Source organism: Eleutherodactylus coqui, chromosome 2 (genome assembly GCF_035609145.1).
Source record: "Eleutherodactylus coqui strain aEleCoq1 chromosome 2, aEleCoq1.hap1, whole genome shotgun sequence".
Taxonomy (NCBI): domain Eukaryota; kingdom Metazoa; phylum Chordata; class Amphibia; order Anura; family Eleutherodactylidae; genus Eleutherodactylus; species Eleutherodactylus coqui.
Window position 1 is genome coordinate 155,389,057 of NC_089838.1, and position 144,179 is coordinate 155,533,235.

Consider the following 144,179-nt stretch of genomic DNA (forward strand, 5'->3'; position numbering starts at 1 on the left):
TACCACAACCATTCCATTCAGCACAAGTCACATTAACAAAGTCATATCACTGACCTAATATTAAACAAAAGTAAAATGATATCTTTATCATGTTGTCTGTGCTACCGCTACTGTATTCGAGTAACACTAATTTACTATAGCTAGGCAGTTAAACTTTGCCTTTGAGATCTCTCCTAATCCAGACTGACCTCTGTTTCTACAGTTAAGTAGCAATTATGTTGAAATTAATCTTTAGACATCATGAAACTTATTTGTCCAGAGAATTAAACCCTTAGTGACGGAGCTTTGTTTCTTTTTTCCATTTTCGCTTTTAAAAAATCGTAGCTCCTTTATTTATCCATCACCATCGCTGTATGAGGGCTTGCTTTTTGCGAGACGAGTTGTATTTTTCAATGGTGCTATTTATTGTACCATGTACTGAAAAACTTTTTTAAAAATTCTAAGCGGAGAGAAATGGAAATAAAAACGACATTCCGCCATCTTTCGGTGCGTCCTGTTTCTACGGTGCACAAACTGCAACAAAAATGACCCAATAACTTTATTCTATGGGTCAGTACAATTACTACAATACCAAACTTATATAGTTTTTTTTTTTGCTGTACTACTTTTTTTAAAGAAATTTAATTTTTTAAAATTATTTTCTGTGTCCATTTTCTGCGCCCAATAACTTGTTTATTTTTCTGTCAACATAGTTGAGCGAGGGCTCATTTTGTGCTGTATGTCCTGTCGTTTCCATTGATACCATTTTCCCATACAATTGACCTTTTGATCGCTTTTTCTTACATTTTTTCTCGGAGATAGGGTGACCCAAAAAGTGCATTTCGAGCGTTCTTTATTTTTTTTTCGGACCATGTTCACCGAGCGGGGTAAATAATACATTACTTTGATAGATCAAACTTTTACGGATGCAGCAATACCAAACACGTATTTTTGGGTGGGAGTGTTGATTTTTTTTTTTTGCAAATATGGCAAAAGGGGTATTTTTTGAACTTTTATTACTTTTTTTTTTCAATAATTACAAAAACTTTATTGATCTTATTTTTACACCTTTTTTTTAGTCCTCCTAGAGGACTACAACCAGCGATACTTTGATTGCTCCTGCAGTATGACGTAATGCTATAGCATTACGTCATACTGTTTTTTGACAGGCAGTCTATCAAGCCACCCCATGGGGATGGCTTGATAGGCAGTCTGCTAAGGTAGCCCTGGGGCTGATCTCACTGCAGGAGGGCCGTACGGGACTTTAAATGCCACTGTCAAAATTGACAGAGGCATTTAAAGGGTTAATAGCCGTGATCGGTCGAGCGGCTGATCGTGACTATTGCCCGCGGGTGTCAGCTGTAATAAACAGCGGCGCTATCTCCCTCCATGCACGTCCTGCAACAGCAGGACGTAAAAGCACTATAGGGCCGTCACTAAAGGGTTAATTTTTTTTTTTTTTTAGAAAAGTAATAATATTCTGTAGCTTTCATCAATAGGCACCCACTCATTTTTACAGTAGTCAGAGGTTCCTGGACCTGGATAACTGCATTTGGCTAATGTTAATAATATCCCAGCAAGAATCTTGTAATAAATATGCTCCTTGTTGTTCCCGTTGTGTCTGCAGATCTTCACCACCACCACCGTTCTGCACTCTGAAGTCTGTAGCAGCGTCCAGGGGTCAATCAGAGAGCAAGTAAACACAATATACATCCAATATTTCCAGCTATTAAACGTACAAACACGTGTTCTCATTGGTATTTATTGCAGCATTCTTATCATACTAGTGACTTTTAATGTTACTTTTATACAGGGTTTCTAAACCTTAAGGCTGGGTTCGCACGGGGCGTAATTGACGTGGAATGTCCATGCAGACTTTCTGCACAGACATTCCACCCGTGGCTTTTTATCCCGGGATAGCCAGCAAAATGGACAAGATGAGCAAAAATCTCGTCCACACACTGCGGCTGATCTGTTGTGGCCAAGCCTGCTGAAATTGACATGCCGCGCAGAATTCAAAGCTGTGGCATGTCAAGTCTTTCCCCGTTTCCGTAGCGGCTGCCCTCCTCTTCATGGGAATAGATGGCCACAGTGAAATGCAGGTGGCAAAGCCGCTCCAAAATCCACAGCACAAGGTTGCAGGTTTTGAAGCTGCATTTCTCCCGTGGAAATCTCGCAATATTCCCGTGCGGTCATTCCACAAGATTTCTGCGGGATTTCGGTCCTGTGTGAACCGAGCTATAAGCTAAATGGACATTCTTGGTATCATAAACTCCAATATTAAAATGAAGCTGGCAACTAAAATATTGCATGGCTATGAGGATAAGAAACATGCTAAGAGAAGCTATTTAACCCCTTCCCACTTCAGGACGTACACTTATGTCCTGGAGTGTCGGGGTATGTATGCAGGGAGGTCGCAGGGCGACCTCTCTGCATACAGCGCGGGTGTCAGCTGTTTACCACAGCTGACACCTGCGGGCAATAGCCGCGATCAGCTATTAACCCTTTAAATGCCGCTGTCAATTCTGACAGCAGCATTTAAAGCCACCGAATGCTGTTCGGGGGTCCCGTACGGCCCCCTCGCGGTAAGATCGGGGAAGCCGTGCAGGTGTCATGGCTGCCGGGGGCATTCTGAAAGGCCCCAGGGCTGCCTTGAGAAAATGCCTATCAAGCCATCCCTGTGGGGTGGCTTGATAGGGTGCCTGTCAGAATGCAGTATGACATAATGCTATAGCATTACATCATACTGCAGGAGCGATCAAAGCATCGCATATTGTAGTCCCCCAGGGAGACTTAAAAGTAAAGTGAAAAAAAGAGCAATAAAGTTTTTTTAATTGTAAAAAAAAAAAGTAATAAAAGTTAAAATCACCCCCCTTTTGCCATATCTATAATTAAAAAGTCTAAATAATAAAATAAAAATACATATTTGGTATCGCCGCGTCCGTAAAAGTCTGATCTATCAAAGTAGCACATTATTTACCCTGAACGGTGAATGTCGTCTGAAATAAAAACTAAAGAACGCCAGAAATGCACTTTTTCAGTCACCATGTCTCCCAGAAAAAACGCAATAAAAAGCGATCAAAAAGTCATACATATTCCGAATTAGTACTAACAGAAACTACATGACAGCCTGCAAAAAATGAGCCATCGCTGAACTACTTCGACGGAAAAATAAAAAAGGTATTGTGCAAAAAAACAAGCCCTCATACAGCGACCTCGATGGATAAATAAAGGAGTTATGATTTTTTTATGGGGGGAGGAAAAAACTAAAATGGGGGAAAAAAGGGGCCGCGTCATGAAGGGGTTAAACCCCAAACTGTCTTCTCCAACAAATCTTAGTAAATCATGCTTTTTTGGCATTTCTGCAGTGAATACCAATATTACATATTCCTACTGCGAGACAGCTGTAATGTTGTTCCACACCACTTTTTAAAATAAATGCTGGGAAAATGAGTCACCGGCACTCCGATTCCATTTCTATCTATAGTTGTAGATTATGTGGATGTGAACAGACAACTGGCTGAAAACATAGTATTATGGTATATCTCATCTGAATGTAGAGTTGCAAGAAAAAGTATGTGAACCTTTTTGAATTAAATACCTGCTGTGTAATAAAACATGTTCTGATTGTTATCTAAGCCACAATTATGAGCAAACACAATCTTACTAAACTAATAACACACAGTTGTACTGTCTGTCTTTAAGGGCTCATGCCCACAGCCGTATGCGTAAAACAGCATTTTACATAGTTTGCAGAAGCTGCGTATGGCACTGCGAATACCCATGTATTACATGCACATGGACATGGTTTTTTTTAAATTCCTCAATCTGTCTCACAGCAGGGATGCGGATGAAGACACTGCCCATACGCAATGTATTGCTTATGGACAGCCCGTACAAGTGTATAGGGCTCACGCTACATGGTACGCAGAGAAATAGAGCATGCTGCGATCTATTTCTCTTGCGTATCAATATGCAGTGTCCATACGCCAGTGTGCATGGATCAGTGAAAGTCCATTGACTCCATTCGCTGCGTACAACGAGGCTGTGCAACACATGGTCATGGATTTAACCCCTTTCCAATCCACTGTCTGATGTCTAAAGACATTATGATTTAAGGCTGTACAGCTCCGATGTTGGAAGACGTCCGTCAGGGTTCTCTTACTGTACATTGCCAGCCTCTCTGCTGTCGGAGCCTATTCAACGTGTCACCTCATGCAGTACTGGCGTTAGCCAGCATATAGCGCCATTGTGTAGCGGCAGAAAGAGTAATCCCCATAGGAAAACCAGGATACAAATTGGATTGGAACAGGTTAAGTACAGGGAAAAAGCAAGTGACCACCTGAATTTAATAATCTGTAGATTCCCATTTAGCGGCAACCACCTCCAGCAAACCTTATCTGTAGCTGCAAATTAGATTTGTATAATGTTGAGGAGGACTTTTGGACCTTTTCTTTCCACCAATGTGTTTCAGTTCATCAATATGAAAAAAAAGGTTTGTTACCGTGTTAGCCTGTAAAGTGTGATTGTTCTCAGTAGGAGAAAGCAAGTAATCTTGTAGATATGACACCTTTTAATGGCTAACAAAAATACATGATGTTACAGCGAGCTTTTGGGTTCTTTGAGCTTGCTGCAACATCATGTATTTTTGTTGGCCATTAAAAGCTATCATATCTACAAGATTACTTGGTTTCTCTTGCTGAGAACAATCACACTTAGCTCATCAATAGTTATGTGATGCCTTGAGTGCACAGCCCTCTTCAGGACAGGCCACAGCATCTCAATAGGGTTAAGGTCAAGACTCTGACTTGGGCATCCCCAAAAACTTATCTTCTTTTTTACAACTATTCTTTGCTTGATTTACTGGTGTGATTGGCTAATTATCTTGTTGTATCACCAATCATCTCATCATTTTGAGGTCATAAACTGCTGACATTACATTCTCCTGTAAAATATTTTGATACACATGAGAATTTATTGTTCCTTTAACCCATTAAGGACCAAGCGCAGTAAATATATTGTGCTTGATCCTGGGCTTAAGGCTCCGCCAATAGTAAAATTACAGCGGGGCTTTAAGCCTCCTGTCTCTGCAATCAAGAGGCAGGAGGGGCTGTCAGCTGTTAGTCACAGCTGATAACCCGGAGGAGAAGGCAGGAGGGGTTTTTAACCCCGCCCCCATCCCGCCTCTCCCCATTGCAAATAGTGCAGAGGGGCGGAGAGGAGGCAGAGAGGGGGCGGGAGCCTCAGTTCCTGCTCCTGGCTCTTCCATCCTCCCCCCCCCCCTGCACATGAGGAGGACGTATATCGGCTCGGCGTGAAAACCGAGCCGATATACGTTTGTGTGAATGCACCCTTAGGATGTAACTTCCACCCCTGGGCGGTCCTGCGCTCCACTGGGCAAGCTCCAAACCCTGCTGGGCAAGCTCAGTCTTGTTCCAGCCGGAAAAGAAGCAACCCCCACTTGTCTCTGCCAACTGTAGTAATTTTCATTGGCTTTTTTCTCTGATCTGGTTTGTGGGCTTTTGCCTTAAAATGATTATGGGTTTTCCCACGCTTGGGCACCATTTTGGAAGACTGTGGTGCAATTAACGTGGACTATCTTAAGGCTGCCATTTTAGTACTTCTTGATGCGGCAGTACAAGTAAAAACAGTCCTTGACCGTTAACAGCACATTTCTTCTTGACTTTCTTTTTCCTTAATAAAGTTACTTTTCTTCACCTTCAAGAACACTATAACGTCCAGATTTTCAAGATGGCGGTTTAACTCCTTGCACACTGGCATGAATTTACCGTCACTTAAAGCACTGAGACACATCATTACTTCTAGGAATATGTTAGTAGTCACAGCTCAGAGGATCCACAGCCATGTCCTTTCCTCTACGAGGCTCAGAGGGTTGGAGGTTTTTGTCTTACTCTTGGGTACAGAGGAACTTTCCACTCCTGTCCTGAAATATCCATTTTCGGCAAAAACACATTCTGTGTAAATCCTGGCCTAAGGCGTAGAAGCTCATCTTGTTTTAAGCAGGAGGAACAACCCTGCGTAAGTTTGAAAGCTCGCTATACGTCTGCTGCACACGGCTGGATTTGCATTGCGGTATCCGGAGCGGCCGTCCACCTCCGGGTTCCGCAGCAAATACCGCCCATAGCATGCTGTGGAAAATCGCTTTTTCTCGTACCAAAGCGGAAATCAATTGCGATTTTCTGCTTGCAGAGGAAAGATTGCAGCATGCTCTATTTTGGCGCAGATTCCACATGGACAGCTTCCATTAAAGTCAATGGAAGCCGTCCGACCCGCGGCTCTTGGCGGATTCTGTGTCAGGCGATGACGCGGGAAAAGCAGGGATTTAAAAAAAACAAAACTGTACTGTGCTTGCCCTACAGCTCGCCATGCGGACCATACACAGCATGGAAGAGGACAGGTACGCGGGGGGCACAGCCGGGCACAGGGATGGATTCTGGTGCGGGATCCTGTATTTGAAAAACCTTTAACCCTTTAAAGAACAGCAATTTTTTCCTAATATTCATCTTCATTTTTTCATTTCCGTTTTTCATGAGACAATACGTTTTTGTTTCTTTCTATCCACATAGCTGTTTGCGTTGTTTGCTGGACTTCCATTATTTAATGGTAGCAGTTAAGGCCGGGTGCACACGGGCGAGAAAATCGTGCAAGATTTGTGCGAAACACACAAATAGGAACCCCATTCTTTTAAACGAGGTCATACACATGAGTGATTTTTTCCTACATGGCACCGCGATGCGGGAATCAAATTTCAGCATGTTGTATCTTGTGCCCTCGCATTGCGCCGCCCATTGTACTTAACGGGGCTGGCGGCAGCATTGCACAACATGCTGGGTACATGCGATGCGAGGTCTGCCCTCCTAAACAATGAGAGAAACTCTGCGAACCTCCAGCATCCCCAAAGTTGGCGAAGCTGTTTTCACATGGAAACGCCTTGCATCCTTGAGGATTTCACATAGTTGGCGAGGGCGATATCAGGCTGTGATTCACCACCCAATATTGCCCTCAACCGTGTGAAACTAGCTGGAGTGGCTAGACTCTGCGGGTCAGTACAAATATGGCGGTAGTTATACAGTTATCTATATTTTATTATCACATAATAGACCCTCTTAGCTACTGACAGGGGCAGCACCAAATATACATTATATGTGGATATGCTGGCATATCTTATAGCAACCGTCTGGTTGGGTCCAACATTCTGTCCTGTGACAGGAAGGGCAGGAGGTTTAGGATCTGTCGCTTTTCTCCCCCCAATCTGCAGATTATGGGCCTCAGTTTCAGTCGTTCAAGATGGCAGCAGCAATTTTCTAACTACCGCGTTTCCACAAAAATAAGACATACCCCAAAAATAAGCCTTACCCTGATTTTTTGGGTGGAGGGCTAGAAATATAAGCCTTACCCCTAAAATAAAATCTAGCTACACTACATGAAAAAAACACATAATTCACCTAACAGGCGCCGTCCGGTTTCCTCTGCTGGGTTGCGGCGCTCCAGCGGCTTCCGTGTTGTCCTTAATGCCGAAGAAGCCTCTCTTGTTGGTGATGGGGCTTGCATACCCAGCCTCCATTGAGCGATTGCTCTGATTGGTTCAAGAGCCCCGCCTCAGCCAATCAAAGCCGGCGTTCAATGAACTAATCACAGCCATTCATTGAATGACATCATTGAATGGCTGTGATTGGTTCATCGAGCGTTGGCATTGATTGGCTGAGGCAGTGCCCCTGAACCAATCAGAGCAATCACTTTCTGGAGGCTGGGTATGCAAGCCCCATCACCAACAAGATATGCTTCTTCGGCATTGAGGACTACACAAGAATTGTGTATTAAGAATTAATATTAATATTAAATATTAAACAGTGTCTTATTTGGGGGGAAACAGGGTATAGTGCACATTGTGCCCTGCTCTCTGGTTGGCCAGTGCTGATTGGGTGAGCAGTGTTGGCCAATCGGAGTGCAGATGTAGAGCATCACTAGCAGAGCCCTGTGGTCCCGCGTGTCCCTCACATAGGTGACTGTGCCCCCACCGTCCTGTACACGTCAGGTACCACAGCTGTGTCACCATGGGACTCCCATCTGACCGGCTTCATACTGCACACAGCTGCTGGCAGTGCTCGGTGAGAGGACCGCGCTGGGTAGGCAGCAGCACAGAACTCCAGCCCGCACAGCCCGGACTCCCCTCCGCGTTCGTCTATCCCGGCGGCTGAGGGCGTGGAGCGCGGGGCGTGTCCGGGGATCCAGCGCCCGAACCCCCCGCCCGCACCAACTCACAGCGGGAAGGAGGGGGGCTGCGAGCAGCGGCCAGGAAGTGTCCTCCGCACCAGTCGTGGGCTCTCCCCGTATCTGGAGCGACCATGGGGCTGGAGAAGGAGAAAGCCGACGCTCGCATCTTTATGGACGAGGACGAGTTCAACCGCTCCTCCGCCCCGATGCTCACAGAGAAGACCTACGAGTGTCCGCCGGACCGGGACCCGCACGACCTCAACGGACACCTGATGGTAAGCGATGCGCCGGGCGGCAGGTGAGCTGAGCGCCCCGCCTGCCCCCTCTGACGGTCCGTTGTGTTGCAGCTGTCCTTCGAGGATGTGATCGCGGAGCCGGCCAGCACGCACAGCCTGGACAAGGTGTGGATCTGCAGCACGGCGGTGTACGAGGTCAGCAAGTACGTGCTCTACAAGCTGCTCACCGCGCTGCTCGCCATCCCGCTGGCCTTCGTCATCGGACTGCTGTTCGCCGTGCTCAGCTGCCTGCACATCTGGTGAGCTATGGACTAATGCTGTTATTCTATGCCTGGCATATTGCACCCCAGAATAAGGTCTGATGCGCGTTTATTAACCATTTGCGTGGCACGGGTCGTTTTATTTATTTTTTTTCAAAGGTGGAATAAAAAGTGAGCAATGAAACTTCTTACAAAGTTTTAGATCTTTTGCTCCGTCTGCTGCAGGCGATCAGTGAGTAAAAGTTTGTAGGAACTTCTCTAGACTGCAGTATGTAAAGGGGCACTTAACGGGCAGCGCTCCCCCTACAGCTCCAGCAGGACTAAAATAACAGGGGTACTTACCTGTCCTCTGCTACCGCAATCCAGCGCTCTACCCCGCTGTCCTCCAGATGATTTCACATGACCATTGCAGCCAATCAGAGGCCGCAACATCCCCATTCTGAACTCCTGGCATCGTGATGCCCGCAATGTGAGCAGTGATGCCAGGAGAACAAGTGGTGACGCTATTATGACTACTATCATGGAGTCGGGAAATAATTCTTTCCCCCCAAATGGGGTAAATTGACTTCTGCCTCATTGGGAGTTTTTTTGGGCTTTCTCTGGATCAACAAGGGGGCTGGAAAGAGGCTGAACTGGATGGACATTGTCTTCTATCAGCCTGACATACCATGTTACGTGAGGGTGGGCAGTATTTTCGGTTATTTACGGTATGTTCACATGTAGCGGATTTACCGCTGATTTTCCACAGGAGAAATCCACACTTAATTTGCATCAGTTGGTGTCACTTTGGGGCAGTTTTCGCCCCCCCATTTGTAGAGGTGGAATCTGCCCTGAAAATACCCTGAAGCATGTCCGTTTATGCTGCGTGCGTCACGTGGTGGAATCCACGGTGGGAAAATTCCATGTGCAGTCCGTCTTGTTGATGCAGATTCATGCGAAGATTTGCATGCAGAATTTCGAAGCGAAAACAACGCTGAAACTAAAAAAAGTGATTGATCACTTCTTGATGTGGCGGCGCACGGAAACTAGATTTTCCGCATCGAAATTAATCCTGCAAATATTGCCCATTGACAGGGCGAATTCAGCACGTGGGTCTGTGTGAAAATCCACAGCAGAAAGACTTGGACTATAGAGGTGGAATATTTCCATGGAGAATTCCATGGTGTGAACATCCCCTAAGGGCCAACATTCCGCACCGCCTGTCCGTTCTGCTGTGGAGTTTTTCCACACCAAGCCCTAGCTGCAGAAGAAACAAAAGAAGCACATACATCACCTAAGAAGCGCTGTCAGCTCCGCCGCATCTTCTCCCCTGCACTTGTCTTAAGGCATCTCTTCCTGGTCTGGGATTTTCAAATCCCCGCCTCCAGGAAGCGCTGCCTCTGATTGGCTGAACACATTCTGCATTTTAATGGAATACGTGAGGGAGCGCTGGAGGTTTGGCACTTACACATACAGGGCCTTGTCTTTAAGACAAGCATGTGCTACAGAGCAGAACCGCCACCGCTGATGTGACCAGACTCGAAGCAGCGTCTGTGTCTCCAGAGGTGAACAAGCACCAGCTATTACATTCACACATGTGCAGGTCTGACTATTGACAGTTTGTGTGTACTCTTCCAGTTTTTTGGTTCCAGCCCCAGTCTTAACTTAAAGGCATCCTGTCATCTGGTTCATGCTGCCTGTAGAATGCCTGCTGCCCCCGTGGGTGTCTGATTCTGAAATGCTGCAGTGTTTCAGACTAATTACACTCTGAAGTTTGCCTCAGAGCTGAGCTCTCAGTCATTGGTCTGAATGTGCCAGCCTCTCCCTGCCCGCTACATGCAGAGTGACAGCTGTGCAGGGAGAGGCTGGCACAGTCTGAACCTGTGACTCGGAGCTCAGCTCTGAGGCAAAATTCAAAGTGTATAAAATGCCAAAGAGTTTATGAATAGGACACAACTGTGGGAGCAGCAGGCATCCATGTTCCTGGTTCATACTGCAGCCACACGTGTTCCTCTCATGGTGACTTCCAAGAGGCATCCAGCAGGATGATGCTCAGCCACACAGCAAGATGTCACAGGAATGTCCCCACAGCATTGCCACACTTCTGTGGCTGCCCGGTCACCAGATTTATCACCAACAGAAACATGTATGGGACCATCTGGGAGGTCAACTTCAAGAGCCTACGAGTTTGCACAATCTAGAGGTTCAGTTATAGCAAATGTGGACCAATGTGTCGCATAATACCATATGGAACCTGTATGCCACCATGCCTGCCTGTATTACATCTTGTATCCAAACTAGAGGTGGTACAACAGGGTACTAGAGCCCCCATGCCCACCTGTATCACATCTTGTATCCAAGCTAGAGGTAGTACAACAGTGTACTAGAGCCTCCATGCCTCCCCCGCATTACATCTTGTATCCAAGGTAGAGGCGGTACAACAGGGTACTAGAGCCTCCATGCCCCCCGTATCACATCTTGTATCCAAGCTAGAGGCGGTACAACAGGGTACTAGAACCTCAATGCCCGCCTGTATCACATCTTGTATCCAAACTGGAGGGGGCCCAACAGGGTACTAGAGCCTCCATGCCTGCCCGTATCACATCTTGTATCCAAGCTAGAGACAGTACAACAGGGTACTAGAGCCTGCATGCCTCCCCCGTATTACATCTTGTATCCAAGGTAGAGGTGGTTGAACAGGGTACTAGAGCCTCCATGCCTCCCCCGTATTACATCTTGTATCCAAGCTAGAGGCGGTACAACAGGGTAGTAGAGCCTCCGTTCAAGTGTTTAGTTTTCGGCAATAAATTCTCCCCTTGCTGTGATATTGTAATCACTTACTTATATTAACGTTACAATCACATATAGAAAGCTTCATTTAATTCCGATAACTCCTTCTAGATGCTTGATTTTTGACAGTGCCCGCTGCCCTCAGTAAGGGTAAGTTAATGGCACACAGCATATTCTTTGCAGAGAGAATCAATCTGCATGGAGTTGTTTCATTAGAGTACATTGCTTCCGGCAGGACGTGTTCACATGAATGGGACAGTCGCAGGTATTTCTGCAACTAGTGTCCCACGTCCGCTTCCCATAAGAGGCCACTGTCACTATGCTCAGCTGGTGGGATGCCTTGCGTTTCCTCAGCTTCACAATAACTCTAATTTTAGAAGCGGAGACTTACACTGCCATGCTTGCCCAGCCGGTAGATGGTGGCAGTGTTGCTGCCCCCCACACCCAGGCTCATCAGGCTGTGTATTGGAGCTCTTACAATGTTCAGAAGTCTTATGGCAGACATACTATGACCAATATTTGAACCTGAAAGAGATCACATTCCTGTCGAGAAGCATTCGACTTCTACCGTATGCCTTTGGCCCAGAGCACTAGTTGTTTTATTGCCGGCACTTATTACACCAATCGGGAGTGGGTGTCTGAGCAGGGCATTGTGCATTCAGTACTGGGCACATGTCTGATCCAGGGGTGCAAGCTTACACGTAACGCTATCGCTCTCAGATAGCTGGCCAAAAAGGATCTGTTTTCAAAAACTACTTGAGCTTCATCTTCACCATAATCACAAGATGAAGAGGCTCTGTTACTAATCCCCTCCGAGCGCTCGGACCTCCTAAGTATATCCCTTGTGTATTGTTCATGGACCTTAGTGGTTAACAAATGAACAGATCTGTTCTCCTCTGTTCTGTGCATCACTTTATGCTTTGTTTCCATATTTAATTCATCCATTTTTGGTTTTCAGGGTCGTGATGCCATTCGTGAGGACCTGTCTAATGGTGTTACCATCTGTACAAGCAATATGGAAGGGCATTACAGACAGCCTTGTAGCCCCTGTCTTTGCCAGCATGGGACGCTGCTTTGCATCGGTCAACGTGCGAGTAGATCAGCCCTTTTAACCTTAGACCACCGATGATACCAAGAATATATGGGAGCACCTAGTGATAAATAACAGTTTATCCTTCACTACACTGAACCAATATGCTCAGTCCACAGAAACTGGCCTTAACACTTCCACTTGTACATTCCAGGCCTAAAGGGGGCGTCTTAAAGGCTATCCACACCTTTTACTGGCACTTTTTTTTTCCAGTTAAATGCATGTGTTTTTATCTTACAATCATTTTTGCAATGGAATGCAATTAAAGTGCTACACCGTTTGTCTTGTGCATATCACTGTATATAGACACTGCAGTCTGTCCTAATAGGAGCTCCGTCAGTGAGGCTGGACTGGCGGCATGCTTGTCAGACCTCATCTCTCTTCTTCATGTTCTTATTAGCCAATTTATGACCACCAGAAAGATACTTTTTGTTGTGGCCATAAGTTAGCTGCTAGGTAGAGATGAGCGAGCACCCAAATGCTTGAGTCCGTGTTATTCGAGTCGAGCTTTTCGTAAAATTCGGGGAGGGGCCAAAACGGGCCGTCACAGCGGGGAGGAGACAAACTGGGGCGGGGTCGAACACGGCTTGATGCTCGTTCGAGTAACAAGCACCATAGAGTGCGTTAATACTCGAACGAGCATCGAGCTCGGCAGAGTATGTTCGCTCAACTCTACTGCTCGGTTCTTCAGGAGAAGCGAGAGCAGAGGGAAACCAAGCTGTTTACCGTGAATGGAGGCGGGCAGCTGGAATGATCCTACTGCGCCTCCATCCGATTTAACACACATCGCTCCTGTGTAAGCACAGATGCGATGGGTGGCAGTTTATGGGACGGCTGTTCGGTGATTATGCGCTTGACAGTCCCATGTAAAGGGACCTCTAGACCGCAGTGTCTATATACAGTGATATGTAGAAGCTGAAGAAGACAAAGTGTGCAACATTTTTAAGCAATCCCAATTGCACAAAATATATGCATTTAATCAGACTTGTCTACTGCATGTGTGCTGAACACACACAGCCCCCTTCTGGAACAAGAACAAGTTAATGCCCTATGAAAAAAGATAGTAGCAATCCTATTATTTATTGGGACGGGTCACTGAAAGCAATAGGGTGACTTACTCTGTAGACGGCAGCACACACAACTCGCTAATCTGGCTTCCCCATCCCAACGTGTCCATACACACATAGCAGCATGCCCATCTTGTCGTCACTTTTGGCTTTACATAACAGGGTACTTTATCAAGGACAATTTTTATTATGTAAACATTTTAATACAAATGCAATTTTTCCCCCCCAAACTGGACCACTCCTAAGCAACTTGTAAAAGTTTCTGTTTTTAAAAGATATCAACTGGTCGTATTTTGGGGTTTTCTTGATCAACAAGAAAGTTATGTCTTTGACTTAGACAGTTATGTCTAACCATTTTTATGACCCAAAATTCACATATTAGCAGAATAATGGCATTGGATATGCTCAACACTTTCTGTACTTGTCGCTGGGAGAGAAGCAAGAATAGGCTTTGTGGACTGATTAAAAAGGTACTCCAGTCAAAAACCTCTCACCTCCACTCAACTGTTGGTCCATTCAAACTCCTCCTTGCCATAGTTGTGCAGTTTGGTCAGTGGCCACTATTCTGATGATCAGTTGGTATCCCCCCCCCCCCCCCCCGTTTGCCCCCAACCAAACCATTTATCGCTTGTCTGTTTTTATAGTGGAATTCCCATTAAGGTCTTTGAAGAAAGGATGTCCAGGATGTCATGTGGACTGTTAATGACAAAAACAAGCCTTAACAGCAGACAACTGCTAATTGTCACTGGATGTGCATATGATAAATTATGCACATATTTAAAGGGGGTTTTCCATGAAAAATATTGTTTATATTACATCCAGGCCATAATTATAAACATTTTTGTATTTACAGTTAGAAACCTTTTTTAATATCTAAACAAAAGTAAGAATAGCGCCACCTGCTGTTTCTATTGAAGAGCATTTCTGTGTTCGGTCCACCTCAGTAAATGTCTCGAGGTGGGCGATCTACTCAGTCTTGCTTCTCTGCAGTAGCTCTTTCTCCCTCTTTCAACATGTCTTCTGACATCAGAGAAGACGCAGCAACTGCAGAAGTAGGCGAACATGTCACTAGTAGAGATGAGCGAACATGTCCGTTACGGACACATCCGCACCCGGACACCGGCTTTGCCGAACACTGCAGTGTTCGCGCGTAAAGGTCCGGGTGCCGCCGGGGGGCGGGGAGATGCGCGGCGGCGCGGGCGGCAGTAGCGGGGAACAGGGGGGAGCCCTCTCTCTCTCCCTCTCCCCCCCCACTCCCCGCCGCACCCCCCCGCGCTGCCACGGCGGCCCCCGAACTTTTTCGCCCGAACACTGAAGTGTTCGCAAAGTTCGGTGTTCGGGCGAAAAAGGGGCGGGGCCGAACGTGTTCGCTCATCTCTAGTCACTAGGGATCCCTCCATACACCCAGTGGAGCAGAGAGAACATGCAGGTGTGACCACCTTGGAACCATTACTGAGGCGGGCACAATAGAAACAAGTGCTACTCTAACACTAGTCTTGGACTATCTAGGGATTAAGGCATTTTTTAATAAGTGTAAATACAAAAAAGAAATGTTTAGAATTTATGGTCTGGATTTAACTATAAACCATATATTTTGTGAGACCGCCCCTTTAATTCTTCTATGCAGCATTTTTGTATATAGAGGCAGCAGATTTCTATAAGGTATTTTATACTGTTAGCTCAGCTTTCCATAACCGAATTACATAATCCTGTATGCTTTGCATATTGACTTGCCAAGGACACTGTTAACATGTACATTAATAAGACAAATGTGTATAATAACGGAATACACTGAAATGTTTGCTTGTATATTTTAAATAAATATATTGAAAGATTGTGTTTATAGTATACTCCGAGTCCAATGTGTCATTTGTATGCTATTTATGTAAGGTGGTAGGCTAGCAATCAACTTGCATCTGAATTTCCTAGTGTTTCTTCATAATCCCTAGCTTGTCCCCCATTGGGGTATGTTTACACGCAGAATGTCTGCAATGGAAAATTCCACATCAAATTTTGCAGCATTCCACATCCAAAAAGAGTCACAATTGTCTGTGTATCCGCAGCTGACTTCAGAAGATATAGCGCTCCCATCACTTCCGAACTCTTAGCGCTGTCAGCACCCTATAATGAGCGCAGCGCTGCCGATCAGGTGATGCGGACGTGCAGCATTTCCACTAAGTGTGAACATACCCTCAAATGGGTTTTCCCGTGACTTCAAATTGCTTCTCAACCACTCTGTCCTTCCTGGTTGACATGTGACTGCTGCAGCCAATCACTGCCAAGCAGTGACCTTCTATAGCCAGTGATTGGCTCAGCAGTCACATGTCCTGGTCAGCAGCAACCAGGAAAGCGCACTCTTCTGGCCCTTTGAATTGTATGGATGCCTCAGAGTATAGATTGACAAATACAACAATACACAGTATACATTACTAGACATATATTTCTGTGCATGGATACTGTTGTGTGAGGCAGGCTTCCAGTTCTGAAGAGTATCTTGGTCTTTACCCAATTACCCCAATGTACTTAATGTTAGAACATGTGCATACCAACACATCGTGTAACGTGTAAGGGCTCGCTATTATAATAAATCTGCCATAATTAAAAGTAACACTTGCATGTCTCCTCTGAGGGCACAAAGCAGACATTCATCCATAAACTTAGATGTAGAGAAACACATAGCTATAAAGTAATGTATAATAGCACACAAGTAATGCTCTGATCTCAAATTATAGTCTACACATGAGCCAAGCACCAGACGTTGAAAAGAATCACCCAAACTCTGTTATGTCCAACTAAACAAATGTCAAGAGGAGATTTTCCAAGATAAAGTTGGACTGAAAGAGAGGTGTCACACTTATGAGACGTGGTTGGCCATTAGCAGTGCTTTAACGACAGGTCTGTGCTAGAATACTGTGGGTGACAGATTGTGCTTCTAGAAGTCCTAATTAGAGATGAGCGAGTATACTCGCTAAGGCTAACTACTCGAGCGAGTAGTGCCTTAGCCGAGTATCCTCCCGCTCGTCTCTAAAGATTCGGGGAGAGTGGGGAGGAACGGAGGGGAGATCCCTCTCTCCCCCCTGCTCACCGCCGCGACTCACCTGTCACCCGCGCCGGCCCCCGAATCTTTAGAGACGAGCGGGAGGATACTCGGCTAAGGCACTACTCGCTCGAGTAGTTACCCTTAGTGAGTATACTTGCTCATCTCTAGTCCTAATATAATCCAGCGGAGAATTATAAATTCCCAGCCCACAGTCCAAGAGCACTGTTCGTTACTAAAACTTGTGTCACATCTTAAGGCTTCCTTCAAACAGTGGGGGTTTTTTTCGTAAAAATAAAAAGCTGGAAAAATCGCATTATTTTTTTGCCTTTTCAATGTCTGCTTTTTTTTTTACAGGCATTTCTTTGTGCTGGTGTTTGCACACAGTTTTTGTTTGCTGGTTTTTCCCTATAGCGAAAGCTAAGGGAAAACACCAGGAAAAAGAGCCATACCCAGAACATGCTGGGCTTTTTGAATACATAATAAGGACACAAAAAGGGAGAAACCCCACTATAAATTTCCCTCATTGTGCTTTTATTGTATCATGAGGGGAATGTCAACTTTTTAGCAGTCCTTCTCCAGCCTAAGGGCCCTTTTACATTGACCAATAATTGCCACTGGATATCACTCAGGGTAAATAAATGCCAGCAGCAACTCCATTATTCTTTCGTCCAGACCTAAGATTCAAACGATGATTGGCCCGTGTAAACAGGTGGACATTCATTTATGAACGGCTGCCTGTTGTGAAGGGATGCGGGTGGCCAGCCTGCTTCACCTCCATTCTCTGAGCGATCATCACTCCTTGAGAAAGAACAGGAGCAATTATCACTGAGACAACTGTCAGCCATTGAAGCGCCCAACAGTCATCCTCCGTACAAATGTATCAAATGTTGATAAATTTGTTGCACCTTTAAAACGGACGAGATCTAGAGTTAATTTGTATGGCATCCAGCTACTGGAGTGAGCTTACCACAAATTTTACAACTTTTTACAAAGTTGTCATTCTTAAGTCTGTCTAAAAACCTCACTCCCCCTTAAGCGTTACTCCTTTTCTAAACATGTTTGAGAAACCTCACATCTGTTTTGGGGTAAAAATCAATAGTAAATGTGTCAAGTATTTTGCACCAAAAAGGTGTAATTTACAACAGAATTTCCCTGCATCACCAGTTGGGCCTCCTGTCCACGGGCGATATGTCGCTGCGTTATCTGCGGCGATAATCCAGCCGCAGATAACACAGTGAATGCTTCCCATAGACTTAACTATGGAAAGCGCAGCCTGACGTCCACGAGCGGAGAATCATAGTGATTGAATCTCGCGAGCGGAGAAATCACGTCGTGCTGCGATTTGCCGTGGTGAGCCTTTCCTTCAGATAGGCTAAACTCGGAGACCATCACTCCCCTCCTCCACTCGCGCAGTGGAATATCGCTAGCGGTATTCCGGCAGGGCCGTGGACAGGCAGCCTTATAAATGTGCTCCACTGTTTGCAGTGTGTTTCATAATACTCTTTGGCCTACAGCTTACATCTGCAAGCGGCATTTTTTTCCCCACAAATAGGTTATGACATTTTTAGATTTATGCCACTTTTTGAGAATATAGGCATGGTTTATTGGAGGGGGCATGAACACCCCTGGCTTGACCGATTCAGTCTAATTTACACCACATACTGGTGTCAATTATACCAGATATCTACTCCAGCTCAACTGGATAGATTTGGTTTTTGGCAGCCCAAGATGCCCCAAATATATTGATGATGCTTAATTGTAAAAAGGAGAAAACGATGGACCCTGGGTGCAACCCTTGTAATGTAAAGCACATATGTCTTCTTTATTAATTAAATTATAGCCAGCACAAATAAAGCGTTTTGAGGATGCAGCTCTGTCTTTGAAAATGGCCGGAAAGAAATACAGGTGTTCCAGTGAGGTTCATATTTAGAGTTGAGCGAGCGTACTCGGTAAGGACAGATACTTGAGCGAGTATCGTCCTTACCGAGTACCTGCCTGCTCGCCCGCAAAGATTCGGGTGCCGGCAGGGGTGAGCGCTGTGTTGCGGGAGTGAGCGGGGGGAGAGACATCTCTCCCCTGTTGTTCCCGCCCGCTCTCCCCCGCCGGCGCCTGAATCTTTGCGGGCGAGCAGACATGTACTCGGTAAGGACGATACTCGCTCGAATATCTGTCCTTACCTAGTACGCTTGCTCATCTCTATTCATATTAAGACTGTTGCATGCCGATCTCAGTAAATTGTCCCTTACGTGGGGGTCCTTAATACATTGCTGGGAACTGAACCTTGAGGCCACATGAAATGAAAAATAAGTTTCCCAGGTGTATTATGGACTGGAATTTTATACCCATTTCTGCTATTGTAGATAGGTCATGACTCCAACATGTACAATAATAGACACATGAAGAACATTCAATTCAAGTGATTTTCCCATTATAAAGTGTTGATCAGTAGGGTCTGATATCTTAGATGCTGATTGATCCCAAGAGCAGGTAGTGTAGTTTATGAATAGAGAGCAGACTAAGGCCTCAAGTCCACGGGCATAATTGAATTGCGGAATCTGCGTGGGTCACCCACGCGGATGTTCCGCAGTTTAATATGTCCATAGACTATCATTGGGCATCCGCAGGTATTTAAATACCTGCGGATCGCACGCACGGGAAAAAAAGGTAGCACATAGAGATGAGCGAACGTACTCAGTAAGGCCGATTTCGCAATCGAGCACCGCGATTTTCGAGTACTTCACTACGCGGGTGAAAAGTTCTCGGGGGCGCTGTGGGTGAGCGGGGGGTTGCAGAGGGGAGTGGGGGGGAGAGGGAGAGAGCTCCCACCTGTTCCGCGCTGCTACCCCCCGCTCCACCACGCCACGCCCCACAGCGCCCCCGAGTACTTTTCACCCGAGTAGTGAAGTACTCGAAAATCGCGGTGCTTGATTGCGAAATCGGCCCTACCGAGTACGTTCGCTCATCTCTAGTAGCACACCCCATTTTTCTGCGGCTCCCGCAGGGACAGTTTCCATTGAAGTCAATGGAAGCCATCCGATCAGCAGCACTCCAACAGCTGACACTACGGACGTGCTGTGGATCAGTGGAAAAGCAGATTTTAAAAAAGCATGGCGCCAGCGGGAAGAGCGCATCCGCTGTGCAGAAGAAAGAAGATCTGCCCATGGCAGAGCAGACCCGCACTGCATCTGGACAGGTGAGTAAATGCCTTTTTCGCCTCATGTCTCCAGGCACGGGTGGAATCTGCTGCAGGATTCCACACTCAGAATCCGTGTGTGCCTGTGGACATGAGGCCTTAAGCCAAACTTCTCTGGGTGTGTGAGGCTTCTAGGGGTGATCAGTGTCTTATGACCAATCCCTCAAGGGGAGTCTCCCTATGTTCCTAACAAACAATTACAATAGAAAATTCTAAAATGCGAGAAATAAATAAATAACATGTTTTAACTTTATTTTTCCAATCCTTGTATGCCAAATATTCCCCCTCCTCACACTTAAGTGAGAGTTATGCTTAAAAACAACAGAATTATGAGCCAAAAAAGGTAAAACCTCAAAGTTAAGTAGATCCACAGATGCAAAAAGCATTTAGCAGTCTATCCAGGTCACGGTCACACCCAAACATTTTTGCGAAGAGAACAGAATGAGCAAATATCATGAAATGACTAAGTAGCTGAGGTGTGGATAATTCATGTAAGCATAGTTTTATGATGTTCTAATGCTATTGCTATCCTCTTAGATAAGCAATATAACATCAATTTCGTTTTACAGCACCCCTCCAGCTTCAGGACAAAAGTCTGTCTCGGGACCAGAGGAGGAGGAGAAGGGTATTTTACCTGTAGTTGTTCTTCTCTGTCATCTCTCCAATTCGCTGGTGCCAGATCCCATTTCCAGTCATCCAAGATAGCTGACACAATCTTCAAACGACCTGATGTTTACACTGGAAGGCCCAATGTCCACGTGTGGATTTTAGTTATAAAATTTGCGCATGGCCCCCGCACGGGGGATCCTTGCGTCTTGCTGCCCATAAGGATGAATTAGCATTCGTAGGGCAGCTAAAAGCATGCGGATGTGATTTCTTCCTGGCGTGGGGATCGCATGCATGGGAAGAAATTGCAGCATGCTCCAATTTCCTGTGGATCTCCCCTCGGCTTCCATTGAAGCCTATGGAAGCTGTCCATCTCCGCGGCACAGCCACAGCTGTTTTTGTGCTGTGCTGCGTATCCGCGGGAGAACAGGAGATTTTTTATAAAAAGTGTGCACGGCACATGTACGCGGCATGCTGCTGGTGTACCAAGCACATCCGTCAGGCAGAAGAAAGGAAGATCTGTCCACGATGGGAGGGAGACCCGCTGCGTCTGGAGAGGTAAGAAAAATGTCTCTTCTCTCTTCATTGCCGCGGGCAATGGAATCCGTGCGTGCAAGTGGACATGAGGCCTTAGGCTGTATCCGCATGGGCGAAAGCGATATCGCTACTACAAAATAGCTGTGATATCACTGCCATGTACACCCGATTTTGTAGCATCAGTGATTCTTTTTTCTTGGTTAAAATGTAGCATTGCATTGCTGCTGCCCGCGATTTTCTCACGCGATAAAATCGCACAATTTTGTAGCGAGAAGGTTAATAGGACTTTCTAATATTAAAATCGCATACCATGAAAATCACAAGTTCATGCTATGCGAGAAAGTAGCAGCCTCCATAGGGAAACATGGGCTCTGTTTAGAGCATGCCGCGATTTTGTAGTCTTGCAATGTAGTAGACTACAAAACATCGCTCATGTGGACGAACCTATAGGAAAGCATGGGCTTCACATACATGCAATTTGTAGCACTGTTGCATCACTACAAAATCGCCCGTGCAGATATAGCTTCAGACTACCAATGTACTGTACCTGCTCTCTGATTGGCCAGAGCTGCTCATTTAATCAGTACTGGCCAATCAGAGAGAAGTGCACAGTGTGCATTATGGAGTTAGAAATCTGCTGCAGCCATCCTGGAAGGTCGAAAATGGGGCCCAAAACTGGTGGTTCAGAAAGGTGGCAGAGAAGAATTGCAGGTACTATACCCTCCTGTCACGGGTTTGCCCTTTACACTATGTGCACATAATTGCATAAGATTCAGAAATTTACTATATGGGATAAACGTTTCTTATTAAGGTCTTATTCAGACAAGTGTATCCAACTTTAGTCCATTCTACACGGACGGATTGCACTGTATGAGTATGTCCATGTTACATTCATATGCATTGCATGTGTCCATATTTTTTTACTTTTGTGTATCATATGTTTTTCTCACATGTTAAAAAAGATTAAAGCCCCCCTATTTTTTTTCTAGCGTTGCTTAGCAACAATCTGTGAAAAACAAAATGCATATGCATGTCAATCTTTGTATGCTTTGTTTTTTGGTTTTTTTTAACACCCATTGATCTGAATGGGCAACTGTGATCTGAGAAATCAGACCAGGGTAGAAGCGAAAGCTGGTTTTTTTTTACATACAGAGCAATGAGTGTGTGTAAAAAAATATATATATATTAAAAATAAAAAAATTTAAATGAATGTCTGATTTGCCTAATTGAACAATTAAAGCGAGGGCAGTGCTCTAAAAAGCAGTGTTATATTGAACACAAGCAGAATTAAAACAGAGGTGACTCGCCTGGCGTGAACAGCCACTTCCCCACCGGTACGGCTGTCACACCTATCATCCAGGTTTGCCTTGAGCCTCAGGTTTTGAACTACTGCCAAAGCCCCCTGTCATTACTGGAGATCCACGGAGTGGAGAGCGTCTATGGAATGTCCACAGGTGGAATACACCCCAGACTAGCAAAGAGATGGCTCGATCAGAGGATAAAATGTTCCCGTGCTTCAGGGGGACAGTATAAATCAATCTGTATAGAAGGGTGTCAAATAGATGGGGCTGTCACTTATGTTTTGGGAAGGGGTGTAGTTCAATGTCCAAGAACCTCCCAGAAATCCCGGTTATGCCTTGAAATTATTCCAGGTGTTGTAGGTAGAGTCCACGCTTACAGCTTCTGGACCTTGAATGTCATTTTACTAGATACATAAGCAGGAATGGAAAGGGAGGCGCGTTTTGAAGTTCATGTCCTTCTTTATTATTGCCTGATTGACTGTAAAGGGTCAGTGTGCTGTCTATATGTGGTCAATTGCACACACGGATGAGAATAATGTCCGTCTGAATAAGCCCTCTGGCAATTTTTACCATGCAGTATTTTGAAGAGAGCTTCTGGGACCCATGCTAGTGGTGTGATCTAAAGATAGGTCATCAATAGTTTAGGGTGCATTCGCACAAAACCGCACGCCCACGAACATGCAAGAATGCATGAATGCAAGTCCATGCCTATTGCCCTCAATGGGGCCGCGACTGCTGCCGGCGGCCCCAGTGAAAGCTAAGGCTGACGGCAACCCTTGCAGTGATTTTTGGGGAAGGGCTTTAAATATAAGCTCTTCCCTGAAAATCATCCCAACTGTAGTAAAAAATAAAAAAATATATATACTCACCTCTCCGCCACTCTCAAGTGCCGGGGCTCAGGCACTTCCTCCCACTGGTTCTCCCTGCACTGCTGTGAGGTTGTTTCAGCAGGCAGGGATTTTAAATCCCTGCTGCTGAAAGGGCTATATCTGATTAGCCGAGCACTCAGCCAATCACAGACAGCGCTCAGCTGTCATTCATTGAATGGCTGAGCTCTGCCTATGATTGGTCACAAGGCTCAGCCAATCACAGGCAGCGCTTGGCCATTCATTGAATTCAAGCTGAATTTTGAGCCCGTGCCATGGACAGGATATAAGTTTACGTGCTGTTGCGTTAAGTACCACCCTGCCAGGACATTAACGTACGTCCTGTGGCTTTAAGGGGTTAACATTGTGGCAAAAATAAGATATATTACATCCAAAAATGGTTTCCTGTTGTGTCTTCTAGTACATTTTGTTGTGATGTCATGGCAACGAATGCAAGTAAATCATTCAGAGCATGTGGCTGAATACTTGTGTCAGACATATGGAGGACAGATAATATCACTCCTTACATAGCCAATAACATTATAGTTTTCATGCCTAGCGTACTACAGAGACAAATAGTTGTGGCAAACTGTATGGAAAGAAAAATAGTTCATAAAACATGTTTCATCGTGGTAGAAAAATGAGCAGAATCTAACAAAAGTGACATAAATCTACACAAAGCAACAGGTGAATATCCCCTTATATCCCCATAACATTAGTGTTCCCAGTTCTATCTACACTGACAGATAGTAGTACAGTCATATTACGCTTCACACAGACCACATGCGTAATAAATCTCGGTTTTACAATCTCTTATCCCTCTGCCTTTTTTGGTAAGAATCAATTCAACATCTGTACTTAGTGAAAAGTGACTATTTTTAGTGCACATTATCAAACCGTTCTAAAAAAAAATGACCAATTGTTGAAGAGCTGCCAAAAAGTATCTGGATCCGTTCTCTTCCTTGTAATATAGGCAGCGTGTTATTATTTCGCTTACACCACAGTAACACATGAAATAGCCACTTCATCTACTTGTTCTTCAAGTGGCATCAAAACTATTCTGCAACAAAGATGCATTTATTATCTGCGGCTACACTGATCTGACAGCTTGCACGAGCGTCTAAAGTATACTTATATGTGCAGCGCAGAGCATTCCTAGCCAGCGCTGGGGAGTATGAACGCCGGGACAATCCTAGGAAGAGAATGGAAGACTGGAAAATGTTTTCATGGAAACTTGTTCTGTTTACGGGAATGCTTACAGTAGTTGCTATGATTTTAAGAAATTTCCGTGTGTGGATTTAAAGTGATACAAGAATTTCTGTGAATACATGTTATAAACTAAGCTAACCCTTTCTTTGCCACAGTGATCAAAAGAACTCTAAACTGGCCAATGCTGTCTAGGTCAGTTTGCTTGCCTAAGGTATATATTCTGTCTCTTTATGGCTCTGGGACTCGTGCCTATGCATTTTCTCAAAATTAAAGTTTTTCTCACTGAATGCCGTTCCTCTAGGGAAGTACTTGGTCCAATATGCAGTGGAGCAGAGTGTTAAGGCAGCAGAAATGCAGTCCTAAGCTCCCACTCACAACCTGAAGATTGCAGGTTCAATCCCCGCATGGTTTAGGTAGCCGGCTCAAGGTTGACTCAGCCTTCCATCCTTCCGAGGTCGGTAAAATAAATACCCAGCTTGGTGGGGGGGTAATAAGTAAATTACCTGAAAGCGCTGTGGAATAGGTTGGTGCTATACAAATAACATGTCCCTTCCCTTCTTTATATGAAGACTTGTTTTGTGTTTACCACCATAGTGGTATGCATGTCCGCATTAAAATATGTTCGTGATCTGGGAGAGATGAATCTCAAAAGGGCCATATGTGTATGAGGCCTTATAGGGTACTGGTGTATCTTGTCAGCTAGGGGCTGACTGGCCTTAGCTGGAGTTACACCCCTAGCTTCCAATTGGCTGATGGACTGTCTGGATGTCCTCTATGGATTTAATCCCTCTGCAAGATAATGGCGCCGCCTGAACTAGCACACAGCGGCTATAGGCAGCAGAATGCAGCGCAATCAGTGATTGACAGCCGCTGGAGGGATGGAGATGCGAGCTGCCGCTGTGCTGTAGTCCTCCTGCAACGCTGTAAATCACCCTGGCACTCTGCCTTGTCCTGTCAGCGCTTCTGTGCTGGGCTTCTCGCCGCTGCTGTGCTTTAGGCCTCCTGCAACGCTGTCACTCACCCAGGCACTCTGCTTTATCCCATCGGTGCTCCTGCACTGGTCTCTCAGCTGAAGACAGAATCACCTCCGCTCTGGTCCCGATAATGCTGTGGAAATCTCCTCCAGCCAAGAAAGCCGCAAGGTAGCAGCGCAGGGAAGCTCTGGCCCCTTTGTGCTCTCCATCAGAACGTCAGCCAATCCACAACTTGGGGGTGTTACCTGTAACGCTGCAGGTCTCCACCCATATTTCTGGTGGAGACAAGATACACCAGTACTGCCTTATAGTACTATGCTGCATTAGGCTAGCTTGGATTTTAGTACTTTTTTGCTTGAAAACTTAAAGTATAGGATTAAGTAATTGACGACAAAATGACATAAGTTTGCAGTGTCTTCTTCCCGGGTCCCCGGCATTCTTCTTCATCTTCTTTTGGCCGGGGATTGAAAAATTCCCACCTCCTGGAAGCGCTGCTTCTGATTGGCTGAGCGCTTTGACCAATCACAGCTGAATGAGGAAGAAAAAGAGTCGGGACCCGGGGAGGACTTCTAGGTGATGTATTATTTATTTATTTTTTCTTGCAGCTAGGGCTTACTTTTGGGGCAGGCCTTATATTTCAAGCTGCTTCCCAAAAATCCCTGCGAGGTAGCCTTCATCACATTGCTTTCAATGGGGCAGCAGCAGCGCCAGCCCCATTAAAAGCAATGGGATAGCATCGCGGTCCTCTGCCACAGCTGTGGCAGGGAATTCCTTCATCCCCATGGGGAGTCACCTCATCACTGAACACTGTGACAGTGCTCCCACAGTGTTCAGTGATGAGGGGACTCCCCGCAGGGATGAAGGAGTCCCCTACCGCAGCTGTCAAAGCAGTGGCAGAGGAGTGCGATCTTCTTCCTACGTTTTCAATCGGGCCGGCTGCAGATGGCCCCATTGACAACAAGGTGAAACCCCTGGATGTGACAGTATCCAGGGGCTTCACAGTCAAGGAATCCCCTGCTGCAGCTGTCATAGCCACAGTAGGGGATAGTGATCCTCTCTTATTGCTTTCAATGGGGACGCACTATATGTGCAAATTTTAGAAATTTTTGTGTGTGACCGCACAACAAGTGCGAATAGAAAACGCATCTGAAGCTTCTGTCACACGTTTTTTATACATGCCTGCCTGAATGAGCCCTATAAAAGTGGAGGCATATGGAGTTACAGCAGAGGCATCATGCCCTTCTATTTATGGATCTGTACAAACACGGCCATGTTCACAAGCCCTAATTCATACCTGTGTCAGGGCTCCGCTAGGCTTTCCGTCTACCTGTTCCACTTTTGGAGCAGAGCAACGGAATTAAAATGGAAATAAATGGATCTATTTTTTCCCCATTGATATCAATAGTTTTTCACAAAATGGAAACAAATTAAAAGGTTTCCTTCCATTCCAGTTTCCCATTTTTTAACTGGACAAATAATGCCGTCCGCTGCGCTATTTGTGCAGTTAAAAAAAACGGACTCAAACGGAATAGAAGCAAACTGAAAGCTTCCCCTTTGCTTTCTGTTTTTTTGAAAACCTATCGAAATTAAAGAGAAAAAATTAATGAATTTATTTCCATTTTAATTCCGTTTCTCTTCTTCAAAGATAGACGGAAAGCCTAACGGAGCCCTGATGTAGGTGTGAATGACCTATAAACAGTCACTTATTTAGGAATGTATTAAAGGGGTTTTTCCACCAAAAACATTTATCCCCTATCCACAGAATACGTGATAAATGTATGATCACTGGTGGTCCAAATACTGGACCCCGCAGGGATAACGAGAACAGTGCACTCTGATTCACTCATGCATGCCCACTGCTCCATTCAACGGACAGCTATCTCCATAGATAGTGAATGGAGCATTGGCCACATGGGTAAAATCCATCACCTTTCTGCTGCAGAATATGCTGTGGATTTGAAACCTTTTTCAGTTTATTCATAGTGCTCTTACCATATTGCACAGTGCTGTACAGAAGTTGTTACACACAGTAGTGTGTGCCAATTAATCTACCAGTATGTTTTTAGCGCGTGGGAGGAAGCTAGAGTGCCCAGAGGCAACACATGCAATCACAGTGAGATCATACAAACTCCATGCATGCAGCTTTCCTCGTTCGGATTTGAACCCAGGAAGGACCCCAGCGTTGCAAGTATTTTATTGATGGGGCTTTGAAAACCCCATTAACTTAAAATGCATTGCAGCCCAGAAAATGCACTAATGCCCCTCAGTGGTCTTCGCTGCTCTGAGGCTCATTCACAGGTTGCGTTTGCTTGCATCCGTTTCTTTTCACCTTCTCTGTTTCCTATAACATGATACTAGTTCCAATTTTTTATCAGCTCTTCGTAAATCACATCTTTAGATTTTCAACATCCCTGAAACCCAGAGAATTAACAATTCACACTAGCAACTGTTCTGTTCAGGGATGAAAGGTAATGTGTGCGCCAGATGAGCCACAGAGTGCATTTGTATCAGAGTTTTATGGAGGGCGAAAACTTTTGTGGCTCACAGCACCTTATTTCGTTCTCTGGTGTTTCACGAGCCCTAGGGATGTGTCTGAGTTCAGCAGGGCTCTCATCTAAGCCAAAACCAAGCAGAACAAACATTGGAAGTTGGCCAGCAATAATCATGCTCTCAGCCACCTCCTTCCCCTCCTTTCCTAGCTGTGCCTTTACACAATGCAGGATCTTCCTCCCTTAAATCATACCTCACTAAAATCTCAATCAGAGCTCCTGGCAACTGAAGGACAGCATGTCTGGTGGCAAATACATAGATGAAGAGGTAGGACTGCTCGGTGCATGTGGAAATAGTGTCTTCTTTGGCTTGGGAATTATTGGGACTTAACTCAGATAGACGCCTTCTTTGTAAAACTCTTGAGATCTTTACATTCTTATGTACCTGTCACATAATAAAAGGGAAATGATCTACGAGCCAGGTGATGACATGAAAACGTGCAGATTATCAGGGCTTTGCGGTGAAAACTAAATATTCTAGCTGGTACTACCCTGCGCAGGATTATTTTCATCTGATATGCCTGACATTGGGTTGTTACCTCCTTAAAAAAATATATAACTATGCTCGGGGGAGTAGAGAATGGTATGCAACTTTGGCTCTCTTGACAGAGTATTTATTCTGCATGAATCCGGCTTGGCATTCTTGTTCCCATTCGTAGAATGAGAAGGAGTTTGGGAAAAGCAGTCACTTTGCACAGGTGTGCTGATATCGTCATAGTCGGGGCAGTTCTATGTATACTGAGAGTCGTCGCGGGCTGCGTGGATGGAAAAAACGGTGTTGTTTTCTGAGAAAAGCAAATTACAGGGTTTCACTGGCAATGCTGCTCTTCCCTACAACCCTTCAAAGTGCATTTTATAGGAGAAACATAGTAGTTTTGCCTCTCCCTTTTCCGCAGAGTGGATTGATGTGGTTTAAGTTCATTGGTACTAGTGAGAGGACCCTGGAAATGCTGATTAAACATAATGCTTTAAGTAGTATATTAGGCTCCGTTTTTGATCATGAGCAGTGCATTAACATTGTATAGATGCTTGCAGGGATGGTTTTGCAACAGAACAATAAAAACCTCACCTATCATTTATTGGCAGGGGTGTAATACATCCTCCCTTTGCCTCCGGGTAGTCATTTTTCGTGCTTGACTTGAAGGCACAACTTTATACACATACAACATGCTGTCTTATGTACTTAATGGTAGCTATATACACATTTATGTGCAATGGAAATGTAACTGCAAAGCTAAATCACTTTTATAGAAAAACTTGCTTAGTTCAGTAAAGGGCATGCAAATTTTTACTGATTATGGTTTTCTGGTCCTTTCCGAATAAAGTTTATTAAACAAACATATCACGCCTGTTGAGGTGGGCCCCAAGGACTCATCTCAGGCCTACACTGCAAATCACGTTATACACATTGACACAACCTCTGTTCAGTTCTGTAAACTAGGCAGTGCGGTCCAAGAGGATTGTTTAGTACATACCAATGTGTTTCATAATGGAAGGCTTGAACTAGCACTTTATTAAATATGGGATGGTCAAATAAACAGTACCAAGCACAGAGCATTTCTAGTGCACAAAGGGTAGTCCCAGATGATCTTGTAAATTGGTCATGTGCATTGATATAATGATATAGCTCATATGTTCTAAGCTATTGGTGGTCAGTAGAGATGAGCGAACGAGCAATTACTCGATCGAGCATCGCTCTTTTCGAGCAACTGCCTATTCGGGCGAAAAGATTCGGGGGGCGCCGGGGGTGAGCGGAGGGTTGCGGGGGGGGGGGGGGGGGGAGGAGAGAGACAGCCTCCCCCTGCTACCCCCCGCTCCACCCCGGCGCCCCTCGAATTTTTTTGCCTGAGTAGGCAGTTACTTGAAAAAAGCGATGTTCGATAGAGTAATTGTCCTAAACGAGCACGTTCGCTCATCTCTGGTGGTCAGGCTAGCATGTTTTGTGGGCCTTAGATGCGGCTGTTGCCTTCCTCACCAGTTCATACTATACATTTAATCTCCTGCTACCCTCAGCAGCTAAGAAGTGATTTACATACATAATAACATGTTAACATAGTATGTAAGGCCGAAGGAAGACATATGTTCATCTAGTTCAGCCTATTACCCACTAACGTTGATCCAGAGGAAGGTAAAAATTTCCCAATGAGGTAGAAGGCAATTTTCTCAATTTAAGGGGAAAAAAATCCTTCCCGACTCCAATCTGGAAGTCAGAATAATCCCTGGATAAGCAACCCTTCTGCAGTAGTCAGTAACTATAACATGCAATATTGTAACACTCAAGAAAGGCATGCAGGCCCCTCTTAAAGCCTTCTATCAAGTTCGCCATCACCACGTCCTCAGTCAAAGAGTTCCATAGTCTCACCACTCTTACAGTAAAAAAAAACCCTCCTGTGTCGGTGTACATACGTGATCACTCTCCATTATAGTCTATGAGAAATACATATAAGGGCTGAGTGAGTGTGCTATATTAGTGGTCACTGTTCTAGAAGATGTGCGGTTACATCTCTCATGCAAATGGGAGTTACAGGATGTGTTCTTGGGATTGGGAAGGATTGTCCCACTGAGTACTGTACTGTACAAGCTAGAGGTTGTCTCTCTTGTTGACTGTGATGAGCCAGGTGGCAAAGGTAGGAAGAGATATATTTTATATGTTATTTACACGATAAAATATGTTGTATTTAGGTATAACTAGTATGGGCATGCGTGATATCTGTTTTGCATTGGCTTCATTTATCTAGGCGCAATTGAAACACAATAGCCTATATATAATGCCTAAAGGTGTTCATACACCCTCAATAGCTGCAGTTCATCTGACAGCTATTTTTCCTGAATCCCCCATACACATGAAGGCTTGGCTTGCTTGAGCATTCTTCTGTTTTCCATAGGGAGAGTGGAGAAAGCCGCAACTAGACAGATCTCCGGGAGAAACAAGGATCAGACATCAAAATTCAATGTGTTTGATCCTTTTTCCACCCAATATCTGTTGGGGGAAAGTTAAGGAGTCCTCATACACATACAACAGTCGGCCAGTCCCGATGACTTTTCCTTAATGTGTATGGGGAGCTTATGGCTGGGCTCATAAGACCGTGTGTGCCAGAATGCCAGACGCAAATCTGTCACATGCAGCAAGTATGCAATGATATGCCTACTTGTGTATGCTGCCACTCCCCATGCACTATCTTGCTGTGTATGCACGCGTAATATGCAGCAAGATAGTGCATGCTGCGATTTTTTCACACAAGTAATATGCACGCGAAAAAAACGGAGGTGTGAATGGCTCCATAGCAACCAATGGGCTATTGGTATTGCATGTCACACGTGGGAAAATTGTGCATGCTGTGCAATGACAATACGCGCATGTGAGGGCAACCTTAGTCTGTGAGAAGCCTGTCACTACATGATTATAGGGTCAAAGGAGAATACCCAGAAGAATTCTGTGATAAAACTGGGGTAAGAAACTCCAAACAAATATTGTTGTGAGTGAAACTGTGGTCCCCGTGTCATCCAGTGTCAGACTTAGGGACCTTGGGCCTAGCACAGAAGTTGTATAAAAATAGTAGTTTACTCGTAATTACTTCAGAAACTCAGTTCTTGATGATGATGTACACACAGCTAACATAATCTCTAAATGATTAGAAAAAATAACCCCAAAAAGTTGATAATCTCCAGCGCCAGGCAGAGTTGTCCTCTGACATATTTACTATGCCCCACTGTGGCTGGGCCTATTTATCTCAGTTGTACCTGAGAGTCTTTACTCTCTTAATGGTAAAACATAAAAACGATTTTCATAATTTACCAGTCATTTTCTTCATTACTGATACATAAATGTGAATAAGAAATGAACACAACAGTTTCAGACGTGACTTTTTGGGAACACCTACTTTTATCACTTTATTGTTTCTTCTATTTCCTTTCTCACATCACCAGCGGGACTACTTTTCCTGTAGACAAGGATACAGGTGTTATCATTTTCTTTTCTCACCTTAATGATGAATTGTTGTGTTTTTCTGCAATGCTATTTGAAAGAATTCTAATTTTCCAGAATAGCAGATGTTGCATTAAATGGTGCTTTACGTTACAGAAGGAATGTGGTGAAATTTGTTTAGCAGTGGTGAAACTCAACCACTTGCAAAGTAACTAAGAAAATGGTTGTACTGTTTCAAGTAAACTGTCAACACCTTTGCACTTCAATGACAATCGTTCCACTGGACAAATGGGATTATTACACAAAGGTTGTCTCTGTAGCTTCAGAGTAAACCACAGGAGTAGAATTTACATAATATTTTTTACAAAAATCAGTGTATTCAAAATACAGGGTGCCCCAGTTAATGCTGAGACAGCAAAAATTGAGGTAGGCATCACCAGGAAACTTAATGTATGGAAAGCTAATTTAAGCATAAAATATATTTTTATTTGTAACTGCATGATTCAAGTGCAGGAAGAGCAAATACCATATATACTCGAGTATTAGCCGACCCGAGTATAAGCCGAGTCAATAAGTTTTACCACAAAAAACTGGTAAAACTCATTGACTCGAGTATAAGCCTAGCTATACTCGACTATATACTAGGTAAAGAAAAAATGCAATACTCATCTCCCAGCCAGCATCTGTGTCCCTGGCGCTATGGTCTCCCCAGCAGTGCGGCAAGCTGCTTGAGAATTCTTCCCGCTGTCATCTACCTGCTCGGCTTTGAATTCCCCCGCTATCAGTGCTGTGTAAGTAAGCGCTGTGATTGGATCGAGCGCCAGCCGGCGCTCGATAAACCAATCACAGCTATTCAGTGATGTCATCCACTGAATGGCTGTGAATGATCCAGCGCCGGCTGTGATTGGCTGGCGCTCGATCCAATCACAGCGCTCACGGGGGGAATTCAAAGCTGAGCGGGGAGAATTCTTAAGCAGGTTGCCGCACTGCAGGGAAGACCATCACGCCGGGGACACAGACGCTGGCTGGGAGGTGAGTATTGCGGGTTTTTTGTTGTTGTTTTTTTTACCTCACTGGGGGATTTTTCAGCATAAAAAAATGTGCTGAAAAACTAGGCTTATACTCGAGTATATATGGTAGTTTATATCAACAAGTTCTCAGCATGTCCTTCTGCTTTAATGCAGAACTATGCATCTACGTGCATTGGTGCTCAGCAGCAATTAGTTATCTGGTGTTAATTGTCCAACTGCCCCCATTTTTCTTTGACACAAAGTGATGATGTCATTCACAGGTGTAGCATGATCTACCCCCTTCAGCTTCCCCCAAATTTAAAAATCAAGTGGTGTGGGATCTGGTGAACAAGCAGGCCATGCAGTTTGACCGCTATGCTATGCAATGACATGACCCATAAAAGCATCATTTTGCCAGCTTCGAATGGGTTGCGACTGGGCACCATTATGCTGAAAGTATGTCACACAAAATGGGTAATTCTTCAATAAAGACGTCAACATGTTGCTGAATGAGCTGCAGATATCGTTCTCAAGAAAAAGTTTTCTGCATAAAGCACCAGACCGATTAGCAGTTGGCCAAATATGCCCTGCCAGATATTAATTCTGAACTATTGCTGGTTGCGACATGCCATAACCGCAAGTGGGTTCCATCTTCCACAAACATCTTGATTATGTATGTAAGTGAGATGGAACAATACCTCTGCAGCGCCACCTATTGGAAAGCAGCATTCCTGCAAGTCAATGTTAGACTCTTTATACAAGCCTTGTAACAATAACTGGGAATTGAAAGCCAAGCCAGAATCCATACACAGACTGCTGTTTTGGAGTGAGATGCATGGTGAATGCCACATCTTGGCTGAATATGGACTCATCACTCCATATGATGAAGGTTGTAAAATAAAGATCCTGTTCCATCTTCTATAACAGCCAGTAAAAAATGTGATGCCCGGAATCTGCAGGATACAGTTGTTGCTGCGGGGTTTTATGATATGGTTAAAGATTGTTCTCCTTCAAAATCTGATGCACTTTGGATGTTGGAAAATCGGTGTGTCTTCCTGCTGTCTGGAAGCTGGACTGTACTTGAAGAAAGAAGTGAACACTGTGGCCTCTGTAACTACATAGCCATGTTGTTGCCATCTCCATCTCGGGAGGTGTCCAGCATCGTATGACACAACTTGGATAAATCAGTTGATATACATTAATTATATTCTTGGACAATTCGGGTACTTTTCTCCAAACACGTGCCCTTCTGGCATTTTGTCCACATTCAGCATAAATTATTGGGAGATTTCATAACTCTGCTTGCATGTATGGCATTATTTAATGCTTGTCATGGCACCGACTATTCTACCAGACAGTAGAGCACCCACCTCGAAAAGGGCAGTGTCAGTAGAATAGTCACCAGTGATGACCAGAGCTGGCGGAACAAAGTGAGTCGGTACATAAAAGAGGACAATGAAAAGTACAAACTAGCAGCAAGAACTAGGCACATCCTAAATCTATCACTGGCACCTTTCCTAGGGAGGTGCTGGTTTAAATAGGCAGCAGGAGAATGTGATTGGATTCCAGGTGGAGCAGGAAGCAAGTCCATCATCTTGCAGAGAAACTAGTGCTTCAAACTACTTAAACTTGGCAATTTGAAGGCACCAGCAATGTGGTGAAGCCTACCTCACTATTTGCCCTATCACAACATTAACTGGGACACCCTGTATAAATAGTAAAACAAATCCATTTCAGTTACTAAGTCTCTTACGACATACGCTGTGCTGATTTAGTACTTTAAAGAGAACTTGTCAAATGTGTTATTACCTGAAAGTATCACACAACAAGGAATATAAATTAGGGTGCTTAAAGAGAAATAAATACATGTGAGATCATATTAGTGGATTTGGGATCTTGGACCGCCACCAATTTCCTGGCCAATAGATTTCAATAGATTGCTTAAGACTTTTTTTTTTTTTACTAAGAGGCACCCTGTATTTTCCATAATGCCCTCTTTCTGGTAACTGTCGCTTTTTTTTTTCTTAAACAATGTCAGAAAGTACTGAAGTGGGTGGCTGCCAACGGTGGATAGTTTAATCTGCCAAGAATTTCCTACTTGTGAAAACATGAAAAGAGGATCTAAGGCCTTCAAAATAATAAAACATTTACAGAGAAATGACATATCCTGTAAACATTGCGTTATTAGGAAACACAAAGGAGTAAGGTATTAAATCAAACACGCATTCGAAAACAGTGAAGAATGTTTTTGAAAAATTCTAGAACACAGTCAACTCTATACCCTTCTACGACTACTCCGTAATACACACTTATTATCAGAATTGCCCACCTTACAAGTGGGAGCGATCTGTTAAGAAGGTTGCAGGGTTGAGAAGAATTCAAAATCTGCCCTTACCCTTTGAATCTGTCCAGGAGCTGTTCATGACAGACTGCACATGGAGCATAATATAGCCTTGGTTGTTATATATCCTGCGCCTGCAGACATAACTCAATATCCCTGCTATATTATCGAATTACGTATACATAAAAAGGCCCATTAATTATAAATATGCTACATGCAGAAGAACCCCACCCAAAATATGGGTCTTTTGCTGCTTTATTGTACTGTTGAAACGCAATGTCCTGGGCACCTAATTACAGAGATGTTCCAGGAATCATATCTTGGCAGTAGACTGTAACCATTTGATTTGGCATGTGGCTAATATAGCACAGAGTTTTCAACTGCTTGGTTGAATAGCTCAGTTTTGCAGGATCTTTGATTCCCAGTGATGGAGCCATTGAACTTTTGGTAACTGGAATACTTATTAAAGCAAATAAAAAGCTCTTTGTAAGCAGCACAACTGTAGATCTAGATCTCTAAATGTCTCTTACGGTGAATTTAAAATATTAACTAGTTAATTACATTGGCTACAATGGCCTCATGATGCTCTGCGCCATGTATTATACAACCGCTGCATAATATTGTAAAATGCATCAAATAAAGATGAAAAATGCACAATACAAAAGTAAAGACCCTTTTACACAGGCCAATCATCATGAACAAGCGTTCGTTAGAAACCTGACTCACCAGATTATTGTCCAGTGTAAATGGCATCGATCAACCAATGAGCGAGCAAATGCTTGTTCATTGGCTGATCATATCTTGCCTGCAGGCAGAAAATTCTTGGCGGCACACCTCCCTGTGTGAATGCAGGATGCACTGCCAACAGTGATAGAAGCGAAAGGACCATTAGTCAGCACTTCCTAACAAGGTGACATAAATGTGCTGTTACTGCAATGCAAAAGCAACCACAAAGGTTCAGCAGTATCCTGTCTACGTATATGTAATATTTTATTATTTCAAATTGCATTACTGCCAGATTGGCAATATTAATACATTTGTGGTACATTTTGATATAATTCTGTGAGCCCATCTTCCACGACAAGGTGACCTCACTCAGATGGGTCCCCACAGTAAACAATGTACCTGTACAACAGGAGAATTGCTTCTTTCTTGTGGGCCTAGGCCTACAGAATGAACTCAGGATAGGTAGAAGTCAGCTTCATTCCATACTAAGCAAAGACAGACTTGGAGAGGGTGAAGTGCATGACCAACATGGAGACAATCCCCATCCCAATGTTCAATGCAAATACAAAAAATGGCTTTTAAGGCTTATAATAATAATAATAATAAACTTTATTTGTATAGCGCCAACATATTCCGCAGCGCTTACATAGACAGGGGGGAATACAGAAAGACAAAATACAAACATTACAGAACCACGGTTACATATAGTAATCAGTTGATGGAAACAATAGGGGTGAGGGTCCTGCTCCAACGAGCTTACATACTACAAGTAATGGGGTGATACAGAGGGTAAAGGGGCTGGAGATGTGCATGGTATGGCGAGGTGGAGAGTGAGCGATGCTATACACATAGACAATGGTCAGACATTTAGCCGTGTGACGGCAGAAACGGTGTGACTGCAGGAGCGGTTTATGATGGCTAGCAGGGATTGCAGTCAGTAGGTCAGGGAGCATGTTATCAGGCGGAGTACAGAGAGGTTTGTTTAGGGAATGCGGTATGCCTCCCTGAAGAGGTGCGTTTTTAGAGCACGCCTGAAGTTCTGCGAGTCCTGGATTGCTCGGGTAGCCTTTGGTAGTGCGTTCCAGAGGACCGGTGCTGCTCTGGAGAAGTCTTGGAGGCGGGAATGAGAAGTTCGAATGAAAGGGGCACTCAGTCTAGTTTCATTAGTAGAGCGGAGAGCCCGGGCTGGTTGATGGATTGAGATGAGGGAGGCGATATAGGGTGGCGCTGCACTGTGGAGGGCTTTGTGGATGAAGGTAGCGAGTTTGAATTGAATTCTGTATTTAACGGGCAGCCAGTGCAGTGACCGGCACAGGACAGAGGCGTCCGAGTAGCGGCTGGACAGGAAGATGAGCCTGGCTGCCGCATTCAGAATGGACTGGAGAGGGTAGAGTCTGGTGCAGGGGAGGCCGATCAGCAACGAGTTGCAGTAATCGAGCCGGGAGTGGATGAGGGCGACAATAAGCGTTTTTAACGTCTCCACAGTGAGAAAAGAGCGGATTCTTGCGATGTTCTTGAGGTGCAGCTGACATGTTCGGGCCAGAGATTGGATGTAGGGGGCAAAAGAGAGATCAGAGTCAAATATGACCCCAAGGCAGCGGGCATGTTGTCTAGGAGTTATGGTGGCGCCACACACTGAGATGGAGATGTCAGGATGAGGTCGGTTAGTGGAGGGTGGAAATACCAGTAAGTCAGTTTTAGAGAGGTTTAGTTTTAGGTAGAGAGAGGACATGGTGTTAGAGACAGCGGACAGACAGTTAGTGATGTTTTGGAGGAAGGGTGCAGAGATGTCACGGGCAGAGGTGTATAGCTGGGTGTCATCAGCGTACAGGTGGTATTGGAGGCCAAAACTCCTGATGGTTTGTCCAATAGGGGCTGTGTAGATAGAGAAGAGAAGGGGGCCAAGGACCGAGCCCTGGGGGACCCCAACAGTAAGGGGAAGAGGAGGGGAGGTAGAGCCAGCTTATACATGTTAACGGGATTATCCAACTTTGCAAACAAATAAATAAATAAAAACATCCACATTTGTGTTAAATTGAAAAAGAACTTGCATTCACATCCTGTTTCCTCCAACAATCCAGCACTCACTCTGCCTTGGCCATCACGGTCTTTGCTTACAAGCAGGCAGCATAGGATCACTGCAGCCGATTAGTGGTCACATGCTATACTACTGGCATCACCACTCAGCGCTGGATGCTATGATGTCATGAGTACATCATGTGACTGCTGTGGCCACTGATTGGCTGCAGGGACCACCAGCGGTATGAAATGTAACTGCTATCTCTATTTAAACGGAGACTTATGGGGGATCTTGAGAACTGCAGTGCCAGAGAGAATAAGAAGTGAGTACTGGTTCTTTTTTTTCTTTGCTTTACACAAATAGCAGCAGTTTGTTTTTTTGCTTAGCTTGATAACTCTTTGAAAGTTTTATCCGTATTAAATAATTTTTGACAGGTTTCTGTACTAAAATACTAATGTATTGACTTGCCTTCGAATTCTATAATAGTACTTTGTTGAACCTACTTCTCATACTCTTCATAACAGGAAAGAACTTGCCTAATAATTTCCATTATAGGCATGCTGTCAGAACATTTAAGCCATGGAGCACCTCTGGAAGTTATTAGAAAAGTTTGTAGGCTGCTACATATTGAGAATGTTGCAGTGCATCTGTAGGACTGTAGGATTTCTCTCAACAATGTATGAGATGCAGGATGTGTAGCAATTTGCAATTGTACTCTATGATCTTAGGTCTTGAATTGCAACTCAAGATCTTATGTCCCTAAAAGGAGCTCATACACCTTCAAGAGCTAAATTTGTAGATAAATGCAACCATCTTGATAAATTTATCTATATATAGTATTATACAAAAAACTAATACCACTCCTCCAGAACATCCCTTTCAGCTGGATTCTAGACACAATATACAGACCTATCCAACCAGGGAGGCGAAATGCCAGACAACACAGGAAATGCTCTGCAATGTTTCCCATCTATGACACAAGCAGTCAAATAAATTAGTGCAATTAATCTCACTCTCTCCCCTATAGTGGACTCTTCAACAGGAAAGTCACGTATACCCCAAAAGAAATTAGCCAAACTGATTTGTACCCTAGCGGAGATGAATTTGATAGATAGCTGGAGATACTGGAACCCGACTAAAAGGGACTACACCTTCCTCTCGCAGGTCCACTCCTCCTTCCAGCGCCTTGACTATGTCTTCTTATCATCCTCCCTCCTCCAGCAGGTAGAGAGAGCCCTGATTGACTCAATATTAGTCACTGACCATGCCCCGGTACACCTAGACCTTCGCCTGCCAAGGTGGAGACTCAACCCCTCCCTTCTCGATCAAGAGGAGGAAAGAACGCGACTAAAAAATATGATGGAAGAATTCTTCCAGTTAAACAAGTCGGACGACCTGTCTGTCCCACTTATATGGGAGACCCACAAGGCCTTTATGAGGGGGCTCTTGATCGCAGCAGGGACAAGAGCAAAAAGAAAACAGCAAATAGAAATTGACAATAAACTGGCCCAAATCTCTAAACTCGAACGCGCGACGAAACAAACTCTTAATAAGTCCTCCGATGAGGAACTAGCTTCCTGCAGAAGAGAACTCAAACTCATCCTTGAGGCGAAATACAATAAGAAGCACCTGTACCTTAGACATGTCAATTATGCTCAGGGGAACAGGGGAAGCAAATATACCTCCGCGATCCTAAAGAAAGCACGTACGAGAAACCTTATAAAGTCCATCAAAACGACAACGGGTCAGACGGTCTCCGCTACTCCCGAAACCGCTAGGGAATTTCAAAGTTTTTACTCCAATCTTTATAACCTAAGAGACCCTCTCTCTCCAGAGTCCACCCTAGATTTTAAGGCAAGGATAGACTCTTTTCTTGAAGAACTCAGCCTACCCAAAATAAAAGAGGAGGACTCGATTGACCTGCTAACCCCTATCACTGCCCAAGAAGTCGAAGAACTGATAAACTCCTCCCCACCGGGTAAAAGCCCTGGCCCTGACGGCCTGCCTCTTAGTTACTACAAGGCCTTCAAATCCACACTTATACCTAAACTAACCGAACTATTTAACTCCTTGTTGAACGGTACTCCTCTACCTAAGCAGGCGCAAGAGGCGCATATCACCTTAGTATATAAGGAGAACAAAGATCCTGAATCTTGCGGGAGCTACCACCCTATCTCCCTCATCAATTTTGATATAAAATTTTGGGCCAAAATACTTACCAAGCGACTTGAAAAGTACATCACGAATCTGATAAATCCCGAACAAGCCGGATTTGTTAAGGGCAGAGAAGGTAGAGATAGCTGCCTTAGACTGCTCCATGCGGCCAGTTATTCCCAAACTTACAACATCCCGCTCGCTTTTATTGGCACAGATGCCGAAAAGGCATTCGACCGGGTCGACTGGACCTACATGGAGCAGGTCCTAAAGCACTACAACATCCCTCCCAAATTTATAGCAGCAATTTTCTCCTTATATGCGACGCCCTACGCTCGACTCAAAGTTAATGACTCTCTTTCCCCTCCGTTCAATATAAATAACGGTACAAGGCAGGGCTGCCCCCTTTCACCTACTTTATTCATCTTGGCACTTGAACCTTTCCTACAGAAAGTAAGGTTAGACCCTTTGATACAAGGCCTGAATGTCGGTAGGGAGAAGCTCTCTTCTACTGCCTACGCTGACGACATCATCTTTCTTATTACTAACCCGGAGACGGGCCTCCCCCGCCTAGTCTCGTTGCTGGAGGACTTCGGTGCACTCTCCAATTTTAAAATCAACCTAGCCAAATCAATCGCCTTAAACATATCCATCCCCCTAACCGTTTTAGGGACATTAAAAATAATTCCCCCTTCATTTGGACGGATTCAACAATCGACTTCTTGGGCATAAAGCTCACCAAAAAATCCGAGGACCGATACTCTACTAACTTCCTCCCGCTTCTGCCCAAAATCAAAAAATTGTTGAGAGCCTACGATAAGCCCTTCATATCCTGGTTGGGAAGAAAAAATATATTAAAATCATATGTTATTCCCATCATCCTCTATAAACTCAGGCTTCTACCAATTTTTATCCCCTCCAGTTTTTTCAAAACTCTCCGTTCAATCTTCTCCAGGTACATCTGGAGGGGAAAGAGGCCTAGGCTGGCCCATAGCATGTTGATCAGGAGGCGCTCGGAGGGGGGAGTGGACCTACCATGCCCAAGAGAGTTCTACTTGGCTGCCCATCTAGACCACTGGATGGAACTAGCATGCCCCTGCAGGGACCCCATGATTCAGCTTCTTGCCAGAGGGGCCTACGGCCCGACCCTTGACGCGGACCTTTGGTTCCCAGGGGGGGAGGGGGGGGGGCAGAGGAGGAGGAACCCGCTCCTAAGGGGGACTCTTGAGACCTGGTCTACTTTGGGGAACACTCTGGTTCCTAGCCCCTCACCATACACGGCGCTATCTGCACTATACAGATATATGGCTATTACGTTAGATCCCTGTTCAGTGAGAGTATGGAAGCTCCTAGAAAACAAAAACTTTCAGGATGTGATCTCTATAGCACATCAGGCTCCCTTATCCTCCCTGGAGGATATCCTCCCTAATCGCTCAACCACGCTCCTATTATCCACACACCTGTTAAAAATCATAAACGGATTCTTAAGAAGACATAGGGATGTCAGGCCCCCTACACCTTTCGAGACGGTGCTGAAAGGATCTAATCTGGCTACCAGAAAAGTCTCCTACATATGCAAACATTTTATTGCCCCCCCGAGGGAGACGAAACCTGCCTTCCTTGTCTCATGGGAAAGGGAGCTCAGGATATCCCTAACTCCTAGCGAGAGTAAACTCATATTGAAGACTGCTTTTGGACTCTCCCCATGCGTCACCTCCTAGGAAGCGCATTATAAACTTCTAGCAAGATGGTATAGAACCCCCCAATGGCTGGCTGACCATAAACTACTGGCCCAGGATTGTTGTTGGAAATGCGAGTTGGATACTGGTTCATACCTACATATATGGTGGGAGTGCCCCCTCATTACTTCCTTTTGGAGGGAACTAGAGGGGATCCTAAAGCAGATGTTGCCGAGTCTGACGCTCTCCCCTGAGGTGGTTCTCCTGTGGAGGCCGTCCCCGGCCTTTCATCCCCTTAAGCACAAATTGGTTGCTTTACTCATTGATACAGCTAAGGCTCTTATCCCCACGTTGTGGAAACAGAAAAATCCCCCTTCAATTGAGCTTTGGAGAGACAGAGTGAACCTCCTTGCCAATTTAGAGGAGTTATCGAGCTGGACCAAGGGCACACACGATAAGTTTATTGAGACATGGTCCCCCTGGAGGGCAGTGGTGTGGAAACCTGGTGACTAGGTGGAGTGGGCCTTTATCCCCTTTCCCTCCCCCCCCCCTTTTTCTTCCAACCTTTCCGTGCCTTCCACCCCCCCCCTCCCCCCGTCTACCTGCCCCCCTGTTCGTTCCGTGTTAGTTAGTTCTGCATTTTGTTAAAAGGTAGTGGAGACCAACATACGTAGCTTCCTGCATTATAGTAGGAAAAACCTCCACAGCTCACAAGCACCGCTCCACTTCATTTTGTTTGGACGGTTCAGAGTCGGCCTGAAAAGTGTCTTTTAGTTATCAGGGCATATTTTGTAAGGCTGTCATGCACGTTGTCTTCGGAGTCTAGAACTCCATTGTATTGTATTGTATTATGAGTATATTTTGTCAAAAAACTCAAATAAATATTGATTTATAAAAAATAAATAAATTAGTGCAATTTTAGCGTTAATCCCTACAGTTTTGAAGTACAAGTGAATCCTGGGACCAGTCACATGCATGTGCATGAGTGAGTGAACTTGCCCATGGGCCTTATTGATTAAGGGCAGATCTAAGAAATGCACACATCTCTGGGAAGAGGTCTGTTTTAGGCCCCACATATTATCACATTTTCAAACAAAGTTGTAAGGACAACCCGCCATATTCACTAGACATTATGCTATTCTACATGCAGAAATTTGACGTTTCATTCATGGCTGCAAAGGTCATTTCCCATTAGCAAAAATTACTTTTTGGTCTGATCCCAAGAAGGTTTGCATTGTTTCAATAAATTCCATTTCAGACTGGTTCTATTAAATACTAGGTTCGTTTTTGACACTATAATACACAAAGATTTCCTCTTGATAGAAAGGAGATATTTCATTCACAGTCTGGACACAGAGGTTTTTACATGACTGCTTTAGAGACCACCAACTCCTTAGAAAACAATGTTCAAATAAAAGAAACTTAAAAATTGAGTTTTATACTCGTTATAAAAGACAGAGCTGTACTATGCATACAGTAGAGGCGTTAATTATGATGTTTTCCCCTCCACCATTCTGTCCCCAGAAATCTTCACGCAAATGCACACACGGAACCCCAAAAGATAGTGAACTGCGAATGAGACTCATGGGCAAACATACATGCTGACTGACAAATGCCCAAAACACTCACCTAGCATACCTGCATGCATAAACAGATGAAATAGATATTGTACAAGGTATTGGTTCATATTTTGGCCAAGACACTTAAGCCCATGAGCCTGCAACAAGGGTCCTTATTGTCTCATGGGTCCCTACTCTCACAAGACAACTTACCCTAGGAATCCTGCCTGCAAGCAGGATGATTGTTCCAATAGGGACGGCCCCATGTTGGAACCTGTCTCACCCTTGATGGTAAACAATCCAAGCAGATAGGACACACTTCACATTTGCACACCAGAGAATGCATCCCACACAAAACAGAACTGTTCATACACCATGCACAGACCATAGAACACGTCACTGTTCACCATACCAAGAAACATACATGGATGCAAACACAAGGGAAATGAGAAATCCAGCACCCTCTAGACGAAGAGGCTAGTATATATATGCAGCAGACCAGTAGGGATTGGCTGGCTGGAGAAATCCACACCCAGACAGCTAAAACATCCCATACTTGTGAAGGTGTGCTCCTGGATACCCATAGAACTACAGATCCCAGGACAACCTAACAACAGAGACATACAAGAAAGCATCTCTCAAGGTCTCAAGGATTGTGCTTACTTTTGTATTTGCTTCACCAATTATCTTTATTTATTTATATAGCAGAGGCATATTATGCAGCACTTTACATCACTTTAATATTTGGTTCTCTCCACATTGGGGCTCACAATCTATATTCATCTATCTGTATGTTTTTGGAATGTGGGAGGAAACTAGAATACCTAGAGGAAACCCACACAAATAAGTGGAGAACATACAAACTCTATGCAGATGTTGTCATAGTGTTATAGTAAGTAAGGCTGAAGAAAGACATATGTCCATCCAGTTCAGCCTATTACCCCCCTCCTCCCCCACTGTTATTCCAGAGGAAGGGGAAAAAAACAATGAGGTAGAAGCCAATATTCCCCATTTAAGGAAAAGAATTCCTTCCTGAATCCAATCTGGCAATCGGAATATTTCATAGATCAACAATCCTTCTGAAGTCATAAGTGATTATAATATATAATCTTGTATCGCTCAAGACACTCTTTTAGTGAGTTTGCCATCAACACATCCTCAGGCAGAGCGTTCTATAGTCTCACTGCTCTTACAGTAAAGGACCCCCTTCTATGTCGGTGTAGAAATCTTCTTTCCTCTAGATGTAGAAGATGCCCCCTTGTTACAGTCACAGTCCTGGGTATAAACAGATCATGGGAGAGATCTCTGTATTGTCCCCTGATATATTTATACATAGTTATTATGTCACCCCTCAGCCATCTTTTTTCGAAAACTAAATAATCCCAATTTTGATAACCTCTCTTGGTATTGTAGTCCATCCATTCCCTTTATTATTTTAGTTGCCCGCATTTGTACATGCTCAAGCTCTGCTATATCCTTCCTGAGTTCCGGGGCCCAAAATTGTACACAATATTCCATGTGTGGTCTGACCAGTGACTTGTAAAGAGGAAGAACAATGTTCTCATCATGTGCCCCTCTACCTCTATTGATACACTCCATGATCCTATTTGCCTTGGCAGCAGCTGCCTGACACTGTTTGTTCCAGTTACACTTACAGTTAACTAAAATCCTCAAGTGCTTTTCCAAGTCAGTGTTACCCAATGGTTTCCCATTTAGTGTGTAATGGTGACATGTATTTCCTCTGCCCGTGTGCATAACCTTACATTTATTAGTGTTAAACCTCGTTTGCCACTTTTCTGCCCAAGTCCCCAACTTATCCAGATCCTCTTGCAACCGCCTTGTGTTAATTTCTTTCTATAGTTTTGTATAATCTGCAAATATCGATATTTGACTGTGCAATCCTTCTATAAGGTCATTAATGAACATATTAAACAGAACAGGGCCCCAAACCGACCCCTGTGGTAACCCACTAGTAACAGTGACCCAAACAGACTATGTACCATTTATACCCATGCACTGCTATCACTAAACCAGTTACTTACCCACTTACACACATTCTCACCCAGACCAAGTATTCTCATTTTATATACAAACCTTTTATGCGGCACAGTATCAAACACTTTGGGAAAGTCCAGATACACAAGATCCAATGACTCTCCGTATTCTTATTTTTGAGGACATTGTCGCAGTCAATATGGTTTAGGGAATCTCTGAGCTGGTCAAACTTTGTCTTCCGAAAGTTTAGTATTTTTGTAGCTTCCCCATAAACCTCTCTCTTGAAATAAAAATGTTGAAATGTATTATATTATGGTCACTATTTCCCAGGTGCTCCTCAACCTGCGCCCTGTTTTTCTGCCAGGTAATATTAAGCCCAAAATGGCCATCCCTCTTGTTGGGTCTTGTACGAGTTGAGTACGGTAATTATGTTTAGTAATTGACAGAATCCGGTTACCTTCATGAGATCCACAGCTTTTGGCTTCCTAGTTTTTATCCAGATAGTTAAAGTCCCTCATAATAATTACCTCATTGTGATTTGCTGCTTCATCTATTTGCTTGAGTATTAGATTTTCAGTAGCTTCTGATATACTTGGTGGTCTATAGAAAACCTCTATGATGATTTTATTGTTGTTTCTCCCTCCATGTATTTCTACCCATATAGACTCCACATGTTCCTCTCCCTCACATATATCTTCCCCTTGTGTGGGCTTTGAACAGGATTTTACATAAAGACAAACGCCTTCCCCTTCCTGGTTTTTGTGATCCCTTCTGAACTAACTATAACCCTTTAGGTTCACTGCCCAGGCACAGCTTTCATTCAACTGGGTCTCCGTTATTCCCACTATGTCGTAGTTTTCTTCAGTCATGATTACTTCCATTTCTTTTTCTAGCATTAGTCATGATACATTTTAGAAGGTTTTGGTTATTTTTTATTTTAAGTGTATCACTATTAACTATTCTGCCCGTTGTAACTGTACTAACCCCTCCCACTGCTCCACCCCCATTTCCATTACTTAGTCCCAGGTCACTGTCTACACTATCTTACCCTCTATCTCTCTGATTGCCCTCCTTCCCAGTCCCTAATTTAAATACTCCTTCAAGCTTCTAGCCACCTTCTACCCCAGCACAGCTGCACCCTCCCCATTGAGATGCAGCCCATTCCTACGGTAGAGCCTGTAGTCAACAGCAAAGTCAGCCTAGTTCTCCAGCAACCCAAACCCTTCCTTCCTACAACTCTATTTGTTGTAACTAACTTTATATTTGGTGCCAATGTGTACCAGGAATGCTGGTTTCTCACCAGCCCCTCCGGTTAATCTGTGAACCTGATTCGTGATGTGTCGAACTCGAGCACCAGGAAGACAACACACTGTTCGACGATCCCGGTCTTTGTGTCAGATTGCCCTGTCTATCTCCCTAATAATTGAGTCTCCAGAACCTGTCTAATCTGCGCTGCGCTGCTATTGCCATTCTTACTGGAGCAGACACCTTACATTTGGATCTTAGTGTTACAAACTGCTCATTTAGATTTTGGATCTGGGCTTCCAAATGTGCAACACGCTCACATTTCGCACAGCAGTATGCACCCTCGAACGGCTATTCAAGGACTGCATACATGCAGAAGATATAAACTGGACAGTATTGTCAATCATGAAGCACATTCTAAATCCGGATCGTACATATAGATTAGAAAAAAATATATATGCCAAAATAAGCAGCAATTAAACTAAACTTGTCTTCAGAAGACCCAGACTCCAAAGTCACTGATCCCAAGTCACACACAATACATAATACACTTAGAACACAGTGCAGTTAGAATACCGTGCACACTCACTTAGGTTTTGAGTTATATGGCTCTTATCTGTAGCACTTCTGTTCCTCCTCTGTTTGGAATGGTGGGATACTTACTTGGAGAAGTTCAATGCTGACTACAAATTTACTTGATCCTAGATAACTTGTGGCTTGTTACGAGGTGGCGTGGCCACATAGGACCAATGCATTTATGAATAATTTTCACAAGAAGCTGGTATAAATTATATCAGATCTCTACGCCAAGTCGCAGCTATTGCACATTTCTATGTAGGCGTACACGGATGAGACGAGATGCACCTAAGATATGAAAAGGTGTGCATCTCCTAATATACTTTTGTCAAATGACCTGGCAGATGTTCTTTAAAAAAAAACATGCAAATACCACACCAATACTTAGCCAAGCAAATTTGCAATTATACTGATACCCTTTTCTGCCCACCTGATGACTTGCTGCCTGGCTCTTGAAAGGGTTGTAATGTTTTCTGAAATGCAGCAATAACTTTGAGCATCTGCACTTCCACACATATGGACATTGCAGTCCTCTGTTTCTGTCTGCCCCTATAGCCTCAGTAGCTTCTCTCAATAGCAGCTTTTTTGTAAAAAAAAAATTTTAAAAAATCAAGCCCCTAGAAGAAGTTGTCGTTCTGCTGCAAAACTCGGCATGCAGTTACATCTCAGGCAGATATGCAAATAATGAGAGTTATGGGTGATTAGATGAACAGTCTTGTCACCGGAGGCCCTAAAAGTGGTTCCACCCTTGGCCTATAAAAGGCTCTTAGAGGCTACATGTATGTAGAGTTTGTTAACCACTAGATGTGTCTCTACATGAGATTTCGTCCAGTTAAAAAGGTTTGAGAGGGGACGCATTATTGAAAAGCAAGAAGTTAGATGGTCAAATCAATGAATTGCCGCCACCTGTGCCGTTATAACCAGGCAGTTAGGAAGTGTGGGGACCAGTGGATGTGTGAGGGCACACAAGGCGACCGGGCTCAGGATGTCCCCTCGACAGACTACCAGTAGAGAGGATCATCTGATTGTCCGACAAGCACAAGCCGCTCCAACTGTTGCATTGTCTGCCATCCAGACACAGGTGGCACCGTCGTTACAGGCCCATGTGATTATCAGGAACCTTTTCCAGACACTTGGCTGAATAATGAAACTGGACTACTGTGGAGTGAAACCGTGTTGTCTTTAGCAACAAATCCAGGTTTTATTTGGGCAGTGCTGATGGCCATGTTTGTGTCTGGAAACCTAAGCGTGAGCACCTCAATCCTGCCTTTGATGTGGAATGGCACACTGCCCCCACTGCTGGTGTGATGGTCTGGGGGCCCTTACGTACAAGAGTCGGTCACCCGCAGTAGTGGTAGGATGGACAATGAGAGCTCAGCAATATGTTTAGGTCATCCTGCAGCCACATGTGTTGCTTCTCATGGCGGCATTTTCCAGCAGGATAATGCTCAGCCGCACACACAAGGGGGTCACAGGAATACCTCTACAACATTGTCACCCTTCTGTGGCTGCCCAGTCGCCAGATCTATTGCCAAAAGAACATGTATGGGACCATCTGCAATACCAACTTTGACAGCCTACAAGTTAACATGATCTAGAGGCTTCGTTACAGCAAATGTGGACCAATATGCCGCAGGATACCATACGGTACCTATGTGCCCCCATGCCTGCCCGTATCACATCTTGTATCTAAGCTAGAGGTGGCCCAACAGGGTACTAGAGCCTCCATGATTGCCCGTATCACATCTTGTATCCAAGCTAGAGGTAGCCCAACAGGGTACTAGAGCCTCCATGACTGCCCATATCACATCTTGCATCCAAGCTAGAGGCGGCCCAACAAGTACTAGAGCCTCCATGCCCACCCGTATCACATTTTGTATCCAGGCTAGAGGCGACCTAAAAGGTTACAAGAGCCTCCACGCCTGTCTGTATCACATCTTGCATCCAGGTTAGAGGCGGACCAACAGGGCACTAGAGCCTCCATGCCCGGCCATATCTTGTATCTAAACTACTGGTGGTGCAACAGGGCACTAGAGCCTCCCTTCATATGTTCAGTTTTATGTAATACATTATCCTTTTGCTCTGATATTGTAATCACTTATATCAATTTTACAATCACGTATAGAAATTTTGACAATTCCTTCTAGGGGAGGGACTTTTTTTGACAATGAGTGTATTCTCACATCATGCGCCGGAGGAAATTGACCGGTATTTAAAATAGCCGGTCTTAGTAAATTTCCCACATAGTTCCTTTTGTCTCAGGACCCCTTTTTATCAATATAAAACATGCTTAGTTTTAGTATATTTTATTAAGGACCTAACATTTCTCTTGCTTACAACTATCCACACTGTATAAACTGTAATCTAAAAGATTGCCTGTTGCAGTGAGAACACTAGCTCTAAATATGAAGGCCAGTGGCTTTGTTGCCGTCCTCAGTCCTTTGTACTGCACTCCTGTGGTCTCCCAAGGGGCAAGCTTGAATGACAAGTTTTATATTTTTGACTTGTGCTGTTGTCTTGCTGTATTCAGCAACAATTCATCATTTGGATGTCACTTTGGTAACAATTAATCTGTCTAAACACAGTGGTAACTCTATTGATTTGCAACAGTGCATTTTTTGGTCTTATTCTTCAGTAATTGGTTGTTGGAAGGTGATAAATATAGTTTTCAGATAATAATGCCCTCAGGCTGACAACATGCTGTTGTCAAGATATATAGATGTTCATTATATGACTGGGTGGAGTCTGACACTTCTCATTTTGTTCAATCAAGAAACCGTAACTGCTAATTATGCATTATGTTTCTGTATCTCTAATTCCAAAAGAGGGAATTTTCATCAGCTTTGCTTACTGGAAACCATAAGTGGAGAATGTAATATATATTTGTCCTGCACCTCTCACCTTAAAATGTATCCCTGTAGGCAAATTTCTTAAAGCACAATAAAGTTGCTCAACAAATTGTCTTTTTATGTAGACAGGTCATCTACTTATTCATTGTTTAATAGGGATGAGCGAGTATAATCGCTAAGGCACTACTCGCTCGAGTAATGTGCCTTACACGAGTATCTCCCCGCTTGTCCCGAAAGATTTGGGTGCCGCCTCGGGGCGGGGAGCTGCGGGGGAGAGCGGGGAGGAACAGAGGGGAGATCTCTCTCTCCCTCTCTCCCGCCCGCTCTCCCCTGCTCCACGCTGCAACTCACCTGTCAGCTGCGGCGGCCCCTGAATCTTTAGGGACGAGCAGGGAGATACTCGGCTAAGGCACATTACTCGAGCGAGTAGTGCCTTAGCGAGTATACTCGCTCATCCCTATTGTTTAACCCATGATGGAGCTTATACAGTCACTAAAGGATGTGGCAGATACTTCTTAGTACGTGGTCCTTGTAGACAGAAGAATCAAATATTTGAACATGAGAGTCTCTTCTTTTTCCATTGAGTACAGTCTAGAACAGAATAACTAATCGTCCTGCATAAATGAATGCCCTTTATTCCCATGTTGGGTACAAGAGGCAGACGTTACAGTCAGCAGCTGCTCTTGGTAACTTTCATTGTAGTCATCATTGTTGGGGTTCAGATTAGTGACTGTTCTAGCTGGGGCCAGAGTTCTGTAGCTGTCAAGGTTGTGTGAGCTGTGCAGCTGACAGTGCTAGAGGTTTATAGGACTGGGACTAATGGGGTTCTCTGTGTCTGATCCTGTTATGGCGTCTGTATGGCTGACAATGTATGGAGGCTAGTGATGTTAACAAATTCCATATCTGTCACTATTATGGTATGATCACACATGGCAGAGTTGTTTCAAAAATGTGTGCAACTGAAAAATCCATTCCATAGATGTGTTTTGGGTGGTTTCTGCAGCAGGTGGATGGATTTCTGCAGGCCCCATTTAGATGAACAGGACTCTCCCAAAAAGTTCTGCAACGAAACTCAAATCTGTGAATTTATCCCTTGAGAGACCTTTCATATGAAAGGCAAGCCACCGAAATCCTGCACCAAAATTCGGAGATTACCAGTGTCTTTTAGTGCAGAATTGAAAATGTCTTTAAATCCTCTTGCAATTCCCTGTCAAAATCTGCAGTTCGCCCTACGGGTTTAGATGTAGAATTCCGCAGCTATAGATTTGGGTGCGTCCTATGGGCTAATCCTGGCCCTATGAAACGTTCCTAAGGAGACAATGTGGTTGGCACTATTACAGGCCCCCTTTGGCTAGCTCCACTCATGTTCAGCTATAGCTGGAGCAGAGGGAAATAAAGGGGATCACAAATTGTAAATTCAACCATTGCAGTGGTTTTACACAGGTTTTTGTGGACGCTTTTCATGCAGTTTCTTCGAGCCAAAGCCAGAAGTGAATCTAACAAGATGGAAAAAGTCTAAGGGCGCTTTCACACATGGCATACAAAATACTGCACGGATAAATTGAAAGAAAAGAGAAAAAAATTGATCCTTTTTTCTCCCCCATTGATTAAAAAAAACGGAAGGCAAACGGAAAGTCTTCGGTTTGCTTTTGTTTCGGCAGGTTTACGTTTTTGTGGAGAATAGCGCAGTGTTTTTTTCTCCATCTAAAAAACCAAAAATCTGACAGAATGAAAGCAAATGGAAGTCTTCTCGTTTGTCCATTTTTTTTTAAAATCCAACAAAAAAACAATCGGGAAAAATACGGATCCAATTTTTTTCATTTTTTTTTAGTTTCTCTCCTACAAAAAGGGAGCACAGAGACGGGAACCCTGAGCTGACCCTAAGAGCTCACACTCACTTGCAATAGCAATTTGCAAAAAGAAAAATATCGCAGCGATAGCGCATGTGCGAACTTGCGTTTTTTGTGCGATCGCGATGCGTTTTTGTTCTCTGAAAACTCGCATCGCATGATAGGAGTATTTAATGCCTCTCTTGCATTTTTTTATGGTCTTGCTTTTGTCCAAACTTCCTTCGCACTGCTGGCGTACTGCTGTTTCCTTGTAAAAACCCGCCCTTCCCTTTAGTCACTATTCCACACAGAAAACATAGCACTACCGCATCGAGTTCTCGCACGCATTATGCGTTTGGCGATGCGATATTACAGAACTCTATTGACTTACATGGGCGAGAAGAAAATAGCACATCGCAAAGAAATAGGACCATAGCACGCAAAAAAAACGCAACCTCGCAGACATGAAAACATCACAAATGAGCACAGCTACATTAGACTCCATGCATTTCAATGTCAAACAAAAAAACGCAGCCTCGCAAAAACTCTATCGCAAGTGAGTGTGAGCCCTAATGCAGGTGTGAAAGCAGCTTGAGGCCTCCTTTATATGGGTGTACTTGAGCACGCAAAATTTGCGCGCTCAATATGTGAACAATATATGCGCATATTTTTAATGAGCAATTTCAGTTGCCCAAAAAAATAAACACCGCACGCTCTATTTTCCTGCGCATTTGTGCACCCAATGGCCCCATAAAAGTCAATTGGGTTACGCAAATACGCACAAAATATGCTAGGAGATGCTCAAAAAACTGCGTAATTGCGCAGAAAAAAAGAACACATCTGGAACTCATTCGATTAATTAGCCATTTCAATCGGCATGTCTTTGTTAGCCAAGCGCAAATAAACATGCCTTGCGGGCACAAAAAGTACAGTAAAATAAGCCGATGCGCACGCAAAAAAGCATTGTTCATTCTGCAAATACGCCTACGCTGGTGTGAAGGGGGCCTGCTGTCTACTCAGGTGAGGTGTGTCAGCTGGAATTCCAGAATGTACCTGAGCTCTGCAGCTCTTCACAATTCCCACTAGTTTCAGGGCATCTGATGACACAAACATCTCTGCTTGTAGGAAAGTTTGCCTCAGTTTTAGCACAGAATGACTTGTTTTTGTAACACACAAGTTCACTCTTTTCCTGGCGGAATGCAAGAGTTAATATATGAGGCTGAATTCCTGCTTCACATGGAAACTCTGAGGGTGTGACAGGCAGGGATTGCCTCTTTGGGAGGGGTGAGGGGGCTCGGAATCCCCGAGGAATGAGGAATATTCCCGATGTGATGACCCCTGCTGGAGAGAGCTGGTGCTGTGGTACAGAGGGGTGTGGTGTAGTGCTGGGATCTCTTATATACCAAGCCTTACTTCTAACTGGGCTGAAGTTTCTCTGCTCACACTGACAAGCGGCTGCTTCCTCCTATCTATGCTAGGCACTTGTTAAAAGTCTCTTCTCTTCTCTTCCTCTCCCATCACTACACTTCAGGGTGTCCTGTATACGACTCCCATCATCCGAGACCAAGGCAACATCTACAAGCCCAACAACAAGGTCATGGCCGATGACAACATCAACGAGAAAGATGTCCACACCAAGGAGATCAACCTGGTGAACAGAGACCCCAAGCACCTGAATGACGACGTGGTGAAGGTGGGTGGAGGCTGTGACGGACAGGGTCCTCCTTTCCTCACAATGCCATTGAGATATATATATATAGGCTTACGTATAGGATGCCCTAGGGTATACGTAGAATTGTGCCTGTTCTCTACTAGCAATGGGTGGCACTTCAGTTTGCTAATATGGCAAGGCTAGTGCGACATCTCTGGGTTTGCAAAACTGTACGTAATTGTTACTATTACTTTGTACGCTACTTTGTAATGTTATGACAGCAACATATAAAGCATATGAACAGCTACTGCTACTTTATACATAGACAGCCTGTGACTTTCCAGCTGATGTAGAACTTAACTTTATTTACTATGTTACTTTTTGGGAATAGGGTTGTTACATTGCTTCATGAGTCATAGGCTGTTTAGCTATAAACTAGTTTATCAGATGTAAAGTTTTTTCTACTCTGCACACTAGAGAAGGGCATGGAAGGCTAGTTCCTGACACAGTCCATTTAGTGACAGCTCCCAACCCAGAGAATAAATCCTGCAGCTATGTTTGATGTAGAAATAACTGTGATTGTAACTGCACGAAATATTGTTCTTAGGAAGTTGCATTTTAAAGGGGTATTCCCATCTGACTAATCCCATTCATGTGAAACTAAAGCATGTCAAAAATACCCCATTCTCTCGAAAAGTTTTATTCTTCTTTCCAGCTGTTTACTGCTCATTGCTAGAGGAAGCGACCACCTCTGCTATGGAGTGGGGATGGCCGAAGCTTGCGTTCTTCTATTTGATGAACTTCTGGGTGGCTAGGATCTCTGGAGCTGGTCTAGGCCTGGCCACCAGCTTCCGTTGCGCTCTGCTATGGGTTTCCATAAAAGGGCTTCTGGCAAGTGGAGTCGGTACCAGTGTGGTTTACTTTTGATGTGTAGAGCAGCCCACTGGGATCTATTATATGGGGTGTTATTAATTGGCTGTAAGCCTACATGGTGCACTACACATATCAGTGGGAGTAGCACCCAGTGTATGCCTTATCTATGTGCAAGTGTAATACTAAGCAGCCACTTACCCCAATATGTGGTAGAGTGGTTGTTCATCAGTATTTCGCACCTGTGCAATGCTCATCCATGTAGCAGTCAGTCTGTGGTGTCTATACCTGCTCTTGTTTTTTTACGAGTATGCCAGTAAGTATGGCCATCTCCTGTGACTTTTTTTAATTGATATGTCCTTTTTCAGTGTAGTGAAGGTGGTCAGTTCCCTAGCAATGAGTAAACAACTAAAGAAGAAAAATAAAGCTTTTCAAGAGAACGGGGCATTTTTGAAATGGGGCTGTAATTGGTGGGTGCTTTAGGGCCCATTCACACGGGCATGTTTACAGTTTGTACTTTTTACTGACTGAATACAGACCCATTGAATTAATTTGATGCATTCAGACATGCGTATTTTACATGCCTTACAAAAAAAAATCACAGCATGTCCTATTTTGGTTTGTGCTCACGGATCAAAATAGCCCAAGACAGTCCATGAGAGTAGAGATGAGCGGCGTACTCGCTAAGGCAAACTACTTGAGCGAGTAGTGCCTTATGCGAGTACCTGCCCGCTCGTCTCTAAAGATTCGGGTGCCGGCAGGGGAGAGCGGTGAGTTGCCGGAGTGAGCAGGGGGGAGGGAGTGAGAGAGAGATCTCCCCTCCGTTCCTCCCCGCTCTCCTCCGCCGCTTCCTGCCCCTCGCCGGCACCCGAATCTTTAGAGATGAGCGGGCAGGTACTCGCATAAGGCGCTACTCGGTCAAATAGTTTGCCTTAGCGAGTATGCTCGCTCATCTCTACATGATAGTGTAAAAAAACGCAGTGAATGCAAATGTCACCTTCATATTCACTGTATATTTTATGCAAGTTGGCAGGAAACAGGGTGTGTGTGGGGGAGGGGGGGGGGGGACATCATTTGGGCCTTCTTGTGTGTTTTTTTTTGCGAAAGTGAATATGGATGCAACAGGCACCAATAATACCCATACCCACAAGTTGAAAATGGTGCGTTTTTCATGGACCAAAATTGCACATACCCTTGTGCATAGGCCCTATGTTTCAGATTTTTAGCACATTGCAATGGTTTTCCTGAGATGGGAATACCTCTTTAAACTTGTTTTTCTGCGTTCGGTTTATTACAGGGGTTGGGACACACTCATGTGTATAAAAGTTCAGATCTGTCCACTTGTCAGGATGTAGTTTAATCTCTTAACATTTCCCTTCACATAAATATCCAAGAGTTCAGTGTCCCTCCCAAATAACCACACTGGACAGGAAGGCAAGGCAGTTTGGGCTTCCAAGGTTAAGAGGAATGTGTTAATCTGGCCTTTCCCTTTTTCCTTTCTATTTTCCCTTTTTTATTAATCTTTCTCGGAAAACTGTCATTCTGGATATTGGCCACCAAGGTCATTATAGCCTAATAGAAACTCTTGGCCTTTAACAGCTCTGCCAAATGAAGAACGCATGTAAATAGCAATACATCCCATTCAGGGAATTACGAGATTGAATGTAGCAATCTATTAGGATAGGAAATATTACATTTATCACAAAAAATGTGAACTCTAGGCCTTGAGGCCTAATATCAATGGAGCCATTGTTGGCTCCCGGCATCTCTATGACTAGACAGTACGCATGAACGTTTCCTTCTTGCATCATATCAGTCCTTTCTGTGATAATTGGATCAGTGCCTGTTGTGCATCGGGGTACATGAGCTTCATCTTCTTCTCACAATGCCTGCTATGACATATCGCTACAGGTAGGGGTTGTCATCGCTGCTCTAAGGGCCGGTTCACATAGGCATAAGTGCATTCTGACCGAGAATCGTTTACGCCCGCATATAACGCTCGCTCCGGAGTGTTTTTGCGTGTGCAAATACACTGTGTATTTATAAGACTAAAAAAAGTGCACAAAATCGCATTCATTTTGCGAATACACACGCAGTGAATACACGGGTTTCCTTAATATCTTGCACTTATTTCTGTACAGCCATTGATTTCAATGGGCTTTTACAGTATGTAATACTCACCAATATACTGCATGCCACATGTGTGATCGCGTGAAAAAATACGTACAAAAATTGCGCGTGTAACACGCAACAGAAATGCACGCGTGTGAACGAGCCCTTAGATGAGGCAGGCACTGTTGGGGCAAATCCCTGCTCAGCTGTTTGGAGAAAAAAAGCCTAACTTGACCCACAATCTGCAAATTCTGGCTTGACTGCAGTCAACCCCACTCTTCTATTACCCTCACTCATATTCACAGGCCCCCGGAAGCTGAGCTCTATGGATCTGTTTGTTATTTAACACAGAGAGATGCTAGAACTGTCTCTATGCAACAGACATGGAAAAAGCTAAGTAATCAAGTCACAGGTTTTTTTCCCCCCCTAAAAATATAGTGGAAGAATAAAAATTCTGGTCTGCTGTTAGGCAGTGAGAATGATTCACCAGTGAGTAATTTTTTAGTTATGCAGCGCTAACAAGCAGACATCACCGCAGAACCTGTGCAAACACATGAAGAAGTGAGTAACAGAATACAGTGGGATGAGATGGAGGACAGCCACTTACATGTTACAATTCAGGAAACACAATTCTCTTCTTTATTGTTGTTTTTTTTGTGTATTTGCCATTGGAAACGATCTATACAAATGCTCATAATCTTTCGAATCAATAATGTAAATGTGAACGGTTCTTAAAGGGATTGTCCAGCCCTTTAAATTAGGAGCCAAATATTGCAGGATGTTTTTAAAACAATGTTAAAAAACTAGATGTCCTAACTGCGGAGCCGGTACAAGAGTCCCTCGTCTGTCTTGCAGTCATGAGAGGGTGATCATGCTTCGTACAGGGTTTAGTGACAGTGCCAGCCAATCAGCTGCAGCAGTGATGTCATTATGGATGTCATAACCTGAGACTGCTTGATGCCATCACATGTCCGTGTATAAAATGTCATCACCCTTCAGTGATAACAAGATGTGACAGGAGACCGCAGTATACACAGTGTGGGAATTGAGCTAAACTCAAAAGTTACTTTTATTGCAAATGTGTTCATTTTAATATTTTGCATTGTTTGGCCCCTATTTAAAATGGTCAGAAGCCCCCTTATACTTATTAGATATCATCTACATATAGTATTCATTTATTTGATTATAGACCAGCAGTGTTTACTTGTGCTGCTATCGATACCTTGTTGTAGATTTATAAGCCCTTATTTGGTAAATAAGTGTATTTAGGAACAATTAACTATTGTTAAGCGCACTTATATAGTGAGTTATGATCAGCTGTTTTGCAAGATGTAGTGTGACATAATGTGTGCTATTTACAGTTATTGGCACTGATACTTGCATCTTTAAAAGATGTTGCCTCAGAGGATAATTATTCTCTAACATGTCTAGCCATATAACATTGTGAGCAATGCTTTAAACTCCGGTATTAGTGTATCTTGATGCCACCGGAAGCTAGGGGTTTGACAGGAGGAATGCCTCTCTCATTCCCCTAGCTGCCGATAGGGTTAAGGCTGGAAGGTCTTTTACCGCTGTACATGCTGTAAGATGGCAGCATGTACAGGTGATAATGTAAGGCTAAGAAGAAATGTTACCCTCAGCCTAAGGTGCTGCCCCCACCTTGTGGTCCGCCCTAAACGGTTGTGCTCCGCCGCTGGGAATGTCAGTTCCGTGGCCGGCGCTCCCCTTTGACAGATGTGTTCTGGCCGCTCCTCTGCTGACAGCCTTAGCGCTTCTGCTTTGCCGCCGGGAAAGCCGCAATGGTGGGGGTAGAGGGGGGATTGCCGTGTGGGGGAGGGGGGGAAAGTGGACGCATAGCACTTTCTCTCCCCCCCCGCCCTGTCGGCTCCCTGCATCCGCCAGTATGTTTCACTTTCATTGGGTGGGGGTGGCTATTGTGGAGCACCGACGGCAGCGCTGTAAAAACCGCAACAGGAGCATTTTGCCTCAGTGCTACAACACTGAGCCAGGTTGCATGTTGTGCCTTAGTGAGCAGGCTGTGCGTTTGCACCACGGATCACTGGATGTTTTTTTCAGCTAATTTTACTGTCCTTCCTGGACCTAGTTTAAAGGCTGCTGTGCAGCCAATCAGCATCAGGGGGCGTCATCCCTTGTCAATCTTGACTCCACCAGGACTTCCTGGTGGCCTCAAGATACACTAATACCCCGGGCTCCTTGTAGGCTTCCTGTCCACAGGCAATATTCCATTATGTTATCTGGGGCGGTAATCTGCACGTGGGTAACGCAATAGACGCTTTCCATAGGATAACTATGGAAAGTGCAGCCCGATGTACACGAGTGGAAAATTGATAGGTTCATCGCGGAAAATTGCGTTGACTTTAGCGTTCTTCCGCAGCGGTTACCTCAGCGGAAATCCTCTGCGGGAAAAAAAAGCTACGCCCGTGGACAGCCGGCCTAAAGAGGTTGTCCTGCTAAAAATGTTGTTAATAGTTAAATCCAGCCAATGATAATAAACATTTTTTTGTATTTACTCTTATTAAAAACAAAGTTCTTATCCCCAGATATTTCAGGACTAAAGTTAGAATAGTGCCACCTGCTGTTTCTATTCTGCGTCCACCTCAGTATTTGTTCCACCTGTTCAGTCTGTGAGAAAGCGCTAATGTAGACAAGCAAGACTGAGTAGTTGTGTCCACCTTGATATATTGAGGTGAAGCAGATACAGAAAAGGCTCTTCAATAGAAACAGCAGGTGGCACTATTCTAACATTAGTCCTGATAAAAGCATTTTTTATAAGTAGAAATACAAAAAATGTTTTTAATTAAGGACTGTATGTAACTAGAAACAATATTTTTTTGGTGGACAACCCATTTAAGTACTATTTACTTGAGTATCAGTAAGTATTGTTTGTTAAAGCACTTTACGGGTTCCTAGATTTGATATCAATAAGGGCTCCTTCACACTGGCGAGGGTGTTATCGGGCCGTGAATCATGTAAACCCGTGGATCATAGGCGTACCGTTAGGGAGTGCCGGGGTCGCATATATTGCTTTACTTTCACTTCGCGCTGTCGGCCGACGCTTGCTAAGTTAGTGCGGTCCGGCCGGCCGACAGCACGAGCTAGGAGGAGAGTAAGAGAAGGGAGGGGGAGGACTTGAAGAGAAGACAGGGGAAGAGGAGGGGGGGAGAGCAGAGAGGACTTACCGGCACACAGGCACAGCACAGCAAGACATCGAGAGGAGCAGGGATGAGGTCATCTCCCTGCTGCTTCAGTCCTGCCGACAATGTGTACAGCTGCTCTCCTCCGCAGAGAGGTAGTCCGGGCACCAGGGTATGTATCTGCTTGTCTGCCTGTCTGTATGTCTTTCTATGTGTCTGTCTATCTATCTATCTATCTATCTATCTATCTATCTATCTATCCCATCTATCTATCTATCTATCTATCTATCTATCTCCTATCTATCTATCTATCTATCTATCTATCTATCTATCTATCTATCCCATATATCTATCTATCTCCTATCTATCTATCTATCTATCTATCTATCTATCTATCTATCTATCTATCTATCTATCTATCTATCTCATATCTATCTATCTCATATCTATTATCTATCTCCTATCTATCTATCTATCTATCTATCTATCTATCTATCTATCTATCTATCTATCTATCTATCTCCTATCTATCCTATCTATCTATCTATCTATCTATCTTCTATCTATCTCATATCTATCTATCCATCTATCTATCTTCTATCTATCTTCTATCTATCTCATATCTATCTCCTATCTATCTATCTCCTATCTATCTATCTATCCCATCTATCTATCTATCTATCTATCTATCTATCTATCTATCTATCTATCTATCTATCTATCTATCTATCTATCGTCTATCTATCGTCTATCTATCGTCTATCTATCTCATATCTATCTATCTCCTATCTATCTATCTATCTATCTATCTATCTATCTATCTTCTATCTATCTCATATCTATCTATCTCCTATCTATCTATCTATCTATCTATCTATCTATCTATCTATCTATCTATCTATCTATCTATCTTCTATCTATCTCATATCTATCTCCTATCTATCTATCTCCTATCTATCTATCTATCTATCCCATCTATCTATCTATCTATCTATCTATCTATCTATCTATCTATCTATCTATCTATCTATCTATCTATCTATCTATCTATCTATCTATCTATCTATCTATCTATCTATCGTCTATCTATCTCATATCTATCTATCTATCTATCTATCTATCTCATATCTATCTATCTCCTATCTATCTATCTATCTATCTATCTATCTATCTATCTATCTATCTATCTATCTATCTATCTATCTATCACTCCTAGGCCGCATGCCCACTTGGACGCACGGATTTCACTGCTGAATCCCGCAGTGAAATCCGTGCATGCCCGCGGACATGGAGAGGGTAAATACATTACACTCACCTCTCTGGACGCTACAGGGCTCCCCTCTGTGCAGGCCTGATCTTCTTTCTTCCGATTGGCGGGCGTGCTCGGCACGCCGGCAGCGTGCCGCCTGCATGTGCAACAATATTTTTAAAAATCTCCTGTTCTCCCACATATCCACAGCACAGCACAAAAACAGCTGCGGCTGTGCCGCAGATACAAACAGCTTCGATAGGCTTCAATGGAAGCCGCGGGAGCTGTCCGTGTGGCAGATCCGCAGGAAAATGGAGCATGCTGCGATTTCTTCCTGTGTGTGTGACCCGCAAACCAGGAAGGAATCCCATCTGCATGCTTTTAGCTGCCCTACCGATGACAATGCATCCCTATGGGCAGCAAGACGCACGGATCTCCTGTGCGGGTCCACGTGCGGATTTTATAAATAAAATCCGCGCGTGGACATTGGCCCTCAGGCATCGCTACGCGGCGAGGGGGAAAAGGGCCTGGGGGGGCCACGAGCTGAACTTTTGCACCCGGGCCCCTGAGCCTTTAGGTACGCCCCTGCCGTGGATGCAAGGTGTTTTCACGTGAAAACAGCTTCGCATCACTGCAAAAAGGAATGAATCCTTTGCAGAGGATCGCAGAGTTCTCCCATTGCTTTCAATGGGGCTGGCACTGTCGCCGCCGGCCCTGCTGACAGCAATGGGCGATATCATGGAAAGTTAGGACAGGATGCAGATTTTTTTTCCAGCATAGCATTGCAGCGCGGTACCATGCAGGAAAACATCACTAATGTAAATGAACGCATTCAAAAGAATGGGTTTGATATTTGTGTGTCTCGCAACGCACAAATCTCGCACAAGTTTCTCACCAGTTTGAAGGAGCCCTAAGGCTGAAGTAGCAACAAAATTATTACTCCCACTTGAAAATATTATGTATATTAATAAAATGTGTCTCTCCTGCTGCCAGATAGTTTATTTAGCTCTTAGGCTCTATTTAATTGAGGTGCGGCACAGAAAGTATGCGCTAGATAAAGACAATAGTTTGTATTGTTCTGATTTGTTTTTCTAGATTCCTTTACAATGAAAAGCTTATGTGGCAAAGCATTGCACTACAATAATAAGGCATATTAACATATACTGGTGAAATATATGCTAAAGGAACACTTTTGGTACATATCTGGAAACACTGCCATATGCTTTATGTTTATACGACAAGGAGTAAAAAGCAGCGTCCTGATCACCCCGACCACACATGGCAATTGACGGCTTTTACAATATTAGGCCAGTTTCACATGAGTGTATTATGGACTCATTCATAATAGAGATGAGTGTCTCAACCCAACCATGGATCTACGACCCAAACTGAAGCCATCATAGGACTCTAGAATGCTCTGTGGTCAGGTCCAGGGGCGTAACTATAGGGGATGCCGGGGATGCGTTTGCACACGGGCCCAGGAGCCTTAGTGGGCCCATATAGGAAGCCCAGTACTATGAATAAAGCATTATACTTGGGGGCCCAGAAGCTTCAACTTAAGCCTCTGCTTAGGTCAGTAGACCCACAGTCAGGCCAGAAGACTTGCCTATATTACATCAATATAAATGCACCTGTAATATGCTCATGTGAAACTTCCCTTAGTGTGCACAAGGCTATAATTCACTTTGTGTGGGTGAGGTAAACAGGACTCTTGGGCCGGTCTCACACAACCAGATTTGAATTGTGAATTCCACGATCAGTGTCCACACGGACGATCCACGGTACAACACGGACATTGAAAGGCATGCATTTGCGAATTTTCCTTCCCACTCACAGATATGAACAGCATATTCCATGAGCGGAAGAAAAATAGCAGCATGCTCTATTTTAGCACAAAATCCATGCGGACGGCCTCCATTGATATCAATGGAGACATGGGACCCGCAGCCCATATGCAATTAACATTGTGGATAGGCTGCGGGTATCCATGTCATCGCTAAGCGACGGAAATACAAAAAAACAAACCAAGAAAAAAATGTACTGTGCATGACCGCGTGCATGCCTCCGCGGTCATATGCAATACATTAAAGTGCCATATGCAAGGGTCACTGACTGGACTCACAGACGGAATCCGACCCGCTTGTGTGAGCCCGGCCTTACTGTCTCTACTAAGGCCTCATGCCGCCGGCCAGGTCGTAATCCGACTGCGAAATCTTGCAGCGGAATCAGACCCGATGCCCAGCCAGAGACCCTCAGAGACCCCATACACACCTGTCCAGATCCACTGCGAGTGTATTGGCCGGCAAGCTGGTGTGCAGTGCAGGGCATGATGCGCCAGTGCTGGGCTGTGACGCGGATTCTTCTGCAGTGCTAACTGCGGAAGTATCACGGAACAGACGGCTTCCATTGATTGCAAAAAGAACATGCTGTGATTGTCCCCTGCAAGCAAAAATTTGCAGTTGATTTCCGCTTGTTGGCAGGGAAGAATCTCTTAATATAGCATGTCTATGGATGGACATTGCTGCGGAATTCACGGCGGGTGTCTGGCCCCGAATTCCACAGTGGAAATCCGTCTGTGGGCATTGGGTCTAAGAGTCCTGGCAGGATTTACTTTGCTTTTTACTCAGAAAACCTGGTTATATTATATCAGTCTAATATATGACAAAGCTTAACTTCCCTTCCTCTATCATACCCTAATGCGGCAAGAAAAGGAAGACTGGACCCCTTGATGGCACTCATCACTATTGTAATAAATGTTAGGATATTATTACATAATGTATTTCATTTCCTTTATGAAGTATGTACATGTAAGGGGTTAAGTAGCAATGTGTTAAAGGCTAACCAATGATGTGTATCGTAGTAACCAATGAATGGTATAATACTACATCTATTAGTTAGACATTGCTACTTAACCTCCGCTCAATAAGATACAAATATATATTTTTTAGGGCTGACACCAACTGGTGTGTGAAAACACTCGCCTCTTGCGCAAGAAAGACGCTGGGATATCACCAGTGTTTTCAATGGGACCAGCGGCAGCAGCGCTAGCCCTATTAAATAGATAGGGAGAATACCATGGACTTTTGCCACAGCTGTCACAGCTGTGACAGCTGTGGCAGAAGTACAGCATGCTATCCCATTGCTTTCAATGGGATCGGCGCTGCTGCCGGTCCCATTGAAAGCAGTGGTTTGTGGCAAACCCCGCAGTATGATGATTTTCGGGGAAGGGCTTGAAATATAAGCCCTTCCCTGAAAATCATCATTAACTGGTGAAAAAAAAATTAAAGGGGTTGTCTCATGAAATCAAGTGGGGTTCAGCACTTCTGTATGGCCATATTAATGCACTTTGTAATATACATCGTGCATTAATTATGAGCCATACAGAAGTTATTCACTTACCTGCTCCGTTGCTAGCGTCCCCGTCGCCATGGATCCGTCTAAATTCGCTGTCTTCTGGCGTTTTTAGACGCGCTTGCGCAGTCCGGTCTTCTCCCTGGTAAATGGGGCCGCTCGTGCCGGAGAGCTGGTCCTCGTAGCTCCGCCCCATCACGTGTGCCGATTCCAACCAATCAGGAGGCTGGAATCGGCAATGGACCGCACAGAGCCCACGGTGCACCATGGGAGAAGACCCGCGGTGCATCATGGGTGAAGATCCCGGTGGCCATCTTGGTAAAGGAAGAAAGAAGTCGCCGCAGCGCGGGGATTCGGGTAAGTAATAAACTTTTTTTTTTTTAACCCATCCCTTGGGTTTGTTTCGCGCCGAACGGGGGGCCTATTGAATTTAAAAAAAAACCCCGTTTCAACGTGAGACAACCCTTTTAACTCACCTCTCCGCCGCTCAGACGCATCCTCCGGCTGGCTCCCCGACAATGCTGTCCAGCACTTTCAGGAGGCGGAGATTTAAAAATCCCCACTTCCAGAAAGGGCTGTGCTGATTGGCTGAGCGCTTAGCCAATTACAGCTAGTGCTTAGCTATTGGTTGAGCGTTCAGCCATTTACAGCTAGTGCTTAGCTATTTGTTAATTCATTCATTCATGAATAGCTAAGCACTAGCTGTAATTGGCTGAGCGCTTAGCCAATAGCTAAGCACTAGCTGTAATTGGCTGAACGCTCAGCCAATCAGCACAGCCTTTTCAGGAGACAGGGATTTTTAAATCCCCGCCTGCTGAAAGTGCTGGACAGCAGTGTGGGGGAGCTAGTCGGAGCGGCAGAGAGATGACTTAATGTTTTTTTGCTTGTTTAAACCAGTTAATGATGGTTTTCAGGGAAGAGCTTATATTTCAAGCCCTTCCCCAAAAATCATAGTGCGGGGCTTACCACAAACCACTGCGTTCAATGGGACCGGCAGCAGCGCCGATCCCATTGAAAGCAATGGGTTACATGCTGTATTTCTGCCACAGCTGTCACAGTTGTGACAGCTGTGGCAGAGGATTCTTTCATCCCCGTGGGGATGAAGGAAACTCCTGCCACAGCTGTCACAGCTGTGGCAGAAGTCCCAGGTATTCTCCCTATGTTTTCAATGGCCCTAGCGCGGCTGCTGCTGGCCCCATTGGAATCACAGGCCATGTTCCAGCGATTTTCCAGCGTTTTTCTTGCGCTGCAAGGCGAGTGTTTTCACTTGCTTTCGCAGCGCAAGATAGAAAAATACGCCAGTGGGTGTCCACCCTTAGGGTGTTATAGTCATTCATCTTTAGCAGGACTGTTTAGTTCCAGTACAGAACACATAGTCCCTGCCAGAGTCTTATGTTTTATTGGTTGTATCAGAAATAAAATTCATATATATATATATATATATATATATATATAGTATGGAAAGTGTACATCCTATGGCCGCCTCCGAATTCCTCAGCAAATACTGTCCCTAACAGGCTATTGAACAACGCTTTTTTCTCTACATGAGCGGAAAACAATTGTGATTTTACGCTCACGAAGGAAAAATCGCAGCATTTTCTATTACGCAACTGACACCCGAATACGATCGTGTGAACGAGCTCTAAACTTCCATTTATCCATTCCATCCCCCAGCAGCTCACAGTGTTCTTTCCTCTCCCTCCCCCACTCATGCAGTGTCCTCTCATGTTCTCCCCTTCCCCAATCATCACATTGTGTCCCATCAGGTACCTTTCACACAGGATGGAATATCCTGCAACAGTATTGCAGTATATGCTGTCCATGATTTCTGCACAGTCCTATGAGAAGTGACTGCTAGTGACACACAGCCAATGGGCGGACATGAAACACACACACCCCCCCCCCCCCCTTCCCACTGAAGACCAAGGTCTGGAGAGGTCAGAAGACCCCAGAAAAAAAAATCTGCCCCTGGAGCTGCCTTTTTTACCCGGACACCTGACAGGGTTTGCCTGACAGGTCTATGTTAAAGATTATCTGTAACTAAATGTATAAATTGGTTTAGGCTGCATTCGCACGAGCATATACGTATTTGCGCAGCATTTTGGTGCATCGGGCATTGTGTATTTGCACATGCAACTGCTTTTACTGTGCTTTTTGCGCATGCAAATCATGTGCATTTGCGCACGCAAAAGAACCCACATCTACGATCCCGTACATCGAAATGGCTAATTAGTCTAATTTGTTTCATATGTATATTTCCTGGCACAAATGTGCAGGAAAATAGAACATTCTGTGTATTTTTTTTTGCATGATAGATTTGTGCAGGCAAAATACGCACTTGTGAACGAACCCATTGCAAATCAATAGTTTCTATTCACTGTGTATTGCGTGTGCAAAGTTTACACGCATAAATATGGTCATGTGAATCCGGCCTTAGTCAACTTCCATGTATTTATACAGGACTGGAGGAAGAAAAATGACTCCAAAAACTTTTTGCATGTTCCCAGAATTCAGGACTATCATGTTATTTGGTAAGGGGGAACATTAAAACTTCTAGCCAGGGCAGATGTCCTCCTAGTCTAGAACTGTTTTTCTTCAGTAACGTGTGGGTGAGGAAAAGTAACAACATCAATGAGCTCATAATTTCTCAGAGAAGTGCTAGTCAATTTCAGTCCTCATGGCCTTTGGGTGTGAGGAGTTCCTCTCTTCAGTTAAAGGGAAACTGCTAGGCTATTTATGCTTCTCTCTGTAAAGTTTATAAAGTCTTTCGGTCCTGAATTTTCCAGCACTCCACTAACACTTTCCCAACCTACAGAAACACTACTGCTACCTCAATTATGTGCCTGTTACTGCCATATCCACCCCTATTACATTTGGTGAACCAACATTAAAAGTGCCATTTGCTGTACGGCAGACATTAATAGTGCTTCTTTTAGTGGTCACATAGTAATATTTACCCTCTGTGCTCTCACACACTAAAAATACCCCTTCTATGCCCCCATATGGTAATAATATACTGTTGTGGCCCTTAGAAAGTAATAGTGTGCTGAGTGCCTTCTTAATGATAATATTGCCCCCAAGTGTCTTCCTTAGAGTAATAGTCCCCCAAATTCCCCTTAAGAATAAGAGTGCACCTCAATTGCCAACTTGGTGGTAATTATGACCCCAAGTGCCTCCTTAATGACAGTAGTATCTCCAACTGCTTCCTTAGTGGTAATAGCACTCCAAGTAAGCCCTTAGTGGTAACAGTGACCCCAGTGCCTCATTAGTGGTAATAATAACAATAATATTACCCCCAAGCTTCCCCTTAGTCATAATAGTACCTTCTAATGTCCCATTAATAGTATTTATAGTGCCCCCCTTTACCAGTAATTGTGCCCGCGAGTGTCCCTTTAATAGTATGTGTCACCAAGTGTCCTCTTAGTGGTAACAGGGCTGCATTTTTAGTATTTATAGTGCTCCCCAAATACTAACAGCACCTCAAGTGTCCCCTTAATAGTAATAATGTGTCCTCTTTAGTGGTACTAGTGTCTTTAAAGGGCCCCTTTAGTGATAATAGTGCCCAAGGAACCTCAATATAGTATGCCGCTCTTTATAATAGTGCCCAAATTAGAAGAAAAAAAAGATGCAGTTGGCAGAATGGTATCACATCATCATGCCACCTGCATCGGGACGCTGTTGGTTTCAGGGCTGCCTGTATGACGTCATAGTTTGCCCTGCGGCTACTTTTTTCTGAAAGGGAAGAGGTCACAGTTTAAGTCAGGGCGGTAGCCCTGCAGCCTATAGAAGAATGCGGAAATCGAATCTGAGACAGTCAGCAGTGGCTGAGGAATGTCAGGATACCAGCATTGGCCAGCAAAGAAAAGCCGAGCAGCCCCAAACATCTATTGGGGGCATGGCTCAGGGGGCTTCTGCCCCAGAGCTCAGGCCACCCTTACTTAGGAGTCCTGGCAGGCTTAACTAATACATGTACTTTTTTTTGTTGTTTTAGGTAAAAATCCTCCTTATTATAATGCATTATGAATAGAGATGAGCGAACCTACTCGGCCACGCCCCTTTTTCGCCCGAGCACCGCGATTTTCGAGTACTTCCGTACTCGGGCGAAAAGATTCGGGGGGCGCCGTGGGTGAGTGGGGGGTTGCAGCGGGGAGTGGGGGGGGAGAGGGAGAGAGAGAGGGCTCCCCTCTGTTCCCCACTGCTACCCCCTGCTCCGCCACGCCTCCCCCCGCCCCCCAGCACCCCCCGAATCTTTTCACCCGAGTACTGAAGTACTCGAAAATCGCGGTGCTCGATCGAGTAATTACTCGAAACGAGTAGGTTCGCTCATCTCTAATTATGAATTATTATTCATTCAAATTTCATATATTCTTGAAATTCCTAGCTGTTAAAATGGTACAGGGTTTACCATTGTTTGTCACTTATTTAAAATTGTTCATTACCAATACCTCCTGTTATACTTGAACAGAAGGAAATTCTATACTATGCTTCTTATCTGTTTTAAACCACTTCTACAAAACACCTATAGATCGTGTTCACACTTTGCATAGTCATGAGTTGCACCATAACCAGAGAGTCAAAACCTTTGCAAAAGTCTGCAGCACAGACTGCAATAGCACATTCGGTTAAAGAAACAGTTCTAGTGAACGTTCTTAGAACTCCTTCTATGGAAAACCATGATCTCTGTATAGCATGTAAAAACTGTTATTGTGGTTTTTAATTGCATTTTTCAATGTTGCTGTTTTTGTCCACTGAACTCAATAAGAGAAAAAAGCAGCAAATCTGTGAAACACATGACAATGTGCAAGTCCTGTAAAACTGCATTTGCAGCTTTACAATATAGAATGAGATTTTTACATAGCTCAATAGTATTGATGCAACATCAGGATGAGTTCATTTCTATTGTTAATCTGTTTTCCCTTAGTCCTAACAGCAGCACAATTATGGGGTATTTCTGCCCCTCTAAACTGTTAGAACAAATGAAACTTTTAATGAAACTGTTACATTCACGTGCAGCTCTTATTCACCTTACCTGTACAGAAGTAATATATTAATGGCAGGAAGGGAAAAGATATAGGGATATGCACACAATCGGACACTGTTCATACCAAACATAAACCGAACATGCATGAAACAAAGGGAAAGCGTGACAACAGACCCTACACCAACACTAGTGACCAAATACTTATCAAAAGTACAAATACACAAGCAGATGGTAATATGAACAAGTACAAGCACCTAAGCTCACAAGCTCATGACAAGGGTCCTTATTGTCTTATGAGCCCCTACACTAACAAGACAACTAAGCCCAGTAAAGGGAACCCTGCCTACAGGTGTGGTGCTCGTCTCATTAAGGACAGCCCCACGCTGGAACCTTGGGACCACATGTCTCAACCTAGATAAGTATAGGCAGAAATACTAGACATACAACAGGCATCTGCACACCTACAGATGCAGGGGAGCACCAACATAGGATATAATACACATTAGGTGTCTGCACACCTACAGACACAGGGGAATTTTCCGCAAAACCTCATGCATGCATGCATACATACACCCAAACAGATATAGTTTAAACATTCACACCCACACATGTAAGGGTCAGTGCTACGGACTTCACATCACCCATCTGATATTCAATGTCTGGAGCCATGCCTAACAGAATGGTAAAAGAGCAGGGGCCCACAAAGCATGCGAACAGGGAAATCAGGTGTCCAGACCATCTTCAGGGAGTGTGTGGGTGAATGACTAAAACTATCTGTTACGTTCGTGTGGACAACTAAGCACCAAGCTCACATGAACGTGACCTGAAAACACAGGTTAGGGAAAACTGACTCTGTGCTGCAAGGAAGATGAATTGGCCCTACCTACAAGCAGAGTGATTGCCTCAATAAAGGCAGCCCCATGCTGGAACCTCGGCCCTGCTCTCCCTGAAAGAGTGAAACTCGCAACTAGGCGGAACTGACACATTAAATGCTCACTCACCACACAATCTCGCACACTAAGGCCGCCTGCACACGAGTGGAAATTCCGTGGCGGGATTTCCCGCGGAATTTCCGCTGCTGGAAGCCTGCATAGGATTACGTTAACAAACGCAATCCTATGCAGACGGCCGCGATTTGGCCGCGCGGCAAACAAATCGCGGCATGCTCTATTTCTGTATGGGGCTCGCAGAGCCCCCCACAGAAATGTCACTCACCCGCCGCCGGCTCCGGTCTGCACATGCGCCGGCTGCCCAGCAAGCTGGCACATCAAACAGCCGGGGCCGGCGGGCGTGGGTGAGTACGCGCTGGTCCCTGCAGGCGCTCGGGTCGGGTCCCGCAGCGAGAATCCTCGCCGTCGGATCCGACCCACCCATCTGCAGGCGGCCTAATGCAGATGGTAAAGCTGAATATTAAAGTGAGGGATTAGTTAATACATTGACCAATGAACTTAAGCTGCAAGGCTGCTACAAGGCTCCTTGTGTCTTGCAGTCCCTACTCTAGCAAGGCACTAAACAGGCAGCTCAGGACACTACTCACACAGCAAGCTGCAAGCTGGCCAGACACTACTCACACAGCAAACTGCAAGCTGACCAGACACTACTCACACAGCAAGCTGCAAGCCGACACTACTCACACAGCAGACAAGACTGAGGCAATACATCTTAATCATTGCAGAGGAGCTGGAGTAGAATCTACACCCAGACTTAGGGAATTGGCTGACCAGAAGAACCACACCCAACCAGCTCAATTAACCCTCACCTGTGCAGGTGTGCTCCTGGAACCCTGTAGAACAACAAACTCCAGCAGCACAACCTAACACTAGCTTTACAGAATGCATGACTCCAAACACCAGAGTTCTAAGATCGAAGGATGAAAAATGGATAATGACCAGAACCCTCAAGTAAGAGGGGTTGGTAGTTATGTTGACAGACACAAAGGACCGAAAAAAGCACAATGCTAGGTAAGGATTATGGGGTTATATAACTAGGTTTTATTAAACGTTCCATCTGTCCTACCAATGCACAGGGGCAAAAATCCCCCATAACTGTGCTGCTGGTAGGATGTAAGGGAAGTACAGTTTTTTCACTATATAAAAAAACTCAGCATAATGCCCTTTTATCATTCTGCATCACAGTATAAGCAGATTAACAGATACATGTATATCTAACCATACATTTAGATATCTGAAAAATTGTGTATTTCAAACCACTTGCAAGGATGGTGCATGAAAAACACAGCATCAGCAGTATTCGCACAGTGCATATGTATGCTTTCTACCATGGATACACTTCTGCTCAGTGAAAAAATATAAACCAAATATGTTAATGTAAATGCAAAGCATATCTGCTATTAAAAATGACATTTTAAGCAGTTTCATCAGACGCTAGCCCTTTCAGAGTTCAGCTGCCATGGGGATCGACTGATTGCCATGTGTACAGCTCCTAGCACCCTGGCAAACAACTGATTTTGCCTGCAAAAGCCTTGTCTGGCAGGAGAAATCTAGTATTACATGGCAGTCATTCAGATGATTGTCCATCCATGTACAGTAATATGCAGACGGCTCGTCTGCCAGAGCAACTCCCCATTCTGGCTCATAGAGAGCAGTCTCGAATGTCTATGATGTCCATATATGCCCTGATTCCCTTCTCATGAGACAGCCCAATTAATAGCAGCATGTAAAATTAGTCTTAATGCTTTTTTACTCTAGTAAACGTGGTTTCACACGCACGTTTTTGTGGGAAAAGATGCAGTTTATGTGGCAGATTTTGATGCAGTTTCCGAACCGAAGTGAGAAGTGGATCCAACAGGAAAGAGAAGTATAAACATGCCTCCCAGCCGTCCCAGATTCTGCGGGACAGTTCCAGATTTTGGACACTGTACCATAGTACCGAACGTCAGTAGGCATGTCCTGCCTGTCCCCTAAATGGCAGATTGTAGTAGAGATTATTAGACTGCCCCTATTAATAATCTGCCTCAGTAATAAAAATAAAAACCTGCTATACTGGCCTGCATCGCTCCTCCCGCTTTTGGCCTTTACTGTCCGTGCCGCCAGTCCCCAGCGCATACTACCATATGAAAAGATCATGTGACTGGCCGTAGCAATTATGTTTCAACGTGTTTGTCACATGATCTGTCTACCCAGAAGCACACTAGGAACCAGCAGCAAAAGAGTGCCGAGTGCAGGAGGAGCAATGCAGGTGAATATAGCCAGTTTTTATTTGTTTTGGCTACAAAAGGGCATTTATTTAATTAAAGGGGGCATATAGGCCATTTATTATTTAATAGGGCCAAGTGGGGCATTATTATTGAATGGTAAATTTCATAAAGCTTTTTTAAAATTCTATGCAGACTTAGTTTGTATGAACTTAAAACAGCTGCACACAGCATTTGCCTTAAAATGAAATAGACTTATTATTGAATAGGGGCATTGAAGGGCACTTTTATGGAATATGGAGGGCGTGGCTTTGTGTAAAAAGGATGTGGCCTGTCTTAAAATTTTGCTACGGTGCACATAGCATGCGGCTACAGTTGTCCTTCTTTTATGTTTCCCATTCTTCTTCAACCCACTTTTGGCTTTGGCTCGAAGACTGCATGAAAAACTCTGACTTAAAAAAAAAAAAAAACATGCTATGTGGGAAACCACTATGAAAATCATAAATTTTTTATTTTTTTTTACTTTTTTTGTTAATGTTAAATATTTTAAATAATTAGTTTCCAGCTGATACTACTATAATTAATATGGCTGCAATTATACCAGTGGCAACACTATTATAAGTTTTGTGACTGACAAATCTGTCTCACTATGATTTATTCCATTGTTCACAGTACATGAGTTCTGTGAACAATGGAATAAACAGTTTCTGTTTGAACATAAACCTCTGTGAAAGTATCATTACCACCAATATTGGTCATCACCCAGTTTTTTCAAGAACAAATACAATTAAAGGCCCATTTACATGCAAAAATAATCCTTCAAGCAACTGAAAGATTGAAAGTTTTAACAATCTTTTTGCATGAAGTGTTAATGGCCAGTAATGCCCATTAACACTTTATCATCTTCATTTGCATGTAAAAGGGCCTCCAAAAGCTGTTTACAGAGCCCAGAGTGTGATTAATCACACACCCAGCTGTGCACACAGCTGCATTGTTCTCCTCCAGGCTGACAGCAGATTACAATGTTATCTACTGGCTCCCGTGGAAATAACAGCATGCAGTTTTATAGAGGGACATTTTATCTCTCAGTGTCTGAACAATGGATTTTAAGTTCACCTTAAAATCATTTAAACGAAAACTGTGCGAGGGCAGTGTTTACGTATAACGATTATCGCTCATTTTCGGTCATTTGGAAATTTTTTTAGCAATAATCATTACGTGTAAATGGACCTTAAAGGGGTTGTCCCGCGCCGAAACGGGTTTTTTTTTTTTTCAACCCCCCCCCCCCCGTTCGGCGCGAGACAACCCCGATGCAGGGGTTAAAAAAGAACACCGGACAGCGCTTACCTTAATCCCCGCGCTCTGGTGACTTCTTACTTACCCGGTGAAGATGGCCGCCGGGATCTTCTACCTCCGTGGACCGCAGCTCTTCTGTGCGGTCCATTGCCGATTCCAGCCTCCTGATTGGCTGGAATCGGCACGTGACGGGGCGGAGCTACACGGAGCTACACCGAGCCCCATTGAGAAGAGCAGAAGACCCGGACTGCGCAAGCGCGTCTAATTTGGCCATTAGACGGCGAAAATTAGACGGCAACCATGGAGACGAGGACGCCAGCAACGGAACAGGTAAGTGAATAACTTCTTATAACTTCTGTATGGCTCATAATTAATGCACAATGTACATTACAAAGTGCATTAATATGGCCATACAGAAGTGTATAGACCCACTTGCTGCCGCGGGACAACCCCTTTAAGCATTTATGGTCGCAGTAGGGACATGCAGAAATCCTGGAGGCAGCACATTAAATAGTTACCACTCTACAGACCAGACAGTGCCGCAGTATGGTGCTTCATGTACAGCCATGTGATGCCTATATGCAGCACCTTATTACAGACGTCCTGTACAGCCTCCTCTCCCAAAATAACCTCCATAATATAGTATCTGATAGAGCATGCCACAATTTAGTCCAATTCTGATGCTCTAGGAAGAGGAATGTGGTATTATTATATTATGTTGCCACTGGAAGTTAGGAGTGGCAACATAATACAGCATTGTCCAAAAATTTTCACGCCTCCAACTTGTCATTGGCTGGGGCGTGTTTCATAGCCAAAGTGCCATTCTCAGGACTGCGGCACCAGGAGTGTCTGCGGCGGCACATCGGCAGCAACAGTGAGCAGGGTACCGGGCGTCAGGGAGCAAAGAGGTGGCAGCCGCAACAGAGTAGACTGACGCCGGGCGGCACACATCACTGGGGCGGCGGAGGGGTGTTCGGGGTACCAGTTGTCCGAGAGCACACAGCTGGCGACCGCAAGACAGCAGACAGACAGTGGACGGCACGCAGAAGTGAGGTGGTGGACGGGACAGAGGAGAGAAGTGCCACGAGACCGAGCAAAGCTGCGGCACAAGGGGTGAGGAGCAGTGACACGCCAGCCAGGAGCTTCGGTGCCAGTGAGAGGTGCAGCGTGTGCATTCATTTTTGCCGTCCCTGGAGGCTTAGGGTGAGAGTTAGTTTTCTTCTTGGGCTTAGGTTATTAGTAGAGATGAGCGAACGTACTCGGCCACGCCCCTTTTTCACCCGAATACCGCGATTTTCAAGTACTTCCGTACTCGGGCGAAAAAATTCGGGGGGCGCCGTGGGTAAGTGGGGAGTTGCAGTGGGGAGTGGGGGGGAGAGGGAGAGAGAGAGGGCTCCCCCCTGTTCCCCGCTTCTACCCCCCTTGCCGCCACGCCTCCCCCCGCCCCCCGGTGCCCCCCGAATCTTTTCACCCAAATACTGAAGTACTCGAAAATCGTGGTGCTCGATCAAGTAATTACTCGAAATGAGTACGTTCGCTCATCTCTAGTTATTAGGTGTAAATACTGCCATATTATCGCTGGACCATGCCAGCATTCACAGCTCATAATGTAAGCCTAAGAAGAAAACTAACTCTCACTTTAAGCCTCCAGGGACGGCAAAAATTAATGCACACGCTGCTGCAAACACCTTCAAGCCTTGACCCAATCTGGAGCTAGGGGTGTGACAGGGATGTTCCTCCTGTCAAGCCCCTAGCTTCTGGTGGCGTCAAGATGCAATAATACTGAGGAATGCTACGTTAAGTTGCTGTTTGTAGAAGTCTCACGAGCTACCAGTACAGTAACTGGGACTAAAATCCTCTCAAGTGATTACCAGCCATTGCATCTACATGCAGAATGAAGTGGAAGTAAAAGAACTATTAGCACACAGATCTCCATGCTGTGATCTAGCAGAGACTTCTACATCTGAAAACGCTCATCTAACTCCCAGGCAAATAGTAGCGGCTGTACAGATTGTCTTGTTCGTGAGATACATTCTTTCCGAGTGACTGTTACACAAGTGTGACATTGAGGGAAAATATTTGCTAAATAAGTAAACATGCCTGTGCCTAGGACAATGGGCCCTGAATTGTGTGCTGTCAGCTTCCCACTCTGCCATTCTGATGGTAAATTCCACATCAGCCAACTGCCCAGCTAAAATTCACTGTCAGAATAAGCAAGTTCAATCAAACCTGTAACATGTAGTTTAAAAAGTGCATTTATATCTTATATGTTGCTCAAAATTTGCGGCAAAATCAAAATGAAAGGTAGGAGAACCACAGGCAGCCTGAACCCGGTACAGGGATGCCTGTTACCCCTATGGGTGTTTTTTTTTTCTGAAACACTTCAGCATTTCAGAATAAATGCACTTTGAAGAATGACGTGGACCTCTGAGTCATGGAGACGGGCTGCGCCAGCCTCTCCACATCCGCTGTTTGAGGACAGCCCTCTTCCTGTTTGTACCATGCAGAGTCACAGCTCTCTACCTATACAAGGACAAAATAGTCTGCATATGCGAACCAATACCAAAGATGTCAGCCATAGATAGGTGCGCCATACTACACAGGATTACAATCCATACTGGCAAAGCAGTGGATTGCCCTGTATCACCACAGTGTGCCACACTGGCATGACATCCCAGGCTCCCTCCGCATCTATAGCTGACCGCACGCAAAAAAATACTGATAAATGCAGGTGTTAGTTAGCATTTTGGCCAAAACACATAAGCTGACGGGTCGCGGGAAGGCCACCACTCGTCTGTCAGAACCTACGCTATCTCACTAGTAACTAGATTAAAATCACAGAGGTGAGAGAAAAATGTACAAAGACATAACTCACAGAAAAAGAAGCCAAGTATGCATCCCCTGATAAGTTGCAGGGCAGGCTCAATCACCTTATCCCTTAGTAGCATGCAGAAAGCCAGATTGCAATATGAGGGAGCATGGCTCTCTGCATGCTATTGGGGAACACGATGATTGATCCTGCCCTGCAACGTATCATGTTATTCATCGTAGAAATGTATGACTAAATTGAGAATTTTGTGTTAGCAGTTGGGTGGGGGTGTACCTTGACAAAATTTCAGAATTTCCAGTCTGTTTTGACAGTATCGGGCTGTGTAGGGACATCCATTTGACAAGGGGAATGGTAACATCCAGTTGTCAATTTGTTCATAAACATCAGAGTCATAGGGAAAGATGCTCCAAAATTTGTATTTCATGGTGGTTTCAAGTATTTACTAAAACAGACATGTCAGGAAAAGTCTGGAAGTCCTCTTTAATGTCATTCTATTTTGCAATATCTAAGCAAGGGGTAGCCTTCACTTTATGTTCTGTGGATATACTCAAATCTTTATTTAGGCTTCCTTATATCATGCCACATAATTTAATTGAATTATGGAACCTTTGCTGCCGCTGCCAGTTTCTTTGATACACCTACCAGGAGCGGGAGGCGCCTCCGTGAAGTAAGCTATCTACCAGCTTTTATTATCTTTTCTTACATACACATCAACCCATTTGGATATTACTTGAGCGCTGAGAGTTTTTTCTATTTGTTTGTACCTATTCTTTTCTCCACCATACTATATGACTGGAGCCTTCTCAAGCTGCTCATCCACACTGCATGGGATTCCCCATTGACTTCTGGCGTATCTACCATCTCTTCGCTTGATACTTCTCAACCAAGAGAACCCAACCATATCTATTCTATCCTTTGGCTATCTAACCATCGAGCGCCACCTGCCATCTATGCACTCATATATCATGCCACATAAACACGAAAAAGTGCACACGCATAATAAACATACACATGCAGTAAAAATGGTGCACTTTTCACGGACTGAAATCGCATACACCCGTCGGAGTGAGCCCATTGGGTATGTCACATGATGGATTTTTAGTGCAGAGTCCAGTATTCACTTACAATATGCATCCCATTCATTTGAATGGAAGCTCTGTTTTGCAATCTTCACAACGCATATTTTTCCATCACAGATTTCAGATTTGCACTGTGGATAACAAATGTAGTAGCATGTCATTTCTTAACGCTCATCCATGTTAGAAATTCTGCATGCAGATTTTGCCCATTGACATGGGTTAAGTCAATGAGCAGATCTGCGCCATACTAAGGGACAAATCCGTGGCTGCTTAGCTGTGGATTTAGAGGGGGAATCAGTATGGAAAAATCCAATGCAGATTCTGCCATGTGAACATATCCAAACTGCAGGTTTCCCCCTGCACTCCAACAACATACTATAAAATAGTCCCAAGGGGATTCATATAGTAATCCCCATTGGGAAAAGGGGATAGTGCAAATCTCTATACAAGTATACAAGGCTATGGAAAATGCTGCAACTATGTTAAACAGGTTTGATAAATAAGGCTCAGAACATGACCCGTCAAATGGGGCTAAGGGGCAGCTGAGTGACGGTTAATTGCCAACGTAGATATTCCTTGCAAAAGAGGAGCAACACTTTTACAACTAGACAGATCTAAGCACTAGGATGAAGACATGTCTGCCTACGCTAAAGAAGGAAAAATGGTGGATCTGTAAAAGAATAAACCATGAACAGACCCCATTGATTGTAGCCAACGCTAGAATGCCAATTCCATTCTATCATCGAACTTCCTTTACTTTGCTGAATAACCTGGTGAATGTATATATATCACAGCCAGTGGAATTATGATTTCACAGGAAAAGGATTACATTGGAGATGCATGCATGTAAATTGCTTTCAATTAAACTGATGCCATGAATCAGTTTTTCCATAAAAATGAATAATGCTCTTCCAAAACTTTTAAATTGCTCACAGCTACGTGGCATTGAGTTCCTTAGCATGAGAAATGATTAAGCCTCCAGACCATTCTTTTCTAATACTGGCAAACATTATCATACATAACTCTATAAGTGTGTTAAGTATTTATGAACTTTATTTATAAGTATCATACATTTCATAGAAATAAGTTTAATGTAAAGATAGCAATGTGATCTGAGGCTTACAATCATCCAATAAATTAGAGAGATATGAGGCAGATAGATATGAGGCAGATAGACATGAGGCAGATAGATATGGGGTAGATAGATATGAGGCAGATAGATATGAGGCAAATAGATATGAGGCAAATAGATATGAGGCAGATAGATATGAGGCAGATAGATATGAGGCAGATAGACATGGGGGCAGATAGATATGGGGGTAGATAGATATGGGGTAGATAGATATGGGGTAGATAGATATGAGGCAGATAGACATGAGGCAGATAGATATGGGGTAGATAGATATGGGGTAGATATGAGGCAGATAGACATGAGGCAGATAGATATGAGGTAGATAGATATGGGGTAGATAGATATGAGGCAGATAGATATGAGGCAGATGGATATGGGGTAGATGGATATGGGGTAGATAGATATGGGGTAGATAGATATGGGGTAGATAGATATGAGGCAGATAGACATGAGGCAGATAGATATGGGATAGATAGATATGGGGTAGATAGACATAAGGCAGATAGACATGAGGCAGATAGACATGAGGCAGATAGCTATGAGACAGATAGCTATGAGGCAGATAGATATGAGGCAGATAGATATGGGGTAGATAGTTATGAGGTGGTTAGATATTAGGTAGATAGATATAAGGCAGATAGATATGAGGCAGATAGACATGAGGCAGATAGATATTGCTTTTGCTAATATTATATGTATGTTGGTAAGGTAAAAATAATTGTTTCACTTTTTTTGCATTATATAATTGCTCCACTTGCTTGCGTGGCTACAGCTAGCATTACAGATTCAATTCATTCACACAACTTTGCTTTTCATAGCTTTTAGGGAATTCTTCTTGTATGCTTGGAGAATCTTTCGCATAAGTCAGACTGTATTTCAGCCATAGGTTTCCTCCAAGATGACTCAGTTTCCATTTTTTTCTCTAATCACTTACACCTACTTGTTCCAATTTTCTGCAGTGCCTCATTTATGTGAGTCGAGTTTTCCCCAACAGTTGTTAGGCAGCTGCAAGCAAACGTACTAAATCTTTTTTTAGTTGTTATTTGGATCAATAGGACAGAAACAATCTCAAAAAATCTAAATAGTATAATGTGTTTATGGAAATTTAGTAATGAAAAACAGTTCTGTTAAAAATGTTTTACATTAAAACAGAACTAATGTTGCAACATTTACTGTAACTTCATACACAAAATATGAAGCTCTTAAAGGAATAGGAAAATGTATAAATGCAAACTGTAAGCAAGCATGCATAGGTATTTAAGGCAAGTACAGGTACGTTTATATAATGCAGTGAAAGGGCTCAAATACCAGAGCACAGCTAGAACTCCAGCTTCCAAAGAAAAGGGTGTTTAGTGGACTGGTTTTTAGCTAATAATGCAATTGCCTTAAGGTAGATGGATCATCAACATCCCTCTCTATCTGTGTCGGAAAAATTGGTCAATTCCATTGTCCCATTTAACCAAATTGTATATTAAAGTCATGGGCTGTTCTGTTAAATTTTAGCAAGGTTTGGAGAATTTGGAGCTTTGAGTTAAAACTTCAAAGTTAAAACTTCAAAGTGCATCACTGCATTTCAAAATAAAACACCCGCTGGGGAGGGGGGCACCCTGTCCTGGGTTAAGGCCGGTCTCACAGGACCGGATAGGAATTGTGGATTCTGTGACCGTTTGATCCGCGGTAATACGAGGATCAATTAAATCCATTGAATTACACAGTTCCGCTCAGGATTACACAGCAGGTTGGAATTGCGTAATCCGCTTGCAGAAAATAGAACACAGCATATTCTATTTTACTGCAGAATCCGTGACATAGAGCCCATTGTTCTCTACAGTCGCGGATATACCTGCCTCTCATATACAATTACATTGGATATTGGGTGCGGGTATCCGTGTTGTCACCAAGCGACAATATGGGAAATATTTTTTAAAAAGTGTACTGCACATGAGTGCCTGCGTGAGTACATGGTCACATGCAGTACATTATGTGGCCGTACGGAGGGTCACGGCTGGGCTCACAGCTGGAATCCGCTGCAGGCCTCCACAACCGGATTGTACATACGGCTGTGTGAGCCCAGCTAATGCTGCCCGTGGTCCAGGCAGCATGAACCTGATGACAGAATCCCTTTGAAGTGATACTCTACTTTTGGAGCTGTTTAATATACAACCGTCACAAAATTCTTTCTTTTTATAATAAAAAAAGTTTTGGTTAAAGGGGTGGTCTCGCGAAACCAAGTGGGGTTATACACTTCTGTATGGCCATATTAATGCACTTTGTAATGTACATTGTGCATTAAATATGAGCCATACAGAAGTTATTCCACTTACCTGCTCCGTTGCTAGCGTCCTCGTCTCCATGGTTCCGTCTAAATTCGCTGGCAGCTTGCTTTTTTAGACGCGCTTGCGCAGTCCGGTCTTCTCTATTCAGCACGAGCCGCTTCAGTGTGCTCCCCGCTACAGCTCTTCTGCGCATGCGCAGACGAGCTGTCACTGCTCGAAAGCGCGCTGCAGCGGCCATTCTGCACCTTCCTCTGTTAGAGGAAGGTGCAGAAACTGGAGCTGCCCAGCGGAGAAGCCCAGCCCAGCCCAGCCGCCCCGAGAAGCGTCCCAGGTAAGTGATGGGTCGGGGGGGAACTAGCGCTGCGCCGGGGGGGGCTGTCGCTGCGCCGGGGGGGGGCTGCCGCTGTGATGGGGGAACTAGCGCTAGGCCGGGGGGGCTGTCGCTGCGATGGGGGGGCTGCCGCTAGGCCGGGGGGGGCTGTCGCTAGGCCGGGGGGGGCTGCCGCTAGGCCGGGGGACCTAGCGCTGGGCTCCGGAACCTAGCGCTGGGCTCCGGGGCCTTCACCTGGGCTGAGGGTCTAGCGCTGGGGAGCCGGGGGCTAGCGCCGGTTACCTGCTGCCTGGCGGTGGGCGTCTGGTCGGCGGCTGCGGGGCGTCTGGTCGGCGGCTGCGATGCGTCCGGTTGCCATGGAGACACAGCTGGCGGCGTCTCGGGAGCGCGCACGTCGGGCTGCAGCGAGCGACGGGGAAAGAGCCAGCGGCCATCTTGAGAAAACTTTTATAAGTTGCTGAAACGCTGGAACGGTAAGTACAAACCAGCTAGAAATGTCATTTACAGGGGGGCTTAGTAATGTGTACTTAATGGGGGGGACTGGGCAAAAAAAAATTTAACTGCTTCCTCGAGACATCTCCTTTAAGTGAGAAGAACATTGGGGACAAAAATCCAGTGTCTGTCTGATTAGTGGCTTCAGTAGCATACATCTGATAAATGGGGAGTGCAGAGAAGCTGATGTTACACACCCTGGGCGGTTGTGTTCTCTTCAGACAGCTCTAAAACAGCAACTGGAGGAAAATAGTTTTCGCCATAGCTGCCAGGCTGTCTATTACCCAAATTGCTCTTGCTTGTAAAGAAAATAAATTGGTTAATAAATGCCTGTTGGGGAATTGCTCATAATGCTATTCCCTAGCATGTTAAAGTAGACACTCTATGCAAGGGGTACTCAGTTGGTGGACCATAGTATGAATTTAGACAAGGTCTGCCTGCTATCTGGACACTACAGATCTGCTGTTGTAGATATAGTGAAAATAGTTTCACCTCCAATGCATCTATGGAACTACCGCTGGGGTTTAGCACTGGCAGGCACAGGCTGGATCATGGCATGTGCACGCTGCAGCACTGCATGCAGTACTGCTGTTCCGCTATCTCTCCTTACCCCTCTCCCAGTCAGCTGCCTCTCCTCTTCACACACTGCGAGTCTTGCTTACCCTTGGGTCTACACAGATTCTCTGCCATATGTGGGCATAGTCTGTCCTACAGAAGAGGAATGTGAAGAAGAGAGGGAGCCAACTGGGGAAGGGGTAAGAATTGTCTACTGGTGGGAGATATGCATACTATCGATGGTGGATGGGAAAGATATACCATACTGTGAGGGGAGAGAAGTTGCATAATGTGAGCCGGATATACAACACTGGAGGGATATGGAGGAATATCCATTAGTGAGTAATGTGTGTTCCAATATACTATTCATGATTCTGACCAGGTTTTGTACATCATAACCAACACTTTGCTCAAATTATCTTTTCTATTTATTAACCTATTAAAAACAACATGAAGAAAACGGGTACTGGTCAACAAATTTCTTATTGAGGAACTGTATATATGAGATGTAAGACCATGAAGGCTAAAATAGAGAAGCGTCTTTGCAGCGTCCATAGCCCTATTGATGGAAAAAAAGGTTCTGTAACATAACTTTGGCTATGTGAAAATCGACAAACTTATGGATTTTCAGAGTTTGCCTCATCGCTGAAAGATGTCGTCTACGTCCCTTTTGATTATTCACCTTTTGTTTCTGTATCCGTTCTTGAAAGCCATACATGTCTGAAACCTCTCATGCTAGTTATTTACAGAAGGCTTACCTCATACACCCTGCTCTGCTGTTTTAAGGATCCATTTCAGTAAACCTCTTCCAGTACTGATTGCTTCTATCATTTCACATTGTTGCTAAGAAAAATATTATTTATGAAAACATTGAAAGAATGTTTTCTTCTGCACTTGTCTACTGATAAACTTCTAATCTAGAATAGAAAGGATGAACATTCCATAACAGCTTAAGGTGAAAGTGTTTCGCTCTGTATGGAAGATGATAAGAAATACATTTTGGCACTTACAGATCACAAGCAATGCTTCAACAGCACGGCAAGAACTGACAGTAAATTGTCTAACCTAGAAGAACAATAAATAACTTGTTATGTCAGCCTACCACACATAGAGAAATGCACTCATTTAGTCAGCGACAGTGTTATAACATGTATCAACCATGTGGCTAAAGCAGTGTTTCCCAACCTTTTCAGCCTTGGGCCACCCCTGGGGAAAATTGTTTACCATGGGCCACCCCTATGAAAAGGTGGTGTGGTCAAGGGCATGGCTAGGCTGTGGTCAAGGGCATGGCTAGGGTGTGGTCAAGGGCATGGCTAGGGTGTGGTCAAGGGCATGGCTAGGGTGTTGCTTATCATGAGGTATAACTTTAACGTCTATAGTCTGATCACCCGGTGGCCTCTAGTGAGTGCAGCGCCACTGGCTACTTCTGTATCAGTTGACTGTCTTTTGCGGAAATGCTGTGGAAAATCTGTAGAATTTCTGCTACCTGTAAAACATATCCCAAGGCTGGGTGCACATGGGGCTAATTTGCTGTGGAAAATCTGCAGCGTACATTCTACAGCAGATCAGATTGAGTATTTTTGTGCAGAATTCACCCCCTCATTACGAAGTGGTGTATTCCGCAGTGGAAACGATGATAAAATTGACATGCTGCAGAATTAAAATCTGCTTTACATGTCAATTTTCACACAGCTTTTGTGCAGAATTTTCCGCAGCGTGTGGATGAGATATTAAAAATCTCATCTACTTTGCTGCTACTTTAAATGCTGCAGAATTTCCATGCCGAGGGTCCACATAAAAATTCCACAGCAAATCTGCCCTGTATGGACCCAGCAGCGATAGCCAGGATACACGGGGTCAGACCAGAAGCACTGCTCCAACCCCTGTGTACTGGCCGGAGCTTGTATTTGCAGGTGCAGATCCCATTGATTTCAATGTGAGTTGCACCTGCAATTACGAGCTCCAGCCACTACACAGGGGTCGAAGCAGCGCTTCTGCTCTAAGCTCTGTGTATCCCCGCAGGCGCTGCCTGGAAAACCCACCTAATGTTAGCTGTGGCACCTCGAGTGGGTTCTAGCAGCACACCTGGCTGTCGCAGCACCCCAGTTGGGAATCTGTGGTCTAGAACTTTATAGAACAATGTATACTATATCAACATGGAAAATTCATACTTTAGCTCCCATCATGTACTATTCATGTATTATGTATAGGATTCATAGGTAACAAGCCATTAGGGTCTACTTTAAAGGTACCTCTTTCCTTTTGGACTAATTTAAAATCCATCAGTTGGATTCTATGTAATACAAAAAGATAACTTATAGTAAGCTATTCTCTACTTGATGATAATTTCAATGAAAATGTAGGTTACAGGGGTTGTGCCAAATTATGTTATCCTGTATCCACATTATAGGTAATAACTTTATGATCAGTAGGAGTTCAACCGCTGGCACCCTCACTGATCCCAAGAATGGAGTCTGATCGGTCTCCAAGCGAATGGAGCGGAGGTCACGCAGACATTTCACCTCTCCATTCACTGATTATGCTGCCTTTTATTGTCTAGATTCATGCATCAGATTATATGTTTTGGGGGGCATGGTTCTTCTTAGGTGGCCATTAGAGATGAGCGAACGTACTCGGATAAGCACTACTCGTCCGAGTAATGTGCTTTAACCGAGTATCTCTCCGCTCGTCCTGAAAGATTCGGGGCGCTCCGCTGCTGACAGGTGAGTCGCAGCGGGGAGCGGGGCAGAGCGGGCGGGAGAGAAGGAGAGAAAGATCTCCCCTCCGTTCCTCCCCGCTCTCCCCTGCAGCTCCCCGCTCCGCAGCGCGTCCCGAATCTTTCAGGATGAGCGGGGAGGTACTCGGATAAAGCACATTACTCGGACGAGTAGTGCTTATCCGAGTACGTTCGCTCATCTCTAGTGGCCATCCTCAAAGGAAAAACTGATTGTTCATGGTGGATTCTTCAGTTGATTCTTTCACAAAGGTAAGAAGCCACTAGAAAAACCAGCGGATCTGTAGAATGTAACGTACACATTCAACTGTGTAGATCCACTTTCACACTAATGTTTATTCTTTAGGTTTTATGGGTCCTGAAAGCCTTTGGTTTGGGGTTTGCTTACAGTAATGTCAACCATGCAGATTATTTTAAAAAGATATAAAATAGAAGATTTATTACTAGTGATGAGCGAGCATACTCGCTAAGGGCAATTGCTCGAGCGAGCATTGCCCTTAGCGAGTACCTACCTGCTCGAGAGAAAAGGTTCGGCTGCTGGCACGGGTGACAGGTGAGTTGCGGCAGTGAGCAGGGGGAGAGATCTCCCCTCCGTTCCTCCCCGCTCTCCCCTGCCGCTCCCTGCCCGCCGCCGGCAGCCGAACCTTTTCTCTCGAGCGGGCAGGTACTCGCTAAGGGCAATGCACGCTCGAGCAATTGCCCTTAGCGAATGTGTGTTTATTACATACCCCATCGAATAACAACTTGACACCCTTTAGCTATCACTTTGTAAAATTGGACAGTTGAACCCATTTATACAAAGCTGGCCTTAATTTGTAAGGTCCGGCTAAAGAGTTCATCCTGGGAGTAGAAGAACAATAATGAAGTGTGGCCAACAAATGCACATGAGTAGAGGGGATTCAAGACACAAGTTTAACAAACACTTGTGGCCATCTGCGTCCTAATATTTAGTTGTTCTAAGCAAGAGATCTGCTTTGCGTACATTGGCTGCCAAAGCTCTGACTGGTTGGCATAAACTTTATCCTAGTTTGGAGTGAAAGGTTTTTTTCCATATTAATTCTGATCCAGTTCTTATTCGAATGTTTGCTTAATATGACATTTACAATCAGACCTTCAAATCTATTGCTCACAAGACCCTGGATGTCTTTTAATTTTCCAAGCAGTGAATTGTAAGACTAAAACAAGATGAAAGAAAAGTAATGTAACCACGTATATCCACTTGTTAAACAATATTTCTGATACTGTATATTGCACGGGATACATTTGAATGTGATGTTAAGGTGGCTTGACAGTTTTCCCAGGCCCCGGCATTTATTTTTGGGCTTCAGGCCAGATCTGCGAGTGGGAATGAATATGAAGATGGGTCATTGCTGAGCTGTGACTATGGGAAGGATTTTTACTGATGTTCTTTGCTAGTTACAGAGCAGATGGAGTCACATCACAATGAAGAGAAAATATTTCACATGTCATTAGTGTCTTTGAAGAAATTTACAAGGATGTATGTGACACTGACTATAATGCAGGTTTGGAAATAGATCCATAATCAGATGAAAAAGGGCTTTTCTGATTCAATGCCCAGTCGAATTATTAATAGAAAGTTTATGTAACTGTATTGGAAAAGGCGAATTCAGCAAGAACGTGTATGAATGTACCCTGCTTTTCCTATGGTCTAGAAGCATATTTAACATAGGTTACATATGGAAAATTGTGGTGAAGAATGGCCAGTGTCATCTTTAGCAGGGTGGACTATACTCTCTGACACTCATGTACGGTATTGGAAAGTACGGTACATATAATGGGTCCAAAAAAGTCTTCACACCCTTTCCTTATTGTAATGTTTTGTTATGTTTTGGCCTTGTAAAAATTAAAAATAAAATTTCTAGTTTTTCCTCATCATTCTGCACTCAATACTCCATAATGACGAAGTGAAAACAGAATGTTCAAAATCCTCATACATTTCTTAAAAACTAATAATAACAATTTGCATTGACATAAGTATTCAGACCCTGTGCTCAGTACTGAGTGGAATCACCTTTGGCAGAAATAATTGCCTCCAGTCTTTTTGGGTATGATGCCACAAGATTTGTACACCTGGATTTGGGGATTTTCCTCTGCAGATCATCTCAAGCTCTGTCAACTTGGATGAAGACCATCTGTGGACGCCATTTTCAGGTCTCTGCAGAAATGTTGGATTGGGTTCAAGTCAGGGCTCTAGTTGGGCCACTCAAGGACATTCAGCCAGAGAGAGCTTTGGTTAGTTTGGTGGGACAGCCAGCTCTAAGAAGAGTCCCAGTTGTTCCAAACCTCTTCCATTTAAGAATTATAACTTCTAGTGCAACATAATTTATTTTCTAGCCTTCTCCAGATCTGTGCCTTCACACAATGCTGTCTCTTAGCTCCTCTGGACAGTTCTTTCTTCCCTATGGCTTGGTTTTGGCTCTGATATGTATTGTGAGCTGTGAGACCTTATTTTTTGCACGAGGCCAAAACATAACTAAATGTTAAAAAAAGTGAAAGGGTCTGAGGACTTTCTGGACCCAGTGTTCAGCATCAGACCAGTGTACTCCACAAATAATGCACTTGTGTTCATGTATGCACACCATAGTCTGCATAAGATAATTAAAAAAATGTTCAAGAGCAAACATGCTCATTAAGGTCATGACTAAATCTGCTTTTTCTTACATTGGACACTGCAAGCATGAAGTATTTCAAATGATGTTTAATCCAATGGGAAAAATGCATAGCCAGAAAGCAACATGCAAAATGTATGTTCTATTCATACAATGCCACATTCGCAGTTGTCATAGAATCAAGTCTACGATAGAGGCATTCCCTACAAATGTTTGTGTAAAAAGAACACCGCCAATGATCCCACAAAATCAACAGGTTTATATATAAGTGCTGCATTTTTGGCCAGTGTAATTCTCCACCAGTTATAAATATAGTCTTAGTTCAACATTTTTCTTGTCATGTTCCTTCAGAAGAAAGTAAAACATAACCATCAGCAAGGTTACTCCCAATTGAAGTTCAAAGGAGGTGACTTCAAGGAACAACTGCAACCTCTTGTAATGCTTTCATCTAGCAGTTTGCATTTGAATTAATAGCCGCTCGATATGCCGCTATCACTTCCATTGCAGTATCAATTGCAGAAAACATTAAAACCAGAATATAACATTTGAAGAGGATGTAGAATGTTATGCATATGATGGCCATTATACATCTATAGCCAATTGGGGCAGTTGCTAATGGATTATATAAAGGGAAAACAGCGCTGTGAAGTTACTTAGCTTTTTCTAATAAAGTATAACTTCCAGCTGAGTGATTTATGCTAAAAAAGATGGGCATTGCCAGGTCTTCTTTTTCAAGTCTGCTTACAATAAGATTAAAATGCGATATGGAGAGGAACAACAAAGCTCTCACTTATGCCTATATAAACAGACGTGGAAGAAAAGTTTGTTTCATCACTAGCCAGTAATTGTCTAGAATAGGAAAACAATTAGGTCCCTTTATGACTATGTCTAAAGTATTCTTCTGTTTCCTCTGGTCTTGCTATGCATATTCAGACAATTCCTGGGTTTGTGCCATAATGCAATCTGTATCGTTGCAATAATAAGGCACAAGTGTCTAGTTTATACAATGGTGTAATATATCAGAACTGTATGGGCAAATATTCCAGGCTCTTTGTCCTCTCATTGTCCTCTCATTGACTTAATGCAGACATACCCAACTTAATTTTTACTCTACTATATCCCCAGTTATTCATGAGCATTGGAGAAGTGTACAGTGTATGTCATAGATATAGATAGAGAGCAAGCAAATGCTATTGGTAATAATGAAGTCAAAAGGGGCAATCCAGCCATAACATTCAAAACAGACTGCTATAGTCATTGGCGATGGGGTTATAATCAATGGTATAGTTAAAAATGGTGTGATTATAGTCAATGTTAGAATTTTATGTAATATTTTTAATAATAGAAATCTATGAGCAGTGCTAATGCTGTCTGAGAGCTATGTAGAGGCTATTATAGTAATCAGGTCTGAGATCATGGATTTCCCCACTGTGATCTCTTCATATGTATCAATGACATATCAGAAGATTATTGTGACTGGTTTTCCCTTTTAATGACAGTTGTTTGTACTCATTATTACAGTGATAATGAATGTGAACATGTATAGGCGGGCACACTGCACTACTCTACGCTGCACTACTCAACACTGCAGTACTCTACACTGCAGTACTCTACACTGCTTGCTACAGATTGGAGATTAAAAACTTGGGATAGTATATCAGCAACAGCCTTTGCCTACTTGTATGCAGTGCAAAAATACAATAGAAACATAACTTAATTCTATTTCAGTCATTTGTGCGGTCATGTACATAGAATCGAGATATCATAACAACAAAATATCAATGGCAAATTAATTTTTATGAAGGCACTATCTATAGAGTGCACGTATTTTCTATAACTCTTTTCACAAAAAGTCACTTAAGTGTAGCATTCTGATTGTTCAAAAATCGTTTGCCCTTCTTAAAATGTCCATCAGACTCAGAAGATGTACATCAATATTCAGTATATGAACTGAGTTTTCAGCATGTTTTGTCTTTACAGAGAATCCCTCATGTCACCTTGAATGTAATCAGGGTTGTCATCATTCATTAACTCTAATATGTGAGATCGGTGAAGATGACTTTTGTGACGTACAGCAAATGGAATTATATATACCTACTGGAGCATCATAATCTTGACCCTAAAACAGCAGACTTATTATGACATTGGCCAAATAATCTAATTGTTTATTGAAAATGATGCAGAGGACTTTTCAGCTTCACCCTGTAAACAAGAAACATTGAATATAGTTTGAAGGCAATTGCAGATTTTTTTTACCATGATACGCCGCTATAATCTCTCCCAGATAAGGGCAACTCTGGTGGCATTTCAGTATACTACAGGGTGGTCCAAAGATATAGAGACACTTGAATTAATGAAAAACTATGGTTGGGAATGCCATTCTGTGTGTGGCATGTTGCTAAGGGAAAGGGGGCAAATCTTTGAGAGGAGGTGTCCAACACGGTGGACATTTTGAAAGCCACCATCTTGGAGCCAAGTTGCTATTTTCCAATGAGAAAGGCTGCATGTGACATATGTATCTTATAGAGAATTCGATGTATAAAACCTTGTATATAACCACTCATAAGACATGGTTTTGAGTGGTCTTTTGAGTCCTTGTATTTGATTGTCAACCTTGAATAATTCCCGAAAAATTGCCTTCCTCCAAACCTAAGCTAATTTTTACAACTGGCACACAGTCACTAAATATTCCCTACAGATGGATCGAGTGGATAATTTGGAAATCACCACTAGAGTAAATATAAGTTTTTATTTATTTATTTTTGGAATTGACTTACTCCACTTCATTAAGTGGATATTAAAATGCAGATGACATTTCGGATGGCCCGGTGTGTCTGAATGTTATTAGGATTTTTTTAATAAATTGAAAAATGTAAAACTTTCTTACTAATAAAACATCAGTAGCAATTCTGAGAAATAATTCATCTAAGAATCCCTTTGATGTCATTCCGAGGAAATGACAGCTCCCTTAACCAATATAGCAGCTTGTTTTATACTGTTCAGTTTCTCCATCAAACTTAAATAATTTTAGTAAGATCCCTTGCATTGCTGATGGGCAAAACGCGTCGTCTTATTCTGATTACATATGACTTACTACCTATGCTGATTGAGGTGAGGCCCTTAGACCATCTTCGTTAACTAACTGAAGGATACTCATTTCTGTAATTCATCATGAAAAATATTATCAAACTAAGGATTTGATGGGAGGAAAATATATATGTAAATTCTAGAGCGGTCTATCAGAGATATAGCTACAAAATTGGATGGAAAGTCATTTGCTGGAGAAAGTAGCTCCCATGTGTAACAGCGGCTTATTTGCAATTTTATTCGCAATATAGATTTACTTATTTAATATCAGATGAAGCTAACTTTGCAGATTATTATGGCAATACAAATTTAATGATTTTCTGCTGTATAATTTTGATAGGCAATTCTGTAACCTTTGAAATAGTTCTCACTAGAGAAAAAAATGTGAACACAATATGAATAGTTAGGATGTGTTAACATTATCAACGGATATTATATTTACTCATCTGTCAAGATAAAATAAAATGTTCCTTTCCTATAACAAAGCCAGAGTAGTGTTACTGGCGCTAAGGCTAAATTTTAAGATTAACATGTCTCCTAGAGCAAATAATGATTTAGAGCTGCAGGACATCTTAAGCTGATGTAGAAGACTAAAAATACTTGCTTGGTAAATCTAACATAGTAACATAGTATGCAAGGCTGGAAAAAGACAATTGTCCATCCAGTTCAGCCTGTTTCCATGCCCTCCCCACCCCTCTCATGATGATCCAGAGGAAGGCAAAAAAAACCAATGAGGTAGAAGCCAATGTACCCAATTTTGTGGGAAAAAATCCCTGTATCAATGCTCTTCAGCGGAAAGTTCCTTCCAGACTCCATGTCCAGCTTTCAGAAGATCTTCGGATTAACAACCCTTCTGAGTATTTAATGTCTATATCCTGTAATGTCATAGTGCCCTAAAAAGACATCTAGTCCCCTTTTTAAATCCTCTATGGATTTTGCCATCACCACGTCCTCAGGCAAAGAGTTCCACAGTCTCACAGCTCTTACAGTATAGAACCCCCTTCTGTGTTGGTGATAAAACCTTTTTCCTCTAGACGTAGAGGATGCCCTCTTGTTACAGTCACAGTCCTGGGTATAAACAGATCATGAGAGAGATCCTTGTATTGTCTCCTAATGTATTTATATAGAATTATTTGGTCGCCCCTTAACTGTATTTTTTTATGGTGAATAATTGGAACAAGATGAGTTATTTCTGCCATATGGCCTAAACCCTTTCAGTGTATACTGACAACCATTGCATTAATGACAATTTTTAAATATAAAGGTGCATCAATTTAGTTATCCAATGTCATTCTATTATCATGTCTTGGAATCACATTGGATAGTAGGCAAAATAGGGTTTAGGAACTTAAAAACTGAAATATTAGAGACTTGCTTAAACTATTGTACTTCTACATCCTCTTTGTTACATATTTTATTGCAGTTTTGATGGGGAATATTGTAGGCACAGAAAAAGATCTTCCAGTGATTATAGTGTAGCTATAGTTTTCTATATTATTTCGCATACCGGTCCTATGCTGACTTTTGTGACTCCATGGCTAGGGACTAAAAACAAAGTCTTCATGTTGACTGATCACTTGTTACTCTCTTCCATCTGCCCTCCTCATCTACTGTATGTAGAACAGGGGCAGATGAAAGACAGTAGCATGTAGCAATGGAAAAAGTCTGGCATAGGAGCTGTGGACACACAATTGTAAGATATTTTCATTCTAGCCTGTATACAGTGTTGCTGCTTTTTTCATTTTACATCCATTGGAGTAATACAAAATGTACACATAACTTTTAAGTAAGATATCATTTATTGGAAGTCTAAAATATTGTATGCAGTGATTTTAGTTTCTTTGGCATTTAATACTGAACTGTTCCTTTTTTTTAGATTGATTTTGAAGATGTAATTGCTGAACCAGAAGGAACACACAGCTTTGATGGCATCTGGAAGGCAAGCTTCACCACCTTCACTGTGACGAAATACTGGTTCTACCGCTTGCTGTCTGCAATCTTCGGCATTCCACTCTCACTAATCTGGGGCATTTACTTTGCCATTCTGTCCTTCCTGCATATCTGGGCTGTTGTGCCATGCATAAAGAGCTACATGATTGAAATTCAGTGCATCAGCCGGGTCTACTCCATCTGCATCCACACGTTCTGTGACCCACTGTTTGAAGCAATCGGCAAGGTTTTCAGCTTTGTTCAAATTTCTCTACGCAAAGAAGTATAAGTGACAATCAAAAAAAGTGCAGATAGTCAGAATTTATATGTAAGTTTTAAAATCAGCAACATTTTATGAGCACTGACATAAGATCAAAGAGTCACTAAAGTGTGTGCCCTGGGGCAATTTGTATCCTCATAGAAGATTTTTGTCTAAAGAAGCTGTTATCGGCCTTATAAGTCATAATGTTGGCGCAGTGTGATATACTGTTTTTTTTTTCTTTTATACACATATTATATGACATGCTTACATGTTACGGTCATAATTATGTTACAAAAGAGTTGGTTTATGGTAAATGTATTATTTGGTGAACGCATTCTGCAGTCTACATAAGTAACACTAGTAGATTATTCATTGAGGCTACTTTGGAAAAACACATAGCAAACCAATAGCAAAAGAGGCAACACCTGTAAATAACTATATTTTGTTACTGAATTCTATATACTCTTAGAGGTTCTTCATGATTTCTGTGCCTAGTTTTCAGTTGTAACCAGGAAGAAAGACCTGTTCAGTTTTGGTCAAGGCACTAATATGCCGACATGGATTCTTTTTAGACGGTTATATATGATTGATCATAGTAACATAGTATGTAAGACTGAAAAAAGACATATGTCCATCCAGTTCAGCCTATTACCACCCTCCAATGTTGATCCAGAGGAAGGCAATAAAACCCAATGAGTTAGAAGCCAATTTTCCCCATTTAAGGGGAAAAAATGCCTTCCCGATCTGTCATTGTCACTAAAGAACCTGAACAATTTCTGAGAATACTTAACAATGGTCCTGTGATACCTATGTGAGAACTATGCTAATAAACGCAGTATCAGCTTAGTAATACAAATTCTATTCCATAGTTCGAATAAAAAGAACACTATCAGTTGTCTGTCTGTATATAATGAATGACAATGGTTTCAGTCATCCATGATGTCAATTGTTAACCCTTTCCAATCCACTGTCTGACGTCTAAAGACATTCTAATTGAAGGCTGTACAGCTCCGGAAGACGTCCGGCAGGGTATTCGTACTGTAGATTACTTGCTACTCTGTTGTCGGGGGGCCTCTCTGGCATGTCTCATATTGCAGTACTGGCTCTAGCCAGCAGATGGTGCCATTGTATAATACAGAAAGAGAAAGCCCCCTAGGAATCCCTGAATCCAAAATTGGATTGCAAAGGGTTAATGTACATGCTTTATCTATAAAGAGCACTCTTCTGTCAATCCATGTACTGCCTGACCATTCTGCCTGGGATGTCCACTTTTGCAGATGATATGTACTTTTTATTGTGAGATTTTATGCCTTTTCTAAAAAAAAATGTTTGTTTTTGCTATGAACATCATACACTGTAAAATCTAACCTGAAAACATCATTTCATGGTGCAGAATATTTATGAAATAAGTTGCTGCAAATTAAAGCCTGTTTCTGGCTATATACTGATCATACTAACCAACACGTAGCATCTACTTTGCTTGATTTGTGAACACTATAGGGGACCCTTCTGATGTGCTAGCTCAGATATTTGCATTCATTCACTTTTGCATTCAACACCGTTACATCTTCTACAATTTTGGAATCTACCGTTTTATTGTGGAATGTAAAACTAAATAAATGTATCATGCAATGTAAATAAAACAAAAGCTATTCATATCACTGGGTGAAATACAAACTTGCAGTAAGTCCTGTTTTATATGCGCGACAAGCAAGCTTCCATTACTAATATACCTTAATAGGAATATTATCCCGCCGGTCTACTGAAGACTCACTACTAGGGATCAGTTAAGTGTGTTTTGTACTACTCGTACACCATACCTACTAGAAATAAAGTAAATTGAAGTGCCTTTTTATTGTGCCTATGATGTATGCTGTTTCGGTGTGAGCTGACTGTCAAGGTTCTCTGTATGGACTTCACACATTTAAAAGAAATGCCTTTTCACCTTTCTCATATCTCATTTGTTTCTTTGGCTATAAGTTTCTATAAAATAAAACATGCAAAAAACCTATTCAGCACTGTTATTTCAAGCGCAAAATATATATAAAAATATGTAATTGCTGTTTACAAAAGCGTTCAGTATTTTGCTATTTTTTGAAGATTATGTACATATGTGACATTGGGTGGTATAAGGGACTTAGTAGTTCAATGCCAATAAATCTGCGCCAATCATGCCAATGTGATTCTTTATGAATGAGCATAGCTGTGAACTGTAGGAGTAGAAATGTGAAGGGCCTTTAACATTAGCTGCTCATAAAGGGTTAGCAATGTAAGTAGAAGTTATAGGTAACCTACATATCGGTGATGGTAAGCTTTGCACTTTTCTATTGTTCGCAAAACAACTGAAAGGCAGAATTTATAAACCGTACTGCAGACAAAACGCAGGGTTGTTTCCCACATCAACCAATCAGATGACGACTAATTTCACATGAGTGTATTACAGGCGCATTTTGTTGCACTTATTACGACTGCAGTCGCAGTCCAACCACATGTCCGATTACTCAAACTAACGCCATATATCCTTTTGATGCTGTTCGTTTGGGTTATTGGACCCACAGTTGGGGCAGGATTTGTGATGAAGACGAAGAAATATACCCACATTACACTTATGTAATATACCCACATTACAGTTCTGCATATGTAATATGGGCTCTTTTTTTTTCCTGATTATGATTGGAAATCCCAGTCCAATTGTGAGTCTAATGACCTAACAGCATCATAGAATCAATTTTATATAAGAGTCCTATGAAACTAGTGGAATAGACGACAGCCATCTGATTGGTTGCTATACTGTTGCTGCCCTGCCTACTGCAATAGTTTTCATAATTGAGGCTGCACTTCCCATATATATATATATTTGCACCTTTAGAGCAAACTAGAATTTATTTAGCATTGTTAAACCTTTACCGAATAGTACACAAATTCCACTAAATGCAGCAGTTGTATTTTCCAGCTTCTCCCTTTTATTTTTATACTACTGAAGTATAGGCTCAAACTTGCTGAGAATTGCCACATAATTTACAATCCTATCAGTTGCTCTTAATGGCTCCTTAGCGACAGCTTACAATAGGTCACCTTTGTATATAATAATGAATACTGACAAAGGAACAGTTTATATATTGCTTCTTTATGGGCGCTCATAGGGTAAAGCTCACCAAATAATGTCAGTTGTCCATATTTTTTATAGACCACAATATCTGATCCAGAGAGCATCTCTTGTATAAAAACTAGTGAAGAATAAAGTGAAAGTTCCCAATAGCAACTAAACAGAGTACTAACCTGCCCTGGAAAAATGCAAACATTGATATGTATAGTTGCCGTAGTTTGCAATGTTTATCACTTTTTGTGTTTGCTAGTTTTTATACATAAGGTACAATGTATTTTGTAAATATGTGGAATTCTTGCACAAGCCAGTTAATAAAAGCCATCAGCAGGCCAATCTAGTATGCCTAACTAATCATCATGATATATGTTGTAAGAATTAAATGGTATATTTCAAATGCGTTCATTGATTGAGTGTGGAGAGTAATAAAACTTCTTTAGTGCACTCTCTCTTGCTATTCATTCTCCAAGCCAGGATCACGGCAGTTGTATAGGTGTGTGTGATGTTCAATATGAAATTGTATTGGTGCAATATAAATATTTTATATATATATATATATATATATATAAAGGGAGTTCAATGTAGGCAACATTCCCATATACGCAAAGTATGTACCTGCACAGGTGGATCCAGAAGCATCCTCACAGTGTGGTACTCCAACACTGCTCAAAGTACATAAATAGGTGCAGTTTCAAAGTCTTTGGGAACCCCAATAAAATGTTCTATGATGTCATCTTTTGTGCTTTTAATAGATATTCTGGGTATAAAGCAAAGACTTGTCTTCATCGCTGTGCAAAGGTGTTTTCTGTTACATAAAAGCGTTATGACTTCGGGAATACTGTTTTAATATACTCTAATGTCATGTAAGCTATTTACCTTCAGTGTAAAATCATTGCTGATTAAAACAGCAATATCTACAATGTAACACATACTGCATGTATTCAATGTACAAGGAGAGATGCACACAATAAAAGGTTTAACGTGTTTAGACTAAGTTATTTGTGTGGAAACATGCTGTCATATAAGAATGTCAGTACTGTTTGTTCTATGGGATGTGAGCTGCTCTTCAATAATTCACAGTATACACAGAAGGCTACCTGATGGTCATGTTCTGATTGGCTGATGAGCTATATTAACAAAAGGTTTAGTTTTAATAACCTTCCAAGTGTTAAGCAGAGGATAAAGCCCAGCAAAATCTACATATATGGCAATGTTGTACGGGACGTAGTTCACTTTGTCAGAGGAAACTTTTTTAATGCTGTTTTAAATCTACAAATAGCTATTATGACATTTTACAATTTATGACTAACATAATTCTAAGTCAAACATTCTAGTTCCACAACCAAAAATATCTTCTGACACCATAAATCACACTAATGTTATAGTACACATCAACGCATAATGAAGGTTTATGGACAGTGCTCTACACTGGTTGTGATATAGTATAAAGGTTCTGTTCACATTTCATTTTTCCTTCTGTTGGAAGTAAATGTCATTAGTACAGCCCCAATATTTTCCAAAAAGACACTCTTTTGGAGTCAGATACATGGGGTGTGCACAGTGATATGTGAACAGAACCTAAAGAAGGAACTACAGAAGAAATCACACAATGTAGTTGATAGTTCAGTAGTAGAGATGAGCGAGCATACCCGCTAAGGACAATTACTTGAGCGAGCATTGTCCTTAGCAAGTACCTGCCCGCTCGCTAGAAAAGATTCGGGTGCCAGCGCAGGTGACAGGTGAGTTGCGGGAGTGAGCAGGGGGGAGAGAGGGAGAGAGAGATCTCCCCATCCGTTCCCCCCTGCTCTCCCCCGCCGCTCCCCGTCCCCCCACCGGCACCCGAATCTTTTCTTCCCAGCTGGCAGGCACTCGCTAAGGACAATGCTCTCTCGAGTAATTGTCCTTAGCGAGTATGCTTGCTCATCTCTATTCAGTAGGTTTTGATTGCTTTTTAGTGTTATACATTATGACAATAATACTATGCAGTAATTATATTATATGACTACATACTTTTAATAATTAGATTAGTTCACACCAGAGGTTCCCAATCTTTTGTAGGTCATGAGCCATTTTCAAATACCACGGATGGTGCAAGATCCACATTGAATATTAAAAGGTAATAAGCACATTAAAGTTATGACCAAGTGATATGCTCTTACTCTTATGTTAACTGCCAGGTGTTCCTATTGATTTTATAACATTTATCTAATATATGTACTCCAACATGGAGTACCCAAATTAGAAGAGGTGTTGGAGAGAGGAGGATCACCATAGGATTATGCGAAAAGGATGTGAAAAGAACTGGTATGGAGGCGCAACACTCTAAGCTACTAGAAGATGTAGATCAAAGTCCAATGTGTGATGGTGAAAGCACTTCTTTTTTATTATTTTTTCAGAAATTAAAAACCAGCAATGGAATACGCGTTTCGGGGAAGAACCCCTTCGTCAGTTCGGCTGGATAGGACAACAGGATGCCTAGGGGTGACACGATTCCAAAGATGTATAGAATGTGTCGGAGGTCCTGTGTGCAGGAGGACAGGGGAGAAAAAAAAATGCTTTAACCTAGGTTAAAGGGGTTCTTCCCCGAAAAAAATGCTTTAACCTAGGTTAAAGGGGTTCTTCCCCGAAACGCGTATTCCATTGCTGGTTTTTAATTTCTGAAAAAATAATAAAAAAGAAGTGCTTTCACCATCACACATTAAACTTTGATCTACATCTTCTAGTAGCTTAGAGTGTTGCGCCTCCATACCAGTTCTTTTCACATCCTTTTCGCTACACTTACGCCCACACTGGTGGAGCGTCATCTGGTTGGCAGCACCTCCACCATTCAAAATACTCAATCATTGAAAACTCTTTGTACTCCATAAATATTCCACTACCCTCACTGGGTCTTGCTCCACCCTCCTTTTTCATTTCTTTTACTCACCACAGGATTATAGCTGCCTATAGCGGACATATATATTTATTTATAGTCTTATACAATCCTACAGGAGGAAAAGCCCTTTAAAATATTAAAAGGGGTTTCTCCAAAGGAATCCAAGATCTACTTAAAAAGTTATTTGCCAGATATGTTGGGGTATTTTCTTTATGAGAGATGAGGGGTGACCTTCAAAGATGGAAAGAGGAAGATCCACAGATCTTTATCTCCTAAGGGGTAGGCATTGTAGATGGAACTTCCACTATGGTATTATTAAAATACAGGGCTAGGGCAGCAAACTTTGCCCTAGTTAAAGGAATGCCTAGCTACCACTGTGACATAAGCAACCACAATAGTGATATGATTACCAGAATTATAGATTATTGTGTCAAAACGGCAGTGTTGGCAACAGTTTGCCAATGAAAAACAATGTGTAGATATGACCGTTACTCTTTTGGTCCTGATAAATTTAAAGTGACCCTCTGGTCCTGGACAAACAAAGATAGACGCACAGTTTTTCTGATTACCTGAAGCACACTGTGCATTAGTATGCATAGGTAGTCTAATACACTACATGCAGTTCTGCTCAAATGGGCAGCAATGGCCAATCAGAGCACGATGTAGTGGCTTAGTCTACCAATGCATACTAATGCACAGTGTACCTCAAGTAGTTGGTGTGTCCATTAGAGATGAGCGAGCGTACTCGGAAAAGCACTACTCGCTCGAGTAATTTGCTTTATCCGAGTATCGCTGTGCTCGGGTCTGAAGATTCGGGTGCCGCTGCGGCTGACAGGTGAGTCGCAGCGGGGAGCGGGGCAGAGCGGGCGGGAGGGAGGGAGAGAAAGATCTCCCCTCCGTTCCTCCCCGCTCTCCCCTGCAGCTCCCCGCTCCGTGCTGGCACCCGAATCTTCAGGGACGAGCACAGCGATACTCGGATAAAGCAAATTACTCGAGCGAGTAGTGCTTTTCCGAGTACGCTCGCTCATCTCTATGGTCCATCTTTGTGTATGCAGAAGGGTTACTTTAAGTGTCAGGTCTAGGGTATGAATTAATTTTGGGGTGTGATCTGGAGTCTGAATTTACTTATGGGTCAGGTTTGGGGGTTTAATTATTTCAAGGGTATATTCTGATTAATTTTGGGGTGTGACATTTGAGGTTTAAACTATTTAGCTGTGCTGAATTAATTGTGAGGTTATGTTCCCACTGTAGCTTTAATTTCATGTTTAATTTGACAAAAAATAGAGCCCAGAGTAACCTTCAACCTGCCTAGTCAAGACACTTCAAGATTTTCAGAGCTTTGCCTTTATAAATGCTTTTCTAAACATGCTTCTTGTAAGACAGGGTGTTTTGAGTTATTGTCGGCTTGATCCAGGCCAGCCATCTTCCTCTAGCCACTCTCATTAGCCAGGCAATCTTGCTCACAGAATTGGGTGAGTGGAATTTCTTTCTGCTTTCTTGTTTCTCTACAAACTGTTGTAAATGAAAGTCCCAAGTGATCAGTTATTTCTGAGATACTCCAATGACCCTGTCTGGCACCAAGAAGTTTTCCATGGTCACAGTCACTGAATTCCCATATGTTTCCTATTCTACTCTAGTTTTTATTGAGCAACAATTGCATTTATTGACAATATCTGCAGTGAATTGCTTGCTACATAATTTGGTAATTATGGAAGTATTATTTGAAGCTTCTGGGTGCAATACAATTTTGGTAACTGGTTCATCCAACTACCATTTCCATTTACAATGCCGGTGTCTTCTTATGAAATAAAATGGCCCCCTTTTAGCTGTTCAGAGACTGCCATCCATTTCTTAGCTCATATCCTAAGATTTTTGCTCATTAGAGTATGTACAAAACAGTGCCTCGTAAAATGTTCACTAACTGTATGAAAAAATATGTGTGCAGATTGAGACCAGACTCCAGAACTGATGGAGCCCAGATCCAAACAAAAACTAGAGAGTCTCCATGTAGATGAATTTGGCTTAGTTACTAAAAAGCTTAAGATATCAGAGAAAATAAGCTTATTGTAAGAAACAAAAGAATCTCTGTAGCAATGTCCTTAACAGGGAAATCCAAAACCTGCAATCTGTACAGTGCAATAAGTATATTAAGAAGTAACTCTGAACAAAACTAAACATGGCAATACATATCAGTCAGCTCAACATGCAGATTTCAGTGGGACCAGCCGTCTCCCTGATGTGTATTAGATGTTTGGTGGATGGTCATTCAGATGTCGAGGTAAAATGGATCAGGCGTGTTGAATCTCAACATTCTTGATTTTGTTCTCAAGGGGGGTCAGCCATCAGAAATGTCTAGCGGCAGCTTATTCCCCTTTCTCTATTGAAAACACATGCATGCTCGGCTGACCCAAGTTTGCATGTTTATGGGGAGGTCAGGACCCCCATTGATCCTGGGAACAGAGTTCCCAAAGATCCCTACATGAATGTAGTGGAGTTCGCACATGTATGCTGCAGCTTCTTTCATTTTAATTCCCTCACTGGAAATTGCAGAGTACTTATGCTTGTCAATCTCTGCTACTTCCATTGAAATGAATTGAGCAGTGTCACATATGTGACCTTCACTTTTTTATGTAGAAGCCTTGGGGACATCTGTTTTCTGAAATGGTGGGGCTCCCAGCTGTTGGATCCCCACCAATCATAAAGCTTTCCCCTATTCTGTGGGTTACTTTATATATTAACACAACCTCTAAAGTCTTAAATTTAGATTAATTAGATCTAATTGTTAATACAATTTTAATATGCAAAAACAACTTTACAGTACACACTATGATGCTAATAATCCTATGCAACCAACACAAACTCAACGGATCCCTTGTTCTGGAGATAGGATGGGTCCCAACACTGTGGGACCGCTACCTGTTAGACATTATGGTAAATAATATGATTATGCCATAAATGTCTATGACTGGAATACAGGAGGTGGACAAAAATATGGAAACACCATACAAAATGCATGGGATTTTAATCATTAACACTGAGCTGCCCTTTTGACCCCTGCTTGGCTAAGAACTTTCTCGCAAACTTTATGTTTACTTCCCCTCTTGCCCTGCTCTGGGTGGTTTTGGAAGACAGCCGGTAACATCAGCTAAGTGGCTCAAACCCCTGACCAATGGAATCTTGTTGCTCGGGCAGATGTTCACTTCTGTCCATCAGCATCTATGTTATATTGCCTCCACTTAAGTTACATTGGATTATAAATCCTATTTTAATAAGACATATAGATACCGATTTTCAGGTATGCATTTCGTACGGTGTTTCTATATGTTTGTCCACCCCTGTACCTATATAATGTTAAAGTTTTGTTGTAAAGTTTGCTTTATCATATGTTTGTTTTGTATACTTTTAATTCACCTTTGTTCTGTATCTTCCCAATATTTGTTAGCATTTGTGTGCCAATTTCAGTGTCATACAACTTTCTTTCATTAACTTTTCTTTATTCTTCACAATTTGAAGTCACTTAAGCAACATGACATTTTGAAAATTGGTGGTCACAGAGACAGAAATTCTCCATTAGATAGAAATAATTTCTCATGACAGCAAGCATAAAACCAGATCCTACATCGAGGTAGTACATACAAACCTTAGAGCTATTTCAAAAAGTGGAAAAAGCAGTCATGTCTCTTGCAGTTTGTCATTGTTAGATTTTTAATGTTGAATTTGGTTATCCCCAGCAATAACACATCGGGCCATAGACAACATTTCTACCCTCAGAAAATAGTATGAAGATACACCCAAGATTCAACAGCAACCACGATATTATACAATCTCACCCCAAGAAAAGATTTTTGTGATGTCTGTACCATGGTCAGTTTCAATACTCTTGAAGCCACCTACACTGATGGTAATCCATTTCCAAGTGGTCTTTTGCTAAAGGGTAACTTCTTGTAGTCTAGTATTTTTTTTCAATGCAGCAATCTATTAAACTTATATGATCCTGTTAACTCATTGCCACAGGTTAGTTAGTGTACATAAGTCATATAAATTGAAAAAAATGAACAACACTTCAAAGGAATATAATGCAGTGTACACCTTTATTTGCTACATAGGTGCAACTCCAGACTACATATATGAATTAAGAGCACATCAGATATCAGCACTGTTTTGGACAAGAGCCTGTCCATTATCAGAACAGAAGCTTGTAGTACACTATTAGGGTAGAGTGTCGCTGCTGGGGCATGGAAAAGTCCAGTGGCAACTTAATATTTCCAGTCGGTTCTGTTTAGATTTCATCCCTTCAGGGTTTACTGAAAAAAATGTGCTAAAAAAATTGTTGCCAATCACAGAATACCATCTGAGTTGAATTAACTTCTCCATCAGGTCATGAGCTAACTAAATCACCTAAAGAACTTAGTTTGACTTTAAAACACATTTTATTAATCTACACTTAGAAATAACTCCTCTAGTGATTGTGCAATATTTGATGTTATCCTGAAATTGGCAGCACTTGCTAGCATACTCCCACATGGCATTGGGACTGCAGCTGCCCTCTCCAACATAGAACTCCTACATTAGATTGAGATGTTTTTCCATTTATCTTCCTTTTTTACATCAATTTTCACTCCAGGGTGTCCTTTGTGGTGTTTTTTATATTTATATTTCATCCTGACACTTTCAATGAAGATTGTATAAACAGGGGATTTCTAGGTATATAAATGTCTACTTATAGAGAATGGGCATTTTTTGAAAAACTGACTTCTCCTTCAGTAACAAAAAAGGATGTTAGATTTTCAATCCATGGAGCTTAGGAAAACTATAGATAACTGTTGCATAACTAATATGGATGAAAGTTGGCCATATCCAGTTGAATCTAATATTTAGGAGCACCTACAGATCTACCTTCACATGTTCATTATACACACCATCATCTGCAAACTAAGTGTTAAAGGGGTTGTCCCGCGAAAGCAAGTGGGGTTATACACTTCTGTATGGCCATATTAATGCACTTTGTAATGTACATTGTGCATTAATTATGAGCCATACAGAAGTTATCAGAAGTTATTCACTTACCTGTTCCGTTGCTAGCGTCCTCGTCTCCATGGTGCCATCTAATTTTCAGCGTCTAATCGCCGGATTAGACGCGCTTGCGCAGTCCTGTCTTCTTCTTTTCTGAATGGGGACGCTCGTGCCGGAGAGCGGCTCCTTGTAGCTCCGCCCCGTCACGTGTGCCGATTCCAGCCCATCAGGAGACTGGAATCGGCAATGGACCGCACAGAAGACCTGCGGTCCACCGAGTGAGAAGATCCCGGCGGCCATCTTCACCAGGTAAGTAAGAAGTCACCGGAGCGCGGGGATTCAGGTAAGCACTATCCCGTTTTCTTTTTTAACCCCTGCATCGGGTTTGTCTCGCGCCAAACGGGGGGCTATTGAAAAAAAAACAAAAAACATTTCGGCGCGGGACAACCCCTTTAAGTAAAAAAAATGGCTATTTGGCTGGTGTCAAATGTGCATCCTGATCCTAAATTAGAAAACCATGTGAATTACCAATGAAATTCTTCTCTATTTTTTTCTTATTATTTGTCTGTTGTTTTTTTTTTGCTGTTGACATAGAGAGAGAGGAAGCCTATAGATTAATGTGCATTCATATTTAAAGTAAACAATTCACCTAAACACAACAACTACTGGCTAGTATATTCTCATTGTCCAAACAATCAAGCAACTACAAGAAGTTGTAGGAATGGAATGAAACTTTCTATATATGATTGTAACATTAATATAAGTAAGTGATTACAATATCAGAGCAAAAGAATAATTTAGTGAGGAAAACTGAGCACTTGAAGGGAGGCTCCAGTACCCTGTTGTACCACCTCTAGCTTGGGTGCAAGATGTGATACAGGTGAACATGGAGGCTCTAGTACCCTGTTGGACTGGCTCTAGTTTAGGTGCAAGATGTGATACAGGTGAGCATGGAGGCATACAGGTTCTGTATGGTATCCTGTGGCATATTTGTCCACATTTGCTATAACTGAGCCTCTAGGTCATACAAACTCCTAGGCTGTTGAGGTTGGCATCCCAGGTGGCCCCATGCAAGTTCTATTAGCAATAAATCTGGTGATCGGGCAGGCCATTGAAGTGTGGTAATGTTGTGGAGACATTCCTGTGACACCCTTGCTGTGTGCGGCTGCGCATTATCCTCCTGGACAATGACTCTTGGAAGCCGCCATGGGAGGAACACATATGGCTGTAGGAAATCCTGAACATATCGCTGAGCTGTCATTGCCACTCATACCACTGCTACGGGTGACCGACTATCAGATGCCATGGCCCCCTAGACCATTAAACCAGCAGGGGGCAGTGTGCTGCTCCACAGCAAACGCAGGGTTATGGTGCTCACCCCTGGGTCTCAAGAAACAAACACGGCCTTTGTCAGTGCCCAAAGTGCCAAAGTTATATGAACATCAATAATTCCACCAATGTCATGTTAAATCAAACAAGATTCACTCTGAAAAGTTAGGACAGATTTACATAGCCATATATGTGTTGTGCCCAAGAATCCTGGCCCATGTGCTGTCTGAACTGATCAAACCCTACACATTGCATGTGCTATTATTGTCTATGAAAATTGATGAGAATAGGACATGCTGTGATTTTTTTTCACATAGACTGTCAGTCCGTGTGAAAGATCGCTCATCTGAATAGCCAAATAGGTTATCATCGGTTTGTGAAATATACAGACGTCACAAAAACCCATTGTACACCTGGCTGAATAAGTCCTTAGTGTTGTAAGTTGAATTGTTAATATTTCTGTAGCATAAGCATATACAATGGTGCTGGTAAGCACAAGGGAATCTATGTAGATAAACTGAAGAACCTGGCAGCAAATATTTGCACAAAAGGTCAGACAAAAAACACTAGAAAACTTGTCACCAGTATTCTTAATTAAGATAAATTTCAATGTGTGAGAGTTTGTAATATAAAGCCCCATTTACACGCAAAGATGAATGCTCAAAATGTGTTCAACAGATAGCTTGAATGACAGTTTTGAGCGATCATTTTGCATAAACTACTAATGGGCACTATGTCCATTAGTAGCTTATTAGCTTATTGGCTTCATTTGCCTACAAATGAGCTTCCCTTCACGGTATGCAGATAACAGCAGATGGTCTGTTATTCAAATACAGCTCCATTGTTCTCCCACGGGACAGCAGCTGAAACAATGTTATCAGCGCTCACACAGAGAATCACAGCGTGAGGTCCCTGCTATCAGCTGGCCGGCTGAGCGATGTTTTTTATGCTGAACTAAAAATCATCGTTTGACCGAAAAGCAAATGATGGTAGCATTTACACGCAATGATTATCACTCAAAAGACATCGTTTGAACAAATGTTGAGTGATAATCATTGTATGTAAATGGGCCTTAAGTCAGTTAAATAATTTGTGCTTCTGCGGTCCAAGCCTGATCACCAGTGAGCAGCAAGGTTGGTAGAAGAGGAATTCTCAGATTACTCATTAACCCAGTTATAAATTTTTCTTTTGTCTCATCTCAGTAGTTGGAGATCCAAACAGCCAATCTGGAAAAATGTATATTGGAAGAGCAGGAGGACATTGAAATCTCCTGTAATGTTTCTAATTCAGGTTATCATGGAACAAAGGCTTCCTGGTCTGTCCCAAAAGCAGCTGATGGGATCAAATAACTCCTGTACAAGTGTGAGAGGAATTTTAATGAATATTAATGAGTTCTGCTTGGCAGGATATACACTTAAACATCTGCCCTAATCCACCCAACTTTCACAGATCAAAAGGTGGCTAATATCAGAGACATTAGCTGACATGCAAAATGCTTGACTCTACCTGTGTCAGGTCATTACACCCATCATTTGAAATATTAAATAAGCTTATACTCACATCCTCTGATTCTTCACATCTCCCATACCAAGCTCTTGGCCTCCCTATGACATAATGCCTACAGGCTGCGGCAGCTTGTGTAGGAGATGTCACGGCTTGCTGCAGCCAATCACAGACCTCAGTGCTTGTGATTGGCTGCACCAGCCTCTGATGTCCCTTATACAGGCTGCTACAGACTCTAAACTAAGTTTAGACACAGAAGATGGAGCTGTAGCATGGGAGATGTGGAGAGGTGAGTATACGTTTATTTACAATGCCAATTCCAAAAAAACATCTCAAAAAAGTTGGGACAGGTAACAAAAGGCTGTAAAAGTAAGTAGTACTCATGAAAATCAGCTGGAGGGTCAATTTTCTACTAAGTCACATGACTGTGTATAAAAAGAACATGTTAGAGAGTTTCTCAGTAGCAAAGATAGACCGAGTTCCACTAATCTATGAAAAACTTTGTCTAAAAATTGTTGAACAATTTCAGAAAAATGTTCCTCAACATAAAATTGGGAAGACTTTCAGTATCGCAACATTTACAGTACATGATATAATCAAAAGATTCAGAGAATCTCAAGAAATTCGTGTGCACAAAGGACAAGGCCAAAGGTCAATATTGGATGCTTGAGATCTATAGGCCCTCAGGCGTCACTGCATTAAAAACAGGCATGATTCTGAAATGCAAATCACTGCATGGGCGCAGGAATGCATCCAGAAATCATTGTTTGTGAACGCAGAATGCCATGCAAGCCATAAATGAAAGTTAATACTGTATCATGCAAAGAAGAAGCCATATGTAAACCTAATCCAAAAACGCCAACATCTTCTCAGGGTCAAAGCTCATTTAAAATGGACCAATGCACATGAATCATAATTTGAAATTCTTTTTGGAAACCATGCGGACTTAGAAGTGGGTCTGTCAAGCTTGTTATTAGCACACACTTTAAAAGCCTGCATGTATGATGGTGTGGGGTTGCATAAGTGCCTATGGCATGGGCAGCTTACACATTTTGAAAGGCACTATCAAGGCTGAGCAGCACATGGAGGCTGTATGAAAGCCTTACGTATTTCAGCAAGGCAATGCTAAAACACATATTGCAACTATCACAACAGCATGGCTTCAAAGAATAGTCCGGGTGCTGAACTCGCTGCCTGCAGTCTAGATCTTTCACCAATAGAAAACATTTGGTGCATTATGAAATGAAATATCTGGCAAAGAAGACCAAGGACTGTTGAGCAGCTGGAATCCCACATCAGACAAGAATGGGACAACATTTCTCTCCCAAAACTCCAGCAGTTGGAAAAATGTCTCACTTTCACTTTCTGTGTGTTCTATTGTGAATAAAATATGGTTATAGGAGATTTCCAAATCATTGCATTCTTTTTTTCTTTACATTTATTTACATTTTACAGTGGCCGAACTTTTTTGGAATCGAGGTTGTATTATTTTATATGATAGGAATCCTGTTTTTTTTAATATCCTAGACTACCACCCCATTAAGGATTAAAAAGTGCTAATAAAAGATCTTGCTATTCTGTGCATCAAACGAACAACGTGGAGGAAGTTTTTAAATCATTTATACGAAAAGATAAATGCATTAGGAATAGCTGGCTTGTGACATTTTGTGATCACTTACATGATACCACGTAATCGGCATGTCACGATTTGCCCTCAGATAATGTTCTGACCATCCCTTTGCACAGGGGAAGGCAACATTTGGCAATCATGAGTAAACATGGAGACTTTAGTGACTTTGACCACAGGCTGATTGTTGGTGCCCGGAGGTGTAGTGCCAGCACTTCTGAAAAAGTCACACTTTTTGGCTGTTCCTGAACCACGGTATCAAGAGTGTACCAAGATTGGTTGAACCATGCACATACATCTGACAGAAAATCCTACAGCAGCATGCCACATGTAGCTGATCCTAGAGGGGAGTATCAATTGGCACATCTAGTGTCTTAGCAGCAACATGCCACAGGGAACCAACTGACCCAGTAGTACAACAGTGGGGGAAGTTAGACAAATTTTCACAAAAAGCAATGCGGTGTACCTTGCATCAACTGGGCTTTAATAGTCGAAGACCGACAAGAGTACCCTTGATTTCCTAACGTCATTGCCAACAATGCCTCACATGGGCCCAGGAAAGATGTAAATGGACCGTGGGCAGATGCCAAAAGGTTTTCTGGAGTGATGAGTCTTGTTTCCTGCTGAAGCATATGGATGCCCAGGTCCACATCTGGCATAAACAGCATGAAGCAGTATCTCATGGGTGCACCATTGAGATACAATAGACCAGTGATGGCAGTGTCATGCCTGGCATGGCCTAGAATTGTTGGGCACCATACCACAATCCTTCAATGGTGAATGCTACAGAGACCTCCTAGCTGGTCATCTGTACTCATATCTTTAGGAGGTCTTCCCCGACCTCTGTGCCATCTTTCAATAGGACAGTGCTCCTTATCATTATGCTTGGATCACCTGGCAGTGGATGGAGGAACAAGACAATAAATTCTCTAATAAATTCTCCATACTGCCTTGGATTGTAACCCCCAATTAACATTTTTTGGTTATGCTGGAAAGGGCTGCTCTCACTTATCAGCAAAATATGCACCAACTGATGGAGCTGCTGCAGCCAAGGCTGAGTATGCACAGTGAAATGTCTTTTCATCCCTGAAATGTGATCTTACTGTGCATGCTTGACCTCATTCTATTTTCTATTTGCTCCATTGATGTCAATGGAACTTATACGAGTCTATTGACGTGGCCACGTATGTGCAATAAGAGCGCCTCTCGAAGAAGAAAGGACATTTCACTGCCCATGCTTAGCTTCATATTATATTGTATGGGCTCCACTGATATCAATGGAACCCTAGAAATTTATGGAAGGTATCAAGCATTTTGGGAGCAGACTGGCGATATCTGTTTCCTGAGCATGCACTAAAATTGGAAAAGCACTGCTCAGGTCAGGAAAAAGGTATTGCCAACTGTGCCGACTTGACCAGGGAAACCAGAGAAGGCAGCAGTACGAAAATTGCATACACTGATTTGGAGACATTGGGTGCAGGTAATTGCTGATCTCAAGAATGGTGCAATATTGTAAAAGTAGTAACTTAGAAGTTTATTTTTTAGATTACAGATTTTTTTTAAAGGCATTTATGGTTAAGGGAAAACCCCTTTAATAGAAACATTGGAACAGATAGCATGCACCTGTGTCATAGGAGGACTCCAGCTGAGCCATGTGAAGTATAGGCAATTTATGACTATTACATTGGGTCATTGAGGGGTGAGTCAATTACTACCATAATATTCAGTGTCATTCATAATGAGGTCACTTTAGGTGCAGCCTCAGTCACTGTGATGTCATTGGGGAATGGTCATAGAAGGGATATGATCAAAAGCAGGCTAAGATAGTCAGCAGAATGCCCAGGATGATGGAACAACAGTTGAAAATTGGGACTGTCCTGCTAGTTACAGGATGGTTGTGGTGTATGACATTCTGCACATTTTGGATGGATGAACACGTTTTCCTTATCCCTTTTCTTATCCCCTGGGATACAAAACATATTTTCTTTTTATTGCAGATAATATGTTTTGAAAAGTTATTTTGTTTACACCATCTAAAAGTGGACACATTGAGCTGGTGTGGTCTCTGTTCGTATTCGTGTTTTTCTGCACCTCGGACAGTAAGTAGACCGTGTGTGTTGAGTGTACAGTAAGCCTGTCAGGAGCTATATTAGTAGTGCACAGGACTGAAGTTGCAGTTGAAATCCAGAAGTAGTCTTTGCAGAGATGTTGCACCAGTCTTCATCACTTGAAAATATCACATCCAAAAATATCAGAATGCACTACTGCAGTGGAGAACCATATCAGTGATTTATAGGATACGATCACCCCAGCTTTGAAAGATTTTAGTATACACAATCACTGAATTACGACATTATATGCTAAAACTGATGATCTGGAAAATAAGTTATGCTGGAACAACATACCTCTACTGTAGGTGGAATGCCTGAAACGATTGTGGACAATAATCCAAGAGTATATTGAAAAATGGCTCCAATGTGTGTTTGGCAAATAAACACTAACCCACTTACTCGCTGTGGAAAGAGCACATCAATTTCCTGCCCGACCACTACCGACCAATGCACCACCGTGGCCTGTATTAGTAGAATTGCACTACAAGGATCACGAGATTATTCATTGTAAGGCGCATGAACAAACAGACATCACTATTAATATTAAAGGGGTTGTCCCGCGAAACAAAGTGGGGTTATACACTTCTGTATGGCCATATTAATGCACTTTGTAATGTACATTGTGCATTAATTATGAGCCATACAGAAGTTATTCACTTACCTGTTCCGTTGCTAGCGTCTTCGTCTCCATGGTGCCGTCTAATTTTCAGCGTCTAATCGCCCGATTAGACGCGCTTGCGCAGTCCGGTCTTCTCCCTTCTGAATGGGGCCGCTCGTGCCAGAGAGCTGCTCCTCGTAGCTCCGCCCCGTCACATGTGCCGATTCCAGCCAATCAGGAGGCTGGAATCGGCAATGGACCGCACAGAAGACCTGCGGTCCACCGAGGGTGAAGATCCCGGCGGCCATCTACGCAAGGTAAGTAAGAAGTCACCGGAGCGCTGGGATTCGGGTAAGTACTATCCGTTTTTTTTTTTTAAACCCCTGCATCGGGTTTGTCTCGCGCCGAACGGGGGAACTATTGAAAAAAAAAAAAAACCCGTTTCGGCGCGGGACAACCCCTTTAAGAAAATGTCCTTCTTTTCGGATTATTCAGCAGAGATCCAAAAATGTAGAGCAAGGTTTATTGATCTGAAAAGATGTCTCCAGAACCTACAAGTCACATATGCTTTATCTAGTGAGGCTTCAGATGGTGGCCTTTGGTACCACACATTTTTTTTAATGATCCCAACGAGACCCATTCGACTGTAGACACCTTATGCCACCTACATAAATCATGGATAGGCCATTCTTATCATACTACTCATACAAGCTGTTCTATGGGGATGACTATCCCTATTGGCACACCAATCTCTTTCACCTGTATACAAAAAAAAATGATGACGGAGGGAGATATATTTGTTTATACTGTACGTATTTCACCCTTGAATGTATTTTGATTGTTATATATATATAAATTTGTGGAAAGGATACCACATGCCACAATATTACTTTTGGGAGAGTTTAATAATGTTATACATCCATACAGGGATAGGCTACGGCAGACCAAGATCAGTCAAGTGATCCTCTTACAAACCTTTTGTCTCTTGCTTAAAGAACTATCTTTAATAAATAAATGGAGGGTCAGACACCCTAAAGTACAAGCCTTTTCATGTTACTCTAGCTCACATAACACTATGTTTCCCGTTGACTTAGTCATAACAAATGAGCAATTAAATAAGGTATACGAAGTAGAATATCTTCCAAGGTTGCTGTCTAATCATTCACTAATGCTACTCATAGTAGATTTTTCGAGGGGGGTCAAAATAAGATCTTATATCTGGCGTCTTAATCTTTTTTGTATTCCACTATCAGATAATATTGCCATTGCCAGACGTATAGAGGAATATTTTACACTTAATATTGGCTCAACAAATCCTGCAGTGATCTGGGATACTGTTAAAGCCTCCCTTTGATACAGAACATCTGTAGACTTAAGAATCAGAGCAGACAGATAGGAGAGGAACTCAGTAAATGAGTATCTGAAAACAAAGCAATTTTTATCAACCAATCGACAGATGCTCATTGAGCAAATTGGTTGCAGGCGGTAGAAGAATTACAATCATATATCCTTGAAATGGCTGTTAGGAAGGGGAGAAAGCTGGCCACTTATTAGCAACTGTAGCTCAATCGCAGTTGGGGCTTCCTATGTTTCATGCATAAGGACCTCCCCAGGAGACTCGGTTCCTGAACAAAGTAAAATTCTTACAGTCTTCAAAGATTTTTATAACAATGTGTATAAGTCTAAAATACAAATGTCTAAAGAACAAATATTTTCATTTTTAGAGCCTATTTCTCTTCCAACTTTATCATGAAAGGATAACAGCTTTCTGGATTTACCATTATCATTGGAGAAGCTACAGGAGGCTGTTGCTTCATTAGCTTCTAATTAAAGCTCCGAGCCTAAATGCGCTTCCTGTAGAGATTTATAGGAAATTTGGAGATTTGCTTCTTCCTGAGCTTCTAAAGGTACTACAAAATGCTTTGATAACTGTATGCTTTCTGGATTCAATGCAAGAGACTATACTTGTTGTTCTTCTAAAACCAGGCAAAAACCCTATGTTACAAGACGCATATGGGTCTATCTCCCTTTTGCCAATATACATTAAAATAATTGCGAAAGCTTTGACTATATGTCTCTCCCAAGGGATAACCACTATTATTCTTTCAAATCAAAGTGGTTTCATACCTACAAAGTCTGTAGCAATTAATCTGTGTAGACTGTATTTGAATGCTGAGAAGAGACTTAATAGTGGTCTACAAATATCTGAAGGGCTGTCACAGTGCAGAGGGATCAGCCCTATTCTCATCCGCATAAGGAAAGACTAGAAGCAATGGGATGAAACTGAAAGGGAGGAGATACAGATTAGATATTAATAAAAACTTTCTGACAGTGAAGCTGATCAATGAGTGGAACAGGTTACCACAGGAGGTGGTGAGTTCTCCTTCAATGGAAGGGCTCAAACAAAGGCTGGACCAATATCTGTCTGGGATGATTTAGTGAATCCTGCACTGAGCAGGAGGTTGGACCCTTCCAACTGTACTATTATATGAATCTACAGATTCCTGTTGATAACCCTGGTCAAAGAGTGATTTGTTCTTTGGATGCAGCCAAGGGCTTTGATAGTGTTGATTGGGAATTTCTATGGGCAGTGTCGTTCAAGGTGGGCTTTGGGGACTTTTCATACATACTATAAGATTATTATATGCTAGATTGATAGCTAGAATGCAAATTAATAATCAACTGACAGAAGTTTTGATGTTTAGCAGACATACACAACAGGGTAGCCCCGTCTCCTCTGGTTTTTGCAATAGCAAAACAGCCTCTAGCAATATACATATAGGCACATTCTGGCATTCGGGGCTTCTGTCGGTGGTGTTGTGGTGGATAGAATGGCTCTATATGCTGATGATATACTTTTGTTTTTGGTGGATGCACAATCTTCACTCCACAATGCTAAAGAATGTATACAGAGGTTTGGACAATGTTCCGGGTTATCTATAAATGGGTATAAGTTGGAATTGTTACCAGTACATAAAGAGGATACGGAAGTAGATCAAGAGACAATACCATTGAGATGCACTGATATTATCAAATATTTAGGCATACATGTGTCCACATCGCTGTTAGACTGTGAGCAATTGAAAATAGAACTACTCTTACTTAAATTAGTTGCCTGGTTTAAGCTTCCAATCTCAGTGATGGGGTATGTTAATCTTATCAAAATTGGTATATGTATTACACAACTTCCCTGTATGGATATCACAAGCTATTTTTCATCGGGTTGACAGTTTTTTTGTGATTCGATATGGTGTAAGGGCAGAGCGAGGATTAAATTGGAATAAACTGAAGGGGTGTTGGATGTACCATATTCAAATATTTATTACATGACAGCCCAACAACAACATTTGCGAGGATGGGAATGATCTCATTCAAATTATTCTTAGGATATATTGGAACACTTTATGTCAACAGTTCAGTTACTTGAAGCTTTAGAGGCAACTAAATCTAAAATACACTGTAAAAGACTATCTAAGCTGTATATGGTACATAAGATATATTTGTGATATATAAGTAAGAAATATATTTGGTATCCAAAGCTATACCCCTGTAACATCAATTTGGGACACACCATGGTTATCTGAGTTGTCAAAATTAGGTTTTCGCAGATGGAAGTTTAAGGGGATAAGACATCTATTACAAATATTGGTAGAAGGTCACCATAAACTATTCACGACTTTACAGGAAAAAGTTTGATTTACTACACACCCAATTTTATAAGTATCTGCAGCTTCATAATGCGCCTAATGCTGAGGGATCTTTGTCAGTGACCAGTTACCAAATATAACTATGGTGGGAGTGTCAGAGAGATCAAATGGTCTTATATCAAGCACTGGCTAATTAGACAGCAGTGGACAGTGTTCATTAGATAGTTAAAAAATCCGTTCAGCCACCTAGGATGGCTGAAAATTGGGCCTGAAACTGTTGGATCAGAGGGGCAGCAGAGATAAACAGCTAAAGGTACTATACCCCCCTCCTGTCCAAGGACAGAGTTTTGTCGAGAATCCAGAGGGTCACTTTAAGGATATATCTTCAGTATCTTTATATAAAATTTATATAGTTATTTATATTTATTGACCTTTATATCCGATTATAAATGAGATCAAGAATTTTGAGATTATACAAACACAGGATCTGCATATCTCTCCCATTCTCTATTTATATCCAGGACTTTGGCTATATTAATAGAGTATCCTCTGAACCTAGAGGAAAAAGGTTTCCACTTCAACATAGAGAAAGATTCTTTACTGTAGAAGTAAAGAAGATGCTGTAATGGTAAATTAGCTAAAAGAATTTGAAAAGAAACAGAATGCATTTCTTGAACATAACAATATTACTGTTGTGTTCTGGGGCCAGAGCCGTTGACTTACCTCACATCCTCCTGTTGGCAATTGTGGCTCCTGGTCCTCTGTTTCCACCATCTGAGACAGAGGCCCTACCTTCTTGCACCCCAGGCCATCTATTACTGCTTTCCATAGGGTGTGTGTGTGCATGACTCACCTTTTGAAGGTCCAGAGTGAGAACCCAGCTTTCCCATCCATGGCCAATCCAAACATGTTCCTGTCTATTTAAGGCACCCTCTCAAACTGGAGGGTGCCTAAAAAATTAGTCTCTCTAGTGTGCAGAGGTATTGTATTGTTCTGTTGCTTCTCCTGGTTTTTGATCTGTGCCTGTTCTACTTAGTTTTCCCATCTTCTCCACTCTTGACCTTGTTTTAGTTACTGACTACACTTACTATGTTTACTGCCTGTGCTGACCCTTTGCCTGATTCACGCTTATGCTGGAATTCTAGATATCCTGACCTGCACTCTGTTCTACAATTACATTTCTGTCTACTTCTCCAGTGTTGCGTTACACTACCCTGCCCAGTTTGCATCCGTTGCCTCTTAACAAGACTAATTCTGGGATAGTGGTATGGGATTCCCTGCAACAATATTCAAATTGGTGGGGTTAAAGGCTAAAATCCACAGGACCCCAGGTTACATCTCCAGGTCCAGCCCTAAACCAAATTGGTTTTGTGGCGCAGAGAATCTGCATCTACTGCCTTAACAATTACAAATTACAGTAACTAGATTACTGGAGATAAGTTGATTCAAAGAATGTGAAAAGAAAAAATCCACTTTCCACATCTCTCTAAGTCCTGTGGGACCGCTGCTATGATTGAAATAAGGAAAGCATATTCGAAGTGGCCTTCTTCTATTAAGATAGGGGCAGATCTTCTAGGAAGTCATCCACCATCATCTACATAAGATTTGGATACCGATCATCATTGAGAGTCCCTGGAATGAACACAGGTCCAACAATGGATCCCTGCATGTATCGTAGTAGGTGGAGAACACTCTGAGTACACTTTCCTTGCTTCAGTTATAGCAGTGGTCTCAGGAGAGATAAAGGAAGTGGATTTCTGCTACTCATATGCTACTCATCTACTTTAAAATTGGGCGACTGTCTTATCTTTTACAGGAGCCACAACACAAAATCGAAATTCATGTTCCGGGGCTCCTAGAGGCCCGTATGCCACACCATCAAGTAGTGCATCCATGCCTTCTTATTCAAATACGCTACTGTTATTTCAATATAGGACACTAATATTAAGATATGAGGTTAGTCTTTTTTACTACACCCTGTAGATTTTCAATATATAAAAATAGAAACGGTTCAAATATTTGCAATTAAAGGTTTCTTTTTATAACTCCAAAAGGACAATTAATTATATATTTTCCAATTTTTCTTTATTCTTCAATGTTTCTATTTTTCCACATTTATATTTCTGCTTTTCATAAACAACTAGTATGACATTGACTCTTTGAGCTGCCCATTGATTTTCCTTGATGCTGGCTGAGCACACAACAGTAGAACAGCATATTTCATGTTAAATCTTTTTTAAGCGTGGAAATCTTCACCGCATGAGACATCATACCAGGCTAGAAAATAATGTGGGAATAGTGAAGCGATCATATGTTAAAGCTCCTAAATCAATGGTACTCAGCCGTGTTCATGCCGTGTCTTCACCACAAGTGCAGGTTTAAAAGAAATCCTCAAAGGCACAAACCTTCTGTTCTCCAAACACGTGTTCATGTCAGGATAAAACCTCAATGTTTATCCAGGCTTGAGGATTGTAGTATTTATTTTAAAATCATTTTATTGAAATATCATACAGATATATTCAGTAACTCTTTCAAAAAAAGCCATACTTATATGGGTCAAATTCAAAGGAAACCTGGCCATGAATAACCAGTATTCTTCTGAAGGGAAAAAATAAGATCCTGACATAAAAGAGAATGATAATACTGGCCATTATTATTTTCTACTATATAAAATCTTTACAAAGAATGACCTATATTTTGAAGCAGTGTTATTCTGTGAGACACAAGCATGAGAGGTTTTATAGAATTCCAGTGAGCATGTATGATATTGATGGGATGTATTGTCACTATGACACAGTAATATAATGGGCTATTTCCAATTCAGCAACATAAGGTAAATGTGTTACTGGGTGCTGACCATGATAATAATGGTAATTCTTATTGATATTAACATTACCACTATGCTATAATATGTAACACAAAGATCTTAGCATTCTAATGCTGCGTTTATACGTAAGATTATCATTCAAAAACTGGTTAAAACGAGCAAAAGTGAATGATAATGTTCGGTTTAAACGTGAGCCAACGACCCAAACGATGAATGAGAATTGTTCAAATTGGTCACTTTTCATTGGTCATTCAGTTTCAACAAGTCTAAAAATCATTGTTGGCTCATTCACTTCTCGTTTAAACACTCATAGGAACAACATAGGAATGTTACACACTGAATGAGAAGTGAACAATTCTCAACTATGATTGGCCTGTGTAAACAGGTTAAAGGAGTGCTAATGAGTTAGCGGGGATGTCACTTATTCGTTCGTTTGTTTAAAAGAGATTTGGCTTGTCTAAAAGGGAATTAGATTTGTAAAGACCTTATATTCTAAAAGGGAAACCCTATCTTAGGAATCTCTGATGCTTCCTAATTAGAGATGAGCGAACCTTCTCGGCCACGCCTCTTTTTCACCCGAGCGTCGCGATTTTTGAGTACTTCCGTACTCGGGTGAAAAGATTCGGGGGGCACCGTGGGTGAGTGGGGGGTTGCAGCGGGGAGTGGGGGGGAGAGGGAGAGAGGGGCCCCCCTGTTCCCCACTGCTACCCCCCGCTCCGCCACCCCTCCCCCCGCCCCCCGAATCTTTTCACCCGAGTACTGAAGTACTCGAAAATCACGGTGCTCGATCGAGTAAATACTCGAAACGAGTATATTCGCTCCTCTCTTTTTCTAATATATCTAGCAATTGAATTGCTCGCTTTAGAAGCATGAGTAATATAGTAATTAGAGATGAGCGAGCATACTCTCTAAGGACAATTACTCGAGCATTGCCCTTAGCGAGTACCTGCCCGCTCGGAAGAAAAGGTTCGGCTGCCGGGGGCGGGCGGGGAGCTGCGGGGAAGAGCGGGGAGGAACGAAGGGGAGATCTCTCTCTCCCCCTGCTCACCCCTGCTCACTGCCGCAACGTACCTCTCACCCGCGCCGGCAGCCGAACCTTTTCTTCCGAGCTGGCAGGTACTCGCTAAGGACAATGCTCGATCGAGTAATTGTCCTTATGCTTGCTCATCTCTAATAGTAATACATTAAACCTCAGCAGTATCTTTCCTGGAACATGCATTCTGTGAACAGTGACAATTGTGGGGTAGTCACAATTTGCTAATGGGAACCAACACAGTCCCTGTCCTATTCACATAAAACAGACTTGTAGACAGTTTCTACAGTACACTGTGCTGACAGAGCAAGAGAGCATCTATGGGTGACACAATTCAATTCCTTTCTGTTTGCCTGCATTAAATCACTGGTATAGGGAATAGTTTTTGGATATAGGTGCTTTTTTTAGGGCATTGATGCAAAACTTCTGACTATATAATCAAGGGTGGAAATATGAAGCTACACTGTAAGCAAACTATTACCGTACAAAACTTTACATGGGAATCCCTTATTTGTCGTGAGGCCACGCCAGCTGATTTGAGATATTCAGTTTGTGATTATCAGATTATAACTACTGAGCAGCAAAGTTTACACATTTTTTCCAGACCTCTGTGCTGCTCTAGTAGAGCTCAATAAGAGCCACATCTGGATGCAGCTCTCAGCTCAGTGAGTTTAATAGACCTTCCCCTCCCCATTTGGCAAGATGGTCCTAAAAAAGCCACTTAAGAAGAAAATGTACAAAAATAGAAGACTCTCACTCGCACATTAAAAGGGTATTTGTCAAAATAAAAATGAACAAAACTCAGGTTCTGTTAAAGGGCTTTATAAAACATGTCAATTGCTACTATAATACTGATTATAAAAGATGGCCTATTCTCTAAGGATTTCCTATTACAGCTGCAAGTGCTTCCATATTTGTTTTTAAATAAATTTTATTGAGCAAGAAAGCATTATTGCAATGTCACAATATTAAAAAACGAAAGTCTCATCCAAAAATAATCTAGCTGATAAACAATTTTACATATAAAGAGCTCATTTTTGTATTACAAAAAAAGACAAACCTTAACATAACAAGATAATAAGCAGCTTGCAAATATAGAAGACCTCCAAAAAGGTTCTAGCTAAAAACTCAATGAGCTTATGTTATGTTCACACAAGGTAGAAGAATAAGGTGGTGAATTTATCCACTTAGTAACATAGTAATATAGTTCGTAAGGCCGAATGAAGACAATGTCCATCTAGTTCAGCCTGTTTATCCTCCTGTGTTGTTGATCCAGAGGAAGGCAAAAAACCCCAGAGCAGAAGCCAATTAGCCCCTTTGATGAAAAAATTCCTTCCCGACTCCCTAATGGCAATCAGACTATTCCCTGGATCAACCCCTAATAGTTCCTACCTGCCTATATACCCGGATTAACAATTAACCTAAGATTTATAACCTATAATATCCTTCCGCTCCAGAAAGACATCAAGGCCCCTTTTAAACTCCTCTATTGATTTTGCCATCACCACATCCTCAGGCAGAGAGTTCCATAGCCTCACTGCTCTTACAGTAAAGAACCCTTTTCTATGTTGGTGATGAAACCTGCTTTCCTCTAAACGTAGCAGATGCCCTCTTGTTACAGTCGCAGTCCTGGGTATAAACAGATCATGGGAGAGATCCTTGTATTGACCCCTCATGTAATCATACATAGTTATTTGGTCGCCCCTTAGCCTTCTTTTTTCTAGAGTAAATAATCCCAATTTGGATAGCCTCTCTGGGTATTCCAGTCCCGTCATTCCATGTATTAGTTTAGTCGCTCTTCTTTGAACCCCCTCCAGTACTGTAACATCTTTCCTGAGCACCGGTGACCAGACTTCCGCCAATTAACAGAGTATTTTGCATAGTTCCCATGCATACTTGCTAATGTACCCTCCAACCTCCAAGTGTTTCTAACATAGACTGTAAGCTCTGACATTACAGGAACCCTAGAGATTTTCCAAAATTTCACAATCAAAGCCTGTGCTGCTACTAGAACATGGAAGACCATGGTCTTATCAGTCGGGGCTAAACTTGCAATGCCTACATGCCGCAGTGCCAAGGAACTTCCATACGATTGGAATACTCAAAGTATTTTCAAGAAGGAATTTAGTTTGGTTCCAAAAGCAGTTAATACTTGGGCTATCCCCCAAAAATATGTTTTAAGGTTCCTTTCCCATCACAGCATCTCCAGCATTTATCTGAACTCATAGGATACATAGAAGCAAGGCGCATAGAAGTGAGATACGAACAACAGAAATACCAACTCAAAATGAGATGTACATTTTGAAAGGGAATTTGCTAATGTAAACGTTTTATTCCAGTCTTCTATGCCTATAGAGATACTTAGCTCACTAATTTGAATAAAAGTTACCAAGGGCATCTCAAGACTTTATATGGTTATTTTAGACAGGTCTCTGGGGGAGACCTTGCTTGCTTCATTGGGAAGGGGAGCTAAGTATCTCTATACAATTCAAACGTAGTTTGGGGAAGAGAACACAAATTAGGATTCTAAGTAATGAAATGGTGTATTCTAAGGAACTTATAAAAATCTTTGTTAGGAATGTGATATTTAGCAGAAATGTCAGTAAAGGACAATAGATGATTACCTTCCTATATATCTGAGATTGAAATTATCCTTGCAGTGATCCAGTTACTAATTGAGATATCTGAAATAATGAAGGGTATCACCTGTAAAGGTAGTTTAGGCAGTCTGAAGGAGATAATAGATTTGGAAAGTATTATGTGTTTCCATGCTGTGATCCCATCTTCAATAGAAATATAAGGAGATTTAGATTCAGCAACACCGACAGTTATTAATCATAATAAAACATCGTCAGGTATAGTTCGAAACAACATATTCACCCAATGCTTTGTGATGGTATTGGCTTTCCAATGTCCATCTTGATCAATTATAGTCACATAGTAGTAATAAGAAACTTGTGGTACGCCTAATCCGCTCTTATGGATTGGAAGTAGAGATGAGCGAGTATACTCACTAAGGCACATTACTCGAGCGAGTAGTGCCTTAGCCGAGTATCTCCCCGCTCGTCTCTAAAGATTCGGGGACCGGCGCGGGTGACAGGTGAGTTGCGGCGGGGAGCGGGGGGAGAGAGGGAGAGAGAGATCTCCCCTCCGTTCCTCCCCGCTCTCCCCGCCGCTCCCTGCCCCCCGCCGGCCCCCGAATCTTTAGAGACGAGCGGGGAGATACTCGGCTAAGGCACTGCTCACTCGAGTAATGTGCCTTAGCGAGTATACTCGCTCATCTCTAATTGGTAGATATAAAGTGTGGGCTGCCAGACGGGAGAGTTGCCCCTTCCAAGCATGTTTATTGAGACTTTTTGTAGTTTAAGGTGGTAATAACCTGGAACAGGGATAGGGAGATTCATAAACATATTTAGGATTTTTTTTTAATTTTTAGCATCTGATGGTTGCTGTTCTACAATGCTTCATAGTTAAGAAAATGTGATTAAATCATGCTCAATATCTTGGAGTAATGGAATATAATTATTCACAAATAGTGTTCAGGATGGGAAAGATAGTTTAATCCCAAAATAGGTAAGTGAGCCAATACCCGGGGAAATGAGAATGTGTTTTTTAAACTGGAAGCAACAAAGTCAGGTATATATGTACATACCTAGGATTTGAGATTAGTGATGTTTAGCTTGTAGTAAGAGATGCTGCTACATTTATTTAAGATTTCTAACACTGCAGGTAATATAGATCCTGGATTGGTAAGGAATATACTTATGTCATCCGCAAAGAAATTGATTTTGTGTTCTCTTCCCACTATAATAATTTCAGATACATATTCTGCATTCCTTACTCATTCCACTAAGGGCTCCATGACCAGAGCAAATATTAAAGGTGATAATGGACATTCTTGCCGAGTGCCATTGGAGATATTAAATGGTTTAGAGGTCTATCCTGTTAGTACAGCAGAAGGGAGTATAGTACCATTCCATAATTGCATCATATACTACTCCAGATATTCCAAATTTGAACAGAATTTCACTTGGGTACCTGGCCTTAACAAATGCTCCTTGATCTTGAAAAAACAGAGTGGGTAAAATATCTGCCAATTTAGTGGTGCAATCTTCAAATATATTTTTAAGTCCATGTTAAATAATTGTTTAGGGTGGAAGCTTCCAGGTATGTCTGGGATTTTCCCTTGTTTAGGGAGAGTAATAATCGTGGTATGTAACATATCTTTGGGGATTATACCCATTGTTTGTATATTGTTAGATAGAGTATGGGGGGATAATGCAGACTTTAAAGCAATTGCTTGCTAAACCATCAGGGCCAGGAGCTTTATGTGGTTTAAGTGACTTGATAGTACTATTGATGTCTGCTAGAGATATAGGGGTAAATAATGTTTCTAACTGCTGTGCTGACACCTTAATGAGTGAAACGGAATTTAAAAAGTTAGATATCTCCACAGTAGTGGGTTGGGAATTGAAGGGTCATCTCAGAGATTATCCCCTTAAGGACCAAGCATGGTAAATATATGGTGCTTGGTCCTGGGCTTTAATTCCAGCCAATAGCAGAAGTATGGCGAGGGATTAAAGCCTCCGTTCCTACAATCAAGCAGGATCAGGTCGGGTCCTCGGCTGTCAGACACAGCAGAGGAACCAGACGAGAAGAGAGAAGCAGTTTTTAACCCCTTCTGACTTCTCCTTTCCAGGCTACGTAGCACTTAATGAATGCTATGTACTAAAGAGTGGCACCGCTGGGTGCCCTCTGTTTCAGCAGAACTGCAGAGTCCTTGCAAACCCTGATCAGCTCTGTTAGAGACTATTAACACTACAGGGGGATGTTTTCGCCTGGAACAGGGGCTTCCATGGATGCCCCAGCTATAGTGGAAAAGTATGAAATAAAAAAAAAAATACAATGTGAATCTCACCCAAAGGTCTTATATGACATCATGTGGGACATAGATGGTAAAAATAATAGTTACAAAAATAAGTTTAAAAATGTACAGAATAAAATTTAAATATGTACATAAAAAAAGGACCCACCGCTGATGCGAGCCAAAACTGTCGCCATATGCACGCTGTAATAAAAAACTAAGCAAATTACATATCAAAACATCTGAATGAAAATGAGGAACCCATTCCCATACTATATTTTAGTGTAAATATACTAATTTTAAAAATAAGCAACTCTAAAGTTAAAAGAAAAATCTTTTTTTTAAACCCTAATAAATCTAAAAATTGTAGGGTAAAGCCATTGAAATAGCTACCGTATATTCCGACGTATAAGGCGACGGGGCATATAAGACGACCCCCCAACTGTCACCTTATATGCCAGGAATACAGTGGAGCAAAAAAAAAAAAAATCATTACTCACCTTCCCTGGTGTTCTGCGGCACTGCTGCAGGCTGTCGCTCCCTCCTGGTCCCCGGCAGAGCATTGCTTTGGGGACGCAGGGTCGTCAGCCAATCACAGCCATTCAATGACATCATTGAATGGCTGTGATTGGCTAACACACGTGCGCCCTCAGCCAATCACAGTCATTTAATGATGTCACAGTATTAGCTTTCTGGAGGCGGGGATTTCAAGCCCTGCGTCCAGAAAGCAATGCTCTGCCGGGGACCAGGAGGGAGCGACAGCCTGCAGCAGTGCCGCAGAATGCCGGGGGAGGTGAGTAATGATTTTTTTTTTTTTTGACACTTTCTTTTTTTTGTATTACCGGTGTATAAGACGACCCCCGACTTCAGAGCAGATTTTTCGGGGTTCAAAAGTCGTCTTATACGCCGGTATATACGGTATAAAAAAAATAGCCCTATATGTCAAGGGACAGAAAATGCAGAAAATATAGTTTTGGTAACTGAAGAAAAAAAATAGGTAGGTAATACCACCACATGGGTAAAATCCCTAAGAAGTGAGTGTCTGGTCCTTTAGGACCAAAGCACCTTGGTCCTTAAGGGGTCATAAAGTGAAGCATAATAATCAGCTATAGTATTCTGTATAGTTTGAGGTTGAAAATATTTTTTCACTTTGTGAATTAAAAATATAAGAGTTCTTAGAGATGGCAGTGTTAGATTTGAGACGCAATGCTAATAATGCACTAGCTTTATTATTTTGACTATAATGCCTGTATTTAATTTTCCACAGCAATTGTTTATAATGGTGTGAATCTGGTTAACATAACTAGGCTGATGGAGGTTACATATCATGTCTGATCTAGCTGGGCAGTATTTTGCTTTGTTTAATTGTCTCAAGTGAATATTATTTTATTTGCTTAGATTTAATCTTAACTCATTCCTCTCTTCTTTATCTGCAGCTGCCTAGCTTATAAAGTTTCTGCTAATAAAAGCTTTATGACCACACCATATTATGGATGGCTGTATTTCAGGTGTGCAGTTGTTATGAAAAAATAAAGGAGTAATGAGGACATTTTGGTCACGTATCTAGAGAAATGTAAAAAGTAATTGTTCAGTTATCAAGAAATTGTAGGGAGATTATTATTAGAGATGAGCGAGCATACTCGTCCGAGCTTGATACTCGTTCGAGTATTAGGGTGTTCGAGATGCTCGTTACTCGTAATGAGTACCACGCGATGTTCGAGTTACTTTCATTTTCTTCCCTGAGAAATTTGCGCGCTTTTCTGGCCAATAGAAAGACAGGGAAGGCATTACAACTTCCCCCTGCAACGTTCAAGCCCTATACCACCCCCCTGCAGTGAGTGGCTGGCGAGATTAGGTGTCACCCGAGTATTAAAATCTGCCGGCCCGCGGCTCGCCACAGATGCGTTCTCACTTAGCTGAGGGAATGTGCTGTTGATGCCGGGGCTGCTATAGGGAGAGTGTTAGGAGTGATTTTAGGCTTCAAGAACCCCAACGGTCCTTCTTCTCTATATGCGCTCAATGGGGCCGGCGGCAGCAGCGCCGACCCCATTGAGAACATATAGAAGACAAATCATTCTTCTCTGTAACAGCTGTGGCAGAGAAGAACGATGTTTGCCCATTGAATTCAATGGAGCCGGCAATACAGCCGACTCCATTGAAAGCAATGGGCTGCCGACGATCGCGGGATGAATTGTCGGGAAGGGCTTAAATATATAAGCCCTTCCCTGCAATTCATCCCGCGATCGTCGGCAGCCCATTGCTTTCAATGGAGTCGGCTGTATTGCTGGCTCCATTGAATTCAATGGGCTAACATCGTTCTTCTCTGCCACAGCTGTTACTGCTGCGGCAGAGAAGAACGATCTTTATGCTGACAGTGCGGGCGGGGGGGCCCACTCTTGCCGCTATTGTGGCTTAATAGTGGGACCTGTGAACTTGAGATGCAGCCCAACATGTAGCCCCTCGCCTGCCCTATCCGTTGCTGTGTCGTTCCCATCACTTTCTTGAATTGCCCAGATTTTCACAAATGAAAACCTTAGCGAGCATCGGCGATATACAAAAATGCTCGGGTCGCCCATTGACTTCAATGGGGTTCGTTACTCGAAACGAACCCTCGAGCATCGTGGAAATTTCGTCCCGAGTAACGAGCACCCGAGCATTTTGGTGCTCGCTCATCTCTAATTATTATATATTTCAGAAATAATAAAAGAGATTGGCGCATGATTAGACCAAGTAATTATACGAATTTTAGAGGTTTCTATACATTGAAACAACAGATTAATCAGTGAAGAAGAGGCCTGTGCGAGTGCAGGTCTTGCGTGTGTATAAAAAGAAGGTGTAATTTTTTCAGTAAGATGTTGCAACTCCATACAACAAGCTAATTTTCTTTTAGTGCCAATTGATATAAATCAGTAGGTTTATCTGTCAAACTAGAAGTAGACAATTCTAGAGTTGGCCATATAACTCTGTTAAAATATCCTGCAATATGGACAGACCCATTCTTATAATAGTTGATTTTCTTGAAAAAGCATGAAAACATTTAGTTTGTTTTTTGTTTGGGGCATAAATGACTCGTACAGTATAATTTATATTATTTATTGTATAAACCAAGATAATATATCTTTCATTGCGTCGATAAAGTTCTGAATTGGAGAAAATGCTAACGTATTTTTTACTGCAATGACTACTCTTTTTTTATATATGGGAAATGTTGTGTCTTAACCAGAAAATATTCACCTTAAGGTGAAATTCTTGAATGCACAAGATATCTGCATTCAAGCTTTTAGCCTCTTTCCAAAGTAGAGACCTTTTAAAAAGATTGTTCAGTCCATTTATATTGAGCAAGATTATGCGAAAGACCATTTCTAGAGTTTATATAAAAACAATGAAATACCTTGTGACCAGCTAACTATATCTGTGAATAGAATTTTCTGTAGAAGCCTAGTAAATTGCAAACACAATTCAAAAACTGATAGAAAATGAATTAACATCAAACAACGCAAACATATGTTTAAGTATGCAATGACCCCTTAATGATGATGCAAAAGGGGTTTAAGAAGTTAAGAGCATCTAACCAAAATGTGTGCGTATGCCACTCCTGGGCTACGATGCATGCAATATGTAAGGCATCCTGGTAAGGATACTCAAAAGAAATATCAAAGAAGCTGAATAACATTTAACCACTATAAATAACATCATAAAAAGGTAAGAAATAGTTATGAATGCCCTTCAACTCACACAAATGTGAGAAGGTGTTGGCCACTAATTGATATAATTTACGTTTTTAAGGGATTGATTTTGACACCCTATCATCTTCCAGTCTTGCAGCTTGCTTTGCTTTGGGTGAATTTGGAACAGTAGTGAGTCCCAAATCTTCGAGAAACTCAAAGAGTTCTCATTTGTAGGGCATATTGTTGGCATGTCGAATTTTTGTGAGAGTAGCTAATTCGCAATGTCTTGCCAGCGTGGATACAGATAGATCAGTAAACATGGACATGCCTTTATATCTGTCTGGAAGGTTTTGTAGATTCCCAGCTGCTAGCATCAGTTTATTTTTAAAATGGTAAAAATGTAAACAGGCGATAACATTTCTTGGAGTTGATGCAGGCAGAGATTTAGGTTTCAGTATTTGGTGCACTTTGCCTACTAAAGAAATCTGTAAGATATTCTGCAAGCTGCTCTGCTTTAACTGGAATCACGTGTTGTTACAGCGAGACCGATCTTCCAAATCTGCCACTTTCAAGTGCAGTGCTCCTACGTCCTCCTGTAGGGCATTATTTATATCCACTGACTTATTGTGAGCTGTTGAGAATTCTGCCATTTCAGATTCAATGTCAGACGTGCCGTCACCCAGTGCTGTAAACTCTGCTTGCATGTTTTTAAAGCATTAATGTCTTTTTGGAGTGATGCTCCCAACTCCAGCAAAATAGTACTGAAGCAAGTTCTGCAGAATAATGTGTTGCTGATCAGATACAAGGTCAGTCACCATTTCAGCATTAGCTGCGACTAGAGATGAGCGAACGTACTCGTCCGAGCTTGATGCTCGTTCGAGTATTAGCGTGTTCGAGATGCTCGTTATTCGAAACGAGCACCACGCGATGTTCGAGTTACTTTCACTTTCATCTCTGAGACGTTAGCGCGCTTTTCTGGCCAATAGAAAGACAGGGAAGGCATTACAACTTCCCCCTGCGACGTTCAAGACCTATACCACCCCCCTGCAGTGAGTGGCTGGCGAGATCAGGTGTCACCCGAGTATATAAATCGGCCCCTCCCGTGGCTCGCCACAGATGCATTCTGACATAGTTCAAGGAAAGTGCTGTCTTGCTGGAGTTGCTATAGGGAGAGTGTTAGGAGTTATTTTAGGCTTCAAGAACCCCAACGGTCCTTCTTAGGGCCACATCTAACCGTGTGCAGTAGTGTGGAGGCTGCTTTTTGCAGTGTTGCACTTTTTTTTTTTTTTGTATATCGGCCGTGCAGAGCATTGCGTCCTGTAGTAATTTTACATAGTACAGAGCCAGTAGTGGTGAGGCAGGGACAGAAGACATATTTAGTGTATATAGGCAGTGGGCCTTTCCAAAAACATTTGGGAAAAAAATCTATTTGGGCTGCCTGTGACCGTCCTCAGTGTACTGGGTCTCTGCTGGGGGTAGTTGTCCTAATTCATACGCAGCCAGCTAAGTGTTACAGCAGGCTTGCGCAAAATTCTTTCCTGGCTCTGTGTTGCCTGTTACATCACCGCTGTATTCCTGTCCACAGTGAAACAGTCTGCAGTAATTTTACATAGTGCAGGGCCAGTAGTGGTGAGGCAGGGACAGAAGACATATTTAGTGTATATAGGCAGTGGGCCTTTCCAAAAACATTTGGGAAAAAAAATCTATTTGGACTGCCTGTGACCGTCCTCAGTGTACTGGGTCTCTGCTGGGGGTAGTTGTCCTAATTCATACGCAGCCAGCTCAGTGTTACAGCAGGCTTGCACAAAATTCTTTCCTGGCTCTGTGTTGCCTGTTACATCACCGCTGTATTCCTGTCCACAGTGAAACAGTCTGCAGTAATTTTACATAGTGCAGGGCCAGTAGTGGTGAGGCAGGGACAGAAGACATATTTAGTGTATATAGGCAGTGGGCCTTTCCAAAAACATTTGGGAAAAAAAATCTATTTGGACTGCCTGTGACCGTCCTCAGTGTACTGGGTCTCTGCTGGGGGTAGTTGTCCTAATTCATACGCAGCCAGCTAAGTGTTACAGCAGGCTTGCGCAAAATTCTTTCCTGGCTCTGCCGTGCGTTCCGTAAGCCAAGTCAGCCTCCAACCACAGGCCAATAAGCGGCACATTTAATTACAGCGTTTTGTTTCTGCACTATTGGTAATACAGCATGCTGAGGGGTAGGGGTAGGCCTAGAGGACGTGGATGCGAGCGAGGACGCGGAGGCCCAAGTCAGGGTGTGGGCACCGGCCGAGCCAGTGCGGTGGCCAGGGGTAGAGGCAGGGCCAGACCGAATAATCCACTAACTGTTTCCCAAAGCGCCCCCTCGCGCCATGCCACCCTGCAGAAGCCAAGGTGCTCTAAGGTGTGGCAGTTTTTCACAGAGACGCCTGACGACCGACGAACAGTGGTGTGCAACCTTTGTCGCGCCAAGATCAGCTAGGGAGCCATCACCACCAGCATGCGCAGGCATATGATGGCCAAGCACCCCACAAGGTGGGACGAAGGCCGTTCACCGCCTCCGGTTTGCACCACTGCCTCTCCCCCTGTGCCCCAACCTACCACTGAGATCCAACCCCCCTCTGAGGACACAGGCACGAGTGCCTACCGGCCTGCACCCACACCCTCACCTCCGCTGTCCTCGACCCTATCCAGCAATGTCTCTCAGCGCAGTGTCCAGACGTCGCTAGCGTAACTGTTTGAGCGCAAGCGCAAGTACGCCGCCACGCACCCGCACGCTCAAGCGTTAAACGTGCACATAGCCAAATTGATCAGCCTGGAGATACTGCCGTATAGGCTTGTGGAAACGGAGGCTTTCAAAAGCATGATGGCGGCGGCGGCCCCGCGTTACTCGGTTCCCAGTCGCCACTACTTTTCCCGATGTGCTGTCCCAGCCCTGCACGACCACGTCTCCCGCAACATTGTACGCACCCTCACCAACGCGGTTACTGCCAAGGTCCACTTAACAACGGACACGTGGACAAGCATAGGCGGGCAGGGCCACTATATCTCCCTGACGGCACATTGGGTGAATTTAGTGGAGGCTGGGACAGAGTCAGAGCCTGGGACCGCTCACGTCCTACCCACCCCCAGAATTGCGGGCCCCAGCTCGGTGCTGGTATCTGCGGTGTATGCTTCCTCCACTAAAGCACCCTCCTCCTCCTCCTCCGCAACCTCTGTCACGCAATCAAGATGTGTGAGCAGCAGCAGCACGTCGCCAGCAGTCAGTGTCGCGTGGCGTGGCAGCACAGCGGTGGGCAAGCGTCAGCAGGCCGTGCTGAAACTACTCAGCTTAGGAGATAAGAGGCACACGGCCCACGAACTGCTGCAGGGTCTGACAGAGCAGACCGACCGCTGGCTTGCGCCGCTGAGCCTCCAACCGGGCATGGTCGTGTGTGACAACGGCCGTAACCTGGTGGCGGCGCTGCAGCTCGGCAGCCTCACGCACGTGCCATGCCTGGCCCATGTCTTTAATTTGGTAGTTCAGCGCTTTCTGAAAAGCTACCCACACTTGTCATACCTGCTCGGAAAGGTGCGCCGGGTCAGCGCACATTTCCGCAAGTCCAAGATAGACGCTGCCACCCTGCGGAACCTGCAACATCGGTTTCATCTGCCAGTGCACCGACTGCTGTGCGACGTGCCCACATGTTGGCCAGACTCTATGAGCAGCGTAGAGCTATAGTGGAATACCAACTCCAACATGGGCGGCGTAGTGGGAGTCAGCCTCCTCAATTCTTTACAGAAGAGTGGGCCTGGTTGGCAGCCATCTGCCAGGTCCTTGGAAACTTTGAGGAGTCTACCCAGATGGTGAGCGGGGATGCTGCAATCATTAGCATCACCATTCCTCTGCTATGCATCTTGAGAAGTTCCCTGCAAAGCATAAAGGCAGACGCTTTGCACTCGGAAACGGAGGCGGGGGAAGACAGTATGTCGCTGGATAGTCAGAGCACCCTCATGTCTATATCTCAGCGCGTTGAGGAGGAGGGGGAGGAGCATGAGGAGGAGGGGGAAGAGACAGCTTGGCCCACTGCTGAGGGTACCCATGCTGCTTGCCTGTCATCCTTTCAACGTGTATGGCCTGAGGAGGAGGATCCTGAAAGGATCTTCCTAGTGAGGACAGTCATGTGTTGCGTACAGGTACCCCGGCACACATGGCTGACTTCATGTTAGGATGCCTTTCTCGAGACCCTCGCGTTACACGCATTCTGGCCACTACGGATTACTGGGTGTACACACTGCTCGACCCACGGTATAAGGAGAACCTTTCCACTCTCATACCCGAAGAGGAAAGGGGTTGAAGAGTGATGCTATACCACAGGACCCTGGCGGACAAACTGATGGTAACATTCCCATCCGACAGCGCTAGTGGCAGAAGGTGCAGTTCCGAGGGCCAGGTAGCAGGGGAGGCGCAGAGATCAGGTAGCTTGTACAGCGCAGGCAGGGGAACATTCTCCAAGGCCTTTGCCAGCTTTATGGCTCCCCAGCAAGACTGTGTCACCGCTCCCCAGTCAAGGCTGAGTTGGTGGGAGCACTGTAAAAGGATGGTGAGGGAGTACGTAGCCGATCGCATGACCGTCCTCGGTGACGCCTCTGCCCCCTACAACTACTGGGTGTCGAAGCTGGACACGTGGCCTGAACTCGCGCTGTATGCCCTGGAGGTGCTTGCTTGTCCTGCGGCTAGCGTCTTGTCAGAGAGGGTGTTTAGTGCGGCTGGGTAAATCATCACGGATAAGCGTACCCGCCTGTCAACCGACAGTGCCGACAGGCTTACACTCATCAAGATGAACAAACCCTGGATTTCCCCAGACTTCTCTTCTCCGCCAGCGGACAGCAGCGATACCTAAGCAATACGTAAGCTGCACCCGCGGATGGAAGCATCGTTCTCTATCACCATTAAAAACGGGGACCTTTTTGCTTCATCAATCTGTGTATTCTATTCATCCTCCTTCTCCTGCTCCTCCTCCTGAAACCTGACGTAATCACGCCGAACGGGCAATTTTTCTTAGGCCCACAAGGCTCAGTCATATAATTTTTGTAAACAATTTTTATACGTTTCAATGCTCATTAAAGCGTTGAAACTTGCCCCTGAACCAATTTTTATTTTAACTGGGCTGCCTCCAGGCCTAGTTACCAATTAAGTCACATTAACCAAAGCGATTAATGGGTTTCACCTGCCCTCTTGGTTGGGCATGGGCAATTTTTCTGAGGTACATTAGTACTGTTGGTACACCAATTTTTTTGGGCCCTCGCCTACAGTGTAATCCAATTAATTTTTAGCCCACCTGCATTAAAGCTGACGTTACATCAGCTGTGCTGGGCACTGCAATGGGATATATTTATGTACCGCCAGTGGCTTCCTGGGACCCACCCATGCTGTTGGTCCACATGGACTTCCCATTAGGGAGATGTACGTGCCTGTGTATACTTATAAAAAACTCGAGCCTGACTGGGGCATGCAGTTTGGGCCGAAGCCCACCTGCATTTAATCTGACGTTAGCTCTGCTGTCCAGGGCACTGCAATGGGATACATTTATGTACAGCGGGTGGGTTCCAGGGAGCCACCCATGCTGTGGGTGCACACGGAATTCCCATTGTGGAGTTGTACCTGCCTGTGACTATTTATAAGAAACCGCAGTCTGACTGGGGCTTGCAGACACCTTGACAGAATGAATAGTGTGTGGCACATAGGTTCCCCATTGCTATGCCCACGTGTGCAGCTCCTGATGGCGGTCGCACAGGATTATATTTCTCATTGCTTCTGTACAGTATTGTGGGCTATTGTCCTGCCCCTTTTAAAGAGGGTCGCTGCCTAGCCGTGCCAACCCTCTGCAGTGTGTGCCTGTGGTTCCTCCTCATGGCAGACGCACTTATAAATAGACATGAGTGTGGCGTGGCATGAGGGCAGCTGAAGGCTGCGCAGGGACACTTTGGTGTGTGCTGTGGACACTAGGTCGTGCGGGGAGGGGGGTTGGGCAGCATGTAACCCAGGAGAAGTGGCAGCGGAGTGTCATGCAGGCAGTGATTGTGCTTTGTTGGAGGTAGTGTGGTGCTTAGCAAAGGTATGCATTGCTAATGAGGGCTTTTTAGAAGTAAAAATTGTTGGGAGGGGGGGCGGCACTCTTGCCGCTATTGTGGCTTAATAGTGGGACCTGGGAACTTGAGATGCAGCCCAACATGTAGCCCCTCGCCTGCCCTATCCGTTGCTGTGTCGTTCTCATCACTTTCTTGAATTGCCCAGATTTTCACAAATGGAAACCTTAGCGAGCATCGGCGATATACTGTACAAAAATTGCATTTTGGTGCTCGCTCATCTCTAGCTGCGACACTTACATATCTAGCAGGTTCAGGTCATCCTTTCTGCACTGTGAGCTCCAGCAGAGGTGCAAGATGGTGAGAGAGTGAATTACCAGAGCTTTCTTGAGATTGGTCAGATAATGAAGCAGGTGAGGATACTTGTGAAGGTGTAACACTACTGTCCTCTGATTCAGTCAGCATGCTGGTGACTCGACTGTGTGACCTTGTGGAAGGAAAGAACTCTGAGACTTGCCGAGTTCAGCTACTTTTTTGCTTTCCCCATGATGCAGCAGCACTAGATGGTATAAGTGGTCGGATTCTGTCACCAGGGACCCACAAAGAATGCCACGACAAGCCAATTTTTAGCCCAGAGCAATAGAGCTAGTGAATGTGAAGCTTATTCCATGTGCTGCTGGTCACGCCACCTAGCACCTCCATATTTCAAAATATATCATTCTTTATTAATACAACCTGTCTAAAACCAGCTGCCTTCAGCTGATTTTGGCTTATCAGTTACTGTCACCAGGGTAAGTTATGTCTGGCCATTTATGAAGTTTGTACATATGATATCACATGCTGACCATTCATATAAATGGGTCATCATCATGTATTACATGGTCAGAAAGAATCCAACAAAGTCCCCACTGGGAGTTGCTCTGACAAATCTGCAATTTATTAAGGGAACATTTCATAATTAAGTGTTGCTTTATTAAAGGGGTTGTCCCGAGGCAGCAAGTGGGTCTATACACTTCTGCATGGCCATATTAATGCACTTTGTAATGTACATTGTGCATTAATTATGAGCCATACAGAAGTTATAAAAAGTTTTATACTTACCTGCTCCGTTGCTGGCGTCCTCGTCTCCATGGTGCCGACTAATTTTCGCCCTCCGATGGCCAAATTAGCCGCGCTTGCGCAGTCCGGGTCTTCTTCTTTTCTGAATGGGGCTCCGTGTAGCTCCGCCCCGTCACGTGCCGATTCCAGCCAATCAGGAGGCTGGAATCGGCAATGGACCGCACAGAAGCCCTGCGGTCCATGAAGACAGAGGATCCCGGCGGCCATCTTCAGCAGGTGAGTATGAAGACGCCGGACCGCCGGGATTCAGGTAAGCGCTGTGCGGGTGGTTTTTTTAACCCCTGCATCGGGGTTGTCTCGCGCCGAACGGGGGGGGGGGGGGGGGGGGTTTAAAAAAAAAAAAACCCCGTTTCGGCGCGGGACAACCCCTTTAATTTAACATTTTAAAATATGCTCTATTAGGGCATATGGACATTATAGAGAGAGTCTACAGGATCCCCATTTTTATGAACTAGTATGGAAAGTTTCTCTGTAAGAAAGATTGTCATTCTGGCAATCTGAAATTGACCATATATTCCAATGACTAATTCTACATTTCCTCTTTGGCGAGCAACCTGGTTGGTCAACTTTTGCTTCCACAAGAAAATTCAGCTGTTTGTCGAAGGTGATGGACAGCTCCAAACTAAAGTAACAATAATAATCTTTATTTATATAGCGCGAACATGTTCCACAGCGCTTACAGAACAGGGGGAGTAGAAACGAAACTGCAGTTACATGTAGTATTCAATTGATTGAAACAGTAGGTGTGAAGGTCCTGCTCCAACGAGCTTACATACTACAAATAATGGGCTGATACAGAAGGTAAAGGGGCTGGAGATGTGCACGGTATGGCGAGGTGGAGAGTGTGGGATGCAATACACATAGACAATGGTCAAATTTAGCCATATAGTGGCTGAATCAGAATGACTGCAGGGGCAGTTGATAGCAGCTAGCAGGGGTTGCAGTTAGTAGGTCAGAGAGCATGTTATCAGACAGAGTGCAGAGGGGTTTGGTTTAGGAGATATGGTATGCCTCCCTGAAGAGATGTGTTTTTAGAGCATGCCTGAAGTTTTGCGAGTCAGGGATTGCCCAGATAGTTTGGGGTAGTGCGTTCCAGAGGACTGGTGCTGCTTTAGAGAAGTCTTGGAGGCAGGAATGAGAGATTCGAGTTAAAGAGGTGCTTAATCTGATTTTGTTAGTGGAGCAGAGGGCACAGGATCAGTGGTGGATTGAGATGAGGGAAGCAATGTAGGGCGGGGCGGTGCTGTGGGTAAAGGTAGGGAGCTTAAATTGAATTCTGTATTTGACAGGCAACCAGTGCAGTGACTGGCACAGGGCAGAGGCGTCCAAGCATCATCTGGATAGGAAGATGAGCCTGGCTGCCACATTCTGGGTGGATTGGAGAGGGGCACGTTTGTTGCAGAGGAGGCTGATCAGCAGCGAGTTGCAGTAATCGAGTCGAGAGTGAATGAGGGCAATGGTGAGCATTTTTAGCGTGGAGGTTGTCTGATAAGATCACCTCATTATAGAATAGCACCCAAAGACTGCAACAGATGAAATGTTATTCAGAGACGAGGAGTTCTACAGAAGCGGCCCGTCAGATTTTACACTTGTCTCGTTTTGTATTTTTGATGGTAGATTGTGAATAGCAAGTAACTATTGCTCATATTTTACAACTTATACTTTCTGCAAACCCTATTTTAATAGGTTCATTGTCAAACAAATGTAAATATACCCATAGAAAGCCTTTAAGCAGACTAAAAAAAAACCTGCACACAAAATCCATATATCTATAGTACTGAGTAGTCATTCAAAAGCTGAAGTTAAAACTCATTGTAACGCATCTACTGCCATCTACTGGATATGATTCTAAAACACAATTTCATTTTCCTTATTAACCATACCACAGACTACATTATACATATAAAAATCCAAATAAATGCGATTAATTGAATTTTCATGGTAAAAAAACTTAATTTAAAAAAGTAATAATTTCTCTGCACTGTTGTGTTTGCTGATCCCTATGAACTAATCGGGGAATTATTCGTTATGAGCTTTAATGCAACATCTATATCTGGGCCCCCCGCCTAACCACCTATGTTTTAACATGCATCGTTATTTCTCACAATACACGGGGTCATTATATATTATAGCAGTAGCATTTAGTTAGGAAATGTTGCAATAGAGGAAATAGATCAGGAAATATTTGGATCTGTTTTGTTTTATTAGGGTGCCTGTCCAGGGGTGGGTTTGAATTGCGTTCCCCGTGGCGATAATCCATCTGCGGGGAACGCAGTTAAAGCTCTCCATAGTGTTGCTATGGAGAGCGCTTTCCCCCTGTCCATGTGTGGAGAACCATTGCAATTCTCTACTTGTGGGCGGCAATACGCAGCATGCTGCGAATTTAAAGCGATTCTCCATGGTCAACCCATCTGTCAGATAGGCTGACAGCAGAGATCTGTCTACCGGCTGCTGCTCCCGGGCGGCGGTATCCCACGGCGGAACTCTGCCGCGGGATACCGCAACGCCTGTGGACAGGCAGCCTTAAGGAAACTACTGAGTTTAGTTAAACTTCGGGAGTTACTGCACAGGTAATGGAGCATGAATCCAACCTTATATTATATAATTGTGAAACAATTGGGGTGGTTTCACATCTGGCGCAGGGATTTCCTAAATGGAGCAGAAAAGGAGAATCCTCATGGCCAAACGATTCCATCTCTGGACGGAACCGAACAGCGCTGGGTGGACCTTATCAACTAAAATGGCGTTCGCCCACTTTCTGCCCAGCTGCCCAAGCCTTTGGATAGAAGAAAAAGCGTTGCATGCATTCCGGTATTTTCAGCTGGGTCTACTATGGAATCTTTGCCTGGAGGTTCCGATGCAAATGTGAAACCGACCTTACATAGTATGTGATCATTCTCATGCCTTGCTGACTTGTAACTGTGCCGCTAATGTGGTAGAGGGGACTGTGGGCCTCTTTGGGCACTTTTACATAGTTGAGATTGATACCTCTCGAACCTCTATAGCTATACCACTGCCTTATGTACTTCGTGATTCTAAAAGAAATGGCTTAGGAAGTGACATGAAGTTCAAATTTTACTTTTGTCAGCAGCAGTAGAGCATAAATAAATGTAATAATTAACTAATAAATTACATATTAATACATTTTACTCACTTGGGCTGCATCCCCTGTTCATTCTAATTAGAGATGAGCGAGCATACTCGCTAAGGGCAATTGCTCGAGCGAGCATTGCCTTTATCGAGTACCTGCCCGCTCGAGACAAAACGTTCGGGGGCCAGCACGGGGGAGCAGTGAGTAGAGGCAGTCAGCAGGGGGGAACGAGGGGAAGAGAGGGAGAGAGAGATCTCCCCTCCGTTCCGCCCCGCTCTCCCCCGCCGCTCCCTGCCCGCCGCCGACACCCGAACCTTTTGTCTCGAGCGGGCAGGTACTCGCTAAGGGCAATGCTCACTCGAGCAATTGCCCTTAGCGAGTATACTCGCTCATCACTAATTCTGATTAATTGTCCCTGCACTCTGAGAAAAATAAAAAGAACATATCACTTGCAATAAGTTTACATTGTATCCTGTTATATTGTTGAACTCCAACTTTTTCAATATAGAGTATCAATGTTCTGTCCCTGCTTGCTCCGCTGGATGTGAGGTTCATGTTCACTATGCACACAGACCCAGTTCAGGTTAGTGAGGACAAAACAGCCAATAAGGTTGAGTCAAATATGTAGACACCAAATTCTGGACACCTAAGATCACAAAAAGCTTTAATAGAAACAAAAAAAGCACATCACTAAGTGGTATCAAGTGGCACTTTGTATGAGCACTACAATGAAAACCTTTAATATAACATCTAATATAAAAGCAATGTATATGCAGGCTTATTCACAGCATATTCATGGACCAAACGTCCCGTATTCCATGCGTATTTTCACCCTTCTGTGACATTTTTGATTGTGTAAATATGCAGAATATTTATAGGTATTATAGAAATTCAGAAGAGCCTATTGTCTTCATGCGCAAATATGCAGTGAATATGTTTGCACTGTCGCATTCAATTCCATGACCTAGTTCAGTGCATTATACACACCAAAATAGGCCATGCTGCGTATATGACAAAAATTGCATGAAAAATAGTCATATGTGAATGGACCCATTGAAATCAATGAGCTCCATTCACTGTGTATTACGTTCGTAAATAATATGCAATTACTCCTGTCTTCATTAGCCCTTAGGATCTTATAAAAAAAACTCCCATATCTCATCATCTTGCAGATTAACAGATATTTATTTCTAAGGAGATAAACAAATGTCTGGGCAATAACTAATGATTCGGAATGATATGATAGTGGAATCCAAACTAAAAAGAATTTTTGCTCATTTAGGCTTCAATAGACCATAACATCAGCAGCCATCTTTAAGTAGCACTATGGGGATGTCCATTGTTGTACTTCATGCATTATGAATAGAGATGAGCGAGCATACTCGTTAAGGGCAGATACTCGAGCGAGTATCGTCCTTTTTGAGTACCTGCCTGCTCGTCAAAAAAGATTCGGGTGTCGGCGGGGGTGAGCGGTGGGTTGCGGGAGCGAGCAGGGAAGAGTGGGGGGGGGGAGAGCAAGATCTCCCCCCCCCCCCGCTCTTCCCCGCCGCCCCCCGAATCTTTTCTGACGAGCAGGCAGGTACTCGAAAAGGACGATAATCGCTCGAGTATCTGCTCTTAACGAGTATGCTCGCTCATCTCTAATGATGAACTAATTTTTGGATAGTCTTAGATTCTAGCATACATGGTTTTATATATTATTTATAGATTTTATTAATTGCCACGAATATTTGTTTAAATAAATGATTTTATGCATGACCTTCGACCCGTGCTTGTCAGATATTTTAATGGCTTATGGGATATATATTGGAGCACTGTATCACATCCATATGTATACCTGAGGAAGAATCTGGCACGGCTTTGAAACACTTAGTGGATGCTCTGTAATCAATAAAAGTTATCTAAATGAAAAACCGTTTTCAGCCCCTTCTATTAGAACCCGCTCCATCCTATCTGTAGAATCTGATTGTAATCCCTTCACTTGTACCTTAGGCATCTGTGGAGTCAGCAGCGGTCAGGAGTATTGATGTCTATATAATGTAATGTATTCACAACTAGCCCAGCATATAACTCAACACTGTATTACTTATCCTGTAGAATCTTCACATGTAGCACTTGTTCTCTCTTTTATTAACATGCGGATCTGCCAGTACTAGGCAGACCACTGTCAGTCATTGGCTGGAGGGCAGGCTGGGTAAGGCTAGTCTGCAGTTCATGAATATCAGGGACTACTTCCTGTAGTCTTCCATATGTGTCTACTACTAATATAATGCAAGCTTCTCCCAAACTACTGCTCAGATACGCACAGCAGACATATCACTGTAATCAGCGTTACTGTCACTACCCTATGCTTATTTGGCAGGAAGGTGACAGATGGTGACAGATTTCCTCTAACCCCTTAAGGACACAGCCTATTTTGGCCATAAGGACACAATGATTTTGGAAGGGTTTTCATCTCCACTTTCCAAGAACCATAACTTTTTCACTTTCCATCGATATGGCCATATGAGGGCTTGTTTTTGCCTTCCAAAAAATGCAATAAAAGTGTTCAAAAAAGCCAAACATTCCCCAAAATGGTACCAATAAAAACTACAGCTCGTCTTACAAAAAAATAGGCCCTCATAGAGCTCCGTACATAAAAAAATTAAAAGTTACAGGACTTTGAATGCAGCTATAGAGAAAAAAAAATTCCAAAAAAAAGGGGTTTTATTGCAAAAAAGTGTAAAAACCTAAAAAAAAATAAGAATTTTGGTATCATTGTAACCGTACCGACCCGCAGAAAAAATTTTGTGTGTCATTTATGCTGCATGATTAACGCTGTAAAAAAAAATCTATGTCAGAATTGATGCGTTTTCTCTCTCTGTTATCATAAAAAAATAATAAAAGTTTTACGATACAGTCTATGTACACAAAAGTGGCACCAATAAAAACTGCAGCTCGCAACGCAAAAAACAAGCCCTTATACTGCCGCGTCGACGGAAAAATAAAAAAGTTATGGCTTTTGAAAAATGGAGATGGAAAAATACCAAAAACGCTTGGTCCTTAATGCCAAAATAGGCCATGTCCTTAAGGGGTTAATGTCCCTGTAGGGGACTTGAACCTCTGATCACTGTAATAATACATTGCAGTACATCTGTACTGCAATGCACTATCACTCACAATAGCGATCGCAGGCCTGGACACCAGTGTATATCATCCAGTTGCTGATGTCACAGAGCAGGCATGCTCCGTTTATGAACGCTTTACATGCCATGATGTACACTAATCATGGCATGTAATGGAATGGGAGTGGGAATCGGTGTTCTAATCTATCCCCGCTGTTGCATTGGGAGGCCGGCTATTAGTCATAGTATGGGATCACTTCTGTTGTGCTAAGTGCCCTCCAGGCCAGGACATAATTTACGTCCAGTGGCATTAAGGGGTTAAAGGAGATGTGCAATGAAATTAAGGTATTCCTTATATACAGGATAGAGGATAAGTTGCTGATCCTTAGGGAGCCCACCGATTAGGAGAACAGTTCTGTAGCATCCCCAAGTGAGGCTAAAATCACATTGCATTTGTGAACTCTGTTAGCCTTTCCATCATGGGTTTTTTTCTGAAATGACAAAAATGGATCCATAGTCTGTCACTACAAGAAAAGAGACCAAAGTAGCAAGCTTAAGTTTCCATTTCAGCAAGTTTCATGCATTTTAGCAAGACAGAATTGTGTAATTGACTACATACAGTATTTCTCCCAATCAGCAAAGACTCTCAGCAGTTAAACCCCCAACAGTGAACTAATTTATCCATATGCCACTCTCACACATGCGCTCTTTTGATTTCAATGGGGCCTCGCTAGCACTGTCTGCTCTATTTTGGAGTGTTTTCACACTTTTCGACACACCTCATCACCCATCAAATTTATGGGGTGCGTTAAAAAGCGCTGACGAACACAGTCAAAAATGTGCGTAAAAATTGCAGCAAGAAGCCGCAATCAAAATTGTGCTATTTTGCCGATGTTTTGCGTGAGAATGGCCTTAGCGTATGAGTGTTGATAAATAAGGAAGACCAAGAATATATCATAACTTCATAGGCAATTCAGGCAATGCTCCGTATACTAAATACATCAGCTGTAGTTGTATGAAGTGTTTTAGGGCTCAGTTAGATGAGTGTTTTTTTGCGCACCTATGTGCGCAAAAAAAGCATTCCATGCAGTAGCAAGATGAATGTGACCATAGCTCCATGCCCATTGCTTTCAATGGGGCGAGCGCTGCTGCCGCCGGCCCCGTTGAAAGCAATGGGATGCAGGCAACCCCTGCAGTGATTTTCGGGGAAGGGCTTTAAATAAAGCTAAAAATGAATTGATGCTTGCAACAAAGGCCAAAAGTAATAAAAAAAAGGATTTGGGGGTATGTCAAAAGGAAAAGAAAGTCAAAGATGTTATTGGATGTTTACAAGATGAAAATGGAGAATTGGTTAAGAATGATGTTGAGAGGGCTGAACTTTTAAATTCCTATTTTGTATCTGTTTTCTCTCAGAAAGTAGATGGAACATCAACTGATCTTCCCTGTGCTATTGGGGGAATAAAAGAATGCAGGCTATCTGTAAGCAGAGAGATGGTGAGGGAACACTTAGTTAACTTCCTGGAGAACAGAGAAGTCCCAGAAAATTGGAAAGGAGCAAATGTTGTCCCTATCTTCAAAAAAGGGAAGAAGGTGGATCCAGGAAACTACAGGCCTGTGAGCCTGTACCGGAAAAGATCTTTGAACAAATTAAACAGCATGTATGCAATTACTTGGATAAAAATGGAGTAATTAACCAGAGCCAGCATGGGTTTGTAACAAACAAGTCATGCCAAATGAATCTAATTTCCTTCTGTGACAGAATCACTGACTGGGTTGATCAGGAAAATGTGGTTGAGATAGTATATCTTGACTTTAGCAAAGCATTTGACAAAGTATCTCATAGCACACTTATTGAAATAATGACTTATTGAATTGAAATGACCAAATCTAGGATTGAAAGGGCAACTGTTAGGTGGATTCACAACTGGCTGAAAAATGTATCAAGTGGGGTACCACAAGGCTCTGTCCTAGGCCCCATGTTGTTCAACATTTTTATAAATGATCTGGAGGAGGGAATTGATGGGAAACTGATCAAATTTGCTGCTGACACAAAGCTTGGAGGGATAGCTAACACTAGGGCAGTGAGAGAGTATTCAAAAAGATCTAAAAAAGCTTGAACAATGGACAGAGACTAATAGAATGGTATGTAACAAGCAGAAATGCAAAGTCCTACATCTGGGCAAGAAAAATGGAAAAAGCACATACAGAATGGGAGAAATTGGGCTAAGCAGCACATGTGAAAAAGACTTGGGTATACTAATAGATCATAGACTGCACATGAGTCGACATTGTGATGCAGCAGCCAAAAAGGCAAACACAATTCTGGGATGTATTAAGAGAAGCATAGAGTCTAGATCACGTGAGGTAATTATCCCTCTCTACTCTACTCTTCCTTAGTCAGACCTCATCTGGAATACGGTGTCCAGTTCTGGGCATCCCACTTTAAAAAAGACATAGACAAACTGGAGCAAGTTACCAAGATGGTGAGCGGTCTGCAAATCATGTCCTATGAGGAACGCTTAAAGGATCTGGGAATGTTTAGCTTGCAAAACAGAAGTCTGAGAGGAGACTTAATAGCTGTCTACAAATATCTGAAGGGCTGTCACAGTGCGGAGGGATCAGCCCTATTCTCATTTGCACAAGGAAAGTCTAGAAGCAATGGGATAAAACTAAAAGGGAGGAGACACAAATTAATTATTAGAAAAAACTTCCTGACAGTGAGGGTGATCAATGAGTGGAACAGGTTACCACAGGAGGTGGCGAGTTCTCCTTCAATGGAAGTGTTCAAACAAAGGCTGGAGAGACATCTGTCTGGGATGATTTTGGGTATCCAGCACTGAGCAGGGGGGTTGGACCCAATGACCCTGGAGGTCCCTTCAACTCTGCCATTCTATGATTCTTTAAAATGAAATATAAGTCCTTCCCTGAAAATCATCCCTAGTTGTAGAAAAAAAAAATAAGAAAACATTACTCACCCAGCAGCGCTGTCTGGGCCCCGGCGCGCATTCTCTCTGCAATCCTATGGATGATCTAAAGCACTTTCAAGAGGCGGGGATTTGAAAATCCCCTTTTGCAGGTGCAAGTATTTAGCGCCTGTAAAAGGCGGACATGTGAACACATCATAGGAAACCCATGGTACTATCAGACGCACTTTTTTTGCGCTCGTAGGGGTGCAAAAAAAATGCTTGCCTGACTCTGCCCTTATAAGGTAAATAGCCTGAACTACAGAATAATACATTGTAGCAAATTAGTAGAGTGTTTCCTGGACCGGATTCAATTCCATCTAGCGCTCATCTAAAAGCAGGACAAGCCATGCACAGGTTATGCTGCCTGTAATCGTAAATATCGCTGCTCAAATAATGCAGAAATCATGAGAAACAAAACATAAAATGAATATTACAAAGTTGCAGAACTTTTCATTTGATTGATTTTAATTTGAATTAATCCCTTAACACTAAAGGGCATACATACTGTCATTGGGTACTTCTACACGGGACGACCTGTCGAGTGCAGATGCCTAACAGGTCATCCCAGCAATAATCCCTCCTGTGCTTCTACACAGGAACAAGCATCACTGAATAATAGGAGGTGGACTGGGTGGGCGCTGTCCAAGGGTCCGAACAGTGAACATTG

General features: G+C 43.1%; 2 protein-coding genes across 3 annotated transcripts; both read left to right on the forward strand.

Moving 5' to 3' along the window:
- Positions 1–8,121: 8,121 nt before the first annotated feature.
- CAV2 (caveolin 2) lies at positions 8,122–14,220 on the forward strand. The gene is made up of 3 exons (XM_066591805.1): positions 8,122–8,489; positions 8,562–8,749; positions 12,438–14,220. The coding sequence occupies exons 1-3, from the start codon at positions 8,346–8,348 to the stop codon at positions 12,589–12,591; spliced, it is 486 nt and encodes a 161-aa protein (XP_066447902.1). The 5' UTR covers positions 8,122–8,345; the 3' UTR covers positions 12,592–14,220.
- A 13,812-nt stretch (positions 14,221–28,032) lies between these two features.
- CAV1 (caveolin 1) lies at positions 28,033–97,062 on the forward strand. Of its 2 annotated transcripts, none has more exons than XM_066591806.1 (3): positions 28,033–28,179; positions 53,351–53,512; positions 92,661–97,062. In XM_066591806.1, the coding sequence occupies exons 1-3, from the start codon at positions 28,150–28,152 to the stop codon at positions 93,000–93,002; spliced, it is 534 nt and encodes a 177-aa protein (XP_066447903.1). In that variant the 5' UTR covers positions 28,033–28,149; the 3' UTR covers positions 93,003–97,062. The 2 variants fall into 2 exon arrangements, with proteins under 2 accessions (XP_066447903.1, XP_066447904.1); XM_066591807.1 differs by lacking the exon at positions 28,033–28,179 and adding an exon at positions 30,443–30,538.
- Positions 97,063–144,179: the final 47,117 nt, after the last annotated feature.

Coding starts and splice junctions, on each gene's coding strand:
- CAV2 (XM_066591805.1), top strand. CDS start 8,346: ATGGGGCTGGAGAAGGAGAAAGCCGACGCTCGCATCTTTATGGACGAG. Junction 8,490..8,561: donor ACCTCAACGGACACCTGATG/GTAAGCGATGCG, acceptor GTTGTGTTGCAG/CTGTCCTTCGAGGATGTGAT. Junction 8,750..12,437: donor CTCAGCTGCCTGCACATCTG/GTGAGCTATGGA, acceptor TTTGGTTTTCAG/GGTCGTGATGCCATTCGTGA.
- CAV1 (XM_066591806.1), top strand. CDS start 28,150: ATGTCTGGTGGCAAATACATAGATGAAGAG. Junction 28,180..53,350: donor GCAAATACATAGATGAAGAG/GTAGGACTGCTC, acceptor ACTACACTTCAG/GGTGTCCTGTATACGACTCC. Junction 53,513..92,660: donor TGAATGACGACGTGGTGAAG/GTGGGTGGAGGC, acceptor CCTTTTTTTTAG/ATTGATTTTGAAGATGTAAT.